This window comes from Gymnodraco acuticeps, unplaced genomic scaffold (genome assembly GCF_902827175.1).
Source record: "Gymnodraco acuticeps unplaced genomic scaffold, fGymAcu1.1, whole genome shotgun sequence".
Classification (NCBI taxonomy): Eukaryota; Metazoa; Chordata; class Actinopteri; order Perciformes; family Bathydraconidae; genus Gymnodraco; species Gymnodraco acuticeps.
This window is the reverse complement of record NW_022989800.1, coordinates 2,055,049-2,182,655: the sequence shown is the minus strand read 5'-3', so window position 1 is coordinate 2,182,655 and position 127,607 is coordinate 2,055,049. Positions and strand designations below refer to the sequence as shown.

At 41.3% G+C, this 127,607-nt stretch overlaps 5 protein-coding genes and 3 long non-coding RNA genes across 17 annotated transcripts; 4 read left to right on the top strand and 4 right to left on the bottom strand.

The window, feature by feature from the left end:
• Positions 1 to 11,882: 11,882 nt before the first annotated feature.
• On the top strand, positions 11,883 to 15,246 carry LOC117551650. Its single transcript, XM_034224596.1, has 3 exons — positions 11,883 to 12,595; positions 13,204 to 13,339; positions 13,545 to 15,246. Exons 1-3 carry the CDS (start codon positions 12,003 to 12,005, stop codon positions 14,295 to 14,297), a joined length of 1,482 nt encoding a protein of 493 aa, XP_034080487.1. The 5' UTR covers positions 11,883 to 12,002; the 3' UTR covers positions 14,298 to 15,246.
• A 1,009-nt stretch (positions 15,247 to 16,255) lies between these two features.
• Positions 16,256 to 16,733, bottom strand: LOC117552592. The gene is made up of 3 exons (XR_004569995.1): positions 16,686 to 16,733; positions 16,519 to 16,595; positions 16,256 to 16,401 (listed from the first exon to the last, which is right to left on the bottom strand). It is a non-coding gene; the product is annotated as an uncharacterized LOC117552592 (long non-coding RNA).
• Positions 16,734 to 31,382: 14,649 nt separating this feature from the next.
• Positions 31,383 to 47,011, top strand: LOC117551735 (spermatogenesis-associated protein 48). The gene is made up of 9 exons (XM_034224722.1): positions 31,383 to 31,782; positions 37,351 to 37,442; positions 40,624 to 40,706; positions 41,092 to 41,230; positions 42,675 to 42,742; positions 43,272 to 43,313; positions 43,420 to 43,527; positions 43,755 to 43,859; positions 46,876 to 47,011. The coding sequence occupies exons 1-9, from the start codon at positions 31,383 to 31,385 to the stop codon at positions 47,009 to 47,011; spliced, it is 1,173 nt and encodes a 390-aa protein (XP_034080613.1).
• A 4,032-nt stretch (positions 47,012 to 51,043) lies between these two features.
• Positions 51,044 to 55,114, bottom strand: LOC117552132. The gene is made up of 2 exons (XR_004569905.1): positions 54,361 to 55,114; positions 51,044 to 51,563 (listed from the first exon to the last, which is right to left on the bottom strand). It is a non-coding gene; the product is annotated as an uncharacterized LOC117552132 (long non-coding RNA).
• Positions 53,342 to 72,021, top strand: ikzf1 (IKAROS family zinc finger 1 (Ikaros)). 6 transcript variants are annotated; one of them, XM_034225373.1, is made up of 8 exons: positions 53,400 to 53,640; positions 57,971 to 58,024; positions 58,191 to 58,301; positions 65,597 to 65,869; positions 67,245 to 67,412; positions 68,807 to 68,932; positions 69,453 to 69,584; positions 70,342 to 71,045. In XM_034225373.1, the coding sequence occupies exons 1-8, from the start codon at positions 53,499 to 53,501 to the stop codon at positions 71,043 to 71,045; spliced, it is 1,710 nt and encodes a 569-aa protein (XP_034081264.1). In that variant the 5' UTR covers positions 53,400 to 53,498. The 6 variants fall into 6 exon arrangements, with proteins under 6 accessions (XP_034081256.1, XP_034081264.1, XP_034081234.1 ...); XM_034225337.1 differs by having other exon boundaries at positions 53,406 to 53,640; positions 69,450 to 69,584; positions 70,342 to 72,021; XM_034225343.1 differs by lacking the exon at positions 69,453 to 69,584 and having other exon boundaries at positions 53,405 to 53,640; positions 70,342 to 72,021.
• Positions 72,022 to 75,906: 3,885 nt separating this feature from the next.
• Positions 75,907 to 80,262, bottom strand: fignl1 (fidgetin-like 1). 5 transcript variants are annotated; one of them, XM_034225293.1, is made up of 3 exons: positions 79,155 to 79,403; positions 78,791 to 78,856; positions 75,907 to 78,532 (listed from the first exon to the last, which is right to left on the bottom strand). In XM_034225293.1, the coding sequence occupies exon 3, from the start codon at positions 78,513 to 78,515 to the stop codon at positions 76,623 to 76,625; it is 1,893 nt and encodes a 630-aa protein (XP_034081184.1). In that variant the 5' UTR covers positions 78,516 to 78,532; positions 78,791 to 78,856; positions 79,155 to 79,403; the 3' UTR covers positions 75,907 to 76,622. The 5 variants fall into 5 exon arrangements, with proteins under 5 accessions (XP_034081184.1, XP_034081192.1, XP_034081209.1 ...); XM_034225301.1 differs by lacking the exon at positions 79,155 to 79,403 and adding an exon at positions 78,972 to 79,105; XM_034225318.1 differs by lacking the exons at positions 78,791 to 78,856; positions 79,155 to 79,403 and adding an exon at positions 79,992 to 80,262.
• Positions 80,263 to 80,383: 121 nt separating this feature from the next.
• ttl (tubulin tyrosine ligase) lies at positions 80,384 to 86,877 on the top strand. The gene is made up of 7 exons (XM_034225331.1): positions 80,384 to 80,785; positions 80,988 to 81,066; positions 81,167 to 81,399; positions 81,791 to 81,926; positions 82,011 to 82,280; positions 83,485 to 83,628; positions 84,425 to 86,877. The coding sequence occupies exons 1-7, from the start codon at positions 80,629 to 80,631 to the stop codon at positions 84,618 to 84,620; spliced, it is 1,215 nt and encodes a 404-aa protein (XP_034081222.1). The 5' UTR covers positions 80,384 to 80,628; the 3' UTR covers positions 84,621 to 86,877.
• Positions 86,878 to 109,876: 22,999 nt separating this feature from the next.
• Positions 109,877 to 111,771, bottom strand: LOC117551644. The gene is made up of 3 exons (XR_004569833.1): positions 111,548 to 111,771; positions 111,239 to 111,354; positions 109,877 to 110,127 (listed from the first exon to the last, which is right to left on the bottom strand). It is a non-coding gene; the product is annotated as an uncharacterized LOC117551644 (long non-coding RNA).
• Between the last annotated feature and the right edge of the window lie 15,836 nt (positions 111,772 to 127,607).

The following is a 127,607-nucleotide window of genomic DNA, read 5'->3' as shown; positions in this document are numbered from 1 at the left end:
CTAGCAGCTTATATATCAATGATGCTGGGTAACTAACAAGCAGGATTTAGATTGATTATGTGTTTTTATTGTTATTTTGGTTTTTATCCGCTGAACCTGACCGTGTCAGCCATCCTTAGTCGGCTTTTTCTGTATGATATGACTTAACTGCTAGCACTAGTAGAAATGAGGTGGCGTTTGTGATGAATATTTCATTTAATATTTCATTGAATTTTGGGATATACTAACATTTAATTATGTGACATGTTGACTGTACTTTGTTTTTTTTGGTACTGTTCCGTGTTAACTCATCTGTACTGTACAACTAGCCTAGCGCTACTTTTTAATACTTGATGGCATGCTAGGATAGATTCCTTTGTATTGTAATATACACACTAGTTTAATGATTGTTCTTCAAAGGTATTATTCAGTCTTAAACAAATAATAGCCTACTGAATAGGCTACTCTACAGCAGTGAATGAAGGATGAGCCTTTTAGACTCATCCTTCCTTCATCCTTCATTCCTTCATGCATCCAAAATGTTTATTTTTAACAAAATAAACACTTAAAAAAAATAATTAGCACTTTTTTTTTTCACCCACAGTGACAGCGTGCAGAGCATATTGGAACTCTACAGGTGTTGGGACAGAGTTCCTCAGACGAATGGACGAAAATGTGTTTTCCAGGCAGTCTTGAGTGAAGCGGCTTGTGAGAACAAATTTGTGCCCTTGTCTCAACAGGTCATGCTGGACCTCCAGGATTGTTGTTGTGGCCATCACCAGTCCTGTCTGGACTGGTTTCCAGCTGCCCTTGGGACCGATCTTCAGGCCCCGAAACAGATGGATGGAGTCCCGGAGGAAGCTGATGGCCTTATCATACTCCTCCATCTTGAAATGACTTAGGTTCAGTAACAGTGTTGCGTGACGACATGAGGTCAAACTTTTTGGTGTCCAATGTTCAGTCACTGTATTGGTAAGCAACAATTTGTTTTGGCCAAAATGTGTTATTCACACTCCTGACTCCAGTTTGATGTGCTGCATTCTCCTCTGATGCGGCTTTCACACCAGCGCTTTTCCCTTTCTAGCTCCGAGCGGGAGCTTTTCTGGTTCAGCTCCGGTTTCCCTTTTCTGCTCCCGCTCTGTTCACACCGCCCAGCACCCGACTGGTGCTGCCGCTGCTGCGTCATGACGTCATCGTTTACATCGCTGATTTGCTCCCCAACGGCATTACGGCGCTCACAACAACAACGGGGAACTGCGTCGGGTCGATGATCGTGTTGCTTTTAATCACACGAAGCCAGATTCAATTGAATAACGACTTCTCCAACCTTATGCTTTGCTCCAGAGTGCCGTGGTTCATTGTTTATTAATGTGTTTCTGCAGCATTTACCGACCGCTGCAGTGTTGGCTGCTCTTCCACGGGAGTTTATTCTCCTCCGTTAGCTCCCGGTTAGCTCACACTGCTGCGGCCGCTCTAAAGTATTCACTGTCCGACTCACACAAGCAGCTGATACATATCCCCAGTTCCCCTTAGCCTAAGTGAATGTGTGTCAGTCTGAATTGACGCTGTTTGGCATCACAACGCTGTTATGAAAGTTTCTCTGGTATAAAATGGGTGATGTTAGCATAGCAACCGAAGCTAAACTGACTACTTGCTATTGCTATCCTATTGTGGCATAAACCGTTTTCTACAGGCACATTTTACCGGCGTATTTTTATTATGATTCTACTTGTGATAGTCGGACACGACAACCTGTGCAGCCCATGTATTTATTCCATCCGATAGCTGCTATAATACAAAACAAAACGTCTGCCTCTCTCCACAATGATCAATAACAGTGAACGGATGGTCAAAGTAAGGTACAAATAAACAGAATCACACGAAGCCTGGTTAGTGTTGCCTGACTTTATAAAGTGTGTTTATAAGCACTACAGCTTGTAGGCAGGCATGACAGTCGACCCATGTTCAGGGGAGGAGGGTTTAGTTTCCTGCACGCCTCGACGTAAGAGAGACGTAAGCGACGCCACCTCTTAGCTCCGAAGCTCTTGCCTCTAGACCAGGGGCGTTGCCTGGACCTGGAAACATTCGGGGCTTAGCCCACAGTGGCGGCGCTACAGTCGAATTTTCTACTGCAAGACTCCCCACACGCACATACACAATTGCGCCATCTGGTGTCACAAACGTGTGTCTGCATTAGCTTTGTTACGGCAATGGATTGTGGGAGATTCTCATAGCATGTGAGGATTTATTGAGGGTAAGGTGCCTGTATTATCTCGGTGGACAAAATGTATGTTTTTATTTTATAAGGACAATAACGTACTGTTGTGTTTGTTTAGTTTAATGTTAATTGTTTAATGCTCACAGTCACAGCAACATGTTTTTGTGTGATTGGTTTTATATGATTTATCAACGTGATCATCAATAGCTAATCTGAGCACCAGAACCCAGCTCACGTGTCCTTTTATGCTGTCCATTGAAATGCAGGAAAGTAATCACCAGCTCTGAGTGATCTGTTGCCGAGGGGACACTACACCGGAGTTACATAAGCAGAGATAAAGTGCTATTTTGAGGGAACTCACCTCCTCTGGGGTCCCCCAGGAAGAATTTTTTTAAATGTTGAAGTTAAAAGCATCAATCTTGTGCACTTTGAGAGCAACATTAAGAGATATGGATACATCTCTCAACACCCATATGTCAACAAAAATCAAAGAATCAGAATCAGAAACGGGTTTATTATTTAAAAACACTTTATTTTCCAATTAAATCATAAACTATGTCAAATTATTAGAAGTTGTTAGTAATCAGATTAAACAGAAAAAAGGGATGGAAGGAGGAAATAATAATCCCTCATCTCTTGCTGTTTGCGGTTGAAATGATCTCTTTTGCTGGCCAAACATGCTGGATGGAAAGCAGTGGTGTCTCACTTGCCTTGGCCCTGTATCTGCAGTCCCTAAATCAGTCATGTTACCCATTGACTCTTGTCTGTTCTGGTGTTCCTGTTCATTGTTGTCTCCATTGTCGTTCTTGTCTGTTGTTTCTCCTTCTTGTGTGTCCCTTTCTCCTGTTCTCCTTTCTTCATCCTCTACTCTGTTTGGCTCATCTGTGATGACTGTGTAGGTAAACACAAACAAGTATGTAAGTCAATCAGTTTCCAGCTCTGTCAAATAAATGAATTTCAAGATACACAAATGTGTCTTCATTAAAATGAGTGTCACCACACTGTCACAAAATGTAATACTAACCAATTGAAAATAGTTAAATGTACATCTCTTGTAGATATCACTGTTAGAGTAGTTATCTGCCAATAGGACATAATCATTCCTATACAAATGCAGTTTGAGTAATTCACTTAATATATTCACTTCATACTTTAATATAGTCATTTTCACTTGATACTCTAATATAGTCATCTTTCTGCATTCAAAACTAAGGAAAGCTGCACAATTTGACATGATAATGAGGAAAAAAGGCCTCCGACAATGCAGATCATTTTGTGATCATATCAATTTTAAGATGGGGGTCAAGGCTTAATATTTGGGAGCATAGTGTCCCTTCCCCCTTTCAGGAGCCCCACTGGATTAGCTTTGATCTGAAAGCTTGTTAGCTGGCTGTCCATCTCATAATGTACACATAGAAACTAGCTGTCAATAGGAATATCAATCAGAATAATTATAATTTCATGCAAAAATCTGTCACAAAAAGAGGTTGCACATTTAAATTCAGGTGTTGTTATGGCAACGTCAGTGGCCAGACAGCCACATTTACTGCTGCAAATACGTTCAAACATGCTGTTGACACGTAAAGCAGTGGCAACTATGCCACCATTTCAGCTGACTTTTCCTCAGAAATACCGTCACATAACATCCATATATTTCAGTGCTAGGTTGATGCTTAGCTAAGCTAACTATGAAACACTTTAACTGACAGGACTCCGGATCAACTGTGTAATGTAAGGTAGCTTCTAGCTTCATGTCGAACACTGACAGTAAGTCAACATTTCTCAGAGAGCTTTCTTTGAAATCACCAAGTAACGCTAAAAAACACAACATTTAGATGTTATGACAAAATGTTTATTTAATATATCTGGCTAGCTATAGCTACTTGCTAACGGTTTAGCTTACCCCCGCGATTCAAAGTAACGTCAACGTAGCTATAATTTATGCTTTGCTTACATGTTGACATAACTTGTAAGTTTACTGACATTTACATACCTTGTTCACCTGGCTCAGGTGGTGGCTTTGGGGTTGTTGTGTGAGCCACCACTTGAGAATTGCCGTATTTTTTATTTAAAAAATGTCTAATGTCCGTCTTCAGAAACTCCGCGTCCGCGGCTGAAAGTTTAAAGTTTAAACACTGTCACAGAGGAGAGGTCAGCCAATAAAACACGTTTATTTCCATGCAACTCTCGGATTGGTCTGGTGGTTGCCTCTGTTGCATTCACTGAACACGGGAAATTACAATTCTGACATCTTCTAGGTAAAGTACGGTTAATGTATTATATTATTGAGGGAGAATTTGTCCGGGGCTAAAGAAAAAACATCCGGGGCTAAAGCCCCGGATGCCTACCCCAGGCGACGCCCATGCTCTAGACCGACAATTTTTTGGAGCTGGAAGTGAATCCGATTCCGGAGCTAAGAGCCGGCGCCGCTGCGGTGTGAACAGGAAAAAACCGGCGCTTTTCAGGCTCCAGCTCCGAGCCGGAGCTGAAAAAGCGCTGGTGTGAAAGGGGCATGAGTGGTCCTGATATCAGGCAGAGGTCATGGTTTGGAAGGTTTTATATTCTGTAGTGTCTCAACAGAACCTAATATGAATTGCTTTATTGTCTCGTCGCTGGATCACCTCCCCCTGGCAAAGTGGCCTCGTTATTGTTGACAAACCTGTTTTTGTTGCTGGTTCAACAGGAGCTTCTGTAAATAGTTTTGTAAATAGTTTGAATATTTATCATAGTAATCATTTTCAGTCTCCCACTCTCTCAATTTAATTTATCGTTTCTTTGCCCCACCATATATTTTGTTGTCCAAGGGCACTAATTTGGTCTGTGTTGAAGATTGTTTTACACTTTAGATTAATCAAAATTGTGTTTTTTGGCTGAATTAATCTTTTTCTGTTGAACCCTAACCCTCTTTGTTCTCCTTCTCATTCATTTTACTTTGTGTTGTTCTAACACACATCCCACATCACATCACTTTTTCCATACACTGTTCTTAATACTTGTTCACACATTTGTTCGTCCCTTTTACTTTGTTCTTCCTGTTGTTCTTGTTCAAACACATATATCAATTGTTCAACCACTGTTGTGGTAAAATGATATTCATAGTCTTAACATGATCATGCTACCCATGCTAACATGAACACAAGCGTTTCCCTCCAAAAATGTAAAACGTATCTAAGTAATAGGCTACCAAGCTTTCCGTTGTCACCCTGCCTCTCCAAATGCAAAACTGTCAATAAAAAGTATGCAATAATGCAATTACAGCTGAAAAAGTACTTGGGTGTGTGTGTTTTTTTTATATATATATATTTACCATTCAATAACGCAATCGCTGCTGTCTGTCTGTCCCATAGAAGAACATGACAGCGCAGCGCAACTATATTACGGACGTGACTGCCCTGGCAGTGACAGCAACATAGCCTGCTTGTGCTACCACACTTTCCCCTCAAAATATCGTTAAATAACGAAACTTATAAATAGTGCCAATCCATACAAAGTGTAACCACATCATGTAAATATGAAAGCAATCTTTAAAAAAATAACAGCGTTGGTTTAATCTATGACTATTTTGACCATGTTTGTGCTGTTTTTGCCATAGAGAAGCATTGCAACGGAAGTGCGTTTTGAACTATCCCGGCATACATAAACCACGTGACCGGCTGGCGGTGACATCAAAGAGTGTCGTAACTCTTATCTCTCTTGGGCTCTGCACAGCCCTAACGTGGAATGGACTTCACCCAGACCTTTCAAGTATCACTTGTCATCAATAATTCCAAACTAAATTTAAAAAAAAATCTATTTGCAGATTACTCCAGCTAACAAATATTGGATATTCCCAGAATCCTTTTTTATTTATGTAATATGGTCTACATTACTTTTAATTTATTTTTTCTTTCTTATTTATTTTCATTGTTATGGGGTTGAATTATTATTTCAGCCCTGGAAATTGCCTTGTAATATTTGTATTGGTGTATATTAGTGCATTTGTGTACTTATACACTTGCACATACGGTGTTTATGTATATTTTGTGTATGTGTGAACATATGAATGTAAAAAAGTCACTTGAAAATAAGTGTTCATAATGTTTATATGCATATATTATTATTATCATTTGTTTTTTATACATGTAAACTACTTACCATAAACTATGCTTCAGCCCTCCCGCTTCTACAAATGTTGTTCATGTTGTGTGTATGAATTATACTTCTTTGTTTTTGTATGAATTTAGTAGAATAAATAATTTAAAAAAAAATGTGTTCTTCACCCTTCTTATCTCATTTATAAGATAAGACAAGAAGTTTCTCTCGGTTTTATTTTCAGGACGTGCAATTATATTAACTTTATACATTATATTGGTAAGTAATGCTTTATAAATACTCCAACGCACATGTATTATGGTGTTAGTAAACATTATTTTCATTCAAATGTTTTACATTGACTTTTTATGAAGAGTTTTCTTGTAGTTCATTTGATTGACATTGTTTCAATAAATCTACTTATATTTCATCTCATGCATCCTTTTGAATATTGGACGAATCAGCATGGAAACATTTGATTCATGATTGAAAATCTGACATTTATTAAAAGTTAAACATACTTACAGTTTTTCTCGATTGCTAACACACTTCTTTTTTTTTTAATTGCTCAGTTTCTCAGAACACTAAACACAATTCACAAAACCACGCACCCAACGTGCAAAACACCTCATTTATCCTGCTAAATGAATAACTGCCCTCAAAACTACATAAACACTTACCAAATGCAAACTTTTGCACCAAATATCACACACTTCATTCATAATACTAGATTGTTTGACCACCCAGCTACACACTGCTGAGCATAATCTAAAGCACTTTCATCTTTTATGGGCTATGCTCTGTCCATAGAGCTTTCTGCAGAGAAAGATTGCTTGAGTTTACAGAAATACAGTAAATGAAGAAATACAAATGAGTTGTTGAAAGAAATAACATTTTATTCAAAAATAACATTGTGCAACATGCATCTCAGCACATAGTTACGATGCTTCGGATCTCTCTAAGTGTGATGCATTGTTTGCCAAAACCCAGTTTGTAACTGCTGCTTCCTGTGCCTCATTGAAAATCCTTAGCCTTCCACCTCTTTTTTTCTCCGTCCTTCAGATAAACAACAAAGACATAGTGGTCGGTCAGTGTCTGTGTTGCATAAAAGTAAATTTACCACAGTACATTGTGCAGGATCTTTGTACAGTTATAGTATGCAACATGCTAACAATTCAATTACAGTAATGAAGTAAATACGTTTCACACAACAGATATAAGCACTGATATATTATGAATTATGCAGAGCTGAAAACTGGTAACTAACCTGTTTTCAAGTCTAAGTGTCCGGATTACAGAGGCGACAGTAAATCGGCTTAGATTAGGCTGAACCCTCTGTCCAGCCTCTCTCTTCGTCAAACCATGGTTGATAACATTTCATTTCATTAGAGAGTACTCTTCCTCTTGCTTCCATGTTGGCTTCCATTGTTGCTGTAAGAAAGTACTCACCTGTGGTCTTTTTATAGTGCTAACATCCTGATTGATGCGCCAACAATTATGCTATAAGGTGTTTGGTCAGGTGGAACGTGTATCTTGATCATTGGTCCATGTGTGAGGCATTTTGAATATCAGTGTTTTAAACCTGCTAACACGTGACTTTATGTCAGATTCCTGTGTTTTACGTGGAGAAACGTGTGCAGTGGTTTGCAAAAAGTGCCATGTTGATTTGCAAATTGTGTGAAAAGCTGAAAACGTGTTTAGAGTTTTGGAGATTTGAGCCGATGTGTTGCTCTTTGAGTGTCAGTTAAAATAATTGTGCTTTATGTATCATATTAGTGTGTTAGCAATCGAGAAAAACTGTAATACATACACATAAATGTATTTTTAGCCTAATCTTAAAGTGGCCCTGAAGTGCAAGTCAAAACAACATTTCAGAAAACACTACAGCATTTCAGAAAACCTGTAGCTGCTTCGTCCACACTCACAACAACGGCATACAGACAGAAATAAAGCAGCGACTGTATTCACCATGACATAGACAGTCTGTGTTTTGTTCATGTTTAATTTTTGTCCAGTTTCTGAACAGATATGAGGAGCTGTAGTAGCTCGGTGTGCTAACAGCTAACGGCTGATTTTCAGGGACATGTTGCGCTGTCGGGTGCTGACCAATCACGAAGCGTAATTTCTTGATTGGCAGCAAAAACAACCAATCACAGCAGTGCTTCTCTGGCTGGCTCTGTCCAATCACAAACAAGAAGTGTTCTCCCTAAAGCCCCTGTCACACTGTCCCGAAATAGGCTACATCAGAGCCGTATTATAGAAGAGTTATGACATCTCCGTTCACTCCAATGGACCACTTTTTTACAGCAATGGCGGATCGTGGAGCCTCTCATTCGTTCCCCGGAAGTTAGCGCCAAGGCTAGCAGAGCGGTAGAGTTGCAGCATAATAACCGTTCGTGACGGACTTTTAAAGGTAAGAAGAAGTTTAAAGATTTATATTGCGGATATTATCAGTACATCTGATTCAAATGAACATGTGTATTAAAGGATGTCAGTGGATTATCCCTAAATCAGTAGATTTAGGGAACGTTTACAGATAACAGATCAAGCTAGGATACCGAAGCAAGTTAGCAACACACGTTGAACAGCCTTTTAATTGTAAATTCCGTTCTCTTAATGTCATTTGGTCCAACGTTGTTGAATTAGAGAAGAGGGGCTTCTAAACGGGATTGTATGCGGGGGTGGAGGGAGTTAAATATTAGATAAATATAACTTTGGTGCGTGTAAGAGTGAGTGTTTTTAGCAGAGTCATATTGTGTCCTTGTGATTATGTTGATTATTACCTGCCTGTATAATGTTGCAGCTCAGCTGATTTTGGATTGATGGCAAAGGGAGAGGAACTTAAGTGAGTGTGAAAACACAAGGTAAGTTTAATACTACTGTTTTATATAAGTAAGCATACTAAACATGTATTATATCACTGTATTATATAAGTAATCTTGTTAGTAACCTACTGTATGGCAGGTGGAGGGGCAGTGATGTTACAGGTGGAGGAGCAAAACTGCAAGACTGCAAACTCACAAGGCAGAGAAATCAAAGTTTGTTCTCCAGAGAAGAGGTTGATTTCACTTCAATTTTTTATTTCATATTTTCTAAAGATGTGGAAATGGCACCAAAAAAACACGTGAGAGCTGTAACCAAGACAACTGTAACAACAGGAGTAGAGAGCCACCAAGGTTTTTCAAGTCCCTCTCTTACTCCATTTTGCCAACCCAAACTTCCAGGTACATGACGGGACACCTTGCTTGTTTTTGTTGTTTGCGCTCCTCTGGCAGGTGGAGGGCAGTGATCCCTTCCCTTCTTCCCTCAATCTTTGAGACTAATGTAAGTAGAAGACATGGCACTGTAAATGTTTGAACATTTAAAATATTATACCACTTAAAAATAAGAAATATTACTTTTGTTACTAAGAGTTCATACTTATTATACCTGTGTCACCTTTCACACTATCGCTGTGATCATGAGCTATGGGCTTTGTAGATACAGGTCCCGGGGTGAATCGTGGTGCAGGGGCCCTTCTCTTTTTGACCACAGGGCGATGCACGAAGATGGTGGGTATAGCCTCTGCTCTCAGCCTAGTCTTGCCCTTTTTTGTCTTGACAAACTGGTCTGCATCAAAATGTGCCTGCGGAGTGACTTGAGGTTACTTCACACACAGAACAACTCAGTTTTGTCTGCCCACATACATATTCCATAGTGGTTGAATACACAGTATTAGGAAACACTTTATACTTACTGGACATGTTATACTCATTACATGCTGTATATACAATATGACCAAGAATGTGAGACAACTTTATAGAAATTCATATCACATATGTTACTGATGCCATTTGTCATACTTTGTTAAACTCACAAATAATAAAGTTCCATAACTTCAGTTGGGAACAAAGACCACACCTTATCTCCCCAAGGCAATTTCCCATCCAATAGGTGTGCTGTGTGTGTATAACCCTTTCTCCTGTCTGTTTATCCCTCTTTCAGCACAAGAACCAGAGGGGGATTCAATGGAGCCTGAATACCTGCACTGAGACCCTCACCCTGCACCCTGAGTCTCAACTCTCAGTGTTTTTCAAGCCTTTCCCTGTTTTTTGTATTAAACAAAACATTAAGCTTTCCCAATGGTGTGGTTTTCGTTTTGTGAAAAAGTGCAAATGCAGTGTTTGTATATAAATCACATATTTTGTTGCTGTTGGTCGTGAAATTGCTCCTGCTTCCTCCGCTCTGTGTCAGTGGGGAAGCTGTACATTCGTACTCCTTTCTCTGAGCGATTGGAGCATCCCCAGGCAGCACAGCAAACCATGGTGGCGACTAGGAGGCAGCACAGCAAACCAGGACAACAAGGAGGAAAAGGCACAGACAAACTGCATGATATGCTATTCAATGTTTATTGAATTCCATGTATTTGCAATGGATGTTCCTAAAACAACACATTTAACATCATCATCATCATGCTGCTGCTGCTGCTAGTCCTTTGATAGTCACCTGTCGGTCTCCTGTCCTTTCTGAAAGCCATAAAGATGACATTAGTCATTTAGATAACTTGTGTCCTCAATTACCATGGTTACTGAAACTACCATGAATTTAAGAAAATGGTAGATGCAGAGGAAACTTCTGTGTAGCTATGCAGTGGGAGTCACCGACTCAGGAAGGAGACACGGTAGGAGCAGTATCTTTGATGTCAAACACTGATGGTTTATTTGGAGTTACGGCCGGAGGATTCACATCACAAGTCCAAGAGTCAGAGGTTCTGACTTCACGGTAGAGTTGCCACGTCAATTCTGGAGAGCCTCTCTCTTGCCAGCCCATCTAACTGGTTTCGCAGAGAGTAAACAACATATTTGAGAAGATAGCCTAAACAGTGTGGGAACACTGAGCTACTTGCGTCGGACACTTATGACCTCGAAGATTTCACCTTGGAGTCCACAAATACAGAGAAGGAAGTGTCCCAGTGTACCCACAACACAGACCATCTGTGACCCAGTATTGACCGGTCACAGAATGGGAACAATAACATTATTGGCTAAGCAGCCTGTGTCCTTAAAGAAGGTAAACAGACATCAAGGTTTGTCCTGTATGTTACAAATTGGCGTCTATGATAATTATTTCCATAACAGTAGACATTAATCTAATCTGAATTTTAAAGCATTACTTTAGATCCCCTCCCTCTAAATATATCAATAAACATTAGAAAATGATGCTCCTGACTACCATACAAGTTTAAGAAGATAATATTGGTTTTAAAGAATTCAAAGCTATAAATAAACAGCAACAGGCTCTTTAACCAAGGCACTGTTAGCCTAACATGTAAACTAGTTGTTCACACTAATCCTAATATTATCACTTAATATTAGCAAATTCTATTTTATTTTTTAAAACATTTTGATGTAAATACATACACATATCGATTTGTTGTATAAATATTGCAAATCAAAACCTTTATTCACTAATAATTACCAAAAATCGTAGTTCTATCTCCTGTTATCAATGCATTCACATTGCCCGCCATGAACTTCCGGGGAACGATCCTCTTCTACATGAACCACGTGACGATAACCGTTTTTGGACTTCCGTTGTCGTAACTCTTCTATTATACGGCTCTGGGCTACATGCACTAGGGTCTGAGACGTACTTCCGCCTTAGCCGTTATACTGCTCGGACGCTTCCGGGTTGCTTCTGGTCTGCGTAGCTGAGCGTCCACAAATGTTTTACTGTTTAAATCTGTGGTTTAAATATGAGTCGACGGAAGATTTTCAAAACGGAGCATTTGCAAAGACAAGTAAAAAACTACTCCGAGCACTGCTGTGTCCCACTTTGTACGGCGTCAGCTAAATTCAACGGCGTCCTAAGTTTCCATGGCTTTCCGACCGAACTCGAGCTGCGAAGACAGTGGCTGGTTAAAATACGACGCGATAACTTTACAATCTCCTCTCACTCCAAGGTCTGCAGTCGTCACTTCGCTACGGATCAACTAATAGAGCCAAAAACCCTTGATGGCCGTAGGAGGCTTGTGAAAGGTGCTGTCCCAACTCTGTTTGAGTGGAATCACTTCACTGCTCAAACACCGCGGGCTAGTGTTTGGGAGAGAAGGGAGCGGCCCACTGAACCAGTCTCTCGGGAGGAGCAGGAAGAGCACATCGATGTCCGTGACCATGATTACTGCTCAACCCCTGAACCAGCTTCACTGGACATGTCCTCTCAAGCTACAGAAGACAACTCCAAAACATTGGAGGATCTGCAGAAGCAACTGCAGGAGTTAAGAGTCCAGCGAGAGTTTTGCTTACAGCGGTTTGCTGGCTCCGACGACAACATCCGATTCTATACCAGGTAATGTTTTGGCTAAATTCTATCCAAGTTTTTGAGATGGGTTAGCTTATAAAGAATCCTGTTTACCTGCCGTTTGACTGCTGACTATTTGCATGCAGTGTTGGAATAAGTAGGCTACTCAACTTAACTGAAGTATAAGTACAAATACTATGGTTTGAAAATACTCCTGAACTGAACATGTAGAATCATAAATCATGTTTTTTCATAAGTAACTAGAAACTATGAAGGTTAACTAAATGTGGTGGAGTAAAACATACTAATACTAACAACATACTGATAATACTTTACTACAAGTGGAAATCTTCAAAACCTTACCAAAGTAAAAGTACATGTCAATATCCACTGCGTTTCTCCCAGTTGCACACTTAAGAATGAAGAGTAAAAGTAGTCATTCTGTGTAAAATGTTCCCTGTATGTTTTAGATTATTATTACTGCTGCTTTAATGTAGTTGTTACATGTTACTGCTGTATATTACTATACCTGCACCAAGTGCCTTCTTAATCAGTCTATTTGAATTGTAATGTGTTATAGCAAACAAGAGGAAAGCATTAGCCCATGTGTTACAGTTAACGAGTCAATTAATGACTGACATGTGTCTTTTGTGTAGATTCCCGAGCTATAACCACCTGATGGCCTTCTGGTTTTTGATTGAGCCTTCCATTTATAAAATGGTTCGTGTTACAAGAGCGATATCAGCTGCCAAGAGGAATGAAGAAGTGGTTACACACGCACGTCCATCAACGGTAGGCTACGTTTCTTTTAACACACAATCTAAACACAAACTGAAGGGAAAATGTTTCTCCAACATTTCATTGCTTTCGTGTAGGCTAAAAGGCTATAGTACTCAATCCTTTTTGAATACAGAGAACTAAAACAACTTAATGTTTTTCCCATGGTGTGCTACACTCATGACATTAATATAGTACCCTTTTTTTGTTTATCTTCCAGAGACAGCTGCTTCAGCCAATTGACGAGTTCTTCCTTTTTCTCTGCTTCCTGTCGGTGGGTTTGAAAGAGAGGGACCTTGCAAACCGCTTCAACGTACACCAGTCCACTGTGAGCCGCATCATTGCAACATGGACGAGTTTTCTTACCACTTTATTGGGGTCACAGTGCATCTGGCTTACACCTGCAGAAGTTCAAGCCCACCTCCCAGAGGCATTCAAAGATTTCCCAGACACACAGGTGATCCTGGATTGCACAGAGCTGAGGTGTCAAACACCATCCTCACTCCTCCTCCAAAGTGAAATTTATTCTACATACAAATCTCACTGCACCATGAAAGCCCTGGTTGGCATAGCCCCACATGGCGCAGTGACATTTGTTTCCAGTCTGTATGGTGGTTCTGTCAACGACAAGGAGATTTTCAAACAATCTGGAATAGCTGCGTTGTTGACTGAAAACATGGCAGTGATGGTAGATAAGGGCTTCCTGATCAGCGATTGCTGCAAATGCAAGGTGTACTGCCCACCTTTTCTGTCAAAGCAGAAGCAAATGCCAGCCTATCAGGTGAGGGAGACACAGGCCATTGCCAGACTGAGGGTTCATGTGGAGCGTGTCATTAGGAGGATAAAAGAGAACAAACTTTTTGATGGTGTCATCTTCCTGTCCCATGCCTACAACATCAACCAACTGTTTGCAGTAGCATGTATGCTGTCAAACTATCAGAACAAAGCACTGGTCAAGAAATGGGTGACATAAGACAAGATGATGACACCTGTGCAGGTAGCTGTGATTAAGCTGGGTGAGCACACCGTAATCCCGTGTTGCCTGACACACGCTAGTGTTTTGTTTGAATAAATAGCAAATTACAATGCGTTGATTTCTTACAAATGCACTGATTTACTATTCATTACACAAATCACTTCACTTTATTGTCTTTTTAAATACAATTGTATATTTATTTACATATATGAAATGTGACAAACAATATATATCAAAAACAAAATATTGAAATCACATTTTGTTGTCATTCAGAACACATGATTGAGGGATTGCCTCCTAAAAACAATGACGTCTGAGCCAGGGTCTAGCAGCTAACTGATGTAATGGCAAACTTTGTATATATGTAGTTTAAGGTTTCTTATAGTGCAGACTTTCTATAAGACCATACATGGACACATCCACTGCAGTTCCTAGAATGATGTGTTCTGCTTGTAACCTTTACTAGCACTTTCAGCAATTTCTATAATAATATATTTCTGCTTAGGACCTCTGTCAGTATTTTGCAAGTGTGTCTGTAATGATGTATTGACACTCATGACCTTTAAAAATGTCGAAGTAAGGTCTGGGTGATGTGTTTTAGTTCATGTCCTCTGTCTCCCTGGAAAGTGACATTTAAGGTCGCCTGAGGTCTGAACTTGATGAGGGGGCTGGGTACCAAGCGCAGGGCAATGGGCAAGTTCCTGTTTAGTTTCCCTGTCTTATAATCAAGTTCCCCATTTCTTAGCCCTCCATCTGTTGCTGACAAGTTTCCTCACTTCCCTCTTGCTGAACAGGCCCCTGGTTCGATCTATTAGTGATTGACAGTTTCAGTTCCTTTGGAAAGCTTATCTCTCCTGCCAGGGCCCCTCCTAATGAGTGACGGGATGTTGTTGAACTGACCAAAATCCTATATAACCTGTATGCATTTTCTACTCTGCACGCACTCTCTCAGGATACCTTGTGTTCTGTGAGACCTGTGTCTTTGAGGCCTCAAATAAATAACCCGAAAGACAACTCTGTCTGTTTCACCATTTATTGTTTGATATTTCTGACTTGTGTATCTCCACAGTATTGACTAGGTCTAAGATTTCCATAACACTGCTTACAGAGTTAACAATGGCTACAGTGCCCACTACTTTTTTAATGACAGGTACTTCGGCATGTATGTGTAAAAAAAAAAAGTCTACTTTTTCTCGGATTGCTCTTTGCACTTCTGGATCTGTGTATATTCTTTGCACCAGGTAGTCCTCTTGTGCCCACACTACAAAATCACACCACTGCATCCCAGATACAAGAAGTTGACCCTGTACTTGCCAGTAATAGGCATGGCTTTTCTTGAGCTTAGGGGAGCCACATTCCATCTGCACATATTTGCAGTCGACATAATTTGGGACATTGGGACATTTGAATTCAACAAGGCCAAATTGGGGATATTCTGTTGGGTCAAAAACAACTCCATCAGGGGAGGCACCAAGCCAGGGCATAGAGGGGTGAATGACAAGGCCACAAGGGGAGTAGTTCACGTTTGCCAGTCTACTGTATTCAGCTGCTACTGTGGGCTCCATCTCGGCACCTCTCCTCATTTCTGCAGTCTGCCTTGTACCTTTGAGTATTCGCTCTGCAAGAGAGTTAGCAGAGCTCTCACCTCTGACGTGACAAATCTCTCTAAACCTAGAGGCAGTAACCCTGGGTTTGCGGAGCAGATGCCACTCTGAGCTAGAGCTTTGCTCACGGGTAGCCTCCTCAATTTTGTGAGACATTTCCAAATCAACAGATAAGCTGTTCATATGTAGTTGCTCCTCTTCTGAGCACACCAGCGGTAAATCACATGGCAAGATCGCATACCCCTCTATGGGCAAGTGGGGTGTTGGTGGTGTGTCAGTGTGAAGTGTGGTGTACCGAGACGTCAAAGCAGGCATCTGATAGGACAGAACACTGCCCTCCTGCACAATCCCGAAGGCACTTTCCACAAGGGTCAGGTCTCATGTTCATTGTGGTCACAAGCGGCCTGTCTTCAATGCTGAATGCTGAGTATGCCTCCGTAACTCTGAACAGGCAGGGATCTGGTAATGGCCCCACCATGCCTCTGTAGAATCCACTCCTACAAAGAATGGCAAAGACAATATAGCACATTAATGTGACAATAAAGGTTAGGAATACAGCACCAGAATTATGAATTTTAAAAACACAGGAAACACAATTTTCCAGCTAAAATTACCTTACTCCAGTCTGCACCATCCTATTTGGTACAGGCTTGGTGAAGACCATGGAGTTGATGGGCCCTGGCTTCACACCCTTAAGGAAAAGACAATTACTGTTCGTTGAGTCACTTTAAAACAAAAACTCTGTGAAAGATTACAAGTATTTGAACCTCATTGAAATTACCATTGTTCGCGGCTTGTGCCATTGCTGTTCCGATTCAGTACAGCTATGTACAAGGTGGCACAACTGGCATGTTCAGTTCAGTGTAGTGTGCTGTTTGGAACAGCAATGCTACTGTGTGATTGCACAAAACAGTTCCTGCAACACAGGAGCACTGGTTGTGCGTGAGCACCACTGGTGATGAATCACGAAGCGTTATCTAAAAAAGAGAGAAGAAATACTAGTGATTAGTAACCTCACTTGTTACTATGAGCCAGGAGGTTATTATGAGTAGAATTATTGGTTATTTTTACTGACCCATTATCCTAGAAGAAGCATGTATTCCTGAATGCTTAGTGTTACCCTCTTACCCTACAATACCACAATGAACTTTCTTTGGAAACTAAGATGCCTTGAAAGTTGTATTAAAGCAGTTTTTACTATATATTTGAACCCCCAAACTTACACATCCATAATCAATGTAATAATATCTGACCAATCAGCTGTGATAAAGCAGGGAGAAGTAGGACACTGTTGAGATTCCCTTAAGGTAAACTAATGTTTAACTGAACTGAAACTCAATAAACAGGGGGGAACAGTGTCAATGCTGCCTGCCTACACTCAAACTGTGTGCTGTCTCGCTCTTCCGCATTGACCTGTAGCACAAGGCTCTCACGCTGACCTGCCCTGTCAGCCTGTCTTTATTGGACACTGAATGAAGAAAAACAGAGCAACAGCGTTAGATCTATACTCACGTCAACACATCTATGGCAACATTGCTTTACAAAAGCTGATACCATTATGCAGTGTGGCTAACAACAAGATAACCTTGGCTAGGCTATAAGGCTATTAAACGATAGTATTTGTTAGCAAAATGGCTAATGTTTTAAAGAATTAACACCAGAAACAGTACATAGCGTTACCCAGAGCCCTATAGTAGTCTACTATAGTAGTAGTATAATAATAATAATAATAATAGTAGTTATAATATAGGGCTCTGGCGTTACCTAGCTTTTGACAGCTAATGTTAGCGTAACCCGGAGCATAAGCTAGCTGGTTAGTACCGGTTACCTTCTTACCTTCATAGTTGTGTATATATGACGCAGCATATAATTTGAAGCCTTTATCGAGTTTGCTGGCTGGGGCTTTAGTCGTCCGGCAAATCCGATGAACATCTGACATTTTTAATTTCGGAAGCTCTTGTAGGCAGCGGGTGTAGAAGGTCGTCATTTTCAAACAGGAAATGAATCGGCCGCTATGAGTAGAATGCGGAAGTGACTGTGCATGTAGCCTATTGACCCCCGATGGACACACGAATATGGAATTGTGAATTTCGCACGAAGATGGCCCCGAACCACACACGAAGGCAACATTTACATTACATTTAAGACATACAACTGCAATGAAAGTACCAAAAACAATTATGTTACAGTACTATGATACTGTACTGATATCTTCAGACTTTGTTCTTTACTGTATCTGTCTTTATATGTAGAAAATATTACGTTTTCTCCGTAATGTTGTTTCCATAACAACAACAACTTCCTGTCAACTGTCCTTCAAAATAATATATTATATCCTTTTTAGTTTCACAGAACACAAATTGGGTTATTTACATAATATGTTTACATGATTTTGTTGTGCAATAAAAACAACCCGATGGACACACGATAAAGAAAATGTTCAAATTCGGCTGTGATCGTAGCAACATCGGGCCATTCGTGAGGGCATCTTAAGCCATCGTATTCTTTCACACACAGTGACGTCACGAGCTACCCGCAATGCAACGCGCGCCATATATATATATATAAATACGCCATTTTCCTGGAGGTGCTAATATAAACAGCTAGCTAATGTAGCCAGGCAGAGCGCACTAGGTTTTTTTCTGAATTAACGACCGAAGAAATCGCTGCATGTCTTCGGATTACATCTCTGGACTTGAGGGGTGTGCTCTAGGTCGTTACCAGCGTAAACTAGAGTCGATTTTGAGTCGATTTTGGCAGCATCTACGTCCATCTTCTGGAAACACCAGGTGAATATGCAATGCATATGCCATATGCCAATGCATAGGCCTATATGTGGTATTTTAGAGTTGACTATATTGATTAAGGCAATAGACTATGATATTCTGGTTGCACCTCGTGTGAAATGGCGGATACCGGAAGTACGGTGTCGCCCTAGGCCCAAAACCCGTATGTGTGTGTGAAAGAATGATCGCTGGTGGAGTTTCTCAGGCTCCGGCAGCAACTTCGTGAGCGGTGGCAAAATCTTTGGCATGCCAAAAAATTGCCGAAGGACCTTGCGAAGGTTCATTTTCGTGTTGAATTCGTGTGTCAATGTTGCCCTTCGTAAGGCCATCGTGAGGGCATCTTGTTATCATCGGTGCCATCGGGCATTCGTCCCGATCAGAGTGAGGGTGAATGCACCGATGATAACACGAAGATGACACGATTTGACAAGATGTTACACCAAAAACAGAGCAGAGGCACATATCGTAAAGACATGAGAAGAAAGACATGATGATACATTACTGTAAAGAAAAATAGGGTAGTTAGAGGACAACTTTAAACGTTTGTTTGAGTCTGGACAGTGCTCAAGGGAGGACATTTTTTATCTAATAATAATAATACATTTTATTTCAAAGCGCTTTTCCAGGTGCTCAAAGACGCTTTACAGTGGTTTGATAAAACATGATAAAATAGAATAAAGAATAAAAAAAATATATATATATATTAAAACAGCAACACAGCATAATACACAAATTAAAAGCCAGTCTGAAGAGGTGTGTTTTGGTTAGTGTTTTGAAAGTGGGGGGGTCGGAAGGAATGTCGGAATGTGTTGTGGAAGGGAGTTCCAGAGGGTGGGGGCAGCGATGGAGAAGGCTCTGTCCCCCCAGGTTCGGAGCTTGGTTCGTGTGGGGATAGAGAGGAGGTTCGCTTCTGATGAACGAAGGCTGCGGGAGGGGGTCAGGTCGGTGAGGTAGGGGGGGGGCCTGGTTATTGAGAACTTTGTGTGTTAGAAGGAGGATTTTGAAGTGTATTCGTTGACGGACAGGGAGCCAGTGCAGGTTTTGAAGGATGGGGGTGATGTGGTCTCTGGAGCGGGCGTGGGTGAGGAGGCGGGCAGCGCAGTTCTGGATGTATTGTAGTTTATTTAGTATTTTGGATGATGAACCATACAGGATGCTGTTGCAGTAGTCCAGTCTTGAGGTGATAAATGCGTGGATGTGGGTTTCAGCAGCCGGGAAGGAGTGTGAGGGGCGGAGGCGGGCAATGTTTTTCAGATGGAAGAAGGCGGTCCTGGTGATATGGTTTGTGTGTTTGTCGAATTTGAGCTGGCTTTTCCAAGGTTGCGAATGTGAGGAGAGGGGGTTAGAGTGGTGTTGTCAAGGGTGAGGTTGAAGTTCTGGGTGGTGTTGGTGCGGTATGTGGGTCCGATTATGATGATATCTGATTTGTCGCTGTTCAGTTGAAGGTAGTTTGTTTGCATCCAGGATTTAATTTCTGAGAGACAGTTGGTGAGTGTGGAGTGAGTTGTGGCAGTGATGGTTTTTGTGGAAATGTAGAGTTGGATGTCATCCGCGTAGCAGTGATACTGGAGGTTGTGGCGGCGGATGATTTTTCCAAGGGGGAAGATATAGAGGATGAAGAGCAGGCCCGGACTGGCCATCGGGAGGACCGGGAGGTTTCCCGATGGCCTGGCCTGCTAAGTGGCCTGTTGGCCTGAGGACTTTTTTTTTTATGTAGGCCTATGTATTGTGAACGCAACGCTGCGCAAATGTGGGTCTGACTCTGCCTCACAGAGGGTGACTGGCTGTCTACATGATGTGGCCTGCCGACATGGCCACTTTCATACAGATCATACTAATGCCCTCGATTGGTCTCTGTGTGTCATTCAAGCTCGGGAGGGTGTGTGTTATGTGTGGCGCGAGCGAGTGAGATAAAGCACGCGCACCGGTTACGTGTATTGTTGTTGTTGTTAGCATCTGGTGCTAGCTAGCTGCGCTAACGGATATAAGGAGCTTTTTCAACAACAAGGTGAAGGGAGAGTCCTCTCCTGTCAGACTGAGAGACTGATAACCTCAGCTCAGGTGAGGTAAAGGACTCTCTGAGTGTTTAGATAGTTAACTTAGTCTAAGTTATCCCAATGGGTCTCAAACGGTTTGGTCACCATTTATGTAAACACATATTTCCATTTGAGGGAGGAGTGATTTGTAAAATATGCATGAATAATAATTTTAAAAAACGTTAACTAGGTGAAAAAAGGTAAGATAAACTATTAAAACTTGTTGAGAGCTAAAACTAGTCTTTGCTTCTGCCTCAAAGAGGAGCAGGGGGAGAGGAGGGAGACAGGTGAGGCTGGTTCCGGAGCACAGACACACTCACAACTATAAATGAACCAAAAACAAATAAATAAACAAGTTTCAATGTTTTTCCATATTGGATATGGTATGTTATTGGTTATGGCCATGTTCTTATGATTTTATGATTATTTAAATGTATACAGTTATGTTTCATATGGGTGTAGTCTCTTTATTTCCCCCTCAAAGTGCACCAGATTGATGCATTTAAGTCCAACATTAAAAAAAAATCTTACCGGGGGAGCATGCCCCCGGACCCTCCTATAGGAGTTGAGGTCCACCCCCACTTAAAATATGTTCACATAGGTTCCTAAATAGATTTGCACATTTTTTTAAATAGTAACCCATGTCCATATGTTTATTTTTGGGTAGTAGATTTAGAGGGCTATCACTACGGGCAGCAACGCTGTAAATATTGACAAATAAATCCAGCAAAATGGCACAAAAAACTGGTAGTGGCCTGGCTGGGTGTATAATTCCCGGCCTGACTTATTGTCCCAGTCCGGCCCTGATGAAGAGGACCAAGCACCGAACCCTGGGGGACGTCTTGGGACAGAGGGGCAGTGGAGGAAGTGCAGTTATTTATGTGGATGAACTGGTGTCTGTTGGTGAGGTATGATTTCAACCAGGAGAGTGCAGTGTCAGTGATGTTAAGAGATGATTCTAGGCGGGATAGCAGGATGGTGTGGTTGATGGTGTTGAACGCTGCTGTGAGGTCGAGGAGGATGAGGATGTTGAGATTGCCGGAATCTGAGGAGAGGAGGAGGTCGTTAGTGATTCTGAGGAGGGCTGTTTCTGTGCTGTGCTTTGTGCGGAATCCTTATTGGGTGACTGAACTGGAAGGACGTCTTTTAAATGCATGGACTTTGTGGGAGAATGTCATATCATCATCGGAAAATGAACTGCTCAGTTTATTAAGAAATTAGAGTCCTTTTTTGTACTGAATATTGTTTTCATTAGCATTTTAGCCATCATCTGTTTCAGTCAACACATGGTAGAAAGTAACTATGTACATTTACTCGAGGGTTTATTTGGCCACAGATGAAGTTGTTAAAATGACCGGACTACTTTCTGCGGATGGATATGATTGGACATAGTCACATGCTCAAAGCATCCTCAGCAGCAGTCCTGCAAAATGTCCAAATAAACCAATCAGAATCAAGTATTCAACTAAGTCATGTGGTGTGTTCAGAATATTCAGCCTTAATTTAAATTTTTCTGCCCAGGGACACAACAACATGTTGACTGCAGTGGGACTCGAACTTGCTATCCCCTGATTCAAAGTTCAGCACATGAAGTTCAGCGCACTATTCCACTGAGCCACAGCTTCCCCTTCTCCATCATGCATTGCTGTACTTTGAATTACCCAACAGTATTTAAAAGAGTTAGAGGAAGCACAACCTTAAAAGTCTGCAGTAAAATGTAAGCAAGATCAGTTCAGCCATAATATTAGTCCATATTAACATCACATATAATAGTACAATAAACACCTTTTTACTGCAAAATCAATACTTTTACTTTCTTCAAGGATCTAATACTTCTAGTGCAGTTTACTTCTCAAGTGTAACCCTTTTGAAAGAGCACTATGGCTCTCATGTCTGGTCTTATGCTTTACAGTTTTTCTTGATTGCTAACACAGTAAAATTATACATAAAGCACAATTATTTTAACTGACACTCAAAGAGCAAAACATCGGCTCAAATCTCCAAAACTCTAAACATGTTTTCAGCTTTTCACACATTACATTACATTACATTGCATTTAGCTGACGCTTTTATCCAAAGCGACTTACAATAATCACACTTTTTGCAAACCACTGCACACGTTTCTCCACGTAAGACACAGGAATCTGACATAAAGTCACGTGTTAGCAGGTTTAAAACACTGATATTCAAAATGCCTCACACATGGACCAATGATCAAGAAACACGTTCCACCTGACCAAACACCTGATAGCATAATTGTTGGCTCATCAATCCGGATGTTAGCACTATGAAAAGACCACAGGTGAGTACTTTCTTACAGCAACAATGGAAGCCAACATGGAAGCAAGAGCAAGAGCAAGAGCAAGAGCAAGAGGAAGAGGAAGAGCTGAGCTGGGCTGAGAGTGAGAGGAGGAGGAGAGGTGGCTGAGAGTGAGAGGAGGAAGAATGAGAGGTAGAGGTAGAGCTGGAGGGAGAGGACGTGGACAAAGAAGAATACTCTCATGATATATCAGTGCTTATATCTGTTGTGTGAAACGTATTTACTTCATTACTGTAATTGAATTGTTGGCATGTTGCATACTATAACTGTACAAAGATCCTGCACAATGTACTGTGGTAAACTTACTTTTATGCAACACAGACACTGACCGTGACCGACAAACTAAACACTTTGTTGTTTATCTGAAGGACTGAGAAACAAAGAGGTGGAAGGATTTTCAATGAGGCACAGGAAGCAGCAGCTACAAACTGGGTTTTGGCAAACAATGCCATCACACTTAGAGAGATCCGAAGCATCGTAACTATGTGCTGAGATGCATGTTGCACAATGTTATCTTTGAATAAAATGTGATTTTTTTTCAACAACTCATTTGTATTTCTTCATTTACTGTATTTCTGTAAACTCAAGCAATCTTTCTCTGCAGAAACCTCTCTGTACACAGCACAGCCCAGAACAGATGAAAGTGCTTTAGAGTATGCTCAGCAGTGTGTAGATGGGTGGTCAAACAGTCTAGTATTATGAATGAAGTGTGTGATATTTGGTGCACAAGTTTGCATTTGGTAAGTGTTTATGTAGTTTTGAGGGCAGTTATTCATTTAGCAGGAAAAATGAGGTGTTTTGCACGTTGGGTGTGTGGTTTTGTGAATTGTGTTTAGTGTTCTGAGAAACTGAGCAATTAAAAAAAAATGTGTGTTAGCAATCGAGAAAAACTGTAACTGCTGAGTCAATCCTGAGGCCAAAAAACCTCAAAAAGTCAAGATCTTAAAATGCCATGTGATTGAAGTTTGCATCAAAACACTTCAGTGATAAACTCACATTTTGAAAGCTTGACTTTCTGGATTTCAATAAAGCCTACATCAATCTGTCTGCATTTTGAAGAAACTCATTTAAAGTTGAAGAATCAACAATACTTTTACAGTGAGACTGACACCCAATTTGAACTTATTGTGAAAACAATAAACAAGATAAGTGATTGTATTCTATGTGTCAATGCAATATTATTATTATTTATTCATAGTTTTTATTAGATATGAAAACCATCTTTAAATGTATGTTACTTAAAATTGCATCCTATTTTTAGGAGAAGAAAACAACATCCTAAAAATATCAAAATAATACAAAAAGGGAATTATATCTTATACATTTAAATATGTAACAAAGCTGCACGAAGCCAAAACATTACAGTACATTGATGGTAGTGTTTAAAAAAAATATATATATATCAGTGTTTGATCAAACATGCTGGTTGCATTGGTTTGGTTCGGAAAAAACTGTTTTAAGAAGACTGAACAGTGTTTGAAATGCAAGGTGGGTTTTTTGCAAAATACTTTTGAAAATGGTTAACAGTTTTGTGTTTGAATGTTGAGAAATCAAGCAATAGTTTTGGGAACTGTGTTATATCTGTTCTAAGAAGAATTGCTTCATGCAGCTGTTAAGATCTATCTTTATGAGCTTCTTACTTAAAATAAAACAGAATCATTATGTAGGATTTAGTTTTATGTTGCACATGTGTCTTCACACAGAAGGCGCTAGATGACAGGCTGAAGGTCATGAATATTTAATGTCACGTTTGCAGCGTTTATTTCAATTTCTAAGGGAGCACTGAGCTTTTAACCGGCATCACTTTATATAAAAGAAGCCTTGTTATCTGTAAGTGTATTTAGGTTTCCTGCTTATTCTGGGTATGTTATCAACAGCACACTTCATTAGTAGATTTGCGATTCTTTTATTAAAGCATACATTTAAAGGACCCAGCTCTCTGAATTTCTGCTGTGAAACTCTGATGGTGACTTCATTCCTCAGAATTCCTCCCTTCTGAACATTCATTTTAGTGGACAGCTGCTACATTTTTAGTAAACTACTTTTAGGATTCTCTTTTCTTTGAAAGCACATCACCTCAAATCCATGAAATCCAGCTTTGAATGTCCCGACTTCCTTGGAGCCACATGTAACATTCCCATGTGATTACGACGCTCCTTGATCAATCTGAGCGAATCACTTCATGATTGAGCGCCTGAGCTCTAGAGACTTGGGCCTGAAATTGTCCTTTATAGATTTGGTATTATATCTCGAGCACTCCTCCTCTGCCATTATCCAGACATTCACATTTTCAATTTCACCTCCCTGCCTTGTCTTGCCTCCAGATGAGGGTGTTGCAGCTGAACTGTCTCCTCATTCATAAATCTGGGAGCGCATGATCTCACACGTGATGGATATGCGTCGTTTACTTGGTCATTTAAGAATACGGGAAGCAAACGTAACTTTGTTTAAGCATTAAGGAGTAATCTTTGGGAAGAAGCTTGTTTAGTCTAAATGACATGGGTTAGATGTGACCGCAGGTTCAATCTAGCCCTATCCATCACAGGCTGTTACGGGCCAGTTATGTGAGTTATACGTCTTAGAGCATCATGGAGGACAGCGTTTCAGCGTTTCATCCACAACAGACAGCCAACGCCAATGTGACCTGCTTGCTGAACACTTTTCAAGGGGGGTTCAATTCAGCCGAGCACTGCGAAGCCATGCACATCTGCATAAGTTGCTGTCAGACTGGAGATAGCATTGTGGATTGTTAGGTTATCATAAAGGGAGCAGCTTTTGTGCAGGCCCTTCTGGAATACAAAGTGTTTGTATTTGCAACAACATATTAATCTAGAGTATTATTTTTTTCATTTTATACAGCCCTTGTATGGTAATTTATCATCCAGGTCTTGATACGTAATGTCAGAAAGACCAGTGAATATATTAGCCGGAGGCTTACATGCTGTTGTAGACTCCCTTGGGATATTTTCTACATGAAAACCATAAGATGTTAGACTTCAATGGACACAAGCTGGAAGAATCTGTTTTTTTAACTTTTTTGCCCACCAAAAGAACATACAAATCCTTACCTGGTCAGAGAGAAAGTGGTGGTTCAGACTGTCGGCGACCACATTTAGGTTTCTTCACTTTGTTTAAGCCTCAAAGGGTAATTTCACTTTAGTCAGGGGGAATGGAAACAGCCTAGGTGGGCAACATGGTGAAGGTTTAATAATGGAAACCAAGGTCTCTAGGGACAAGTCTGTCTTTCCTGTGCAACAGAGAAAGTCCATTACCCTCTGTGTTCCTTTGCCTAATGCAACGTCTTATTGTAATTGAAAATCAAAGGTGTGGTGTCGGCTGTGGTGTTGGCACAGATCAAAAGCACAAAATATGGAAGTGGTTCTTTGATACTGTACACCTCACGATGGAGCCTAAAATACACCTAAAAGTAGACATTATATAAAAACTGTGGTTCACAACTTTTTGTGTGACAAACCTCAACACGATACCACCCTTCATTTGAGGTTACATGTAAGTAAGGCATTAACGTGCATAAAACTAGAACATTGGAGTGGCAGAAGCTAGACCCTTACACCATTTATCCATTACTTTTACTGTATATGTTTTACTGTTAATCAACTACTTTAGCTATTTACTTCGACATTTTATCAATTACTTTTAGCCTAGCCATTATATATGACTAATTGATTTCTTTTAATCCATTTGGCTTATTGCAGCATATTATTTTAACCATTTATCCATTACCTTAGGCTAACTATTTTTGACTGTTTATCTTTTAGCTAACTATTTCTATTGTTTGTCTATTACGTTTTGCTATCATGTTCAACTGTTTATCTATTACATTGAGTTAACTGTTTTAATTATCTATCTTTTACCTTTAGCAAACCATTCAAACCTTTTAACAATTACCTTTAGCTATCTATTCCAACTGTTTATCCATTACCTTAAGCTAGCTATTTTAGCTAGTTATCAATTCCTTAGCTAACTATTTCAACTGTTTATTAATTACATTTAGCTGATTATTTTTTGAACATTTATTTGAGCTTTCAGCATCATTTTTAGCATAATAAACATGATCTTCAAGCTAACAATTTCAAAACTTTAATCCGATAAATGTAGCTATCTCCTCCCACTGTTATCCATTGCATTTAGCTAACTATTTAAACAAAGTATTGCTGTTTTTCATTACATTCATCTTTTCACTATAGTCCCAGATGTGTTGCAGTTATCATGGGCTTCCAGCATGAATGTTAATGGATGAAAATAGTCATTCTTTTTAAAAATATTGACAAATGTACCAACCCTTTGTCCTTTGCTTAATTATTCTCTTGCTGAAGATCTTTGAACACTTGTGTTCATTTGCATGTATCTCTTGCTCAGTATTTCCCCCTTTCATATTTATTACTCCCATTCTGAAAGCTCAAGGGTGTGCTTCCTTCCTGGTAATCTAATCAATTACTAATTAATTTTAACGATGTAACACCTGAATAGGTGACTCACAGTCACAGAAGGCTACAGTAAGGTTTTTTTCCCACCACTTATTTCCTGTGCAGCCCCTGCCTGGTTTGCAAGAAAGACATGCGTTGTTATCCTAACTTACTCGTGATTTAAAGCTGCTTATATATCTTTCGTATAGTCAACATATTCATCACTGAAAGTGACATTGCATTTTACTGACTCTCCCTGGGGAATGTTAGCATTAAACGTCATGCTCATGCAGCATCATGATAGCCCAGAGGGTGCTCTGCGGGGGATGAGTGTGTGTGAAAACGTCCATATTAAAGCATTATAAAGAGCAGATTTTTCCCTCCGTCCACCCTCATGAAAAATGTACAGCAGCATATTCATTACTTCATTGAGCTAACTGAGTGTGACAAGCGGAGAGCTGCAGCGACCGAGGGCAGGGAGGCACCGCTGCAATAAAGCCCTCGGCCCCTCTCTGAGGACATGGCTACCCCCTCTGCTCAGGGAGCTCTATCTCTGCGTTCTGTTTGGATTTTTCCAAATGGTCGAGGGTGCCCACACACTATGAGAGAGATTTCACTTAAGCCAATTTTCCCTAATCTAATACATATTTGTCATTTGTCATCAATTCACTGCCTTTACGGTGTGATGCATGTGACCCGGGCCGTGAGCTATGATTTAAGGCCCTCAGGCTATAGATGTGATCATGCATTTTCATCAGTTTACAAGACATATGCCCATATTCACAGGAGTGGATGCATTAGGGCAATGCACTACAGGCAAACCCATTGGTTTTTCATGCACTGTCAATTTTCAGAGAATGGGCTTCTTTGCTTCCATTACACTTGTTTTTTCAGACAAGTGGAAAGTAAACATCGTAAAACACACATTAACCAAAATATGTGTATTTTATGAACTCTTACTGCAGTCGTAGATTCCTACTAAATTACACAAAAAATTGCATTAAATAATGCCCAATTTGCATTATTAAACATGCAATTTCAGAAAACTGGTGATACAAATGACTATTTCCTTGAAGTCATGAATCAACTGGGGAGATTGTATGGGGATATCTAACCTATAGTAATGATTTGTTTACCCTCTTGCCTGTAGTAACTCATTTTACAGTACATAATAAGGTAGTTTCCTCTTAACACTTATATTGACCAGAATTTCTGGTTTGATTACAATTTATATTCGGAAGGTTTTGAGCACTTTATAAATTATTAATAGCCTGGCAGAGTTTCTTTTCTAACGGCCCGTTAACAGTATTTTATGATGGAAAGAGATATCCAAAATTAAAACATTTAACTCTATGTCAACTAAATGAAAACAATAATGTTGAAACTGGCTTTATCCAATCATTATAATGTCTGGAAATGCATGCAAAGTAGCACATATTTAGTAATATAATGACACATTTTAAACATCACATTTCAGTCAAATGATTGTTATATTGTAAACATTCAAGTTAATTGTAATATCTTAGTAAACACCTTTTCTATTTTGACCTTCAGTATATCCCCTTAAGCATTAGAGATGGATTAAGGTTTTTGTTACTGAAAGCATGCATAAAAAGAGATGGCTTTGAACTTTCATATACACGTATCTGCCTAATACTTGAAATTAAATGAACAATTGCAAACATTAATACCTGTCTGTCATCTGTTCATATGTGTTTAATTCTTGAAGTGCTGATTCCCTATCACAGTTTGTGATATGCTGTCTGTCTGATTTCTTCAGCGTCCTCTCTCCTCTTACATGACCCCCTCTCCAGCCATATCTCCTCCCGGCAGTGCCTGTCTGATCCCGAGGTGTCATCCTGGGTCACCCGTTGTCTTATTAACAGAAATAATGCCCTGCCCAGAGCAGCATCAGCCCATATTGTCTTCAGCCACAACACTACCATGGTGACTTTGCTTTGATGACCCTCTGTAGCAGCAGCAGCAGCAGCAGCAGCAAGTTTCCCTCAGATGAATGCGGCCTGTGCAAATTAATGGCTGCTGTACTGTGGCATTGGGCCTAGCACCATGGGCAAAATGTGCAATTTAAATAATCTCTCAGGCTGTGGAGGAGTCTGGAGAATGGCAGACAAGCTGACTAATAACACAGGATTCAGTAACAAGGGTTGCTCTGATGGTAATGACTCCCTGCTCCGGCAATACCTGATTCTCTGCGAAAAACAGAGTCATCACAGGCGGATGCTGGTATTTAAATCCCTGCAACAACAGTAAAACCCCTGAAATAATTGGGATACAAAAAAGCATTGGGGGAATAAAAACGTGGTGTATGGAGGAATTTTTGATGTAGGAATAATTAATAGTCTCCAAATGTGATAAATCGTGTGGACCTCTGGACCAATATAACCTCATTAGAAATGTATGAAAGTACAATCATCAGGGCTCTCATGAGGCATCAGACTGACGCAACAAATGGTATGTTTTCTCATCTGGAGAGCGGTTTGCAAAAGGAGCGCACATCAGATCTCACAAGTGTCATTTGTGCTCTTCTTTTGTGGAGGAACATTGTGTGGGAGTCAGGCATATTCACCACTCAGTTATCAGAATAACTCTAATTAGGCTATTTTTAACACATCCTTTTAAACAGCTCTTGGGTGTTTACATTTACTAATGGTAGCCTGAGTGAAAAATCATCTATCAGCAAGCATCACCATCATGGCCACTGACACATTAACACTGATCCTCATACCAAGAAATATGGGGGGGGGAAACCTAGCTAGGTTGCTTACACTTGTGCATTCACCATTTATATGAAGCATGTATCAGTATGTGTGCCTATGCTGTATTTTATTTATGTGAAATATTTACAGTTGCACACTCCGTTTCAGACAGCCCAAGCAAACTAATTAAAAGGCACCAGGGATGTTTTGCTCCAGTGAATACAAGACAGCTCTTTCAAGTCAGTGCATTCACCAGATTACACCCTTTGTAAAAAAACACATTTTACATCCGTGTGATTTACATAATTTTCATTTAGTTTACTGTCAACATTAAAAAAACACAGCTCACATTTGAAGTCAACTAACACAACTTTTGGTTGTTGTTCAGCCTGCAAAAAAATCATTTTAATATTCCTTTAGGGACTTAAAGTGTGTCAGAGGTATTCTGCTTCATGGTAACCTTGTTGGGCTATAATGGTGTTTTTAGTCCCATAATGTATCATCATTATATTGCAACAGGGACGTGTATTTTTGTTGTAATATTTGTGGATTGTCATTTAATTCATAAGGGACAGGACAGTCTTATTTTCTGTTGTTACCATCTGAAAAATACAGGCTCTCTTGCTCTATCTAGTGGTGTTTTGGAGGAACAGCTGCTATCTTCTGTTGATATTGGGTTTTTTTTCAAGAAAATAAACTATTCCAAACCCATCAAGAAATGTATCATTCTCTTGGGTCAGCGCAGTAAACCCTGAGGCGGGCCGAGTCTCCTCATTAACAACATTTCAGTGTAGTTATTTTCCAGGGACAAAGCCGCCCCGACAAAACCCTTTTTTTTGGTCATTCTGATAAATAAGTAGTTAAAGGTTTGCAAAAATATATCTGCTCAGGGGAAACATTATTGTCGTAATTCACCCTGAGGTGAATTAATGGTGTGTGCCCTCCAATACAGATACCACGGGATGTTTATTAGATCTTTGTTCTCCATTATATTGCAGAATAACATGTTCTCACAGTAATGATGTGCTAAGGTATGTGATGAACCACACCTCCACAGCCAGCAGGTCATGTTGCCTCTCTGCATATCAGTAATTTGATCTGAGCAACAAACAAAGACTGTCTCTGGGCGACCGGAGCTCACTGCATCATTATTCCTGACAGCAGTTATACCAAGCACACATCCCGGGCAATAATGACAGCAGTTTTGGATCCCTCCAAGCCGTTGTCTGCAGAGCTGCACGTCATCAGACGGCTGAACTCCAGTCTGGAAACTGCACGGGCAAACTTTCCTTATGCTGGATGTCGCGCCCCTGCTGGGCATGTCAACCTGGCTCCTTTACGAAACGATGTCCCCCTGCTGGATCATTGTTGCGGTCATCTCAGCGCTGGAGCGGAGGTAGATCTAGGGGTCAAAGGTCGACAGAAATTCATAGATTTCCAGCATGTGGCCTCTGCACTTCGGGTGCCTCCTGGTCCCAGAGAGAGGGCACAAAGAGCTCCAAATGCCTCGGGTGTCTGTGTTGACCTGAGTGAAGACAAGGCCTGGAACTCCAGGAGGATCCCTGATGCCTCCTTTAGAGCCAGACTCAATGGTAAAATAACAGAAGATTAAATATATATTTGCTCCAAATAACACCATTGATATTAATACTTTATCACAGTTTATGGCAGGTCAGAATTGGATTGTATATTTACAGCAGTCAAAGTTTGCTTAAGACCCCAGGCCCCAAACACTCAGGGGCACAACATAAACTGAAGAATCAATTCATTGAATAATACATCTAAATGAAAAATGAATGTGCAGCTATTTCATTGTCACAGGAGTCTAGGTGATTATGGGAAAAAATGAAAGTAACAAACTAATTCGGAGATAATGGCCTTTAAAGATTAATGTACAAACATTTTGTGAGATGCAACACGTGAATTACACTACTAACATAATACAAGTTATAGATATCAACATGAAACCTCAAAAGTTGATTTATTGAAACATTTATATTTTGTATCACAAGTTAAGATAAGATAAAATAAGATTTACTTGTGACATAATCCCAAATTGGGAAATGTTTACGTTGCAGCATCATGTAAAACAAAATATTCCACATTATTAGAAATAAACAATTATACAATGTAAACATCTGAAAATAGAAGAAAAAACAGTACTAAAAAAATGAAAATATAAAAGTTGACCATGAAAGTTGTCTGTAATGTCTAAAAATGCAGATTAAGGCATTATCTAATCCTAAATACTATCAATGTATTAGAAATCAACAGAAACAAACAAAAAAAGTACATTCATATGCTGGATGTTTCCTTTCCACTAGTCTGAAAGAAGACATGTTATGAAAGCCAAATACCCTCTTAAAATTGACCAGTGCAAAAAAAAAGAACCCAATGTTTTTGTCTGTAGTGTTTCGCCTTAATCATTTTTCAAATAAAATGCCAAGCATTTTCTGCCTCCAGCTTCTTGAATGTTAAAAGAAGTCTTGCATTCTTTAGTCTTATTTGACAGTATATCTTTATTACCTTGGGCTTTTGGCAGACATATACTATGTTATTCATAGACCAAACCATTTTTCAAGTAAGTGGCAGTATAATCAATATTGTTTGCAATCGATCACTTTGATCCCAAAGGGCAATATGTTGTCTGAAAATAATAGTCTCGAATGGCATTCATTAAAAACAAGATTTCATCAGACGTTTGGTTATTAATAAAAAACAACAAGGACTTTTTTCTTACAAATATATGAATCACAGCCTCTTCGGCCAGTCGCTGACAATCAACCCCTTGATGTCTAACAATGACAACAATTTACACTTTAAAAAGGGCCTTGAGGTTATATCTGCACTTCTACCTTTAAATTGTTTATCGTTTGACGTGATTTAATATAGTTTTAGCCAGGACCTTAATTGTCCTTCCCATAGTTTGGTTTCATTTCAAAAGTGTAAAATAACATGTTGTGTACAGTGCCCCCTTCTTCACAATGGACAGGTGTAGTGTTAGTGGAAGGCACATTATTTATAAATCAGGGTTGCCAACTCTCACGCATCTGGCGTGTGACACACGCTTTCACTCTCAATCTCACGCTCTCACGCTGCCCAAACTATTCTCACGCCAAAAACAAGATGAACCGGCGATCGTTTTTGGTTGGTTATTTACAATGTTGAGTTGACAGCTGCTCGAGCTGTCGATCCGCTCCCTCCCCGCCCCCACCACTCTTAACAACGTTAACAGACAGCAGAGCAGTGGGAGCCGGTTGGTCAATCCCCGACCCGTATTGCGCAGATCTAAGATCCAGTAGAAATGATAAAAAGTAAAAGTCTGCTGCTTATTGTTCTACTAGACCAAAATAGAGTCAAAGAGTATATGAGAGTGAGACTGTGTTAATTAATATATTTGGACAATATATAATGGAAACAAACGTGTTTGACTTTCATTAGTGAATGAAACTGTGTGCCCTTTATAGTCTGTGTCCAATATTGTGTATTTGTATATATTGTATATGTATCCTATATATATGCTAAGGTCCCGCTGCTGACACGATAGCAGTCATTTAGTGCACATATGTGTAATTAAACCCATGATATCAAAATCTCACTCCAGCCAGGTACCCAAAGTTGGCAACCCTGATAAATGGTAACACAGAGTGACTACTTTCCCGAATAAAATGTATATATTTCCTTTGTTACCTTGGACACTATTTGTTTGTATGTAAGTATTTCGTTTTACTAAAGCTAAAATATAGTTACATGCTATTTGTTGTTGTGTTGCAGACTCAAATCAAGCTAATTGATAGCTAACATAGCTATTATGCTAGTTCAGGGGTGCCCAACCTTTTTTGAACCGAGAGCTACTTTTAAAGTTGCCAGTCTGCTGAGATCTACCAGTCCAAATAGAGAGGCGTAGCCATTACTACCAGGTAAATACACACTTCTACTTGTATAAAACTGACCTTTGTATGATTAATACTTCATAAAATACTGCAGATCCTTTATCTTACCTCTTTCTAATCTACACACATACAAGTATTTAACTGAAGTTACACAACAGTGTTGTTGATACGGAGTTGGAGTTTATTCCACGTCACATACTACAAGTGGGTAATGTTTTCAAGAAACATTGAACAGTGCTGCCACATATGACACAGGAAAAAAGGAAAGACTCTGAACCCTTTCTTTGCCATTATATAAAAATAGTGTTGCTACAAAAGTATAAATTAGGCTTACTAATAAGACAACTCAGATCTGAAGCTACTCAGGAATCTGCTGTCAAAGTGCAATAAAAAAGACAAAATTATTAGAATCAAACCCTTTTTTTGTTGCATTTGAGTAGATTATAAAAATAAATGCCTTTAAAATAGGATGCAAGCAACACTAGCTTCTTAACCTGAATTGATAATAGACTATAATCAATTTAAGTTTGCATTCTTATACCATTTGTACAATAATTATAATGAATAAGTTCAAACAAACTAAAACTTACAGCTGATTAATAACGGTATCTAACTTGAGTTTTTATTATATCAAAAACCTGTTGAAATGCTACTGTTATTTTTACTGTCCCCCAAAAGCGCGTCAGCAGCCTCCAGGCAGGAATGTTTCTTTCACAACTTCGCCGTCTTTGAAAGACTTCATGTGTTTCGCAAGAACGTGACTGACACGATAAGATGCTATGGTAGCAGCCTTGCTCTTGTTGTTGGGCCTGGTGAAAATGGACTGCTGTGCATTTAGCTGCGATTTCAGGCCCCTCCCCTTTTGGGAGCGTAGGGCAGAATTAGGAGGGAATTCCGTCTCGTAGCTTTTGTGCACTGTTTTGAAATGCCGCTCCTAAATTACCCTTCTTCGATAAAGCCACACTCGCATTGCAGATGAGACAGATGGACTTTGAATTGGAATAGATACACAAATAATCATCCTCCCACTCGGAGTGAAAATTATATATTTTGGGCTTTTTTGCTTCTGCCATAATTGCGGTCTTGTGTGTGTGCGGACTGTCACTCCGACACGGACAACATCAGCGAAATAGTGCCCACTGCCCAACAGCCACCCCCAGACACATGGGGTCACGCCGGCCAATCACAAAGCTTTGATGCGTTCAAGTACATTATTCTGGCACAGGAAGATTATTTTATAGGACATTAACGATAAAACAGAATATTGTTGTTCTATTTTTAGACACATCTCGCGATCGACTGGGAATCTCCCCGCGATCGACTGGTTGGGCACCCCTGTGCTAGTTAATAGCTAACGTTTGTTTCTGCCATGTCGTCACTACATTTAAAACAAAATTGGAGCCTTACATTGAGTCAGTATAACTTTGTGCTATTATTACAGTTTAATATTTGTGTATGTATTAAATAATTCTGGTTTGGCCTTGTATTTACAGGGCCGTATCCAGGATTTCCTAAATACCGAGGTCCAAACATGTTAGGGGGTTCGGGGGATACACCCCGAGATTTTTGGGATTTTCATGATCTAGTTGGGTGCTTTTTCAGTCCTGTGGGGGGTCACACATTGGATAATATATTGATTTCAAATCATGTCAGTGGGCTGACAATGTCAGCATCAATTATTTTTGAAAGTGTAATACATAAGAATCAGTTGATTGTTACGATCTGGACATGCAGATGATTACAACACATTGTCAACATTCACTCTCCATGTCTCTCTCCTTTCCATACCCTGCAGCCTCTCTTCCATCTTCTTTAGTCTCTCTGTCCTCTACTATTTCTCTTTGTTCAACCTCTCCCTCGTTGTTCACTTTTTGCTCCTCCTCACTTGTCGCTCCTGCCAGTGAATTAAAAGCAATTCAGCCATTTAGTTCATTTAACTTGTTTGTTTGCATTTTTTATTTAATTAAAATCTGTTTTGTTTGATTCTCAAAAGAGAACAAAGATGTAAGCAAACAGTGTTTTATACAATTGTATGTTATTATGACATCATAACTGCAATAGATGTATGTTGTTTTAAAATTATGCCTATTGTAAATTAAGACTATTGTTATAGATACATAGATGGATAGACAGATAGATAGATGGATGGGGTTATTAAGCCTACATTCTTTTGTGTGACTACCTCCAGTTCCTCTCTCTCTCTCTCTCTCTCTCTCTCTCTCTCTCTCTCTCTCTCTCTCTCTCTCTCTCTCTCTCTCTCTCTCTCTCTCTCTCTCTCTCTCTCTCTCTCTCTCTCTCTCTCTCTCTCCCTTACCAAAGCTGAGCTTCGACTGACGTAGTATTTTCATTATATCTGAGTCAGTGTAAAAGAAAACAATACAATGTTATATCTTCAATGTTTTACTCAAATTGAAATGAAAGAAAAGCATTACAACGTTTGTTAAAAGGTAATCCTTCTGACATTGGATGAACGTAATTAACTTTAGCTCTCTAGCTAGTTTATTCACGCTATGTAAACCAAAGTATAGCCTATAGCTTCAATATAAGTTAGTGTGCATGTTGTCGGACGTCCACTGACTAACGTAGTGCGTTCACACAGGATCTGCTGGTCCTATGATGTCCTGATGAGCAGGAACACAAGCAGCCCGCTGGACTCAGATCTCTAGATACCTCATCACTCCTCCGTTGCTCCGGTTCAAGTCCGGGCTGCGGAGGTTTGTTGATACATGTCGGCTTCTTCTGTTTGCTTTAACAGAGACTACGTAGTTATGCAGCGCCCCCATTGTCAGTAAATGGAAGTACTACAAAGAACCCCGTTTAGCGCAATTATTTCACAAGTTTTGTTATAGACACAGCTCGCAAAATATCACCGAGGTCCGGACCTCGGTGACCTCAATGGTAGATACGGCCATGTTTACACCTATGATTTACACATGCTAGCTAACCTGACTGTGTAGCCTTGACAAGGGCAGTAGGCTATACTATTAGTGATATAATAAGGTATCTGTGTCTCTTGGTCTAGACACAACACTGTCTTATTAAACTGTCATCTGTAGTTTGCTGTTGGCTCAGTGCCATTGGGATACTTAAACCTGATTCATTTACAAGTCACAGAAAGTGGGAGGAAAGCGAGGTCAATGGGCCATGGAGGATTTTTACTCCAAGACACCATTGTGGCTGATTTAGCCTTGAGAGAATCTGTTAATCGTTTTAGGGAAATTTGTGTGCCTGTTTCCCAACATTTAATAGTCGTCGTGTCATCCTAAGGTTCAAACAATCCTGTTGAAGTTCACCCACGCTCACTGAAGACTAAAGCAGCATCGTTCAGCAGATTCCCTGAAAAAAACACTGGACCTCGGGTAAGTAAGGGTACAAGTACAAAGTATCTTTATTTTCATTGTTCTTTAGTTTTCCTTTTAACTCTCACTCTTATGAGAAAAATCCCATTAATATATGTATTCAATAGACTGCAAACTAAAGCTTGAACTAATGATGGTTCACTTTCTAGAATAAAAATAAATAAATCAGATCAGTGATCAATTAACCACTTCATCATCACAACACAAACACATAGTAAGTATGAAAGAGTAGATGTAATAAGCACACCCGTTGGGTCGCATAAAGCGTAGGCAGGTGTTCAATTTTAGAACATAATCATGATTTATTATTTTGTTTCTGAGCCGCAGTACTTCAATCATAATTACCTTGACATAACATATTCAAGTTTAGGATATGCTTGCAGAGGCTGTAGTGAAGAGTTTAAAGTGTTTTCTTTTTAGTGAGTGGAGGCTTGATTGATGCATTTATGCAGTTTGAGACGTGGGAGGAGAGGGGTTAACACACTGCTGCTTGTCGATGCACAAACACATCAAATTGTTTGATTGATTAATTCGTTTTTATTTAAAAGAGTATATCTTGGATTATGTCTTCATTTTGTCTTTCATTGTATATTTAAACCAGTGATTCTCAAGGGGTCTTGAAAAGTTTTCACATTCATTGATTTAAGATATCATAATACAAATATTCTAAACATTTTCTAAACAAATGCAACACATTTAAATTGAACATTCGTAAAAGTTAAAAGATTGTATTCTAATCGAACACTGAATCTCCAAATATGTTTTATACATGTCTAATATTTATATAATACATTTCTCTTGTGTTGTTCTTTCATATTACTCGGAGCATAGCTGCGGAGATGTAAAAAGGGACATACATCAGGGTTCCCCCAGTATATTCTCTATCTTGTAATGGGTCCTTTGCTAGCAAAAAGTTGAGTTACTCTGATTTAGATTATATCCTGATTTTGGTCTGATCGTCAGTATATCAATCACTTTGGTCCAGACAAAAATGTTGATGAATTGCCCTTAAATTTGATATTTATGGTTGCCTGACATTCCTGACATAATTTGCTCCTGTAGGTATTGTCCACAGTAATAACTGTTACATGTCTAATATGTGTAATGTGTGTAAAGCGCTTTGAGTGCCTTGAAAAGCGTTCTAAATACAAATGTAATGAATTATTATTATTATTTGATATTTATGGTTGCCTGACATTCCCCTTCTACTTTCTGTTTAGTGCTAATGTAGACTCTCTGTCTCTTTTTATCTGAATATCTTGACCTTGATAGTTGTTTACAGTTACTGCAGGGATTTTAATTAAGGGTAATTTGTATGGAGTGGTGTAGGACTCACAGTCATTACAGACCAACAAGTCAGAGTAAATTTACAAGATCATTAGGCTGGTGAATAAGGCAATACTGTTTATATGACAAACTAATGCTCTACTTGTATGAGAATTAAGTTGGAAATTACGTTTTATATACACAGGTTTTTAAACATCTTTATGTCAACTATTTTTTTATTACAGTTTTTCTCGATTGCTAACACACGTTTTTTTTTTAATTGCTCAGTTTCTCAGAACACTAAACACAATTCACAAAACCACACACCCAAAGTGCAAAACACCTCATTTCTCCTGCTAAGAACTGCCCTCAAAACTACATAAACACTTACCAAATGCAAACTTTTGCACCAAATATCACACACTTCATTCTTAATACTAGATTGTTTGACCACCCAGCTACACACTGCTGAGCATAATCTAAAGCACTTTCATCTGTTATGGGCTCTGTACAGAGAGGTTTCTGCAGAGAAAGTTGCTTGAGTTTACAGAAATACAGTAAATGAAGAAATACAAATGAGTTGTTGAAAAAAATCTCATTGTATTCAAAGATAACATTGTGCAACATGCATCTCAGCACATAGTTACGATTCTTCGGATCTCTAACGGCCCGTCCACACAGCGGCGTGCGTTGAAAGCTTCACCGTTCACTTTGAATGGGGTGACGTCACTTTTCGCCGAACTGCATTGTGGGATGCGACGCGGAGCTTTGCTGGCGTGGCTCGCTGCAAAAGTTGAGCAATGTTCAACTTTTGAAGCCTCTGCAGAAGCGTCAGCCAATCAAACCGCTGCTTGTATGTCAGGAGTGGGAGATTCATGTGATTGGTTGTTGGTCGAGTTTCAGACACGCCCGCCGGCAAGCTTCAACGCACGCCGCTGTGTGGACGGGTCGTGAGTGTGATGGCACTGTTTGCCAAAACCCAGTTTGTAAATGCTGCTTCCTGTGCCTCATTGAAAATCCTTGGCCTTCCACCTGCACCTCTTTTTCTCAGTCCTTCAGATAAACAATAGTGGATGGTCAGTGTCTGTGTTGCATAAAAGTGAGTTTACCACAGTAAATTGTGCAGGATTTGTGTACAGTTATAGTATGCAACATGCCAACAATTCAATTACAGTAATGAAGTAAATACGTTTCACACAACAGATATAAGCACTGATATATCATGAGAGTATTCTTCTTTGTCCACGTCCTCCAGCTCTACCTTTACCTCTCATTCTTCCTCCTCTCACTCTCAGCCCACCTCTCCTCCTCCTCTCACTCTCAGCCCACCTCTTCCTCCTCCTCTCACTCTCAGCCCACCTCTTCCTCTTCCTTCCATGTTGGCTTCCATTGTTGCTGTAAGAAAGTTCTCACCTGTGGTCTTTTCATAGTGCTAACATCCGGATTGATGAGCCAACAATTATGCTATCAGGTGTTTGGTCAGGTGGAACGTGTTTCTTGATCATTGGTCCATCTGTGAGGCATTTTGAACATCAGTGTTTTAAACCTGCTAACACGTGACTTTATGTCAGATTCCTGTGTCTTACGTGGAGAAACGTGTGCAGTGGTTTTGCCATGTTTATTTGCAAATTGTGTGAAAAGCTGAAAACGTGTTTAGAGTTTTGGAGATTTGAGCCGATGTTTTGCTCTTTGAGTGTCAGTTAAAATAATAAATTGTGCTTTATGTATAATTTTAGTGTGTTAGCAATCGAGAAAAACTGTAAGATATAAAAAAGAAAGAAATAGATGGTAAAAAACTTAAAAAATCTAAACACAAATATTGACCATTAGGCATCTTGCATCCTAATCTCGCTTGCTGCCTTATTTCCTGAAGAAATATACACTGACAATATAATACAATTCTTCTTTTTTTAAGGATGTCTTCTCTAATGATCTGAGACTGCGGACAGACAACTCAGCGGCAGTTCATCGATTCAGATACACTTCTGCAACACAGAGGTCTGCACACAGCAACCTTTAATGGTCTCCTTTCAATATTAGTAAAGATAAATGAAGCATACATCCCACATTATTCATTATGTATGGTGTCATTTTATCTTGAGGGTTATTAAGAGTGAGTAGGTTTGATTTTGTGATGTCATCAGGGAGCAATGTGTCCTCTTGTCGTGTTAATTGCTGCCCAATGAAATAATGCAGCAAGACTGTAGCCTCCGTGAAGAATTGGCTCCCCACTTAATATGCTGTCTAATATACTTTGTGCAATGAAGAGGGCTGTTTAAGTATTTAAATTAAAGCTAATAACTTTTGGGAATCAAACTACTCAATGACAGTCAAGGCCATCCGTTTTGATGTTTAACGGCTGGAATTTTCCTTTCTTTTTCAGGAGTTATGAGGAAGTTGGCTGGGATGCAAAGTTACCCCGGCGCTTGAAGGCACCAGAAACAACTCTGGAAAAAACAGCGGACCCAGTGAGTGAGCGTCCTTCATTGAGGCGATACAACAGTCAACCTCAGCTGTGGCAGGTAAGCCATGGAGACACAAACTCCGGTGGCCGAAACGTGCCTCCGCACTACAACAGCCCAAAACACTTACATTGGGAGAAACGCGCTTCACTTTGAAAAATTATGCAAATATTAAAACCTCAAATGTGCCAAAACACATGCAAAAGAAGAAACATCTTCACATACTTGACAACCCCTGCGCAGCATTTAGAAAAACAATCACCAACTTGATGAAACATATGCAGTGTTTACTAAAAGCGCAGCGTAAATGAAACGCTGCAAATACAAATCGCAGCAAAAAAAAGTAGCTCAAAACAGAAAATAGGGACACCAAAAAGTGGGGGGGAGTTTTTTACTATCTAGAATAATTGTAAGTATTGACAGTATACAAAACACACTGTTATAGTCTCTCAAAATGAAAAGCGAGTTTCCTTCTAATAAGTATAGTTATATATATATATAGATTTTTGGGAAAGGTATCGTTAACAGTAGGGATGGGAATTTGAAAGCAAAGGTATATTCGAATATTCGACCCCCAAAAAAACGGTTAACCGATTAACCGAAATGTACATATCCTATAAAAAATAAATAAATACATGTTCAAATAAGTATAGAAACCAAGTCGAATTTGTCAAATGTATTGAACTGGTGATCACAGTTTGAACAGTTGACAGCTATAGGCCTACAGCTTTCATGCTTAAAACATAACTTGGTTTTTAAATGAAAGAGGGATCATACACGAACAACATAACGGGTTAGGGCAACGTAACCCGTGACAACAGAGATCAGCAACCTATAACAGGGCCTATGCACAGAATGCAGCTGTTCAATACTCATTCTTGTTTAAGAATATGAGCATGTCTACTCAGGGGAGAGGCAGGTGCGATTCACAATCAGGCCAGCTGTAGAGAAGACCCTCTCAGCTGGAATTTGGGCATAAGATGAGGTTTGAGTCTGCGTGATCTGCGTGTAGGGAGGGGCAGCAGCCATATCATTGGCTAGAACTAGCTAGATCTGATGGATTTGGACATAAACACGAGTGAAGTATAACCGGACGCGAGAGAGAGATCAGCACCTGCAGCTCTGCCCGCTGAGAGGGGCCGGTGAGCGGAGCAAAACACACCTTTAGACCTAACACATTTAGCTATGGCACTGTCGTGTACATTGAATTATTCCATTTGATAATATGTAATCAACTTAGGCACCCCTCCCAAAAAAATATATATTAAGAATACAAATATTCATAATTCATATTCGAACACCTGAATAAATATTCGATTAATCGTTCCCATCCCTAGTTAACAGCGGTGCAGCATTTACCGACGTGAACATTGTCACATGTCTGCAGTATCTAAGTGTGTTGATGTAGTAAAGTGAACGTGTATATGGTTTAAAGAGCGGGGTTTCTTACTAAAGGTCCCTGATAACTTCTGCTAAAAGACCTCTCCTTGCTGTCTTATCCAAGTCTGTTGGAGCAGAGTGGAACAGGCAGCAGCTTCGATCCTGGAGTGATGCCAAGAAACCAATATCATTGTAAGTTTTTAACAAACAAAGACTCTCTTTCTAAGAGCAGTTACATAAAAGGGATAGTTTGAAGTGGGGTTGAATGAGGTAACATCCATAGTGAGTGTATTTTCTACAGTTTGTAGAAACAGACAAGAGTGCTGTGGATAGGTGGTTTTAGCTTCCCGAAAAAGGCCCAAATAATACGAGTTGTAGTGTACACTGTAATTATATATTTATCACCACTTTACCTTTCTGTCGTGGCACTTAGGCTGTTATCTATTGTCTCTTCAAAGCCGCCAGACTCCATTGACAAAAACATTTTACCTCGCAGAACACGGGACGTTGCTGGCCTGCCGCTGCCTCGATCAATGAAGCGTTGACAATCTTCTAAATACAGAGAACACTTCAATTGAAATCAAATTTTCTAGATGGGCCTTTTTGTTAAGGTAATACAATGACTATGGATAAGTACCTCAAACAACCTAACATCTCCCTCAACTATCCTTTTAATAATGATCACCGGCTTTAAAGCAATACCCCTCCCTCCTTTATTCAGCTGCAGTGGATGTCCGAGGTCAGGTCAGATCCCTCTGTACACGTGAGTACATGTTTGAGAGCAAATGACTCACACATATGTTAGCATGAGTTCATGAATCCAATCCATAGTGCACAGAGCTGACCTTGGTGATCTTATGTATGTACAGCGGTACGATCGGCTCTGAGAACATGCATAATATCGACAACATGGACCAACACTTTCTCCCACTGACCCTGAAGAGGAGCGTGGTGCCCCCGTATGTGCCTACAGCGCGGTGAGACACACTTTTATGACGCACACACTCCTTCGCCGCGCATCTCAAGAGTGCTATTAATCCAGCATGAAATATGTTTTGCACTTGAAATGTTTTTTTATTGCATCCAGGGTGACTAAAGCAGATTCTGGAGCAGCCTCAGCCTTTGAAATTCCTCTCACGCGGTGATGTTCAGCCTCCTGTAACAGATCCTGATAAATAATGTGTAAACTTGTGATTTGTGCCAGCCGAACCACCATCCCTGGATATACAGGCAGGGCTGCGTATGCTAACTCTGCTGCTGAGGCTGCAGTCTCCGTCCCAGCTGTCTCCCGGCCTGCACGCTCCTCTGAGTGAGTCTTCACACTAACATTTATGAGGCCACTTAGGCAGCAAAATAAGCCATTATCTGACAAGGACTCAAAGCAAGTGCTATTTTATTCATTACTAGAAATTATTGATCATTCTCATGATATTTTTATGGTTATTTCTTTCTGTTTTGTTGTATTCACTGAGATGTCTTTCTCCCACCATCAGTACATCTACTCAAGTACTGAACTTAAGTACAACTTTGAGGTAATTGTACTTTACCTAAGTATATTCAACTTTATACAAGATTCAAGATTCAAGGCTTTTATTGTCATTCGTACATAGCTACAGTTTAGTTATGTCGATGAACATCTTAGGTCACAGGCTCCTCCAACAGTGCAACACAATAAAACAGATATAACATGTAAAATAATGCAAGTAAATACAAATAAAATAGAATAGAAATAGTGCAATAAGAGTCTATATACAAGTGATTGGAATATGATATATTAGATGAATAATTTCTAAGTAGCAGCCAGAAGAATGTTATGGATGTTGTTTCAACAGTTCAGGTGTTTAACAGATGTTGTTTCAAAGTTCAGGTGTTTAACAGTCTTATTGCCTGTGGGATGAAACTGTCCCTGAGTCTGGTGGTTTTAGTCCTGATGCTGCGGTACCGCCTGCCAGACAGACGGCAGCAGACAGAACAGTTTGTGGCTGGGGTGATGGGGGTCTTTTATAATCCTGAGGGCTTTCTTAATAATAATAATAATTCCTTACATTTATTATAGCGCTTTTCCAGATGCTCAAAGCACTTTACAAATACACATTACACATATCATACATGGTCACCACTGTGGACAATACCCACAGGAGCAAGTTCAGATGAAGTGTCTTGCCTGAGCCGCTGGGAGTAAAGGTCCTCCATGGATGGCAGCTCCACTTTTTACTCGACTACATTGAGGAAGGCAATAGTGTACTTTTTACTCCACTGCAATTATTTGAAAACGTTAGTTACTAATAGGTTCAGATTATTCACGAATACAAAATTCAAAGCCACTCATAAATAAACATATTGACATATTATTATAGGTAAGATATCCAGCAAGAGTATACAGTATAAAGTAATTTAATCAAGCACCTTTATTAGCTTTAATTAACACATTTTAGTATTTTAATATATGTGATTCTGAAAAAAGTACTTTTGCTTTTGAAACGTTAAGTATATTTTGATGCAAATACTTTTGTACTTGTATTTAAGTAAGATTCTAAATGCAGGACTTTTACTTGAGTATTTTTTTAATTCGATATGGCCACTTTTAGTCATTTTTTAAAATATTTTTTATATTAATACTGCCAACCACTTTATTTTTGCATTGGTGTAAATCATAGCTCTCCACTGGAGGGCGCTCTAATGCTCTCCACTGATACCATGCCTCCAGTTATATTCTGGCTGCAGCACACAGATGTGCTCATTCAGTACTTTACTGCTATTCATTGGAAATGAAATACAGCTCAGAGTTATCATCGTTGATATTAAGACGTCAGAGGGTTAGAAAATGTAGGACAATTTGTTTTCACAGCTTTATTTTTCTTATTCAAAGTACTATATAATGCTTTTTTAGAAGAAAGAATTTTCTTACATTTCATTTCAGGAGTATAACTTTCTTGAGATGTATTATCATTACCCAAAAAGCAGCTTAAGTAGGGCCGCAAGTAAAGATTATTTTCATTAATGAATATACGAATAGTTGTTAGCACTCTAAAATGTTAGACAATAGTAAAAGATGTTGGTCTGTGTTTTTAAAAGCACAAGATGACGTCCTAATTGTCTTGTTTTGTCCAAAAAACAATGGATAAAGATATTACATTTACTGTCAGGAAGGATTTATAAAAAACACAAGATATTTATATTTAAGAAGCTGGAATCAGAAACATCTGATTTATATTTTGAGTTTTTATTTAAAATTACAGATGAATGGATTATCAAACAAGTTAGCAGGTAATTTAATATTTGAATATTATCAATATATATTTGCAGTACTAACCTAAAGCATGAATTGGTTGTTTAACAAATCAGTAAGAAATCAAGAAAATAACATGTATGTTTGTTAATAGACATTTTAAGAGAAATACAACAGGATCAAATCCCACTAGACTGATTGGTAAACGGGCTAGCACAATGACTTTTATATTACTGTTATTATAATATTTGTTTTTTCTTATTAAGTATTTGAGCTTTTCTTCTTTATATGTATTTGACTGGCATTTCTTTAGGCTTTTGCATCAGCTAAATGTGTATGGTATTGTATTGGATGAGTGGGCCGGTGAGATACAAGTTAATGGTCAGTTTGTAAAGACTACAGTAATTGGAAATGTTCAGCCAGAGATTAAAAAAACAATGGATGTCGTTCCTGAAGACAGACAGGAGGGAAATTGGAAGTCTTGGAAAACTGGGGAGAAAATGACAAGAGGGTTAATTTGAGGGCAAAATAACATTATTGCATAGAGGAGATTTTAAAGCAGATCATGCCATCAAGAGCAACGGAGAATATTTAATTGAAGAAAATGTAACATATTAACAGCAATAACGTCAGTGTACATGAACCAAGTGGAAGCTTTTAACACTCAAACCTCCCTCCGCTCTGGGAGTGTTGCCTGTCTGTTAAGGAGGTGCAACCTGTTTCCTAGTCGGGCCCCAGTTGCGGGAACTTTACCGTCTTTTGGAGCAGGCATCTCCAGATGGCTGGATCCAGAGCAGCTCGTGGTAATCGTGGTTTTTCACAACCTAGATCCATTTTCCTGGTGCTGAGATCTGTTTCCTCTGCTGATTAGGCTGGCCTCCCATATTTTTTCCCCAAAACAGAAAAAAAGACAAGCACTTGGATTGATTAACTGTCTGTTGCAACGGTCAGACGTTCTCAGGATCTCTGCCTGCCAAAGCTCACTCTTACACAAGTGCCTGGTGTTTTTTTAAGTATCAGTGTGTAGCAGCCTTTGGTGTTTACTTGATCTAAATAAATGAGGATTTTCTGACTCAAAATTGTGATATTTTCACAGGACAATCACTGAATTGGGGAGTCCTTCTTTTGGCCACGCAGCCCCCCTGTCACGAATGGTGACCGCCACGACCCCCTGCAACCCCTTCCTGAGACCTGCACTTCCTGTCAAACACAAGCAGCCGGGGAGGCTTTAGACAAAGGCGATGAGAAAGTTTTGAAGGTGTCTGCTTCCATTTTATGCCATCCAATCTGTTTGTATGAATACGTCTATAATGATGTGATGTCAGTGACTGATTCGGAGAGAGTTGGAGAATAATGAGATGCCCCATTATCATAATTTCCCTGATTTAGATGAGTGGTTTTCTAACTCTGGGTAGTGAGCTCTCGCATTGTCCTCTTAAACATTCGCTCTCTCACTGACTCACTTGCCTGCTCACTGTGTGTGTGTGTGTGTGTGTGTGTGTGTGTGTGTGTGTGTGTGTGTGTGTGTGTGTGTGTGTGTGTGTGTGTGTGTGTGTGTGTTTGTGTGTGTGTGTGTGTGTTTCTATCAAGAAGGGCAGAGAAAGGGTCCACACACAGAACATATTTAGGGAAGTAAGGATTTGATGCACTAGTGAGATAATTAACAGTATAAAAACCAGGTATTAGAGATGCATTATGAGTCATATTTTTTTTATTAACTTTAGATAATTTGCTCAAGAAGTACACATTAAATGCATTCTGTAGTATGAGCTGCACACATCATTTAGAGGCTTTTGCTTCTCTCGATGTGACTGCAATGCAAATGGACATCATTATGAAGTGCCTGCCAGCTATAGCTCTATGTCTGTGTTTTGCCGCTTCGCGCTTAGACAGGAAATAGGGAAGAGCTGGTTTTCCTGTCTCTCTTTATCTATATGTTGTTTGATTTACATTTCACGAGGATTTCTACTTGAGCACGCTGCTGATTTAGGTTAAAGGTTCTGTGATCACCGATGCATCACAAGTCCCATCCACATCGCAACTACATTATCTTATTGTCATTACGTTTAAAAAAACATACAGATTTAGGGCTGCAACCAATGATTCAGTTCAATGATTTGCTGGATTCATCCATAAATGGTATATAAAACGTTAGAAAAAGAGGAAAAAACATCCATCCCAGTTACTCAAAGTCCTAGGTCATTTCTTGTTTTTGTCAAAAACTCAATTTAATATTATATAATCCATAGAAAAGCAGGAAAAATCCACGTTTGAACTGCTAAAAATACAATTATCTGCTATTTTTACATTTAATTACTTTAACAAATAGTGAAATCAAAAAAAGGTGCATGCAGAATATTCTACCAAACACTTTGTCGACTGAATTGCAGCAGCAGAAGCGGAGATATACTGAGTCCTGATCTAGTTTCCTTTTTTAAAACAGTGGAAAGCACCCTTCAGATCTCCAGGAGACATAGAGTAGTGTTTGGTCAAGTTGCATTAATAATGTTATCAATGACTCATTACGCATTGACAATGCATTCAATTACTTTACTTAGTTACTCAAAGGTACAATTAACAATCTTTATGAATTCGATTTGGTCAAAGATGGCTTCAAAGATTTAGAATCCTCTACACTTCATGTCTAGTGCCATGTGTAGAAAAACTAAACCAAACATTATTCGAACAAGCCTGCCTTTACGTTTTAGTAATAGCAGTCCTGTCCTCACAGTGAGGCCACAGCCTTCACACGTCCAAAACTGAACAGATGACTCCAAAGGCTAATTGGCAATTTTGCCAAGCCAGCGTAGAATTCTAATTTTACTAAAGTCACTTTTAAGTTACCAGGATTCCCATTTCACCTTTTTTAGATGCCTCCCAACACCTCCACTAACTCGAGCTTACATGGACTTGTCCTTCTCTCCTCAGACAACTGAGAGCAAGCTGATATCCGCCTCCATCAAACTCCTGGTAAGACAGTACAGTCCTAAACTTAAAGAACAGCAGCATCACTGGGTTTAGTAACTGTAATGTAATGACTGAATTCCATTTGCAGTTTTATCAACACAATATACTCTTCCTGCCCGACATTGGTCGCAATTTATTTGAACACAATGTTTCATTAATGATCAGTGTAATAAATAATACTGACTAAGATGTATCTGTTCCTTTACAATGCACTAGACTTGAGGGTGCCCTCCTGGTGATTGACGTCCAGTAACCACCAATTAATGTGCTGGACAATCTTCACTTAAAGCTACATTTAGGAAGCCAGCCTTCAATATGATCCCCCACTATTTAAATAGAGGAATTAGCCTTCATTATTGAGGACGTTTGGAGATGTTTTTGACAGTTTGACAGTATAGTTTGACATTTTGGAAAATACACTTATTTGCTTTTTTGCTGAGTTAAATGAGAAGATTGACAGCGCTCACACACAGGGAAACTGGAAACAGGACAGCTGCTAAAGCAGCTCTGTCAAAAGGTTGAAAAATGTACCTTTCAGCACCTGAAATAAATAACAAATACACATTTTGACATCTCCGGCTAGCTCTTATCCCAAGACATGGAAATAACGTCAATATTTTCCTCCAACTCTCAGCAAAAGAAAAATAATTTCCAAAATAATTTCTTTAAAATGTTGTATTGTACCTGCGTTTTAATGTTTAGTGTTGTGTTGAAACCATTCAAAACTGCATAAACCTCCTTATAGCAACTCTGTTTTCTAAACGCGCCCCCCTCCCCCACCTTCAGATTTTCCAGCCTGTGGTCTGAATCTCATCACCGACTCCTTTTGAAAACAGGCTCACAAACATCATGATTGATTCAGCCCCTATCCTCCAGGATCTCTCAATGCCTGCCTGGGCTGCAGATTAATTTCCTCTCCCTCATCTTAATTTTTACTCATCGCCGCTCCATAAAAAGGCTAAATGTCAAGCATGCCTGACTCCTTCTAGTGACACGTCTATTCCAGCAGATAATTACCATAAGGAAATAGATGCTTTAGTGTGCAGAGGGGGAATTTAATTTACTCTGACATCCTCACAGCATAATGCATTCCTAAAGAAAGAGAGTTTTTCAGTTTGCAATTGACTTTATAGATAAATTGGACTATTTAATGTGATTATCAGTCTTGAACGCCTTTGACTTATTAAGGTGTTGAAACCAATTAAGGGTTACATGCTGCTCGTGCTTCCAAATGTGAAACCGTGAATACTGCTTAAAGATCCATGAAATAAGAAGCAGCCGGAGCCTATTGTTCCGTAGTCGACCGGATACATCGCCTGATGATGTCTTGAGTCTTGCCAGGTAATGATATTAATTACAGCAACACGGCTGGCTTCAGGTTGTGGATTAACCCGGAGGAGCTCAGGGTTATGTTTGATTTGCCGCCGCGGATTACAGCAAGTAGTAAAACCTTAAAGGCTGCAGAATTAAGTCACCTTGAAAAAGCCCTCTGCACAAATCTGCTTCAATTTGAAGGCACATTTTCATAAAAATATTGTTAGAGCCAGTCTTTTGTTTTGTAAAAAGGGCCAAATATTGTATAAAAACTACAATTCCCACAGCGCCAGCCTCTAAAGAGACATAGAGATGGGCAACCTGCACTGACCAAACTGAAACGTTGAGTTTAATTAAATGTTATGTCAACAGATTATGTTCAACTTAATATTATTGCTTTCGACTAACCCAATACAGTTGTGTGACATTTGTTGTCATAATAAAATTAATTAATTAAACTCAACGTTTCAGTTTTTTCAGTGTGTGCCATCGAGACACAGTATTTAACAACAGAATGAAGATTCAAGATTCAAGACTTCTATTGTCATTCGTACATAGCTACAGTGTAGTTATGTCGATGGAAATCTTAGGTCTAGGGAATATTAGAAGGTTAGACCTCTACATGTGAGAATACATTGAGGTGATGAATGTGGCATCATGCGACTGTATGGACTGTCGTTACATTTCCCTAAGTGACTGTTTAACTGTAATGAAATGTGTTTTTTATAAGTATACATACAAAGATTGTTTTTACATTAAGTTGCTCCTCTGTTTTGGTCACAGGTTGCTTAATGAATGAACAGCTTCATCCCTTTGTATCCATCAAGCCACTTAGACGCCTTAAACAGACAGTTCTAACGCGTTAAGTTATCATTAAGTTATATTATCCCACACAAAAAGACAGTATACTTTTCCTATTCTTTTATTTGAGTTCTGACTCTTTTGATTTGAATGACTTGTAAAGGTCTGTTTTTTTTGTTGAATATGTGAAAAGTGTATTATTTATTTTGATTAAACACGAGTCGCACGATATCAACACATCATCGGGAGCCAAACAAGTGATCAAAACGGTAACTAAAATCAAATAAATGAAAGATGACGCTTTAGAACTGTCTGTTTAAGACATCCAAGTGCTTTGTTGGAATCAAAGGAAGGAAGCTGCGACAAATACAAATGAACACATGTTTTGTAGCAGTCGGACGTTAGGATTATGATCAGCAACTCAGCCAGCGGTGAGTATTGATCCCACCTCATTTGTAACTTCTCTAAAACATTCACTGAATCATTGTCCTGACACTGTTTTGCCTCTCAAAGCTACAGTGAGAGAAGCTGCTGTGTCACTGGGAAGAAACGGTATCTCTGAGGCATGGAGCAGCACGGTCACAGTTGGACACCTCTGCGTTCACTGATAGCGCCGAGTCACATTTCAGGCTCAGCATTCCCTCTGTGTGTGGCCTCAGGAGCTGCTCATCCTGCAACGTTTCCACACCTGCAGCTTCAGACCTAGAGAGAGAGGAAGACGTCGGCAGTGAGGCTTTGAGGAAGTCAGCTAGCGTTGCTGCAATGCGCAACATGGCCGTGAAGACACAGCAGGGCCACAGTGCTCCTGCCCAAAGTTCCTCCTTTTGCAACCAACTGCCTGAATGCTGTGTTTCTTAGGAGATAAGGGCAGCCTCCCACGAAAGGTGACTCAGCAATCAAGCACACACAGCCTCTCCTGAGATAAGGGGGCTCCAAGGGGTCTGGGGAGAGTGGGAGACTGGGAAAATAACAGTCACAAGCAGAGGAAACAGAAGTACGACAATTACTTTAAAATGACTTATCCTTGTAACTTAATCAGGAGTGAATTTCAGTTCTTGAAGGAAAAAGCTCTACTTTAAATAAGCTTTGAGAACATCAGTAATTACATAACCATGTATTCAAATGAGATGATAATGACAGGACATGTCTGAAAATGAGAGGTGAGTTATTTTAGCCAATCCACAGGAGTGACTCATTATTTATTTAGAATTTCCATAAATATTAATCCACAATTTATATTTTCATCACTCCGTGGCTTTAACTTCGCGACTACGCGAGAGATTGACACTTGGCAATTATGTTAGCATTATAAGAAAATGTAAAAGTAGTTATTTGGCATCTAAAAAGGCCTGCCCTTACAGTACATGGTATGTTCAAAATATCCGCATGGATGGAGGGAGATAAAGTGTTGCAGTTATATGTGCTGTAGATGGTAAGCGTGTGATGCTTTACTCATTACATTACATTTTGTGCATCTCAAAGATTCAGATATTTGAATTCAGTAAAAGTAGGAATACCACAGTGTATTAATACTCTTACTCTCTGAAGTAAAATGCTTTCAAAATTGTATTGTGTAAAATAATTAAATGTGGCAGTAAAGTATAGGAGCTTTAAAAAACAACTCTATAAATGTCCAGGTAGCTTGACAATTTAACAAGATATCATTAAACATGATCTGAACCTAAAATAATAATACATGATACAATTTTGCTGATTATATTTTGTTATAATAATTAGAACCTGCAGTCTTCAAAGTAAATCGTTATCAAATACATGTAGTTGAGTAAAGTACAATATTGCCCTTGAATTGTAGGGACATGTGGAGCAGGAAATGGAAGTAGTACTTAAGTAAACTACTTTTAAATGTGAGTAAATCCACTCAGTCACCTCTGCAGTCAAGGAGTTTGGAATGTATATTATTGCCTTTGCAGCCAAACTTAAGCAAAGAGTGGCACAGAGCTCATATTGATGAACGCATCTGAAACTGAGAAATCTCTTCTGGGTTCGGACTCAAAGAGCAAGTGGCAGAGTATTGGTTTGTAAACTCCTGCACACAAAACCAGAGAGAAACCACATTTCAGTGACTGTAACGCTGCCTGATGCTCTCCTGCAGGACAGAAACACAGTGAGGATGCACAGTTTGAGAAAGAAACAATGTGCTCAATTCTGATATAATCCAGATTCTGGACAACCTGTTTTGTGATGAGGCAGGACAGAAGCTTTGACACTGAGGGGGGGGGGGGGGGGGGAAGAATAACTGGAAAGAAAGTCAAACAGGGGAATCATTAAAGAGAGAAAGAAAACTCATTAAATGGGAAAGAAAACACTTAATTAATTTCATGGACTGCTTCAGCGTGCTAACAGGTGACAGAAGGGGAGCTGTCCAATATGCAAGTAAGGACCCCCACCACCCCCTTCTTTGGTGAGAATGAAATAAATAAACAATGAATGGTCCACTCTCTTCGCGCGCCTCATCCCATCTCATGCATGGCTGCCAGTAATGGTCTACTGGGTGTCAGCTTGTATTGGCACGGCACAAAGCAAGTGCCAAGGGCTCGGAGGATTGACTCCCCGCTGCAGACTCGGGCTGTGGATAAAAGCGAGCAAAATGCCCCAGCAGAGCTCACAGACATAGTCATGTTGGGCTGGAACGAGGAAGTGCAGTGGAGAGGGGAGGGACTCCGGGCGCAGCTCCATGGGGCCGCGGCGCTGCGACCTTCTGCACATGGAGCCGGGGAGAGTTGGAAGAACTTCATACTGCAAACTCAAGGAATAGCAGGTAAAGTGACTTCCACCGCGCCTTTTAGCCCCAGAATAATCTCTAAAAGATAGCTCGACAGTTCCAAATTGGGCTTGTTTCTTCTCAAGAGTTTTAGGAGACATTTTGCACCTGGCTGGAAAAGACTCCTTTAGTTTCGGTGCAGGTGCGCCACAGCATCTAATCCCGTTCGGTGCGCGTAATACATTCAGGATATGTAACGGATTGGTAAATTAAAGTACTTTAAAATTGAATAAAGAAAGATACATTCACTTTTCCGCGTTTTATGTGACAAAGTAGCCAGTTTTTTTAAGGAAGTAGTGGAATGTTCCTCATTTTTCCTGTGTGTTTTTCTTTTGGGAACATATGGATACATTATTTCACAATCACTTAGATTTATATGAATATACGAATCTATTTTTCTAACATTTCCATTTGATTATAAATACATTTGTTTATCATTTAAACCTGTTTTTAGTTTTTGACACTCCTGTTGTAGCACCTGTTGCAACATGCGCGCGCCAAGTAAACTTCAGACGGTCTATTTTTCGAAAAACATATTATCATAACAACTAATCTGAAAAAACAAGTTTTAAATAAATCGCAACTTTTGTCTGGGGCTAGAAACCAAACCGTCTGTGAAAAATATTTTAGCGCCTCTTAAACAGGAAATCAATACGCACAGACTAACGCTTGTGTTTCCTTAAGGTAATAATCGATACATCTTTAATGTTCTCATACCGTTTAGCTTTGCATTCACCTGTTCGAACCACAGTCTCAGTTGTTGTGTGAAGGCAGGATAAAGACACATATGTAGGCAGGACTGATGAAACTTTTCACACTGAGGAGGAAAGTAGTTCATCAACGCCCAGACAGAAAAACTCCAACATTCACTCTGTGAGGAAATAAAGTGTCTGCATATTTCTCTTACATGTTGCAAAACCTAAAGTTCCTGATTAAGCTAAATATATTTATCAAATACAAAATGGTTGTAACTTTTCATAATCCTTTATCGTTATTGACGATGGTGCTGCAATGAGTCAATAAGTTGCCATTCATTTCTCCCAATCTTCTTTGTATTTAATATGCTTTTTATTTATTTATACATTTTTGCAAATATGACTGCATTTGCCATTTGCTTCTTAAGTACAATTTATATTTTTTTTATCTAAGGAAGTTAATAATAATATATAAATTCCCTCAAGTGACACTTCAAATCCAATATTTAAGAAAAACAAAAAACTTACCAAAAGTAGTATAAAGAAAGTTAGATTTAAAATGTTATGTTTAAAACTCGGAAAAGGAACCCCAATTCCTGCACAAATAGGACATTTTCATATCTCAGTTGGAAAGCTGCAAATCTGTCTGCACATACATCATCTTTCTTGTCAGTAGAAACAGAAGTAAGAGAAGGAGAGTGGGGGGGGCGGGGGGTTAGAGGCAGGCAGACAGTTATTAAAATGATTGTACTGTCTGAATAGGAGAGTAGTGAAGTGTGTCAGATGCAAATGAAGGAAACTTCTCTTCAGCGCACCTTTGCTCTCCCCTCACCCCCTCGATAGGCTCCCCAGAACACATCCGCTAACACTATCTACCCACTAACACCCATACATTTCATGAATTACTGATGAGAATCTCCATGTGCATATGAACAAAGGTGATCGTGCACCACATTGCTCGGCACTGTAGGATCATCTCTAATCCTAATAGCTGATAAGGAAGCGCCCACAGCTTCATTACTTCTCGTAAAACCCACAGGAGTGAAAATTATTAATTCAGATATTTTCATTAATTGTCACTTAGTATGTTTACGTGCAAAGTGGAAACTATGAGTATAGGAACTATACGACAATTATGAATGATAATGTTTGGGAATGTAATCGGTGGGAGGTCAGCATTAAAAAATGATATTACATTACATACTGATGTATTTAAATGCTGTAACATGTTTTATTGCCGTCTAAATTGTTATTGTCAGCAACATGTTAAAAAAAGATATTAACCTAAACCGACTTGGCCTTTTATCCAACTTTAATTTGAGGTTTAAATGTAATTTTTTTTAAATTTAAAGTAACAGAGTTGATCAATTATACCTTATATTGGATAATTATAAAAAAAAAAAATAATCTCATGATTTTTACTAACATTAAACTTAATTTAATTAAACTTAAACACTCAAGAAATGTATATTTGTTAATTAATTCTCCTTATATTACATATTTTCTCCTTATTGATTTATTTTTGTATCTTTTCTTGAGCGTTGCCTCATATTTACCGTTAAAATGAAATGTGTGTTATGTATGCTCATTTAAACACACACACGGCGTCTGAGCGTCCTCCCGGGTATCCAGACTTTGGCTGGTGTGGTCCTCAGTATCTGTTAACGGTTTCTCATCTCCACCCTGCTCCCTGGTGCCACTTTTGCACCTCACTTTGAGCAGACGCCTCTAACCCCACCCCACCCCCACCGCACACACAAACACACACACACAAACACACACACACACACGTACACACACAAACACACACACTTACAAACACACAGGAGGAAGACCGAGAATTCTGTCAACCCACAAGCCTCTTCCTGTCTCTCCTCACTTGACATATACTCAGACCAAAACTTTTCCAGTCCCCCCGCGCTATCTGTCAGAAGTATTTTCTTTGACTTCCATTTCACCCGTTAAAAGATTCCACCTGCCCCCAGTTTACACACAAACACACACACACACACACACACACACACACACACACACACACACACACACACACACACACACACACACACACACACACACACACACACACACACACGCACACTTATCAGAAAGTATGTTTTTGTAATAAGAATTAAAACTGTGGAAAATTAAGTAACACTATTTAAATCACAACTGAAGTCAATATGGGAGAAGTTTTAAAAAAGTTTTTACCAACATGTCTGTAACACTTAACAGGTAAATACAACTGCATATAAATAGCATCAGAGAGTAGCTGCTTCCTGAATATTCTACGTGCACCTTACTTTCCACATGCCTACGCAAGTTGGTTGTGGCTGAATGTAGGAACTCTCTTTTTTATTTCTGCCCCCCGCCCCCTCGAAGCCAACACATCCGCGTTTCCCCTCGTACCATCTGCCCAGAAAAAAAGGGCACATGAGAATATACCCCGCTCCGCCGCCCCCGACCTCCAAACTCCAGATGCTGAAGAAGGCCGCTGCAGAGCCTCAGAGTAACACGTGACACCCCTGTGCTAAACAGCTCTTCTGCACCAGTGACCTTTGCCCTCCTCCCCTCACACTTGCTTCCTGGGCGTCTTCAGAGCTCCTGACTTGACTCCGCAGAATATTGCGTGTTGTGACAGAGCGGCTTCCCACTATTTGTTCCAAATGTGTGGAGCCATCTGTCAGTAAAACAGGAAGGCCTAGGTTCCCCTTCTCCCTTGGGCTTGTTTCGCTATTTTCGGGAGCTTCACTTCTCCCTGAGAGGCTGCTTGGACTGGGCAGCGGCCCCACCAAGGGTTTCTTGAAGTGGCGGAGCCGGGGCTGAGGCTGTCGGGCCCATCTGCTGCAGGCTTGAGGGCCATCCATTATTAATGGGGCCACGAACACTGGTGACTCCTCGGATATTCAGCCCTGGCCGGAGGAACGCTTAAAAAAATAAATTAAAAAAAATCATAAATAAAGAGACCTTCTCTTCTTCGGCCTGCTTTTCTATAATCTTTTTTTCTCTCTGTGCCATCCTGTTGCTATTATTCTTCTGACTTCTTGCCCTCTCATTGCTATCTACATCTCAGCCTCTATCTATCTCACTGCTCCTCTGTCTTCTCCTTCTCTCCTCTTCTCTCCCTCCCTGTCCTCCCCTCTCATTGTTTCTGATTGTGGCTTGCATGCATCTGTGCCCAGGCCGCGGGTTCAGCGATGCATGCTCAGTAAATTAGAGAGAACACGAGCGACGATCAGCTGGGAACGGCAGACACCCGCATCTCCGTGACCTGGGGCCAGTTAATTTTCTGCTTAATTTTGCGGCAGTCAGTTTGCATTTTTGGATGATTACGTGGCAGGAAATTAACAATAAATAACAAATGTGGTCTGAAAGCCCATTCCCAACCCTGTGCTACCAGTAGGCCACATCAGCCGGAGCAGAGCCACTCTGCGAGCTCAGCCTCTCTGTCAGACTTGTAATGAAAATGTCTGTAATTCTTTGTAATGTAATGTGGGGGACAGTGGTGCGTCTGCGGCGGTGACAAAAGTGATCTCGCTGGGGTGAACCCTTTACTCCACTCGAGCTTCTTATAATGTTGTTTCCTCGCATGCACTTGATTAAACTAACACACATCTCCATCTCTCTCCCATTAGAGTACTTGCACCGCATGGAGACGGAGGAGGCGCAGGAAATGGCCCAGATGCCAGGTAAAAGACCGCCTACTGCATGATTGAGCTGTAAAGATCAGAAAGTAGATACAATAGGCCGACAAACAGGCGCTTACAACACCCAGAGGTAATTCTGCGTCTGAATGAGAGCCGTCGAGGGGCCGCGTGGTGAGTGATGGGTGTTTGCTGCTGTGTGTCTCCCCAGGCAGAGACAGCCCCCCCACCAACGAAGCGTCCGAGGAGGCAGAGGAGCCCATGGCCGTCCCTGAGGACCTGTCAGCCGGCTCCACACACCAGCTGAACAGGGGGGACAAAGGTACGAGGCTCACAAATGCACCTACAGCCACTCTGAACATCCCTGATAATAAAATAAAGGATCAAATAATCTACACTAAAAACTTTGACTTTAATTAAATGTATTATGGTGACAAATGTAGGTTAGTTGAAAGCAATAATGTCAAGTTAAAATGTTTTTTTTTTTAGGTTCAACTTAATATTATTGCTTTCAACTAACCTAAAACAGTTATGAGAAATTTCTTGACATAATACAATTAATTAAAGTCAACGTTTCAGTTTTTCAGTGTACATTAAGTTGAGTGTATCCATGAAGCAGCAATTAAAAAGGAGTCAAACCCACTTATGCATTCATTTCCAAAGCCTCCAGATCAGAGTAAAACAGTTATGTCTGTATCAAAAGCATAATCAATATATAAAAAGCATGTTATAACTTAATCTTGTACACATCCAGTGGGAAATACTTGCCGTTCCAAATCCCTTGTAAAAATTCAATTTAAGCTGCAATGAGACACATTTAGGTCATTGGCAGAAAAAGGTAAAAAAATACCCTTTGATCCATGGCATGTCATTAATAAGCCCAATCTTAAGGAATAGCTAATGTGGCCTTGATTTCAGCTTGTGAACATTAAGCCAGGGAATATCATGGTGGAAATAAGGATGAAGCAAGCTATGGGGACTGGCGGCGTATGTTTCTCTCAAGTCTCCTAATATGGCTGGTTTGAAAAAGAAAACAGGAAACGTTCATGGTGGAGTCATCCTTGGTCTTTAGAAGCTAATCGGTGCTACATCAGAGCAGAATGAATCAGACAGAACAAAGTTTTAAAAGCTTGAATAAAAGCAGGTATTACCTTTTAAGTATTATTGCTTTGAAGTCCACAATGGTAGGGACCGTCACAGTATTGAAACGTAATTAAATTAGTTGAGTTCACATGGTCACAATCATTTAATGAAACATGTAATTAAATATTTACAAAAGATAAGAGGTATAGAAGATAGAGACATCGAAAAGAAGACAAGTTTGAAGTGTGAAATGTGCAAAAGTAAAGCTGCAACTCGGCTCAACTGAAATAGGATGTGTAAGAGTTTCCAAAGAAGAACTTGCCATCAGACAGTTTCAACACTCATGGAGATAAAGAGTTCAGGAACAGGGCCGAGCTCAGAGCGATCAGCGCATCACTACACCACATGGGTCACACACCTGCACACACACACACACACACACACACACACACACACACACACACACACACACACACACACACACACACACACACACACACACACACACACACACACACACACACACACACACACACACACACACACACACACACACACACACACACACACACACACACACACTCCTACTCACAAAGGGTTTCTCTATTTCACTTGAGAACTGTTGATCTGTGAGGCGCTGAGCACAAGCAGGAATCTTCTGTGCCGCAATGACAAACCATTAAAACTGAGTTAGGGGCCGTTTGTATCGCCTTGTTTTATGTGACTGTGTACATCTCATCTCAGTCAACGTTTATTACAATCTGTCGAAAAAGGGAAATAGTCAGAAAGCAGATGATTTGAACGTTTGACTTTCATGTGGCACAAAGAGAGTAAAGGGCACAGCTGGCGGTGAGTTTGCATGGCTTTATGTCCCATATGTGAGTTTCTGTTCATTCCCTATGACAGTAGGAACACTTCGCATAAGTGTGTGCGAGTCTATATAGGGACAGCGTAAAAGAAGGGAAGTGCAAGTATCTGTTAGATATTCGCATGACTGCCTCTGCGATAAAGCCCAAATGAGTTATAATTATCAGCCAGGATCATGTGCTGCTCAGTTCTCTGTAGTCAAGAAAAAAAGGCAAAAAAGCAAGTGGACTATATGTGGGACAAAGGACCTCAAAGTATCGAAAGCTTAAAACCTCAAAACCCAGGTTGCTTCCTGTTGCAAATAAGTCTTTACAGCCCAGGATCGACACTGTTGCTGCGCATTCACATTGCAATCCACACAGATATGACCCCAGCACGAGGAAGGTAAATAGGTCAAAATAGATAGTCCATATCAGTGTGAGAATTGCTAAAAAAAACTGTAATGAACTGAAGTGTATTGTGTCGCCTCAGACATATTTAATCACAAGGGGTCAAGATCTCCGTCTCAAGAAAATTATCTTTCAGTTTTGGTGATTCATACGGAGCCTTTGCTATTTCAGGGACATGAGACTAAGAGGGAGACTGAGCTGTTTAGTTCCCGAAAACATGGAGGCGAGTTTCTGAAAAAGAAAGTGTGAGGGGGAAAAAGCAGGCAGTTTCTGGTGTTCCTGCAAATCGCGTTGCTAAGAGTGTTGCTGGCGTGGTTTAACACATGTGGTTCCACTACTTTGCACAAAGGGTTATTTTCAGGCAGTGAGAGCAGCACCAGTGAGTAACAGGAACCTCAAGCAGGCTTTCCAAGCTGCAGCACTAACACACTTGCTAAGTTGCTTCTGCTATCCACTCTCAAGTCTATATAGTTTTATATATTTGTAAAGAAAAAAAGCATATTTGACTCCACTATTATACCTTTTTTATATATGTCAGTTTCTTTTTCTCAAGTCAATGTTTTAGTTCTGATCCACATCAGGCTATAATTATTTTTATTGCGACTTGTTTTTTTTGTCTGACCCTTGCTTCCCAACACGAGCAAATCAGGATGTGTGACCGTGACAAACAAGATAAAAAGTAAAAAGCCTTCTTCCTATTCCCAATTCAGTCACAACTTCCCCATATCCATGAGAAGTGAGTGGCAGCCCTGTGTTCATGGTTCCGTAATGTCTGCTTCAGCTGGATGATAACCTGAGAGCTTAGCTGGTGTATTATATGTCTCAGGAACTGACATCCACAGATAAACATAAAGACTTGTTTGTGCATTGTTCCAACAATTCCAATAAGTCAAATAATACCTTATGTACGGTTTATTTTGTTGTTGTTGTTATTCCTAGATCAGTACCTTTCCATGTGCAGAGAAATCGCTATGGAATATATATTCTGAACCAATAGTCACATAAAGCCTTTTTATATAATTTAAGAACTCCCTGTTGACACTAGTAAAACATTTGGTTACTCATAAAACTGTGCCAACCAGAAGTGATGTGGCTAAAACCATAACATAAATTAAGAGAATCTACGTGGTTTAGCCGCTTATAGTTTTGCTTTCAAGTTCTGTTATATACATAATGTAACAAAGCAAATCCCCTACTTACTAAAAAAAAAAAAACCCTCCTTACATCACCATTAAAGTGCTTGCCTGACTGAAACACCTTGGTGGTTCAAGTGAGAAATGCATGGTTTACTACATGCAAAGTCTCCAAAACTGAAGACTGACTGCATCGTGCAGGTGCTAATTATTTCATCAATTCAAACAGCTAGTATGATACAAGTCACAGGTGCAAAATGTTGAAAAACCTAGCTTAAATTAATTGATAAACGCTTAAAATGTAGCTTATCGTAATGGATAGTTTGGTAAAGTGATGAACATATATTTTAAATAGTAAGGTTAAAGTAATTGACACACTGTTTAGATATTAGCTAAAAGTCGCGGATACAAAGTGGAAATTGTTCGCAAGAATTATTGATACAGTGTTGATAGCTAAAAGGTATGGACATACCCATAGACTATATAAAGGACACACCATTGAAAGCAATGATACACAGTTTAAATAGTTAGCTTAAAGTAATGATACACTGTTGAAATAGTTAGCTAAAAGTAATGATACACTGTTGAAATAGTTAGCTAAAAGTAATGATACACTGTTGAAATAGTTAGCTAAAAGTAATGATACACTGTTGAAATAGTTAGCTAAAAGTAATGATACACTGTTGAAATAGTTAGCTAAAAGTAATGATAATATACACTGTTGAATAGTTAGCTAAAAGTAATGATACACTGTTGAAATAGTTAGCTTAATGTATAATACTACCATGTTGAAATAGTTAGCTTAATGTAATGATACACTGTTGAAATAGTTAGCTTAATGTAATAATACACTGTTGAAATAGTTAGCTTAATGTAATTATACACTGTTGAAATAGTTAGCTAAAAGTAATGATACACTGTTGAAATAGTTAACTTAATGTAATATACACTGTTGAAATAGTTAGCTTAATGTAATGATACACTGTTGAAATAGTTAGCTAAAAGTAAATGTACACTGTTGAAATAGTTAGCTTAATGGTAATTAATACACTGTTGAAATAGTTAGCTAATGTAATGATACCTGTTGAAATGAGTTAGCTTAATGTAATGATACACTGTTGAAATAGTTAGCTTAATGTATGATACACTGTTGAAATAGTTAGGGCTTAATGTAATGATACGACTGTTGAAATAGTTAGCTTAATGTAATGATACACTGTTGAAAATAGTTAGCTTAAATGTAATTAATACACTGTTGAAATAGTTAGCTTAATGTAATGATACACTGTTGAAATAGTAGCTTAATGTAATATACACTGTTGAAATAGTTAGCTTAATGTAATGATACACTGTTGAAATAGTTAGCTAAGTAATATACACTGTTGAATAGTTAGCTTAATGTAATATACACTGTTGAAAATAGTTAGCTAATTTTATGATACACTGCTGAATAGTTAGCTTATGTATATACACTGTTGAAATAGTGAAATAGTTAGCTTAATGTAATGATACACTGTTGAAATAGTTAGCTTAATGTAATTATACACTGTTGAAATAGTTAGCTTAATGTAATGATACACTGTTGAAATAGTTAGCTTAATGTAATTATACACTGTTGAAATAGTTAGCTTAATGTAATAATACACTGTTGAAATAGTTAGCTTAATGTAATGATACACTGTTGAAATAGTTAGCTTAATGTAATAATACACTGTTGAAATAGTTAGCTTAATGTAATGATACACTGTTGAAATAGTTAGCTAAAAGTAATGATGAAAAAGCGTAAAAATATTTAGCATCAAGTAATTCAGTAATCACAGTTAAAATTGTCAGCCAAAATGAATGGGTGGTTACACTGTTTAAATGCTTAGCTAAAAGGTATAAACACATGGTTGAAATTGTAAGCCTGAAGTTATGGATGCAAAGTTGAAATAGTTAACATAATATATATTGTAAAAGATGTTCAGTGGCGAGTAATTCATAAATATAGGTGATAGCCCAAATTATGTTTAAACCGTTCAATTTGCTTCAAATAATTTGAGAATCGTTCAATTAAACGGCAGGGCAAAATAATATATATTTATCTGCTTAACTGACTTGGTTCTAGGTGTAAGACTGAGCATCATAGCAATATCAGTTTCAGAGTTGTGTCTTTTGTCTTCTGAATAGTAATCACATTTTAGAAGCACATGTAGTATGTTTGGTAACAGTTCTGTAGCATCGTCAGCTTTTGAACTTCATAAGAACTTTACCATCATTTTTATTAACATTAAAGCCTTTCCTTTCCTTTGGGGATAATGCTGGTGTCTCACTTATCTCATTTTCTTGGCAAAAAATACCAGATAATTTGTCCTAAAAATGTCAACAGTCGAACAGATAAGCAGATTGTTAGTCATGCAACTGCAAATAAAAAAAAGAAAGTGGAGATGGACGATCAGATTATGTGACTTTGATCGGAATAGCGATCATAAACATATCATGATCCTACGCTGCAAGTTCTCACATTTTGCTCCACCTCTCACTCTCTTTGGGAAACATTTTGTACATTCGGGGATTTATGTTCCCTTGTTGGCTCTCGGTGAAAATGAGACAAAAAAAAAAACAACAACCATGTTTCAGTTACAGACTGTTATACAATTCCTTTCCTGTGCTTCCCTTTCTGTCACTTCTCCATAATTCTTGGTATTTCAGTTAGACAGGCCCTCTTTCTGAGCTTCCCCTTTTCCATAGATTCCTATATTTCATGATTTCCACTTCTTCCTCTTCAGTTGTACAAACAGAGGTAGAGGCATGGGGAAATCGGGCTGCCACGGTGACATGCAAACCACAGGCTGTTAGCTGTGGGACTTGCAAGATCTGTCCGTTCTCTTAAATGTGTCTAAAGTTCTCTGGTGGGAAAAGAAGCAGCCGGTAGTTCAGTTCTCTTTTCTGATCTCTTTGGGAACAACAGTGCATATGGTAGTGTAGCATAAATAATATTCTCTGTTCTCTGCATTACACAGTACCTCTCTGAATAGTGAAAAGGCCAAATACGTGTTTGTCGTATGCGTGTGAGTGCTCACATTGCTCTGATAGACACCGCTGTCGTCCCTAGTTTCACACTGCTTCCTGTGTCTCTGTTTCCTGTTTATCATGCTGTCATTTGTTTCATCAAAGTGTGAATGTGTGAGATGATCTTTATGGTTCTTCATCACTGACATCCTTAAACAGTGAGCCTGTTTTCCACCTTTGTGTCCTTGTGATTGATAACATGCTGCTTTGAAATAAAGGGTCAGTATAGTCTACAATGTAGATGAGTGAGAGCGGATGGATCTTATCTGATGTTTGGTGATTTTTCTCAGGCTGAATTCACAAAGAGCCCTGAAGTAAGAGGGGGACTTTTTGAAGTGTTGTTGCAGCATCCTTGTTAACATGAAGATGTTGCATTGTGCACTAATGCAGGTTTGCTATTGCAAAACCGCTTTTGCCCTAGGTATATTATGGTGCAGTTGCAGTGCTATTACATAGTGTCTAGCTCAACCAAGGATAAAGCCAGGACATATTACATTTTGGTTTCATGGCTGCACAAGAGTTTCATACTTTGAGTAAATTAACAATGTCTTTGGAAAATGAGCACGTTTGTTTTTTCCCCGGTAGGAAAACCACATAATATGATGTGCCTTATTCAGAGAAAAAAAATGGAAATTTATAGAATCATTTTTGCCAAAATAAAAGCCATAGCTAGACAACGAATAATAATAAGAAAAACACGCTTTATTCAGAATGAATTCCAATCAAACCAAACTAAATGAAAAAGAGCATTATTTAAAAGGTCAAATAAATGATCTGGCATTAAAAAAAAGAGCTCAGTGAGGTAAAGTGGACATAACCGCCACACATCTTTTAGAAACCTTCATTCATTCAGTAAGGACAGTCAAATAGGTCTTACAAGATAGTCCCTCCTTCCTATTATGTAGCCTTTCAAACCAGGCAAAGGCAACTTCAAGGCTACATCACAATGTTACAATAAGCAGCTCTATCTACTCTCATGTCACAGTATCAATATCACACTGATAATTGCCCATCTTTAGTATATAACATCATGAAAGAACCATGCTCGTATTCTAAACCGTGGCCCCCCCCCCCCCCCTTGCCCTCTTTTCCAGCCTGCAACATTAAAGTTGAGGCTCGCAGTGATGAGGAGAATGGGCTGTCCTGTGACATGAATGGCGTGGAGGAGGATGAGGAGTGCGCGGAAGACTTGCGCGTGATCGATGCCTCGGGGGCCAAGGTGAACGGCTCTCTGCCGAGCCCCGAAGCCACGGCCTTCTCCTCGGCCGGTGGTATCCGGCTGCCCAACGGGAAGCTCAAGTGCGATATCTGTGGGATAGTTTGCATTGGGCCCAATGTGTTGATGGTGCACAAGCGGAGCCACACCGGTAAGCCACCTGCAATACTTCTTACCCTTCTTTTGCACCCATGTTCACTGTTAGAGAGGATGGATGAGGGGTAGAAAGGTGTCTGCTGTGGCTCCCGACCATATTTAGAGCATTTATTTAGATTTTAAATGGCAAGAATTAAGCTAAAAGTAGAGGTGGTAGTTGTAATGGCATCCTTGCGTTTGGCTGTGTGCATGTAAACCCTCCTATCGTGCGTGAAATTTACTCTGAGCACACCATTAGCATTCATTATTGTTCATCTAAATGACTCTGAATTACCACATGACAAGAAACATTAACTGATCGAATTATTGTGCAATAAAATAACCCGGTCCGATAAAAAAAACATGCCCTCAGTTGAAAAACAGGATATCTGCAGCAATTAAATGGAATCTCTTTGAAGTGACAATTATCTGGCTATTAAAAGTTTTTCAAATTTCCAAATTGATATTCTATTGTAATGAAGCCAAAGCAGTGGTGGGGAACATTTTTGAAAAAGGCACTTAACTGTCAAGCTTCAGAAACTAATGAAACTCAAAATGGAAGAAAGGAACACTAGACTAACGTAAATGCAAAAGAAAGTACAATAAAATATATAATGAAGTGCCTCCTATTTAAATAGAAAATATTCTGTGGTGAGTCTTTGCTCCTGAAATGCATTTTTAATGAATCTCCCTTTTTATATATTTTTGCTGCTTCACTGGTGACTCTTATTTTATGGGGGGCCTTTGAAAAAAAAGGCATATTAAAACGTTCTCACAGAATGCCACAACACTCAGAGAGGCTGGATATTGGTTTATTCCAGAAGCGCTGATCAGGAAGACTGGCTCTCAACACAAAGTGTTTCCTCCGCTTTATTCAAATGAGGCTGAATTTGCATTGTGATGTGCCGCTCTTATTTTAGAGACGAAGAAGAGGAAAAAATGAGATTTTCAGATCAAATTGACCTAGGCAATGGTGCATTACGGAACTGGCAGGCTGAGTCTGAAAGGCTCTTGTTCGATCAGAGCGCCAGGAGTCGGTGGGGCAGGGGGAGTACGGAGAGAGAGAGAGAGAGAGAGTGTCACTCTGCAGGCTGCTGGATCGCCCCGGAGACGCTCCATCGTTCCGCTTGTTCTGCGCCCGGGATGCTTGTAGTGCAGTGACCCCGTATTCCTACAGCAGCAACACGCTTTCTCCCCCACATAGAGAAGACTTATTGTTGTCAGTGGAGGGATCAATCATAGTGAGGTTAGGGAGAGGGGTGCAATCATGAACTGCCTGGTAGGGTACATTAAAACACAATTGGGTGCCAGTAAAACATACAAGATGCTTTTTTCTGTGTGTTTTTCTGCCTCTTTACAGTAATGTGGGTCTGTTGTGTTCTTGTCCTCAGGAGAGCGTCCGTTCCAGTGCAGCCAGTGCGGGGCCTCTTTCACCCAGAAGGGTAACCTGCTGCGTCACATCAAGCTGCACTCAGGGGAGAAACCCTTCAAGTGTCACATGTGCAGCTACGCCTGCCGCAGGAGGGACGCCCTCAGCGGACATCTACGCACCCACTCTGGTGAGCATGCAAACGCCACACAGACGCATCAAACCTTCGTGGTGGTTCTAGGAACGCAGAGTGTCTTTTACAAAAGGCAGGACATGTTCTGCAGTGCATACAGTGAGAGCTCGTATAAAGGGGAAGTTGACAGGGTGTAGATATGGTGTCACTTTTTTTTGCAAATGTTTTGCAGAAGTATATGTTAATGAAATGTTTGGGTGTAAACAGTACACTGACAAAGCATTCACTAAAGAGAACGGGGAAGGGATAACCTGCAAAACTACCTTAACTGACAAATAAAGTGAGCTATGATCACAGTGGTGGGTTATCCATGTAAAAATGTATGTTTTTTTTGTACTCTCTATAAATACCATGAAAGGCAGCAGTGTGTTGGTCTGTCTTCCACTGCTTTTCAACTTCCCTACTTGGTTTTTGACACTCAGCCCCAACCACATTCATTCCTACTAAAGGACATCTAAACGTAATTATTAACAGGTCGCAAAAATAGAATACCATTTTTTTTTTTAACGGCTTAACAGTTTCCCTAAAACTGCAGGGCATGGTCGTTTTTTGGCAGATATTGCTCAAACTGGAGTAAATTGTGAATTTGTAGGCGACTACTTTCAGCAGTGGATTAATATGGATTTCGTGGACGTTTTTTTAGTAGCAAACTCACTTGGGATTGACTATACACCTTACATAAAGTACTTTTATATTCATCATGTTCATTGTAATAATCAATATGTTACCAAGCCAAGTCACCCCATTTGTCCCACTCAAATTCTGATCAGATACTGAAAGGTTGTTTTTTTTACTATTTGTTATATCAAAAAAGAAATTGTATTATTCGACTGTTCATTTAGCATTTCAATAGACAATATTTCACAACTTTATATTCATATTTAGTTTAAAAGTCTTCTTTACAATACCAGGAATAAACCTCTGGTGGAAACAGTCAATCCCTTATATTTTGTATTTTGTAGGTGTAAAAACTTCAATTAAGAATACACTGGAATCAGCTAATAAAATACCCGCTCTGAGTAAGAGAAGGAAAATGAAAACTTCTCCAAAGTAGCTTCCCAAAATGTCCCCCTAAAAACCCAGAAGACATGACATCAGTGACTTCAGTATTAGCAACAGCCGTGCCCATGCTTTGCCAAGAAACGTGATATTATGTATTTGGGACGATTTTGCTCTGGACTTCCCAAAGATCACGTGTCAATCAAACCATGTGGGCGTGATGTGTCCTGTTCTATTTATTCCAATACATTTGGCAATGTAAAATCCATCACTTCCTATATTTTCCCGCAACCAAAAGGGGAATTTAATAGTAGATTGACTGTATGCTGAATCTTAACTATGTGACTACACCAAAATGTATTTCATTGAATTCACAATTACATTTTCCGCAGTTGGAAAACCCCACAAGTGTGCTTACTGTGGGCGGAGCTATAAGCAGCGGAGCTCTCTGGAAGAGCACAAGGAGAGGTGTCACAACTACCTGCAGTGCATGGGGCTGCAGAACAGCATCTACACAGGTTGGTGCCTCCCGAGACACACACACACACACTTCACTTTCACCCAAATCTGATGGCCTACTTTACCCTTAGTGCAGGACTCGCTATGCATGCAACAGCAGTGCACCATGAAGCTGTTACTAAATGCTCCTACAGGTCAAATAACTGTCGTTTTCATCTGAATATAAGATCATAACGTTTGTAATCTACTTAAAGTGACTGCAGATACTTAAGATAACGGAGTAATGTCTGCATTAAGTTCTCTATGTGTCCATTCAGCAGATATTGAATGCAAAGGGGGCTGTTACCCTCTGCATTGAAGCTTCGAAACACGTCTTTACCTCATCTGTGAGCATGTACGCTGTATATTTATAGGCCAAGTGCTACGCATGTGTCAGAATAGTCCGCTCTGTGCTCTGTGAAAAAAAAAACACCATCAGACCACAAAATACCATCATGTGTTATCAGGCTATGGTTCACGCTTTTTAAAAACTCAAATTACTTTGACTGAAACCTGCTTCTCTGTCTTGCTTTCCAGTAGTAAAGGAAGAAAGCAACCAGAATGAGCAGAGGGAAGACTTAAGCCAGATGGGATCTGACAGAGCCTTGGTGCTAGACAGACTAACGAATAATGTAGCTAAGCGTAAGAGCACTATGCCACAGAAGTTTGTTGGTAAGGGCTGAATCTGCTTCCTTTGTGTACTATGGCTGCTTCTGCTGGATACTGTGTGTAACTGCTGCACCAATGAGAGATGTGTTTTCTGTTCATAATTCTGCATAAGGATTTTCACTACACAATATAATGGCCAAAGTAATTTTCAATAGAAATATGATTATTATTATTATTATTATTTGTTATAAAGAAATACAAAAATAAGGCTGTTCATCTTTACCTTCATCTTATTTAGCATTTTGTCTTTTTTTTAAAGAAAATATATTATGTAAAAAAATGCAATGAAGGTGAAAACAGTCTGTGACGATAACTGTGTATATATAAAATGATTTAAGAGTCGCTGGGTTATTTGAAGTAATTTAATAATTTAATGTGTTTTATTAAAATGATGTTTTTGTTTAAATATCACGGTAATTGCAAATAATGCAAATAATGATATTTCATGACACCCCAATATTTAAATGTTTCCTTGCCATACTGTGTAACAGAAAATAAATTATATTTATTTTTTGTTGAGCCTGATAAAAATTGTGAATAAAAATGTTTTCTGTTTATGAACCCTTAATTAAGACCCTCATAACAAAAGAGGGAGAGAAGCAGAACAGGTTTAGGGAAATGCTAGAATGAAAATAGAAAAAAATATAACAGTGAGTCATTTCCAAATTCAGCTAGAGAGGAGCAGCCCCAGCATTAGATGATGAAGTAAAAGTAAATGATAAAACTCACCCTGTTCTCTTTTCTCTTCCTGGGCCCTCAGGGGACAAGCGTCTGTCGGACCTCTCCTACGACGGGGGTTCAGGCGAGCTGATCCAGCCCCATGTCATCGACCAGGCCATCAACAGCGCCATCAGCTACCTGGGGGCCGAGTCGCTGCGGCCCCTGGTGCAGACCTCCCCTGCCTCCTCGTCCGATGTGGGCCTTGGCTCCCTGTACCCTCTCCACAAGCCGGGGGCCGAGGACCACGTGGGGGCCGGTCACAACCTGTCAGCCAAAGACAGCGCCGCCGAGAACTTGCTGCTCCTCTCCAAATCCAAATCAGCGTCCAGCGAGAAGGACGGCTCGCCCAGCCACAGCCAGGACTCCACGGACACCGAGAGCAACAACGAGGACCGCCCGGGGGGGGCCGCCTCGGGCCTCATCTACCTCACCAACCACATCACCTCGGGGGGGAGGAACGGCATGCTGGTGAAGGATGAGATGCAGAGGCAGTACGAGGCCATCAGGGCCGCCAGCATGGAGATGGCCTCCGAGGGCTTCAAGGTGGTGACGTCAGACGGGGAGCAGGTGAGGGCCCACCGCTGCGAACACTGCCGCGTGCTCTTCCTGGACCACGTCATGTACACCATCCACATGGGCTGCCACGGCTTCAGAGACCCCTTCGAGTGCAACCTGTGTGGCCACCGCAGCCAAGACCGATATGAGTTCTCCTCACACATCACGCGAGGGGAGCACCGCTACTGAACACATCCACAGACAAACAGCTGTACACTGGAAAAACTGAAATGTTGACTATTATGAGAACATATTACACATGGTCCAATTAGTAGCAATAACATTGCGTTTAAATAGGTTCAATTTAAGATTATTGCTTTCATTTAACCTAATGCAATTATCTGTAATTCGTTGATATAATACGTTTAACTAAAGTCAATGTTGCAGTTTTTTCAGTGCACGCAGATCTGAAATACAAAATGTAAAATACACTGTTGAGTTCTGAAAGGTGTTTTATACAAAGTATGCATGTTTGTTGAACACAGATAAATGTAAGAATATAAGATGTTTTTTTCCCTTTCCGTGTTCAAAAGGAATTTCTTGTCGTTTTTTTTAAAGAAACAAAATAATGTTCAGTGAAGGCAACACAGCGGGCACACATCCTGCATAGGTTTTTAAATGATGTATTTTCAGTCGCCACATGTATATTATGTATAAATGTGTCTTTTCTTTAAAAACAGCAAGACAGCAACATTATTTCAGTACAACTCTGTTTACTGAAGTGGTCTGCAGTTTTAAATCCAGAAAAAATGTTTTAAATTAAAACAGGTGTAAAAATGAACCAATACAAAACCATCATTGTATATATCCCCACATTACATTTCAAAGTCTCAACCTGTTCCTGTATTGTAACAACCTGCATATTATTTATATCACATTTACACACCTGTCTGTTTTTGTATTTATTGCAGTGATCAGTGTTTGTCTGTAGAGTAGTTAAGAAAAGCTGCATCTCTTTCTGTCCAACTGTACTTAATGTGACTGAGGTGAAAACATGACCGCTGCTGGAATTTATTTGGACTTTTATCCGAAGAAAATGTTACCCTGTTTTGTTTTGTATATGATGGCTAAGAAATGTTTCACTCACAATATGTAAATGAGTCATTTGAGGTTTGAAGGAGCTTTATGCTTGCAAAATATCAATAAAGGATATTTTATATATGCACTAAGAGTGGGGATGTTTTTTTTTTGTTTTTAGGACAAAGCACAAAGACGTTTCTAACGACTGCTTCGCTACATGGTTTGGATCGCCTTAAATACTCTTAAATATGTTTTTAAAGGGGCCCTATCATGCTTATTCTCAGGTTCATATTTGTATTGTGTGTCTCTACTGTGACATGTCTCCATGCTTTATTGTTCAAAAAGCTCTTTATTTTTCTCAGACTGCCTGTGCTGCAGCACCTCTTTTCACCCTCTGTCTGAAACCAGAGCCCAAGCTCTGATTGGTTAGCTGGCTGACTCTGTTGTGATTGGTCAACCGCTTGGAGATGTCCCGCCTCTTAATCACATACAATAAGTCGGAGCGCTAGCCAATTGAAGCGTGAGTGTTACATAGTGATGTTACTATGTCGCAGAAGTAAACAAAGTAGTACAATGGAGGCGTTTCAGGCAGGGGGGGTGTGGGAGAGAAACTATATACTATATAAAACACCTAAGGAAAGGGAAAACCCCAAAAAGCCTAATAGGGCCCCTTTAATGGAATTTTTTTTATTTTCTGGACTGTATTAACCAAGTGTCAAATAATATGGAAATGTCCACAGTAAACTGAAAGCTATTCCTGGAGTTATTAAAAGTTTCTCAGAGAAATCTGAAGACTTCATTTCACCCTCTTAAACCTTCTGAAATAATTAAGATCAGATGGCATTCAAGATTCTGCTCACTCCTACCAGTCTAGGATGAGCCAAGTAAGAGTGATTGACTGGTATTTCAGTAAAAAAAAAGGAAACATGTAGCAAGAGGTGAATAAATAAACACCCCATCACATACAATTACCTATTCGCAAAAGGATCTTATTTCTGTCAATTATTTATATTTTTTCTAGCGTGTTTTGTAGTTATAAATCCTAAATTCAGACTATATAATCTTATAATTTAAGGATGGCAAACAGACAAACAACACATGGCTGAAACCTTAAGGTATTTGTGTGCTCAGGGACCCTCGTGTTAAACTGTGCCATCAGGGGAGTACTGGTAGCATAAGCAGCCGCACACGCACAGACACACACCAGCATGTGGACATGTGCCGTGTGTCCAGGACCTGAAGTGTGTGTCCTCTGAGGAGAGCTGGGACAGAGAGGATCAGGCACTGGAGCAGAAGGCAGGGGCCGGGGCTCTGAGGGCCCGGCCGGCCTAAAGAGGCTGGGCCGGGGCCGCAGGAGGAGCTCGGCGTGGTGAGCGGCGCAGCCCCATCCAGATGGCTGCTGTGTGATTTAGCAGAAACGGCAAGCAGCTGTGGCCAGCGCTGAGCCCCCCACGCTTGACTGGGACCCAAAAGAGGAGGGGGGGGGGGGGGGGCATTTGCATGAGAGGGATAATCTGGCCAACCAACTCGGGCCCTGCCAGGATCCCAAATCTCACTTCCCCTTTCAGCCAGCTGACTGACGGAAATACTCCTTCAAGAATCACACTTTCCAAATATGCTGTCAACAGGATCCAACAAGAAAGTTGTTCACCCTCTAAAGAACGTGCCCTAATAATAAAAGGCTAGAATATACGCTACATCGCCTACTTTGAGAATTTGGTCACCGTTTCTACAATGTGAGGCAAAATGTGTGCATCAAAATTTAGGCATAGTGTTTTACCCAGTAGTGGAAAAATAATGTAATACCCTCAACAGCTGTACTCAAGCACAACTCTGAAATACTTGTATTTGACTGAAGCATTTATACTGCTCCACTACATTTCATAGAGAATTCATGTCATTACTCCTCTACATCTATAAACAGCTAGTTACTGGTATGTTTCATATTTGAAGTATTGAAGTTTGATCACAGAATCGTAATACTGTCTCTAGTAAATGTCCTACATTTAAGTTATTACTCAATTAAAACAAAAGTATAATAAATCAAATGTAATTAAAGTACCAATAAAACAAAGTTGAGATATTAGATATAATAATCATAATCACTCAAATATGATATTCTTCACCAAAGGATAAGAGACATTTACAATAACCTATATTAAAGTTTAACTTATTTGATGATTATATTTCTATTATCAAATTGAACTTTCATGGTAAACAAAGTAATTAAAAAATGTAGTTCAGTAAGAGGTTCAATATTTACCTCTGAATTGTAGTGAGTTTTACATAGTAGAAGGAAATGTAAATACTTAAGTAAAGTACCTTAATATTGAACTTAAGTACAGTTCTTGAGTTAAATTACTTAGTAACCGTCATTTGACCACTTCCAAAAGAAGCAGTGTGTGCATGAGGCCTCTCTCGTTTCAGATGTCTCTGAGCAGTTCCAACAAACATGTCCCCTCTGTGCGTGTCACATGGTTTCATTTGAACTGTTTGAGGCCCAAAGGGTAAAAGTATCTTACATTGAGCCAAAAAGCAAAAAAGATAAGGGGCAAAGTTATAGTAAAGCCAAACAAACTCATGTTGGTTTGATAATAAATGTGAAATAAAAAATTGTGAACGCTCCCTGATATCTTGCTGCACACCACTTCAGTGTTCGGTTATAGTGTTTGTAACACATGTTGCTTCGTTTCCTATGGATCCATGTTTAGTCTTACAGTAAAAGTTGCCGATAGACCACCGCACATTGTGTGAATTTTTGTAATAGTTATTTATTACTTTTTAAATATTGCTAGATTTTATTTTTAAAATAATATTAAAAAGTCATGGAAATGTTAAGGGATAACTTTAAATATTGTTTTTCTGAATAATACTGCTTGGTAAAATTCCAGAAACAGATTGTTTTGTTGTAATGCTTTCTTTTACATTGTTTCTGAATGCCTTTTCTATGGGATTGCTTATAGATCAACTTATAGTTTTATTTTTGACATTTTTTATTTTGCTTGACTCCGTTTTTTTTAATTTTAAACTCATAGTTTTGCTTTATTCTGAGAAAGTGTTGCTTTATCTTTATGATACAAAACTAATCCCATACTTTTCCATCAGATTCTCTGCCTGAAAAAGATTAAATAATACGATATCAAAACAGGCAATAAAAAAAGTTACAATTTTGAAAAACAAACATGATAAAAGTTCATACCTCCGTTTCTCATAAACATATTGTGTGATGTTTGTGACCACTGCCTCACAGCCAGTCAAAGTGAGAAACAAGCGTCCACCATATGTCCAGTATTCAGCCGTGCTCTGTGGATCCCAGCAGCACCAGAGGAATTCTGTGCATCTGGCCCGGTCCAGCTGTGGGCCCCCCTCCTGTTAAGAGACGCCCAAGGGGGGTGTGTGTGTGTGTGTCAAGTCTTTCACTGCTGGCTTATTGAACATAGAGTGGCCAAACACACGTCTGAAATATTTATCAGCGACTTGACAAAAAGATGAAAAATAGTTTTTCATGGTCTTCCAGATTTTCAAAGATTGATTCATGAAATTTACATGAGAATTTCATTTGATGTGTGCCCAATCTATAATGGTCCTGCTCACTATCACAGTGCATGACCAGTGAGGCATTCAACTTAAAAAGGATAAGAAAATCTGTTGACCGCTTATTATTAACGATGAGAAATTAACTGGACACACAGTTTAAAATATAAACATCTACATCAGCATGTGGATTGCTGTTTATCCTCTAAAAAAGGACGTATTGCAGTGACAGATGTTCCTGCTGAGTCCACTGCTGTCTGAATCACCAACAGGAAGGGAGTCAAGCTTTCAGGTTTGTTTTTAAACTTAGGATACTCTCTTGCACAACTTCTGTGGATATGATTAGCACATCAGGAAAACCACAGAATGAAACAAAATATAAGAGATGTGTGAATAAAACTCAGATTACAAGGGAAGTAGATCAAGTGCAGAGATGCAACAAAGTATTGGACACTTAATATGTATGCGTTTCAATTCTCCGACATGGACAAAGGTGTATAGGATGGTAACATTTTTATTTATTAGGAAAAAAATACAATTTTGGCAATTCAATTAAGAATCAAACTCAAATTCATTCAGTCATGAAACACAGTATATGAGAGAGGTGAGAATATCTATTGGGATGGTTATTAAACATGCTGAATGTTTATCCTCACAGCATTACAAAAATGATACTAATACAATATATCTTAATGCCTTCAGCAAATCACACAGCAACAGTGAAATAAATATCCAAACAAACCAGAGGATAATGCAGTAACAAACAGCTGGGAACAATTGAAGAGCGATTTCTTCATACAGAAAAGTCTCTCATCCCATCAGCACTAAGAGCACTGATAACTGGATTTGTTTTGCAACAGCGTTTTGGTAGGAACGAACATTAAATGGTTCGCATAACATCGGGATGTTTGGAAAAATATTAATTCAATTAAAAGGAATTTTTGGATATACTAACCTCAATGTAATGCAACTTGACAGAAATCCCTGCATTAAAATAACTATCTTTGTGATGCTTTTAAGTATCTATACCTTATTTGAGACTACACTATTGCCAAACATTTTTGTTCTCAATAGGATTAACAACAACAAGTGCACATGCTATTATCTCTGCCCAATTTGTGCTTTTGTATGAATTCCTCCAGAGCTGAAATCAAAAACTCAGTTCAAAATGAAATCCTCAATTTGAACAACAATCAGGATAAGCAGCCACGCTTAACGTCCACATCCGAAGGTCTTGTTCCACTCCTCATACAGCTCCAAGTCTTTTGATGAGACACTGGGCCGTACGGTCTGCAGGGCGTCCTGGAAGTCTCTGTATTGGATGGGTCTCACCTGGTCTGCAGTGATGGTGGCGATGTCACTGAGCTGGATGCTGCGGATGGGCCCGAGCGCCGCCTCTCTGCAGAGCTGCGTCATGTCGGCGCCTGAGAAGCCCTCTGTGGCAGCAACCACGCTGTCCAGCTCCGGCTCGTCCAGCTGGTTCTTCTCTTGGGTCATGAGGTTAATGATGATCTGCCGCCGGGCCGTTCCCTCGGGCAGGGGGATGTATAACCTCTTGGCCAGGCGTCTCCGGGCAGCCTCGTCTATCTCTTGAGGCCGGTTGGTGGCGCCCACCACCAGGATGCGATCCTCGGCTGACGTCGTTGCTCCGTCCAGCTGAACCAGGAACTCTGTTTTTATCCTGCGTGAGGAGTCGTGCTCCCCGTCCGTCCGCTGGGACAACAGCGAGTCGATCTCATCGATGAAGATGACAGCAGGCTGGTGGCAGCGGGCGATGGAAAAGAGGGCTCGCACCATTTTCTCTCCCTCACCCACCCACTTGGATGTGAGTGATGAAGCGCTGATGCTAAAGAAGGTGGCCCCTGACTGGCAGGCTATGCATTTCCCTATCAGAGTTTTTCCAGTCCCCGGGGGTCCGAACAGGAGGATGCCTTTAGGTGGACCCCGGAGACCAGTGAAGATGTCAGGTCGCAGCATGGGCCAAACTACAATCTCCTTTATGGTGGTCTTGGCGAACTCCAGGCCTGCGATGTCCTCCCAGACGACAGGAGGCCCGTGGTCCATGATCTCACTCATGATCAGCTCAATTATCTTCGGCTCAAAGTTTTTCAGACGCTCGTCCACGATCTGAGGTTCCTGATTGGAATTACCATTTGGCCCTCCTCCTTCTTCCTCCTCCTGTCGGGGAATGGGTGACACAAATTTGGAAAATGTACCCCGCGGCCTGTTGGCTCCTAGAGATTTCTTCACAGCTGCTGCCGGCCAGGATGCCTGACCTCTCTGCGCCTGGTTGGAGTGTTTTTTCTGTTGCTCAACAATGAACTGCTCGCGAGCCGTTTTAAAGTTGCTTCCAGCTTGCGGGTCACTGCCTGCTTGACCTCCCTGCTGACCCCTGCCACCATCCCCTCTGTCTGTGTTGTAAAAGTTCTTCCGCTTAGATGTGTTGGAGTTGGGTAAGTAGGAGGACTGATAGTTTTGTGTTCCCCCTGCAGGGCCAGGGTTTCCCTGGGGAAGAGCTGAGGAAGAGTGAGTGAACACAGACTGTGGTCGAGCTGGAGGACGGGAGAATGAGTTTGGATTACTGGCACTGGTGTTAACCTCTGCTTTAGGCTGGGGTGGAACTGTAGGTTTGAACAATGCAGTGTCTGAGCAGTCCCCAGTAAAAGCAGCAGGTAGGGAGCTGCCTCTGCTCTCTTGCCCCACAGATATGTTAACATCTCCTGCTGCCACCAGGGAGCCCCCTCCCCCCTTCCCTGCCTGAATCATCCTCTGCACGCAGGGCAGCTCCAGCACACTCTCCATGGTGAGGAACGACTCCCATTTGTCACTGTGGTTCCTCTGACTGCGAGCCAGGTGCAGAGCGCTGTCTGCATAGTTGTTCAGCCCAGTGCGGGGGTCATCTGAGTCCAGCACTGCGGCGTAGCGCTCCGAGTAGGTCCTGAGCAGGCTGTCCATGCCGGCCTGAGAGAGCTGGGAGCTTGCCCATGCATACTGAATGGAGAGGATGTGGGCCCGGTAGGCATCGGCCGTCTGTTCAGGTGTACAGTTGCCAGATGAAATGTCAAAGGACCTCCTCTGCCATTCGTCCAGGTGTGCTCCACTCATGCCTGGCCTGCTCCAGTCTGATGAAGGAGAGGGGACAAAAGTTATTAAAAATATATGACCTCAGTAAAAGCCAAGGTACAGATCCTGCCTGACCCCCCCCCCCCCACACACACACACACACACACACACACGCACACACACACACACAATAGTAACATCTCATTAGAATACATTATGTGATATGCACAGACCTATAATACAGGGACAAGTTGATTTGAATGCCAATAACTTTGGTAACTCACAGGAACAGATTAAAAAAACATGATGGTAAATACCTGTCTTTGCAACGCCACACTTTTTGTTTTAAGCATGCTTGATCTCCATAACCAAGCTCAGATAACCTATAAAGGTTTTTTTCATTAGAATAGGTCAAATTGGTGAAACGCCCCTTTGACTACATGCAGCTATGGCAGCTACGCAAAACATCTAATTTGATAAACATGCAGCTCTACTGACCAAGGCTTCTGCAGTATCATTTAATTCATGATAGCATTCATTCAAATGACAAGTTAAAAACCTAGCAGTCCCCATGACATGCATAAACAGTGCGTAGACGGGTCCTTTTGATATACACAATACAAGCGTTTAGTGAAAATACACGCGACAAAACAATACATTGGAATGAAGGACGACACTTACTAAATTATAAATCTTCTGATATTACGATAAAAGTGGGTGTTATAATACAAACACAAGGTGTATAATAATGTAAACGTGATGAAAGCTGTTTAGTTTTTCGCGCCACCAGTTGCTTCCTCATCAGTACAACTTCCTGTTTCGTTCCAATTCGTTCTTGGAGAACCTAAACTAGTCTTTCAGCATCGCTCTTGCCTAAATTATAAAACTAGTCAAAATTAAACAAATGCTTGTAGTTATTACATTGACAAACGTCGATTTATGGTGAAACTATGAGAATATAAACAGCTAAATTTAAGCAAATACCTAATTTGAAAATATCGGAACGGGGCCCATAACTTGTCACAACTAGGAGTGCTCCATTTATCCCCCAGGTTCTCCCAGAGAGTGAGTAGGATCCGTTTAGTGTTACTATGCCGCTCTACCAAGCACCACATAAAGCTTTTTGACTCGTGACAAAAACAATAAACAAGGAGACAGTCTTACCCAGAGTTATAATCCTTCTCTGGAAGTTTTGAAACTTATTTTATCCGGACTGTAGTTTCAACCGACCGCAATAAAAATGTTTAGAGGTCTACAATACCATCGTGTGGCCATAACACGCAAAAATAAATGCAATAATGATAATATCGTCGCTTTATCGTCCTGCATTCTGGGAAATGTAGTACCGGCTTTGTTGAAAATCAGTTGGACAATAAAATCCGACTTACATTATTTTGAAGAAATCAGAATTGTACGCACAATTTTTAGCAGACGGTGTTAATTAACTTTTTTTTGTACATAATAAGTAAATACATACGAATGAGTCTTGATATAATTGCACTCGTAAACTACACCTACCACAACCGGGCAGCTTTTTGTTTATGCTGTCGACAGCGGATGACAGCGACTTCTAAGCTTCAATGAAAACGCCGCCGTTGTCTTCATCCATGGTGGGAGTAATATGCTGTGTTTGTGATATTGTGAAACTAACTATGTAATAAGTTCATGTTTTGCACTATTTATTATAAAGGCCTTTGTCTTTGAGAAGGGGTACGGGAAACGTTTCCTGGATAGCTGTTCATAGCAGTCGCAGTCCGTTAGCTAAAGCTAAACCGGAGACGGGATCTTAATCCAGACGGGACCAGCCCCAGGAGCCGCAAGCAGCAGTCAGTCACACCCTGGTCTGGGGCGAGGAGCCCTGTCTGCGCAGCAACCTCAAACTTCTCTCCATCACATGTGACGATGTTTTATACTTCCCATTAGCCTCAGGCTTCTTCTGCGGGGGCTTCGGAACAATATTGTGAGTTAACTGGGAAGAGTGGACTGGATATGACTGACTCATCGTCATGGCACGGACAGAGGAGATAACCCCGAACAGTCTGTCTGCTGCAGTGCCAACCAGACAGCATCACAACTAGCCACCCAGCTAAGTTATTTACACATTCAATCGTTTTTAGTAGTTACTTCCCCTCAGCGTGGCATTATAAATACCACCATGTATACGTTTGTTACCCGTGACGAGAACAGCACTGTTTATGCAGAAGTTTCCAAAATCCTCCTCTCTTCCGGACAATGGAAGAGGCTGAAAAGAGACAATCCCAGATTCAACTTGATGCTTGGTGAACGCAACAGACTGCCTTTTGGACGTCTCGGTAAATATGCTTTTTTCTTATTTCATATGATGGTGACATTTGTGTGCTATATTTGGTGTCCACCCACAGCTGCAGATGACACAGCTGCTGTGACTGTGCGGCACTTCCTGCTCCAGCTCCCTGTGGGAATTTTGCGATGTGCAGTCAAAGATACATGAGTATTTTTAATGCATTTTAAAGTATCCTGTCTTGGACATCACAGGTCATGAACCAGGCCTGGTGCAGCTGGTCAATTACTACAGGGGAGCAGACAAGCTTTGCAGGAAGGCATCCTTAGTTAAGTCAGTATATGCATTTTTCTAATTCATTAATGTACTTTTGTGCAAATTAATTATTCAAATGGAATTGCATTAACTGACCACTATCTCTCTTTATCATTAGGCTTATAAAGACGAGCCCAGAGCTGTCAGACTCCTCTAGCTGGTTCCCAGAATCCTACATCATCTATCCCACTAACCTCAAAACCCCTGTGGCTCCAGCTACCAATGGTATCAGCCACCTGAAGAGCAATCCCAAAACGGATGAGCGGGAAGTTTTCTTGGCGTCCTATCACTCCAAAAAAGAAATTGGGGAGGGCACAGTGTGGATAGCCAAGTCTTCTTCTGGAGCTAAAGGTAAAACCTTAATCCATGTTTATACATTTGTTGGTAATAGTAAACCCTAGAAAGACTTTTTTCTTCAGTGTCTTTTAAAATAATATCAAAGAGGATCAAATGGATAACATACTTTTTCAGAGGTATTTGGAAGAGCCTTTTTCCTAGGAATAATACTCATACGATTAGATACTTTTAATTGACAGATCTGTAGAACTGAGTTTCTTCACAACATCATACAATAATTCCACCAGAGATGTTAACAAGTTTCCTGGAAATATGCCATTCAGCATTAAAAAAGGCAACCATATATTTTCTGTTAATAAATCCTCCTTGTTGGGGACAATACTGTTCAAAGTTTAAAATTGTGTAAAATATCATCAATGACAACTTCTTTTTTGTATTGCCATAGGTGCTGGTATTTTAATTTCCACTGATGCTAATCAGCTGCTGGAGTACATTGATAATCAGGGACAGGTTCATGTTATTCAGAAGTACCTGGAGAAGCCTCTGCTTCTGCAGCCGGGAAATCGGAAGTTTGACATCAGGTAGGTCTACTAACTAGCCCACTAATAATATGCTAGTCTGGTTGGGCTTTCTCACTAATAGCTGTTATGTTGTGCTTTTGCTAGGAGCTGGGTGCTAGTTGACCATCAGTACAACATCTATCTATACCGGGAGGGCGTGCTGCGGACGTCCTCGGAGCCTTACAACAGCTCCGACCTGCAGGACATGACCAGCCACCTGACCAACCACTGCATCCAGATGGAACACTCCCAGAACTACGGGCGCTACGAGGAGGGGAACGAGATGTTCTTCGATGAGTTCAGACTGTACCTGCTGAACACTCACAACGTCATGCTGGAGACCTCCATATTACCTCAGATCAAGCAGATCATCAAGTAGGTCCTGCTTGTTTTTTCTTTTTCTTTTTCGATCTCATACTGTAGCCCACCGTAAATTCAAAAACGTACACATTTGTATTGTTTTTATTTTGTGTTGTTCCCCAATCGTTTCTACTGAAATGTCACTGAGTTGTCTGATCAAGTCTGTCCTAGTTGACAGTGAATGTATGTATGTAATAACCTTCTTATGGTGCAAGTCACTTGTTTTTCAAAGAAACTTTACTCTATTAGATGACTGGGTTTAAAAGAGAGATGACACTGTTTGTTAGTGGACATTTAGCTTTTCAGCTTGTAAAATAAAGAGATCGTAACTGCTCTATGGCATTTAGTAATAGTGGTGCATTTCTTCTTAGGCACTTTAGTCAGATTTGAATCTAAGTCACGTGTTACAACTATGGAAATATGACGTTGGTATCCATGAAATCCCAGCTACCATCCCTTAGGAAAGAACCCTTTATGTGGATATCCCATTGGTGCTGATGTGATGTGAAGTCAACTGAAGCAATGAACTCCTCAGTGCTGCTATAAAGGCTGAGACAGCTGAGTCCTCCTGCTTGCAGTGGCAGTGCCTACATGTACCAGGATGCATTGTGCACAAGCTTCTAATGCTTGGAGCATATTCATGGGTCATTTCCTCTTGCTCAGCTAATGCAGCCTCGGCCTCTCCCTGCTGTGTGCTCATCCATAAGATCAGCTGCACTCATCTTGGGATACCGATTTTGCTGTGATGTAATACCTTTTACAGTACAAGCTAAGAGAACAGAACAGTTCTGCTTCTGAGCGGCATTAGAAAACAGCAGAAACTAGAATCCAAGTGGAAGTAGCCTGCCTTGCAAGAGAGGCCCTATTATGCTTTTGGGGGTTTGCCCTTTCCTGTATTGTTATATAGGTTTGTGTTCATGTAAATGTTCTGCAAAGGCTAAAATCTCAAAGTTCCCTCCAGAGGGAGTTTCTCTCCCACACACACACACACACACACACACACACACACCCCCCTGCCTGAAACACCTCCATTGGACTCCATTGTTTACTTGTACATCACTATGTAACACACACGCTTCTATTGGCTAGCGCTCAAACACATTATACATGATTACCTGCAATGTTTTTGATGAATTCTAAAAGATGTTTAGTACAAAGATGTTTACATGTTTGTCAAACAGTCAGGTGATGTGAAATGATTTGATGTCTGGTTCAACAGGAGCTGTCTGACATGCATCGAGCCGTCAATCAGCACCAAGCACCTGTCCTACCAGAGCTTCCAACTCTTCGGGTTTGACTTCATGGTGGACGAGAGCTTCAAAGTGTGGCTCATTGAGATCAACGGAGCTCCAGCCTGTGCACAGTCAGTAACATTCAGCAGATGTCCCTGTAACCCCCCCAGATGGACTTGTCTTGACACATTTTTTCTATCTCAAAATCTAAAATTCTTAAGGCCTTGCAATCATACAATCCTGCAATTAACTTTGAACATGTTTTTGTGGATTCATTTTACAAATAGGGGGAAAGAAGCTTAGAATCTATTCCGCTTATTTTGTAAATATTTACTAAGTAAATTGTTGGAATATTATTCACTTTTTTGTTGTATTCCTCCCATTTAGGGTGACCATAGTTGCAATGTTGCTCTTCATTAGTTCGTTTTTTGGAACAGTGACTTGAATGAAAATGTGTCAGATATGTGTTGGTACCAGTGGCGTTTTTATAGGTACAAAAGTGGTGGGGCACGAACAACTTAGATGTGTATATAAGCTTCTGGTGCTTTTTTAAACAAGACCCATTGAATAGAAAAATACTCTGAGCATGTGCAGTGTAGTTTTTACAGTACACGTTCATTTTAACAGCAGAGAGAGGGGCTTGCCCCACATAGCTCAACACGGCTCAATAGGCACACTGTAGACACTAATTAGAAGAACACAGACTGAAACAGCAATGTACAGACGAATCAGATGACTAAACATGATCTTAAAATATATTTTAACATGTATTTTTTCTGCATATTTTGGGAATTATCATTTGCATTACTTTCTGCTGACACTAGGTGGGGCTTTTTCAGTTTTGCTTGTTAAAGTTTCCTATAGACTACATTTAGCAATGTAAAAGTCTGAAGGCACTGTTGACACTCCTGTCCCCCCCCCCTCTAGGAAACTGTATTCAGAGCTGTGCCAGGGCATCGTGGACGTGGCCATTTCCAGCGTCTTCACCCTGAACAGCGGAGACTCTTCATCTGCTTCTTCTTCACCATATTCCTCCTCTCCATCCTCCATGTTCACCACCAACTCCTGCTCCTCTCCCAAAATCAGAGGGCCTCTTCACATGGGCCCTTTCACTCGACTGTAAGCACACTCAACAGTCCCCTCGTCTCCTCTGTACGGCTTCCTCATGCTCTGTCCTCACTTGTAACTCCACCTGAGAAGTAGCTTTCTGATTGTTCCTCTCCTAGCTGAGCTGCAGAATGATCTCCCCTCTCCTCATTATGCATATGTGAGGTCGGTGATAAGTCGACAAACTTTGTGGGAGTTTCCAAATGAGGACAGACACCCTTCCATCTCAGTCCCACTGCTGGTTTCCCCACAAGCAGATGAATGGAGGACTGAAGGATGCTGAGACTGTAGTGCCTTACATTTCCAGCCACGCTCCCTTAAAAGGACCTGCCAGTTAGCTTGCTCTGTTACTGTGACTCGTACTTATTCTATAAGCCTTTGCACTGTTGCTCACCGCTCCCATGATCAGTCCACAATAATTAGTGTGAAACAAATGCATTGGCATTGAATTTGTGAAACTTTGAATGTTAGTTTTCTCCAGTTTTAATATTTTTTTAATTGCAGTTTATTTTTAGTTTAGAAATGTTAGGGTTGCTAACAGTGATCAAAACTTGTTAACAATTTAAAAGAGAAAAGTAACCCAATGTGTCTGATGAGATAAGAATGAAGAAGTCTCAGCTGGGTCATAAACAGGGAGACCTTCCAGTTCTGGTAAACCCAAGTCCGTCCCTAAGTGTCCCTGACCTCTGACCTCTACAGCAGGGACAGAGAACCCCCTAAAGGGGATCAGTATTAGCCATCATTTTTCTGTTCTTAACCATTTATTTTAAAATAGTCTATCTACAGACATTTTGGTGTTTTATTTTCCATTAGACGAGAGCATGTTTGTGTGAAAGCATGTAGAATGCATCCTCATACCAGCCCTACAAAGGGAAGCACCTTCTGCTCTGGTTCTGTAAACAGCTGCTCTAATGTCCCTTTGATTTCTGATATCTGCACAGCTAGACTGTCATTGTAAAGTGTCGTCAACACGTGTGTGGATTGTTTTTGAACTGTTGTAATGGAAGTAGAGTAGATTGTACAAAGTGTGTTACAGACCCCATGAAATGAAGCTGAGAACATAGAACACTAATTCAAACACTGCTCTTGTACAGCTTACTGTGTCAGATGTGGACAGCTAACAGCTATAAGGAAGTCACAGACACATCTTCATCCTATCACTGCCTCTTCTTCAGTTACAGCTGGTGTTGGATAATGTCTTAGGTTTTTAGTGGTGTTTCATGGCTGATTTTATTGTTTTTTTTCATGGGGTCCTTGACATATTTCAGATTTTCTTTGTAGAGAATTAAGAGTTGTAACCATCTGAGGGGACAAATCTATTTTATGTTTTTTAGAAGGGAATATTTCCTCAGACATGAAACTTTTAATTAACTGAAGATGTGTGACAGTTGCATGTTGGGTAGACCATTCAATTGGCTCCTTTCACAGAATAAGTCATTATAGGAGTGTGTGCCTCTCATTGTTAGAATCCCTGCTGTTCCTCTATTCTAACCTTGATTCAAGAGGCTTTGCATCCCATGTTGTGAGTAACTTCAGTTAAGGGACACCATTGGAGCATTTATTTATGTTTTAATTGACAGTGCGTTTGTGTTTACAAGTTGAAGGTGGGAAACATTTACAGAGCAGGTTACACTGACAAGAAATCAGTTATTGTAGAGATATGATGAATGCATTCATGTATTGCAATGCTCTGATGTAGCTAATCATTTGGAAAACTATCAATGTTTTTGTCATAAATTTGTTTTGAAGAATGTTTGCTGATTTAAAAAAAAAAAATCAACGTAAACAATCAGTATTTGCTTATTGTTACATTTTTAGGGAAAAGTATTTCCATTGAAGGGACGGGTGCCTTAGGGGGAGTTGCATATTGGTGAAAAGAAGCAATTAGACCTCCAGCGTTTTGAAGCACCTTCATTGTTGTTGTATCTATGTGGTTTTGCCTCATTTAGAAGACCTATTTGAGTTCGATGATGTCATTTTCTCAGTTGATCATGTGTTGTCATATTATTCCTGGATTTCCACATCTTTACCAAAGATTTAATCCCTGCTGTGTTTCAGTGTTGAATCATGTTTGGTAGTTGCTGTTATCTGGACATTATTAAATCAATTGGCCAACATGATCCTAAAGAAGGGTCACATTCAGAGGGATATCTGTGTGCTGTGTTTTTGTTCGGTATGCTTTATCAAACTCTTGCATGAACATTTGTCTTTATCAGAAATGATATTATTAGAATAAAAAAAATCGGACTATTAAAAAAAGCCTGTGTCGTATATATTCCTGATTGACGTGATTCATTTACACATAACTTTAATACCTAATAAGAATTACCAATATGGGGCTCACTGATGACGTCACGTTATTAAAATCCCAAAACCTCTCTGAATGCCAATATGTTATATTACATCCATTAGTTTGCTGTATCTGTGCTGCTGCAGTGCCTGCTGGGATTGATGCTCCTTGCTGCTCTCCTCCAGGAGGAGGCGCTGCAGAACAAACACAGAAGTGGTTTGTGAAGGTTTCCATGTGAAGAACCAAATAAATGTAGAGAGATGAAGCTGCTGTAACATGTAATATGTTGTTGATTGTGTGTGTTGTCCCAGGTGTGTGTTCAGAGTATACAGAGTGTATAAAGACTGGGTCCCGCTGTATAGCTCAGGCTTCACTGCAGCGTCTTTTCACAGGCGCGATCCCACTACTGAGCGGCACGGGGGCTTTGACCTGCTCCGCAGTGGCGGTTCTAGACCAATTTGACTGGGGGGGCCACTGGGGGGCCAGCTATTTTCTGAGGGGGGCACAATAAATGCAGGACGAAAAAGAGAACTAGACAGTATGAAGTAATTGCGCATAAGAAAACAATGCAATACAGTTATTGGTATTTGTTTCAGTACATTTATTTATTTCAGATAGATCTTATAGTTATTACTGTTAGCTTCAGCTTAAGTTATAGTGCAATGTTTGCACTAACACCATATTTATATAAAAATAAAGGCAATGAACAGTTACATCTCTACTTTACATAAGGGCGTCTGCACAATCTCACATTACAGCAACAAAATCCTGCGTTTTTTGGCAAACCGAGTACAAGAAAATATACATTTAAAAAAACCAAAAAAAAAAACTTTTCATTGTTAGGGTGGCCACAGGGGGGCACTGCCCCCCCCCCCCTAGAACCACCCCTGCTGCTCCGTGTCCGACCTGGGCCGGTTCCCCCCTCCTTAGACGACCTGGTGGTCCCGGACTCCCCCAGGAGCACCATATCGATACCGAACTTAGTGCGGACACCCGTTCGGCATAGTCCCTACAGCTCAGAGCTCTTGAGCTCAAACGCTCCTCCAGCCTCAGCCTCCCGGTAACTGGGATTACAGGCACGCGCCACCGCACCCGGCGAGAGGACTCTGTACCGGAGAGGGATTGGGGTTTAGAGACGTGACGTCATATCTTGTTTTGCATACACAATGATATTCATCCTCTCTTCTTCAGTTTCCAACTTGGTTATCAATTCATCCGATGATTTGTATTGCTTAAGTTATTGGGGAGTTTAATTTGAGAACATTTACAATTAGAAAAGTAGTTTATGCCTAAAACTAAGTCTTTGCAGTCCTTTTCAGTTTTTATCAGTAAAAACATTTATAGGTTGTGCGAAAATTGAAGTAACTTGAAAGTTTGAAGTGAAAGTTTGATACAGCGTATTTTTGGTATATTCATCTTAATGTCCCCTGATATATAAGAAGTGTGTTTTTATATATTCATGTGTGTACTTAATTACTTTGTATTTAATAGTAGCAGTTTATATGAATAAGAAGCTGGAGAGATGAGAAGTGAAAACTTCCCTGTAAGAAGTAAGGGAGAGGGGAGAGATGAAATACCCTTATATGGGTACAGCGGGGCAAACAGCTGGAAGACAACAGAGAGTAGAGTGTGTGTATGCATTGCAGGAGGCTGTATAATAACTGCTCAATTATACTGGTGTTTTTAGTGATTTCTTTCTGTTTTATTCTTTCAGGTTGTGAGTACTAAATTGCCACAATATTGTGAAGTAGTTGGCTTAAATATGTTTAAATTACTCTGTGTGAAATAAGGAGCAGGTTTGCATGACAGGAGACTAAAGATGTGGGGAGAGGAGACATGTAGCTGGATCGATACATGTCTAAAATATAGGTGTGTTTAATTACTTTGTATCAATAATAATAGTCTGTGTAACAAGGGAGTTGGAAATATGATGAGTAAAACCATTATTTGGAGTAAGATGTGAGCAAGGGAATATTCTTTAGACACAACTCAAGTCTCTGGAATGTTGCAGAAAGGGTGTGTGAAAGTCTATGCAAGAATGTGTGATAACGGACACCAGATGTGTTTTGCTACAACCTAAGAGACTCTTGTTTCCGGCTCTTCGCTGGCTCGCGCTGATACGCTACGACACGCCAGCTCCTCCTGTTTTGTTTTTAATATGTAAGCCTGTTCTGTCTTTGGTTCGTTCTCTCTTCCTCTTGCTGACAAGACAAGTAAGTTAGATCTCCCGGCGGGAGGAACCAGAGCCGGGGTAATCCGGATTACTTTGTGATGTTGTGTTATTGTATCTTTTGCCATTAAATCAGCATATTTGTTATAACGTTACCAATGGTTGCTGTGAATTCTTCCTCTGTTAATCTGACCCATTCACAAAAGGACGCGCGGAGGCAGAGGGGGGGGGCCTTAGAGCCCCCCGCCAAAGAATGACATCTGCCACAACAAGGTTTAAATGTTTTATATTATAAAGACCCCCTAAGCACACCCAAGAAATGTATGTGTGTTTTTTTTTTATGTGAGAAATTCATAATTTGATATGTGTGTGTGCGCGAGCGAGAGAGAGAGAGAGAGCGCGCACCGGTACCGGAGATCGTTGTGTTTAGCATATGGTGCTAGCTACGCTAACGGATATAAGGAGTTAACTGCAGTCTATCTCAGTGGGTCTCAAAGCGGTTTGGTCACGATTAATGTAAATAAGAATTTCCAAGGCACACCTTTATATGATCATTATAGGTATAAAAAAATAAGAGCATAAATGAAAAACAGTTATGAAATACTAGGACAGTAAAACAAGAATAGAGTTTAAAAGGGGAGTGATTTGTAAAATATCCATAAAGAAAAAGTAAATCTGTTTACAGTTCTCTTTCAAATGGGTGTAGAGAGATGTATCCATAGATCTCTTCATTTTGCTCTCAAAGTGCACCAGATTGATGCTTTTAACTTCAATATTTAAAAAAAAATCTTCCCGGGGGAGCATGAGAAGTGAATGAGTCTTTATAATATAAAACATTTAAACCTATAAATGTTTTTACTGATAAAAACTGAAAAGGACTGGAAAAGAAAGTTTTAGGCATAAACTACTTTTCTAATTGTAAATGTTCTCAAATGAAACTTCCCAATAACTTAAGCAATACAGATCATCAGATTAATTGATAACCAAGTTAGAAACTGATGAAGAGAGGAAGAATATCATTGTGTAAGAATCATGGATGTATAACTAGAAAATGCATTTCCTGCAGAAAATGCGTGCGAATGCTGTAAACTATGAACATTTATGGCTGAATTTAGCTGAAAATGCAGAAAAGCTGAATGTGTTATTAGATGAATGGTAGCTGCTTTTAGCTACAAAAATGCAGAAAAAGCTTAATATTTAAAAGAAAAGGTTTAAAAAAGGTATAAACAACAACATGTATAGCCTTGATGTCCTGAAATAGCTGAATAATGTAATAGTTGAATGGTTTCTGCAGCTGAAAATAGGCTGAAGGAGTTAAATATCAGATGTAAGTAGTGAATGAATTTGTATTAAGATGAGAAAAGAAAGTAAAAAGGCTTGGGAAAGCAGCAGAATATTTTGACTGCAAACTTTTCGACTAAAACCATACGTCACCAATAATGTATAAAATATGTGGAACCTGTTGAAGTCAGTATGAAGTCTCCATCAGACAGAAAAGAATAGGCTGAGAGACAGTCTGTTAAAGTCCAGTATGTTTGTCAGTGTTTGTTTCTGTGCTGAGCACCTAATCATAACAAATAATCATAACACCTGTGTGAGCCCAGAGATCGAAGCTTTCAATCTGCCCAGCAACACCATGGCAACCAACTGCAGCACTGAGTGCCATTAAGAATGCATTGAGGATTATATCTAACAATTTTGCCACCTGTTCAAAAACTATCGCTCCAATCAAAAAATTAACAGACCGTGAGCATCAGGGAACCCCAATGAGCTGATATATGTTTTTTTTGGGGTTTTGTGTGGTAAATGTGAAGATGAGAGCAGTTTGTCTAAAGTGTATACTTCTCTCTGTTCTGAAGAAAGATCCGGATTTTTTTTACATAGGAATCAATTGGGAGCTAGGTGGACTTTTTGTCTCTTCATGCCCTCAAGAGGCATTTTGTTTAATATTTTTTCTTAATTTTTTTTAATTTTCCAATGGAAAATTATGTCTGAGGAGTGTAGGGTTTGGGAATCATGGCAGTTTTAAAAAAAAATGTAGGGAGAATTTCAAGCACTCTTACTCTGTTTTGAGATCAGAGCACTCTAGACTTAACGAGCTGCTCAATACACATTAATGTTAGAATCTAAAGAAAGCCTCTTTACCAAGCTCCAAACTAAGTTAAATATCTCAAAAAGTGTAATAGATATGAAGAATCTGCATAACAAGTTTTATAGCTGAAGGTCTTGTGATCATTTTAAAGTTGGAATTAAGTGTCTAGCTGAAAGTATGTGGAAGGAGAAGCATTTGGCGTAAGGTGTAGTTAAAGAGGATTTGAAGGCTCCTCCCATTCAGTGGCGTTTTCTACTGGAGGCCAAGGGAAGCCAGGCTTCCCCTGTTTTTTCGGATTGTAGTTATAATTTTAATAAATAAATAAAAACACTTCGTTTAGTTTCGGAAATTCTTTGTTGTGTGTTGCTGCCGGCCCGCCTCTCCCCCATTATCATTGAGTATTTTACAAAGAGTGAAACAGCACCCCTCTAGATGTTATGGTGAAACAGTAGATTGCACTCTCTGTTGCGAGAGGAGGCTCGCCGAAATTGGCTTCCCTTGGTGAAAAAAAATGGAGGGATTGACCAATCAGACAAGGCTCACGTCATGCCCCTGCCAACCTGTGATTAGTCAGGGCCATGCCAAGGGAAGCCAGAGGCGGCTGGCTTCCCTTGCCTCACAATCCAATCAAATCGCATCAATTTAGTGTTGCAGTGACGCGTCCTAAAACCCGGAAGTAAACTGCGCTCGGTTTCCCTCCACAAACAGGCAATGGGATTTCTCCATAGGATTTTGGAAAATAGCTCGAAATAAGGTCAATGGAAAACGAACCTGTTAGATAAATGCACGTTTTGTTCAGTCAGATAATATCCACATGTCTACCCTACTTTTATAATTTTCGAATCATAAAACTGATCGATAGTAGATAGATAGTGTCACTGCACCACTCTCTCCGCCGTTAGAAAGTAGCAAGCAACTGAAGCAAGTGCAATTAATATGGAGGGTGGCGATTTGGAGTATTTAATCAAAAATAATTGTACTAAACTTCCGCTACAGCAGCAACAACAAATAAAATCTGATGACAGGCCAATGCCCAAACTGGAGCTGTGCACACAGCGAGGAAAACAGGAGCGAATCGGACGTAAAACGTTAAAGGTCTCCTGATTTAGTTTGTGAATGAATGCTTATTAGAGTTTCGGCTGGAGAGTGCGTGCGGACATGTCGGTTAGATAACAGGCTAACAGTCCTGCATCTGTATGATACAAATGTGTGTAAAATGATGCCGGGTGCTGTAATCACTCATCTGGTTACGTTATTACATTGACCACCACACCCCCGACCCAAAAGAAAGGTATTATTGGCTTCCCCTATTTTTTTCCCCACGCCACGCTACTGCTCCCATTGACTTCCATGTTCAACAAAAGAGTTTAAAAAGCTGAATATTTCAAAAAGTATAACATATTTTTAAAAAGTTGAAGGTTTCCCATCGATTCCTGAAAAGATTGAATAGTTTAATATTTGAATGGTTTCCGTAGCTGAAACTAGGGTGAAGTTATGGAGAGCTAAAATATTGGCTGAAATAATAATAATAAGGGGATTAAAGGTTCGCACAGCATTCCACTAATAAGAACGGTATGAATTCATAACAAGATATAAACCCCAAACCCTCTCCGGTGCAGAGTCCTCTCGCCGGGTGCGGTGGCGCGCGCCTGCAATCCCAGTTATCAGGAGGCTGAGGCTGGAGGAGCATTTGAGCTCAGGAGCTCTGAGCTACAGCGACTATGCCGAACGGGTGTCCGCACTAAATTCGGTATCGATATGGTAATCCTGGGGGAGCCCGGGACCACCAGGTCGTGTAGAGTTATATTTGTATTTATTCATGTTAGCAAACTATGGATAAGCTTAAAATGGGAATAATTTGGGTAAAACTGTGAGCTGGATATGGGGCCTGTTGACATGTGTTTTTGAGGACAAAGGAAGATGGGGGAAGGTGAGAGCATGTCCTGATTTGCATTCAACTTAGAACGAGCTACAGTGGTTGTGATATTAAGAGAGGTCCCTTGGGTTTCTCTGGTGGTTATCAATAGTAGCAGTCAAGTGAATACTGTTCAAACAATACCTGTGTTTGTGTTGTATATTGATTTCTCTGTTTTATCCTTTCATAAATGTAAGGACTATAAATGGCTATAAACATTCTGGGCTGGTTGGAGTAAACAGGGTTTTATTGCTCTGTGGGGGAGGTGTAGGTATGCAGGCCTTGAGACCTTTTGTTGTAAAGTGAGCCTGTTTGGTTTCCTGCTGGCCAGCGTTGCGTCTCCCAATGAGATGACCTGAAAAGATGACCAGCTGACCTAACACCAAACCCCTCCTTCTTACTCTGGTATATATCCGGTGGATCCCTGGCATTCGGTCTCTCTTCACATGCTGCCCTCGGGTGAAAGTAGCTCTGCAGCATGCGAACCGGGGCAGGAGTAAGCCGGCATTACTCCTTAAGCATTACAATATAACTGTAATATATCATGTTGTATTGTAATGATTGTATTGCATTGTCATATTGCCATTAAAGTAGATTATTGTTAACGGTTACTTTGTAGATATGGATTCCTTCCTGTATTATAACCAGCTTCATAGGAACGCGCGGAGATTTGAAAAGCGGACCAGTTATCCCTCCAAATCTCCAACAAAATGGTGACCCGACGTCTAGATATAACGAAGCTGAGGAAGAATTCAGACGCTTTCAAACATCTCAGACAATCAGCAGGACTCTGCAACTTTGCAAATAAGGTAAGCAGACGATGAAAATCGCCTGTCTGTAATTGGATACGCTAAAACTTTAGGATTGTCTGTAGGCGTTTCAGTGTTGTTATAGTTTAAATGGAATATACAATGCATATTTTACTATGTTAGGAAAGTTATATACAAAACGTAAACGTTGATCGACAGGTAGACGAAAGTCCTGCGTGACGTAAAATAGAGCAGTTTGGCGTGGATCTACAGGTAGTTTATTCCTGAGTGGCGTGGAGACGGGGCAGTTTGTTTGGATGCGAGGTTTGATTCCTGCACGACAAAACCTGGAAACTCGATATATCAGATCGAGTCGCCGTTTAAAAACTGGGGTTTAAATAACAGACCAATGCTAAAAGCTTAAAGCCAGAGGTCTGTTATATATGAAATCGAGGGAGAGCGTTTCCCTTTGTCTGGAAACTTCTGCTGCTGCCATCTAGTGGCTGAAAGGGGGTATCACACCCTTGAAACTTCTGCTGATGCCATCTAGTGGCTGAAAGGGGGTATCACACCCTTGAAACTTCTGCGAGCTAAAACTGGTACAAAACAATAAGGGATTGAACATTTTTTACAACGACAGCACCAGGAGATGAGTAAACTCAAGAATCTGTAGAGTGTAAATACATTGTGCAAAGCACATTTTACACTCGAACTGTTTGCAAATTTAGACAATATAAATAAATGTTCAGAAAGAAGACATAGGCCTACACTTGATTCAAATTTCATTACTGTGATCCGATTGGTGTGCTCTGCAGGTTTACTATTGTTCGAAGTAACAGTGGGATTTAAAATGAGAGAAGATATGGAGATGTTCTTTCATAGTGTGTGGAATATGTGATGGTGGAAACATGTAAGTATTTCGGAGTTGTGTTGGGTAGATATGTAACAATGGATGAAACCATTTTTGGAGTGAGTTTTTGTAATATCATAAGTAGACATTAATTATGTTGTTTAGATGGCATTTAACAACTAAGCCAGATAGTATGATTAGAAAGAGACAGAGTAGAAAGGGTTGGATTTATTTAACATCAGTGGGCTAGACTTCTTATAGGTAATGTGTACCGAGACCTGGACTCCCCCTCTGAGTTAGAAAGGCTATGATCCCGACCCTCCAAGCAGATGAAAAAACCTAACCCAACAGGAGACTCCTCCTTCTCCATCGTACAGACAGAGAACCAGAGCTGAACCAACAACAACAACAAGACTACATCAAGACTGCAGCCAGAACTATCTCCACCTGTGGCATCCAGAATCAAACAGCATGCTGACATACAGAGAGATACTCTCATCAGCCCCTCAGATAGGACATGAGAGCAGAATCCGCCCTCCATAAAAACAGCAGAGAGACTGTAAAGGAGGAGTGCAACAACAGTGGCATGATGGGGCTGCAGATGTGACTGGGCCAATGGCGGCCTACAAAAGTTACAGCGGATGGATTCAACAGCTGATGGACTGAAGAGAAGACAGAATCAGAGGAGTTGGCATGGTCGATTAGAAGTGAGGAGGCCGGGGTCACGGCTTGAGAAAACCAGGGGAGGAGGAAAAGGAGAACGGGAATGAGTGAGTTACACATAAACACACTTATTCACAAAACGCACATTTAAATAACTTGAATTAACTTCATAAATACGTAAAGACAGAAGGATTTGTTAATCAATTGGTCAATTGAAAATAGCAGTAAAGAGGAAAATATTAAGGTGAAATGAGAATCATCCTAAAACACACCGACAGAGTAGAACTTTATTCTTCAATATTTTCATCAGGTTAACAAATCATTCTTTAAGAGATTTTTATTCACGTGTGAATGAAGTAGCGATCTCATTGGTTACAATATTGATCACCATTATAAGGATAGTTTTAGGAACCACTCTATAGGACAAATCTTTGTTTGTATTAATGGCTAGTGCCAAGCCACATATTAAATTCCAATCTAAAGTGTTGATTTCACCATTGTGGCATAGTTATTACCAGACTTCGGTTATGAATCCTTGATAAAGGAGGGAGTAATTGTTGCATGTTCGGACACCCAAGGTTCCACACACTGCTAAAGAGTTTAACATCGTTTTTTAAGTAGACCAGAATTAAAGATAAATGAGTGTGAAATGCAGAGCGACACAGATCCTAGTAATGTTTTGACTCAAGATAATAGTTATTGTACACAAGTTTCTGAAATAGATCATTAGACATTTTAATACTAATTAGGTGTAAATGGATTGCAGTAGTAGTAGTAGTACTCGAAGGAAGTGAGTTTTGTACCAAGTTTCAGGAAAAGTGGGAGGCAGAAGTCCCAATGACAAGTGAGAATCATCTTGAAAATTATAGTTGAAATCGTGACATATTTTTGTAGACAAAGGATACTGGCCTATGCTGGAATGTCAAAGTCTCTGCAGAGCACGACACATGGCCAAAAAAGACGGAGACCAACTGACCTTTGACCCTGACCGACAGTGTAACTTGACAAGGCACTGTGGATGACTGACTCTGGGGTGAAGCTGACCAAACTTGACATGACAACCAGACAGTGTGAGGGTGAATGAATGCCGGCATGTGATCAGTGTAACTGCATGATTCTAAAACAATAACTAACCAAGCATGTTTTTGGACTAACATATTATTTTGGAGCTCCAAGGGAAACGAGAGGTTTCCTAAAAATTCCACAAAAAGGGGAAACCACACAGGTCATATTTTACTCTCACCTGAGTTGGTGGTTTGCAAATGTAAAACTAAAATCTGAAGATTCTGTTTCTTTTAGGCCTGAAGGACGGAGAGGAACACTTCTTTTCACTGAAGTGTTCACTGTGGAAATAATGATAATGGATGTCAAATTGAAAATAATGTTCGTTATGTCCCTAACCAATTACCTGACAGTTTTGATTCCCCTCCCATTACAGGGTTTTGTTACACATGATTTCATGTGTAAAAAGGGGGAGTGAGTATAAGGTATAAATGTCAACATGGCTGTAAAATTCACAATTTAAATTTTTCTTTTAAGGATTGAGCATTGAATGTAATTAACCTGCTCCATATCTGGGGATAAGATACTGTTTGATGAATGTTGAGATGTTTCTAAATATTGATTTGAATTATAACAGGTAACAAAGAAGTAGTGGCCAAGGGGCTACTGTGAAACCGAAGAAGTTGACCTGTGATAATGAAACAATTTTTTAATATTTTAACAGACATTAGAGTAACTGAGGTTTGAAATGTAGAAAGAACATATTACAGTTAAAGCTAAAACATAGTAGTGTATTGAGACAGAATTTAATTTAGACAACATCATGTAACTAGCCTGGTAAAGAAGTAAAAGCCATAGACTTTATTGTTTAGGTCATTATGGGGATATACATTTCATCTAAATTTAGAATAGAAAGACATTTGATGACAGTTTGTTGGAATTCTGTATTCATTTTTTCAGCTTGATAATATCTAAGCACTGACAGGTAAAAGCAGTATCACCAGGAAGTCATTCACTTTGTTAGTATCGTGATTTTGGTTGTTTTTGAATCCAGAACATTAGTGTGTTTCCTTACCAGAAACATTAGCAGTTCATATTATATTTAGATTTTAAATAGGATTTCATTTAAAAATAAACACGGATGCTTGTCAGAAATTCAGAGCTATTGAAATATGTTATTTAGTTTACCTAAAGATGTTGGGGTTCTTATTTAGTTGGCACAATCCAAGTATTAAGATTCTGAAGCTGCACTGGCAGATAGGAGGTCTACAATTAATTTGGAAAACCTGTTCACAGACGGCTGTTGTTTCAAGACACCCCACCAACAGGCTCCAAGTGGGTCAAAACAGCTGAGCGTAGGCTTGAGGGAGTTGTATCAGATTTCTCCACACAGGTCGCTGGCGCCAAAAGGGGGACCCGAGAAGCACGAGGCCGACAGCAGAGTTCGTCTGGCTGAAAGTAATCAGGACAAAGTGGCTCAACCCCAGGCTCTCCGACCCCGACCGAGTGACCCAGCGGACCTCTTATGCCGTCTGCCTGGGAGAAAAGGGGGACAGCTCGTACCACGGGAGCCAGTGTGCGGCGGGGAAACCACCTACTAGGACCAGGGGACGACATCAGGACGGACGTGGCCCTGGCAGACGTGGACTACTCTAGGGGGTGCTGATGATTCTAGCACTCAGCTACCCCTCATGGTTCCTTCACTGCAATGGAAAGTGGTGTTCTGTCTCCATGAAGGTTTCAAGTACTCTAAATACCAGCTTCGGATGGATTTACGGACACAGTAGAAAAGAATGACAGTGGGTATATTTCAAAATGCCTTGTCTAAGTTTATCTCTGGAGAAGGAGATAAAAAGGGGGATTTGTAGAGTTATATTTGTATTTATTCATGTTAGCAAACTATGGATAAGCTTAAAATGGGAATAATTTGGGTAAAACTGTGAGCTGGATATGGGGCCTGTTGACATGTGTTTTTGAGGACAAAGGAAGATGGGGGAAGGTGAGAGCATGTCCTGATTTGCATTCAACTTAGAACGAGCTACAGTGGTTGTGATATTAAGAGAGGTCCCTTGGGTTTCTCTGGTGGTTATCAATAGTAGCAGTCAAGTGAATACTGTTCAAACAATACCTGTGTTTGTGTTTTATATTGATTTCTCTGTTTTATCCTTTCATAAATGTAAGGACTACAAATGGCTATAAACATTCTGGGCTGGTTGGAGTAAACAGGGTTTTATTGCTCTGTGGGGGAGGTGTAGGTATGCAGGCCTTGAGACCTTTTGTTGTAAAGTGAGCTTGTTTGGTTTCCTGCTGGCCAGCGTTGCGTCTCCCAATGAGATGACCTGAAAAGATGACCAGCTGACCTAACACCAAACCCCTCCTTCTTACTCTGGTATATATCCGGTGGATCCCTGGCGTTCGGTCTCTCTTCACATGCTGCCCTCGGGTGAAAGTAGCTCTGCAGCACGCGAACCAGGGCAGGAGTAAGCCGGCATTACTCCTTAAGCATTACAATATAACTGTAATATATCATGTTGTATTGTAATGATTGTATTGCATTGTCATATTGCCATTAAAGTAGATTATTGTTAACGGTTACTTTGTAGATATGGATTCCTTCCTGTATTATAACCAGCTTCATAGGAACGCGCGGAGATTTGAAAAGCGGACCAGTTATCCCTCCAAATCTCCAACAGTCGTCTAAGGAGGGGGGCACCGGCCCAGGTCGAACACGGAGCAGGTCAAAGCCCCCGTGCCGCTCCGTAGTGGGATCGCGCCTGTGAATAGACGCTGCAGTGAAGCCTGAGCAATACAGCGGGACCCAGTCACTCTGAACACACACCTGGGACAACACACACACTCAACAACAATGTGTTTACATGTTACAGCAGCATTTATTTGGTTATTCACGTGGAAACCATCACAAACCACTTCTGTGTTTGTCCTACAGCGCCTCCTCCTGGAGGAGAGAGTTTCCATTTCATATTCTTACTTCTGTTGTCTCATTCCACTGACAACACATCGAAATAAAAAAAAATCTTTATTGTGATGTTTAACAGATAAATACAGCATACAATATTCTCATTAAAACTATAGCTGCACCTTTCCCAGCTTTGATAAATACTTTAATGCAACAATCATTATAATTGAAACATATATATATTATTCTGAAACGGACCTATCTGCATAGTACTTTTGGTACTTTAAGAATATTTTGATGCCAATACTTTTCTACTTTTGCTTGAGAAACCTTTTGAATGCAGTACTTCTACCCCCTCTTCCAGCTGCAGATCTGAACTGCCTTCATACCCAGCCTCCATCTGCAGACAGCAGGAAGCTGCAGACGCATGCTCCACCTAAAACCTCTTCTGGAAACCTCCCGCCTGTTGGACCTCTAACTGCTAAAACCCTGTTCCCTCTTCAACCTCCGTCAAACTCTACCTCCAGTTTCTCGGGTTTCCTCCAGGTCCTGGACTTCACAGACTTCCATCTACAGCAGCTGATCCAGAGCTGAGCATCAGAGACCTTTATTCCTCCTCCTCATCCTCCACCTTCATCACCAACTCCTGCTCTTCTTAAAGTTTGTTGAGATCTTCATATGAAGTGAATACTTAAAACAAAAGTTAATTATAAATCATATATGAAGTGAATACTTAAAACGAAAGTTAGTTATAATCAAATATAATCAATTATATTCTTGTATGAACCCATAATGAGAATGCTTCATATTTTAGGTTTTTCTATATTTACAGCATAAACAAAACAAAGTGGTTTGTTTAGGTTGAGTGTGTAAGGTCTATGATGTATGGGTGTCACTGATAAGGAAGAGGGCAGTTTCTTCCCCTTTTTTCTCACAGCAGATCACAGGGAGGGGGGCTCCTGCCTTAAACGAGAAACACATTGAGGCCTCAAAAATGGTTACGTCATAGCTGAGAATAATATTTTTCAAGTCCTACAGGGGTCATGTCCTTTTTACACAAACATGGGAAGGTGTGTCTTAGGCCATGGCCAATGGAGGATGTTGGTTGGGGATAGAGGAGGTGTTTTTGGGGTTTCGATCCGGTTTTTTTAGCATAAAGAGACTGGTTTTTTGAGAGAGCGCGAGAGAGAGGGGGGAAAACCCCTGGTATACTCTTTCCGGGTAGGCTCTGTCCTTCAGGGCAGGGTAAAATGGCTCTCGGTAAGGTTATCCCGGAAGGCGTTATTAGTACGTACGGGAATCTTAGAACTAATAGCTTTATTTAGATCTATCCCGGAAGACGTTAATAGAACGTACAGGAATCTTAGAACTAATATCTTTATTTAGATCTATCCTGGAAGGCGTTATTAGTACGTACAGGAATCTTAGAAATAATAGCTTTATTTAGATCTATCCCGGAAGACGTTAATAGAACGTACGGGAATCTTAGAACTAATAGCTTTATTTAGATCTATCCCGGAAGACGTTAATAGAACGTACGGGAATCTTAGAACTAATAGCTTTATTTAGATCTATCCCAGAAGACGTTAATAGAACGTACGGGAATCTTAGAACTAATAGCTTTATTTAGATCTATCCTGGAAGGCGTTATTAGTACGTACAGGAATCTTAGAACTAATAGCTTTATTTAGATCTATCCCGGAAGACGTTAATAGAACGTACGGGAATCTTAGAACTAATAGCTTTATTTAGATCTATCCTGGAAGGCGTTATTAGTATGTACAGGAATCTTAGAACTAATAGCTTTATTTAGATCTATCCCGGAAGACGTTAATAGAACGTACGGGAATCTTAGAACTAATAGCTTTATTTAGATCTATCCCGGAAGACGTTAATAGAACGTACGGGAATCTTAGAACTAATAGCTTTATTTAGATCTATCCTGGAAGGCGTTATTAGTACGTACAGGAATCTTAGAACTAATAGCTTTATTTAGATCTATCCTGGAAGGCGTTATTAGTACGTACAGGAATCTTAGAACTAATAGCTTTATTTAGATCTATCCCGGACGACGTTAATAGAACGTACGGGAATCTTAGAACTAATAGCTTTATTTAGATCTATCCTGGAAGGCGTTATTAGTACGTACAGGAATCTTAGAACTAATAACTTTATTTAGATCTATCCCGGAAGACGTTAATAGGACGTACGGGAATCTTATAACTAATGGCTTTATTTTAGATCTTGGATAGATGAGAAATATGAATTAAGGTTTTAGATAAAAATATAACCCCAGCATGATATGTTGCATATGATTATAATGTGTTAAAAGGTAAAAACCCTGTATTAGTTTGGACCTATTTTTCTTCAAATAAACTGATCCCACCTGTTGGACTGGGATAATTTAAAAGACAACCTGTGCACTCCTCTCCTGCTTCAAAGGTAAGATTGCACCCTGCCACACACACTTAGGTAGGAGCACACTCCATTTACTGATATCAAAATCCTTCGGGATCCCTTAAACAGATTAAAAAAGAGTTGTCTGAATTGAAACAGCAGTTAATTGAACCTAGGTTCTTCGGGAAGTTAATAGAGGTGAGATCTTGCTGACGTTGGTGGATCTGAGCCAAGCAGCAACCTTACATAGACTCAATAACTTCGGTCAGGTCAATTAGTAGGTCAGAGTAATTTACCGGAATAAATTATCAGGACCTCTCCGACTCTAAACAGGTTCAATAAAGTCCATCAATCTCTGCAGTCATCAGACCTGTCATTTGAATCCACAAAAATAAACCAAAAAATAGGTAGCCTAATATTTCTCATGTTTAATTTAATGTATTTTACAGTTAGCCAGAATCTATTAAGTGTTATTAGTATCACTGAGAAATGATGATGAAAAGCCACTTTGACTGATATGTTTAAACTCATAAGCACTAATGTAAAAAAACACACTCTTATTCTAGTATTAATATAGAAATATCAAGATGTTCATACGAAGAATCGTAAATGAACAGCATTAAAAGTTAAACTTTTAGTTTTAGCAATAAATGTATGCCAGTCTGGAAATGACTGGAAAAGACTCATAGTTCAGTGCTGTCTAATTGTAAATGTTCTTAAATTAAACTTCCCAATAACTTAAGCAAAATAAATCATCAGATGAATTTGATAAACAAGTTGGAAACTGATGAAGAGAGGATGAATATCATTGTGTATGAATGCAAAACAAGATATGACGTGTTATGGAAATCCAAAAACCCCAATACTGTAGAGTACAAGTCAGAGTGATTAAAACAAATAAATGGTGAAAACAGACAGAGTTGTCTTTCTGGTGATGTTTATTCGAGGCCTCAAACAAACATTAGATACAATAAAATATAGACACAGGTCTCACAGAGTATAAAATATGTCTGCGCGAGTGTGCGCAGTTCAATATGGTAACAAAGCTTATATTGAGGAAAGGGTGGGAAGGTCAGAAATCTGTCTTCACACGGTCACATTGTTATTAGACACATGTCCTTGAGCTGTAGATCTCAGGAAAGGCAAGTTCTCCTGTGACTATGTGTGAGTCTTTCATAATAGCAGCTGTGGCCTTGAAGTAGAGTAACAAGAGACAAACAGCACATCTAACCAAATGAGAAGCATTTGGTTACTTTGAACATATAAGGAATATAATAAAAATGTCCACTACATTCTCCCCTTTTGATCATACGTGATCAATAAAAAAAACAAATGACAGGATAGACTGATATAACACATCAATGAATACACTCCATCACTGGTTTAAGTAAACACATCACAAATATATCATAGAAAACTGGCTGTTTTTGTGGAGGACAGACTCCAATATAATGTAAGCATAAGAGGAGAGTACACTCGATTCACATGATTATATTGATTATATTGTAGTGTCGGAATCAGACTCTTCTGATTCTAGCTGATCTATCTCACTGTGGCGCAAAGGATTGTCTTGTAATGGAATAGCAGTATACTGAACGAAAGCTAAAGATACCATGCTGGAAACGCACTTCTTCAGTATTGGGATAATCAAACAGACATATAATATGACACAGGTCAAGAGCAAATTGGTGCTGCATGAGCATGTTCCTAGAGGCTATTATGAATGGGGCATGACCTGGAAGCCTTGCGTCGTCTCGTAAGTGAGGTTCTCTAGTTGAATGTGTAAGGTATCTATGTTATGGGCTTTTTACCTTGTGGTGTTCGTGGTGTTGGAACTCTGGGTAATGATGTGTCGTGTACATTAAGGACATGAGGACAGTGACTGCTGGATTCAAATCCACTAGAGTGCATGTACCTATCCAAACCCAGCATCACTGGGCCAGGCCAGTTGGAGGGAAGTATGGTTAACATCAGGGAATGCTACGTTAGAAAGGATTCTTCCAGGGACACTGAATATGCAATACGAGATATTGTAAACACCGTAACTGCACTGTGCTATCTTCCCCATCCCTTAGAGTAATGTTACCAATCCCTGTCTTGACCAGCCCCTCTGCCCATGTGGTTCGCCCTGCTCTCCCCATGTACCTCTTAGATATCTCGATTTCGGCTGACATGCTGTGTGCTGACCATGGATACATAAAATATAGGACTAGTCCTAACACAACTATCATGGCAAATATGCAGAGGAACCATTTTATGATTGTCCAGGCTCTCCGGTAGTATTGCTCACGGTTGCGTCGTTTTCCCAGGCGAGCCGTCGTCACGAGGTGGGAATGCTCCATGGGGTGTGTGTGTGTATTCCTTCGGTCGATTTTGTGACACGGACAGTCAGACTCCGCACACCGGTAACACAAACGAGGAACCAGAGAGCATATGGAACCGCTCAGCTGGCACTCGCTTGTGACACCTTGTGTGTAGTGTGTTTTGGTGTGGTGCAAGTTGGTGATTAGGACACATCACTTGTTGTCATCTACTTCTGTTGGTGATTAGGACACATCACTTGTTGTCTTCTACTTCTGTTGGTGATTAGGACACATCACTTGTTGTCTTCTGCTTCTGTTGGTGATTAGGACACATCACTTGTTGTCTTCTGCTTCTACCGTTTCTCCTTTCCTGTGACTACGACCTTGCAGTGGCTGGCGTGGAACCACGTAGCTCTCTCTCGGCGACCTTGACCGCTGTCTGGTTGACCAGACGCAGGTAGGGGCCAACGATTGGATTTCCAGCTCTTTCTCCGGAAATCCTTGACCAGCACGAAGTCGCCGGGTTGGAGATGGTGAAGTGGACCAGTGGCAGTCGCTAAAGTGGATGACAGGTTAACATACAACATAGCAACATAGCATCCTCACACAAAGTTGTGGAGGGAAGAGGACATCCTGGAGCCTTGAGTCCAATCTGTGGAGGAGCCCCAAAAAGGATTTCAAATGGCTGAGTTGGCTCCGTGTTCGTTCCCACATCCGCATGTACATCAGCACAATGGGCAGAGCTTGTGTCCATGACAGACCTGTGTCTGCACAGTATTTTGCTAGTTTGTTTTTGATTGTGCCGTTCCCTCTTTAGCAAAATGTGAACCGTTGTTCTAATTTAAGATGTTCTCTGATGGGCTAAACTCAATGAAATCCAGCATTAGGTGCTCAAATGAATTTTGCATAATGCAAATTAGGCATGCTTCACCCCCCTTGTGAACCACTCCTGATTTAACATCCCCCCTTTTGACACATTGTCCAACCCATGTGTCAAAACAGCCCCAACAGCCCTCCACCGAGCCTTCTCAACTGGTGTAGCTAGCTGCTGAAGTGACGACATGTTGTCAGTGAAGGAGGAGACAGGGATTCGAACAAATGAGTGTAAGGTGCGTGAGGTGCGAGAGGAATCAGACTCTTCCTTTGCGGCTGAGTCAGCAGGTAAATTAGCAGACCCAATTTCTTAGGGAAACTGGGTCTGTACTGCTTGCAGAAATTGTCTACACTTCCAAATAGCCACAAAATCGTGCACTACCCCAAAAACATAGCGTGAGTCAGTGTAAATAGTCACGGTTTTGCCTTCTGCAAACGTGCAGGCTTCAGTTAGTACGATGAGCTCTGCTGCTTGTGCTGAGACATGGGATTGGTCCGGAACGGAGTACAGCAGAATCTGAAACAACAGAAAAACCCACCCGATTAGTGTCCCCTTGGTCGCGAGAGGCAGACCCATCAACATACAAAATGAGGTCAGTGTTGGTCAGAGGAACGTCTTTTAAGTCCGGTCTAGGTGTGCACACAGTCGTGTTCGTCACCTTCAGGCAAAGGTCAATAAGAGGGTTCTTACACCTTTTCCAAAATCAAATTCAAGCACTTTTCAAGCATCTTACAGCTGTTGTAAATTACATATTTATATGCACATACTCAAATGAGTATTTCCCTACCTCACATTAACTCAGATGTTCTTTATGCTATAAACAACCAAATGTGTGTTTCGTGATAGCATTCTACACGAAGATGAAAAATTAAAGAAAAGAAAACTAAGTTTAATATTTCAAAATGAGTGGTCTGTACATCTCAAAACCCAATTCAAGCGACCTTTCACCTCCACTTAATTAAATGCACTGGTTGCAAGATAAAAAATGTGAGTTAATTGATTTTAGATAAACAGTTTAAGTTGCAACATTAATTTATAAGTTGTGTTGATGTAATAATGTTGGTAATTACATCAACTTAATTGTGTCATTTGAACTCTGATTTCTGCATTAATTGATTTCAAACTAAATTCAAGTTGAGGTATTGTAATTCAATTGGCTTGATAACTTAATTGTTCTACCCCTTGAGTTAAGGATTTTAAATCCACTCCCACTTAAGATGCCTGGACAAGTTCCCACAGTTAAGACAAATAGAAATATACAAAGGACATTTTAAGGTGAGTGTCATCTTTTGTCATTCAAATACAACTCGAAATTCAAACTCTCCTGATTGAAACATCATGTGTTGAAATAACCAACTGCAGTTCAAAAATAAAAAGTGAATTGCCTAATATTTTTGTTGTGGAATCAATTAATTTCTTTCTTTAAAGGCAAAAACATGAATAAGCTAAAAGAAAAACCCTATTGAATACAATATTATTTGGAGCAACTTAATTTACAAATGGCTGTCAACTTAAAAACATCTGTCCATGTTCAACATGTGGTAATTAAGTATACACAACTTACGATTACATTTAAATCATACGGTAAAACAAGTTTTGTTTTTTTTTAGGTACTTTTAGGTTGGCAGTGAACATAAGTCAGAGGTACCTGGTGTACTTTTCCTTCACCACATGTATTTAATACCTTTAGTTACTTCACAGATGTGGATGAATGATGTGAAATATAATCAAGTGATAGGCCACGTTGGGCTCCATAATCAGACTTTAGTTCCACCTGGAGTAAATCCACCAGCTACCCTGCAGTATACAAAGTCATTCAAACTAGCTGCACCTTTACCAGCTTTGAGAACACTTTCATGATCAATCATTATCAAACATATCATATATATTATTCTGAAATGGACCAATCTGCACAATGAATACTTTTACAGTCGCTACTTTCACTATATTTTGATGAGAATACTTTTCTACTTTTACTTGAGGAACATTTTGAATGCAGGACTTTTACTGTACCACTCTGGTACCTCTACTTTTACTCAAGTACAAGATCTGAGTACTTATAATTTCACTAAAAGATCTGAGTACTTATAATTTCACTAAAAGATCTGAGTACTTATTCCACCTCTCTTGAAATGACCTGACCCAAAAATGTAACTGTTCTTTGTACATATTGGAGTTTAGACAAACTAGCCTTCTGGCCTTCGGCTGCGAGGTATTTTAACAAGGAAATGGTATCAGCTCCACACTGTTCTGCTGTGGGTGCGCAAATCATGAGGTCATCAAACTGGCCTTGTATGAGAGCGGTGCCTTTAGAAACTTGGAGAGAGACCAACCTTGTATACAATGCCTGGTTGTACACAGTAGCCTTGACACAAACGTGTGAATGTGTAAGGTTTACCCTTATATTCAAATGTGAACAAAATTGACTGTCTTTGTGTACAGGAACACTGAAAAATGCATTTGAGAGATCTTATGACAGTAAAAAAATATGCTGCAAAGGCTGGAACTTTTGGAGTAATCAGATAAGCGACTTGGGACGAGCGGGCATAGCTGCATAGCATTTACAGCTGTAAATCCTGGACAAATCTCCACTCATCAGGAGGTTTTGTCTCTGATCTTTTTGACAGGAAACACTGGAGTGCGTACCGGAATCGTTACACCGAATAATGACCCCTTGTTTAAACAGAGAGGTAAACACTGAGTCCATCAACATGGACATTAAACCTACGTCATATCTGTGAGCTGCACAGAGTGAGCATGGTACATCTGAAAGCGCGGCAGGAAGCTCAGAGATATGAGAATTACCTCATCATCCTCAACCAACAGCAATGTGCGCAGAACGGCTACGTTTGTGCACATTTTCATCTTATACATGTCACCTGACATATAGTACATAACATATTCTGTGTGTGTAGGTGTCCAATCAGTGACTGACTCCAAATCTTTAACGATTGGACCCAAATCCCTCTATCTCTCAGTGGGGCCCCTGGCTAGTGAAATGTGTGGACCGCCCCTGGGATTTGACACAGTTTGTGTTTGAAACCAGCTGCGCAGCAAACTCCTCCAAGCATAGTTTTAAGCATGAGCTCCTCATTCACACCTGAAAAACTCTCATCATTTACACGGATCATCAACAATGTTAGTACAATGCAAAAAGAAGCTTCCATGAACACCGCAGGTGGAAAAACACGTTGATCAGTCCAACGCAACAACGCCTGAGAATCAGGATATGTCAGCAGCCATTTAATACACATTCACACAGTTCTTTATCATCAAATGCCAGTTTTTTAACCATCGTAGGAGATGGCTGCCGGACTTTAAAACCCTCATTTGTTGAAAAATTAGGTCTAAGCCGAACCGGAGAATCAGATCTCTGCCCAGTAAATTTATTAGGCAGACGGAGGATAAAAGAAACTGTTTTTTTACTGATGTGGGAAATGGATTGACTATCATCACCGTTATCTCCACTCTGAAGTGATACAAAAACTTCTCCTTTTCAGTCACCCCAGCCGCTCCTATTGAGTGCATAATCTACCACTACATTTGCAATCAGGCAAATCTGCCCTTTTTACTATAGAATATCAACACCCATGATAGCTAAAGTTAGTGTGGGACATTTCTCAAATGCTGTTTCACTGTCATATTTCAAATATGTACCCTCTTTAACCACAGGCATGTCTTCTACATTTTCCAATTTTCAATAGCATGATGTGTGTGTGTGTATTCACTTCCCTGGTTCGATGATGCTGGCTGAATTTCCGTCTCGCTCGATCGGGTCCCCTCCTCCCCATCTGGTGTAGGTCAGTCTGATTGTGAATTACGTCCTTGCTGTCCCCCTCTCTGCCTCCACTCGCCAGTGTTCTGTGAGCAGTCCCATAATCCAATGTTCAACACTGCCACACTTGAAACATCTTTCGTCAAATGAAGGTCTTGCTTCTCGTCTTCTGCCTCGGAAAACCTCTTCTGCCTCTCCCTCGGTATTGTAACCGGCCAGCATTCTGCGTATTAGTCTGTGAGTCTGTTGAGAAAGGCATTACTGAGGTGTGTTGCCCAAACACCTGCTTGGGCTTGGGTTTGTTTATCCCGCTGTTGTCCCCATCTACTTGGGGCTGATGGGGGTGGCGAGCTTGGAGTTGACTGCATGGCTGGGGCTTGTAGTGGCGGTGGAGGTGGTTGAGGTGGGCCAGCCGGATTGCCAGGGTTGTACCCCGGGGGAGGGAAAGGATACCCAGTCGAGGAGAGGTCATTCAGGCCTGCAATGGAAGAACACAGAGATGTCTGGGGTTTACATGGTTTTGGAAATAATTTATTTTCCTTCTTTTCTTCACATTCATCTTCAACCTTAATATTTTCTTTAATGCCCAAGGCCAACTGCCTTCTTTCACGGCATTCTGCTTAATCCTCCCAGTATTTATTATAAACACTTTCTGTGAGTGTCCAGTTTTCTATATAAGTCTTTTACTTTAACTTTATTTTTATTTCTACTTCTTGTAATTTATTCTTTAGGTTCTTGATTTTTAATTTACTCAAAAAACCTCCCTTTGGAAATCCGAACATTTCCCTCCATATACTTAATTTAGACAGACTGTCCTCACCATATTTTACTCTCATGACGTCTACAATCGGGCCCTCAGGAGGGTGTACAAGCCCCCTACTTTGCCTTGCTCCCATGACAAAATCTTTTTTTTCATCCGTCGATGATGTGATATTAGTTTCTCAGTACAAATCACGCAAAAACTGATCGTAAACCCACGATCTACGACGGGATAAACCCTATGTGATGTTAGTTTCTCAGTACAAATCACACAAAAACTGATCGTAAACCCATGATCTACGACGGGATAAACCCTATGTGATGTTAGTTTCTCAGTACAAATCACACAAAAACTGATCGTAAACCCACGATCTACGACGGGATAAACCCTATGTGATGTTAGTTTCTCAGTACAAATCACACAAAAACTGATCGTAAACCCATGATCTACGACGGGATAAACCCTATCTTCGAGCAGTCCCTCTCATAAATGTCATGGAGTTTTAATTACGTTTAACTTTAAACAATTTAGACACTGTACATCTCACCCAGTATTGAAAAGCCTTTTTAAGTCCGTTTGATCTCGTGAAGTCAATCAGTTCCACCCCCGGCGCTGGTCCTCTCGTCCCATACGGTTTCTGTCGGGGTAGAGGAAGATCCGAGGATCCTGGAGCCGGCCACCACCAGCGTCCGGAGGTGTTCCCAATCGAACTTGCAGAGACCCTGCTCGCAGCGCCAATTGTTATGGAAATCCAAAAACCCCAATACTGTAGAGTACAAGTCAGAGTGATTAAAACAAATAAATGGTGAAAACAGACAGAGTTGTCTTTCTGGTGATGTTTATTCGAGGCCTCAAACAAACATTAGATACAATAAAATATAGACACAGGTCTCACAGAGTATAAAATATGTCTGCGCGAGTGTGCGCAGTTCAATATGGTAACAAAGCTTATATTGAGGAAAGGGTGGGAAGGTCAGAAATCTGTCTTCACACGGTCACATTGTTATTAGACACATGTCCTTGAGCTGTAGATCTCAGGAAAGGCAAGTTCTCCTGTGACTATGTGTGAGTCTTTCATAATAGCAGCTGTGGCCTTGAAGTAGAGTAACAAGAGGCAAACAGCACATCTAACCAAATGAGAAGCATTTGGTTACTTTGAACATATAAGGAATAAAATAAAAATTTCCACTACAGACGTCACGTCTCTACAGGCCCGGTTCCAGAACAAAATGACTCAGGGTGCATCTGAGATTAGAGAGGGTGCAGTGGTAAAGTGCTATTTTTATAAGTGGGGAGTGGACCTAACACCTCTAGGGGGGTCCTCACCTCCTCTAGGGGGGGGGTCCTCATCTCCTCTAGGGGGGTCCGGGGGCATGCCCCCACGGGAAGATTTTTTTTTAAATATTGAAGTTAAAAGCATCAATCTGGTGCACTTTGAGAGCAACATTAAGAGATCTATGGATACATCTCTCAACACCCATATGAAACAGAACTGTAAACAGATTTTCTTTTTCTTTATGGATATTTTACAAATCACTCCCCTTTTAAACAATTCTTGTTTTACTGTCATATAGTATTTCATTATTAGTGAGTGAGTTACTCAGATGAGTACCATTTAATTTAGTATTATTAAAACCATGTACATCATCACCTTGGTCCCATCATATACTCTGGGAAGAGAATTTACTGTGCTTGAAAACTGGTATCACATCATGATGTGAAGATGGCTTTGTGATGTGGAGAACATTTCAGCTGCAACATTAGCTTGTTGATAGGCTTGGGATACGAGATAAGATTTTGATATGTGTGAGGTGTAAAACAGAACAGTAGTCTATACTAAAAAAAAACACTTTTGACTAGAGTGCAACACAACCCACTTTTTAATAACATGTAACGTAGCAGCCATTTTCTCAAAAGATCTCATGTTGTCCAATTTTTCCTGTAGGAGCTTCAAAGATATTGGCACACTGGAACCACCAGGGAGCACAGGATCCTTATTGGACAGAGTCAGAGGTCAAAGGTTAAACCCATAATAAATTGTACATAATTAGATTTTCAATAGATAAACTCAGTACAATAGTATTACTTAGCCAACAACTTCAACAGCCTAGGTTACATAATCATGTAAAAATAAATATATAATTTATACAATAAAATAACTAAAGTGATACAACAATATTTCTTACCCTCAGAAGATATGTAGCCTCCTGGAAGCTGTGTTGAATCTTCTCAGCAATCTCTCCTTCCACTCTCCAGTGAACTTTTTGGTAAGGTCCTTCTCAACAGCGATCTGGATGAGACAGGCTTTTCTTTTATGCAGCATGCTCCTTCTGTGTTCACTTAACACATTTTCAGAGTTGAGAAGGAATTTTCACATGTTGCAGTTGATGCACCGAAGGTTAATCTCAGCTTCAGTGTTTCTAACACAGTAGGCTGCCAGAGGCTCGCAGTATCTTCTCAAAATTTTCCTGTGTTGTCCAGTTTTTGTCTGATTGGGACATTTCCTCCTGCAGAAACTGCCTTGCCACAGCAAACTCAGCTTCCTTCATCTCTGTCCCTGTTAAGTCAAGCAGTGGTCTCACTTTATTTTATTTTAGGTGCACAGGGCCTCTACTAGTTTGCTGTTTCTTTCACCAAATCTAACTGTAATTTCACTTGTATACAATCTGAGGTCAACTACGGGTGCCAGGAGAGTTACGCAATTTACGCTGTCTCATCTGCAAAGTGAAGGTTCTACATTACACTGACAATATCCACAGGAAAAGAGATTGAAATGGACTCCTCAGCGCTAGAAGACTTGAAGCTAGAAGTTGGTGGTAAACTGTACACACTGACAAGAGGCGCATTCACACTGCGGTACTTTTCCCACAAAGGTTCATGTGAACTTAGTTCATGTGAAGTCTTTAGTTCGCATGAACTAAGTACAGATCGCGTTCACACTGGAAAAAGTCCCTGGGGGTGGATTAGGCAAATGAAGCCGCTGACGTCACTTGTTCTTCTTCTGCTTTGGGTTTACTGGCAGGGCCGCAAACCACTTCACGGCGTATACTGCCGCCCAAAGTCCCCGGCCGGAAGTCCCCGGAGTTGGGGACTGGCTTCAGTAGAAGCTGCTGGGACTCCCAGCAGCTTCTACTGAAGCCTTCCGAGTAAATCGCCAGAACGCCGACACCTCCTCATCTCCACCACTCCCATGTTTTTTTTGTGTTGCCATAAGTTAGTCTCTCTGCGTTTCTGCGCTGGGCTAATGCTAATGCTAATAATGCTAATGCGAGGATAATAAAATGGCGGCTTCACAAAACTTTTTGGGAGTTTTACGGGGCGTGGTTTGCAATCCGCCCAGCCAATCAGAAATATAGCTCTTTTCTCACAAGAGAGCCGCACGAAAGTCCCTGCTCTCTAGCAGGGATTTTCGTGGGGGTAAAAAGGTTCACATGAACTAATTTTAGTACCGGCTCTTTTTGGTGTGAACGCGATAAAAGAGTTCTCATGAACTAAGTTCACATGAACCTTTGTGGGAAAAGTACCGCAGTGTGAATGCGCCTAAGGGATGATTTGATTGAAGTGTGTGATTTCCTAACTATTGCCGGGTCAACTTTTGAGTATGTATCAGGTAAAAACCATTCGTCTCTCATCTCACATGTTACAATGCACTTGGAGAGAGAAGAGCTAAGTGAACTTGAGGATCAGGGTATGGCAGAGCTACTTGTTCTAAAAGATAAAATAGTTGAGTTACAACAGGCTGCTTTATTAAGAGAAGATAACAGAGGAAAAGAGCAGAGTCCAGGTGACAAACAGACAGACGTGGTGCAGGAACATGTCATACAGCCGTCAGAAAGAGAAAGTTTGCTTAAAGAGATAGAGAAACTACAGTCAGCCTTACGGGCGTGTCTGACAGCTTGGGGATTTCGTGACCAACAACCAATCACATGAATATCACATGAATATCCCGCCCCCGACATACAAAGCAAAAAAACCCGGTTCTTCTACACTATTGTCAAATAGGAAGGGCTATGATGAACATTTATTTTTTTAACATTTTGAACATTTATGAGATTAATGTTTATGGTGCTATTTTATGCTACATTCCATGCTGGCTAATGATACTGTCTATGCTTGCTAGCAACGAAGTAAACTAGCAACGAAGTAAACTGGATATAAAATCCCCAAACAAGCGAAAACCTACCAGTTTCACCCACTGCCTCTGCCACCTCCCTCCATGCCTGGTTCCTCCGGTTTGTATCCCAGTAAGTAAATAGGGACTGGTCATAAAGAACCGGGTGATTTGCTACCGCAATAACTAAGTTCTCCTCCATTTTTGTGGAATATAGAAATGAACTGCGGGTCTGGTTCTCCCAGCTTGCACGCGGTTTGATTGGCTAGCGCTTGAACTGTCAGATTTGCATAAACGGATCTGATTGGCTGTCGCTTCCAGCTCAGCCTCAAAAGTTGAACATTGTTCAACTTTGGAATCCTGAACATCCTGGAAATCCTGGAAATCTTCGCCTCGCCCCCCCACAATGCAGTTCGGCGACAAGCGAGGGAAAGTGACGTCATCCCCATTCAAAGTCAATGGGCGGAGACGCGCTGGAAGCGGTGGACAAATCGCCAAAAGCTGCTGTGTGTACGGGCCGTTAGCGTTTTCACTACAGGCAAAACCAGACCAGACCGGTGGGGCCCAAAGGTTAGTGAGTGGGGAAGGTAATACTATTAAACAAGACAATGTGATTGTCCAACAGACCCCCCAACCACGTGTCTCATTACAGTGGAGCAGAGAATTCAAAATATCAGGCCAGATTGGTGAACCAGGTCAAAAAGACAAACTTAAATTCTCTAGTCTAGCACATCAAATTGAGCAAGGCATGAGCAAGGGATTTTCTGAAATATAAATAGTGGATGCAGTGATAAGGGCAATAGCACCAGGCCTACAACTACGCAGCTATTTGGAGGGAAAAATCAACCTGACTTTACCTACCTTGAGGAGGATACTCAGGTCCCATTACCAAGAAAAAGGAGCAACAGAACTGTACAAACAACTGACCTCAGAGGTCCAAAATAACAAGGAGACTCCACAAAACGTCCTGATCCGCGCTCTGGATTTAAGACAGAAAATTCTGTTCGCTTCATAGGAGGCAGAATCTGATCTAAGATATGATCCTGTCCTCGTACAGAGTATGTTTCTCCACACTGTTCTCACAGGCCTGCAAAATGACAACATTAGAAGTGATCTTCAGCCGTATTTGCAACAGACAACATCAAGTGATGAGCTGCTCCTCGAAAAAGTTAACATTGCTTGTGCCAACGAAGCAGAGAGACAAAATAAAAATAAACTACTTGCCCAGCAGCGGCCAACCACAGTGCACTCAGCTCAATCCAGCGAGACAACTGCAGAGAAAAAGGAAAAAAATACTAATCCAGACCAAAACAGCAGATTTCAGCCTGATGTTCTGAGTGAACTGAAAGAAATGCGGTCTGATATGGCATTACTGAAAAACATAGGCGTAGAAGTTGCACAAATCAGAGAGTCAATGCGACAGCCTAACCAAGCACAGCCATAGTATTTCACCTCACCTATACCACAAGAATGCATCCCCCCTCCTCAGTTCCAGTATCCACAGCAAAACCACTGGCCACCCCCAGGACCAGGGTAGAGAGGAGAGACAGCTCAATATCAAAGAGGGTTCGCACCACAACACAACTTCTCCGGGCCAAGTCGTGCACGCTTAAGAAAATGTTTTGGCTGCAAGCAAAATGGAAGTGAGTATTGCACCCATTGCTACAGGTGTGGTATAGTGAACATTTTCTCGCAGGTTGCAGGCTGAGAGGAAACGGACCAGACAGAGAGGTCCCTTTAAACGAAACAGGCTTACCCCCACGGGACAGGGAGTAACCAACAACAGTGTAATGTCCCAACAGCATTGCTCATACTGTGGTGTCCCTGAAAACGAACAGAAATTCAGAAAATGTGCATCGTGTAAAGAAGACAATTACTGCTCTAAAACCTGTCAAACAGAACATTGGCCAAAACATTACAAAAAATGCAAGCAGCCCCCTCACGCGCATGTTAATCAGTGCTCTCAACCAAGTGCAAGCACAGCCCACACCAGAAAAGAGGACAGCCATTCTCGTCTTGTGGCGTTGGTAGGAAAAAGGTGTATAGTTGAGTGCTACATCCAAGACCGTAAAATTAAAGCATTGTGGGATACAGGCTCCCAAGTCTGCATTGTTGATGAAAAATGGAAAAAGAGACATTTGCCACATGAGAAGCTAAGAGATGTTTCAGAGTTACTGGATGCACCGGATAATTTGAATATCACTGCTGCTAACAGAGAGAGCATGCCTTACAAGGGCTACATTGAGGTAACTTTTGGATCAGCTGCAGAATGAGCTGATCCCAAAGAACTTATTGTCCCCATGCTAGTGATGAAAGGCAGATCTCTCTCACAGCCTATTCTAGGCTACAATGTCATTGAGCGAATAGTGAAAACCAGCACTTCAGAACAAATGGATGTTAGAAGAAGAGAGCAGTTGCATGAGACTTTAACAACAGCTATTCCCAGTCTTGAGAAAAAGAATGTCACAGCCTTCATTGACCTAGTGACTACAGAACAGTTGTGACTATATGGTAAAAACCACAAAAGGGAAAGTCATGGTTCCTAAACACTCTTCTGTTCAAATTGACTGTAAAGTACAGACACAGCCACTGAAGAGCCTGACATAAATCCTCAGTGGGCTGAAGGCCTTGAGTTTTGTGATACATTGGTGATGCTTAAAAGTGGTGCTTCACCTTACATTATTCTCGATGTGCAAAACCCCACCGATCACGATATTGAGTTGGCAGGAAGAACTGTTGTGGGCAGAGTGCAGCAAGTCCAGGCTGTGTATCCAACTACAGTGTTAGAGAAACCAAATCAGCATCTTCCAGTGTCAGTCAATCAAGTGAATGCAAAGAGTGAACATGATGCAGACATTCCATGGAATCCACCAATTAACCTGAGTCATCTAAGTGAAACCGAGAAAGTAATGGTGCAAGATATGCTTCGTGAGGAATGTTCATCTTTTTCGAAGTCAGATGATGATATTGGATGTATTGAGAAGCTGAAGTTGAGCATATCACTTACAGACACAGATCCTGTAGCACGAACGTACGCGTCTGTGCCAAAGCCACTATATAAGGAGATGAAAGACTATCTGAAGAAACACACTCCTCAATGTCAGTTTCGGTACTTTAAGGACAAGGATGACGACACCCTGAAACAGAGCAATGCCGGAGGATAAGCTGACAAAGTACTACATACATGCATGTCATGACCAATACACATATATTCAATTACATAGAGTAAAGACACACCAAACAATAGTGGAAACAGTCTTACATGAGTGAGTGGATGAACGTCTCAACTCGAGGCGGAGTGAATGAACAACATGTGAACTAAAATGGCCGCTCGGCACTTCCGGGTCAAAGCACGGCATATCTGGACAGCGACAGCAGTGACGCTGCCCTCTAGTGGCCGGCGATAAACTCTTCATCCCCCCCAGACCGGAAAACTATGGGCCGGAATAGATTAAACGGTCTAAATCCAGCTGCCGGACTCGGGCTCGTAACGTGCAGGCGGCCTTCTCACGCGGCCTGGCCGAGTAGGCTGGGGCAGCGTCGGCGGCGACTGCGGCACCGGTGCGCCCAGGAAGGCACCCGTAGGAACGGTGAGGTCAGAGGACGCCTCACCGGCAGGTGCCGGTGGGGAAGCGCCCATAGCTGAGTCGCGGGGTCCAACAGCCGGCCGCTGAGCAATCCCCGGGGCGTCGCCCAGCCCGAGTGGATAGGTGGGGGCTGATGGCCCAGAGCAGCGGGCGGCAGCAACGGCGCAGCGGGCGGCGGCAACGGTCGCGGGCGCAGGGTGTGGCCGGCGTATATGCACGGAGGAAACGCCGGTTGCGCAGTTTCAAACGTCCCGAACCGTCAACCCTGACCCGATACTGGTCGTGGCCCGGCGACTCCACCACGAACCCTGACCTGTCCCATTTGTGGGGGCTCGGGCCTTGCTGGTTCTGGAGGAATACCCTTTCGCCGAGTGCCAATGGGCGGAGCGGTCTTGAGTGAGTCCCCAGAGATTCGGTGGTACGGGACATACGGGTCCGAAGGGCCTCCTTCGCCGCCCATGCCTCGCGCCATAGCAGGCGGATGTGCGGGTTCGAGAACTTCTCGAGGCGGTTCACGAAGGAGAGCGAGCCACGAAGGAGAGCGAGCCACGAAGGGGGCGGCCGAAGATGATCTGCGCTGGCGAGAGGTTGCAGTCGGGGTCAGGCGTGTTTCGCAACTGCAGCATAGCACGCAGGAAGCGGTCCTGATCAAGGCCGCCCGACGGGCCGGTGTTGGACATCAGGAGGCGCTTAGCGGTCTTAACCGCAACTTCCGCCCTCCCATTCGACTGCGGAAAGCTAACGGACGACACACGGTGTTTGACGGGCCATAAGCGGAGGAAGTCCTCAGTGTGGCTCGCCTTGAATTCTGGACCACCGTCGCTCGAGAGCTCCTCCGGTACGCCGAAGGTGGCGAAGAACGAACGGAGGTGTTGGACCAGGCCAGCTGAGCCCGCCAGGGCAGTACCCGCCGTAGAGCTCAGGACCTCTACCCAGCCCGAGAGACGGTCCCCGACAACTAGGTAGTGGCGGCCCCCATAGTCGAAGAAGTCAGCAAACACCGCCTCGAATGGCGTGGACGGGGGTGAGGACGGCAGGGGGGTGTAGCCGCCTGTGACGGAGCATTGCGGTTGCAGTCTGCACACCCGTCCCTGGTGGCCTGAATGTCCCCGGACATCCCGGGCCAGTAAACTATGGCTCGGGCATGCTGCCCCATCGCTGAGGTCCCCTGGTGAGCGGCATGGAGATGCCGAAGGACTCTCCCACGGAGGGATGGGGGGACCACGACGCGGTCCCGATAGAGCAGGACGCCGTCCTGTGTGTAGACGGACTCACAGACCGATGACAGACTCGCCAGGGTAGGGTCATTTACGTCAATCCCACCCTCCTGCTCGATGAGTTGGAGGAGGTGGCCGAGGCATCCGTCAGCCGCTGTCTCCCGTGCGAGGAGGGGCCAATAAACGGCTCCGAGCTCCCGTGCGTCGTCACGGATGGAGGCCATGAGTGCTGACTCCACGGCGTCAGCCCCGCTCGGCAGCCCCAATGAGAGGCCGTTCGCTGAGCCCGAGGGGGAAGGATGCCTCGACGTGGCATCAGCGGCATAGTTGCTCTTGCCAGGCAGATGCACAATGTCAAAGCGCCATGGGAGGGTGCGCTGCTTGAGACTAAACAGACGCAAGTTTGTTATCTCATCCAGCGTACGGTCGCCAAAGATCTTCACCAACGGCTTATGGTCGGTGACCACGACGAGGTTGTCGGACCCCTGCGTGAAGTACCGCGTCTGTTCCAGACCCCAGGCCACAGCTAGGGCCTCGCCCTCGACGGCCGCATAGCGCTGCTCCGCAGGGGACAGGAAACGCGAACCCGCGAGGGTGATCCTCCATCCACTTGGACAGCAGTCCGGTATGCCCGAGGCACAGTGACAATGTTGCTGGAGCAGGAAGTAGCCAATGCCACGCATGGACCAGTCAGGGCGGAGGCACGTACGCTTCTGCATGTCGTAGATCTCCACGCCCTCGCGGATGGCCTCCATTATGGCTTGCTTGGACGCCTGGAAGGCCTCCTCCAGAACGGGGGACCATAGGAACACACAGCGTGGGCTGAGGAACGGCTTAAATGGAGCCATCGTGTCACGCAACTGGCCGTAGTTGGCCACCTGGTTGACAAGGCCGAACCAACTCCTGATGTCCGTCGTGGAGCCAGGGGTGGGGAAGTCCCGGATGGCGTCCAAGTATTTCGGGAGCGGTTCGATGGTAGATTCCGACACCCTGAAGCCAGCGAAATCGACGCACCTCTCCGCGAACTGAAACTTGTCTGAGTTCAACACGATTCCCGACCGGCCGACACGCGTCAGGAAGTTGATGGTCCTCCACCAGTGTTGCTCCAGGTCGGTGTCATAGTGGATGGTGTCATCCACGCAACGTTCCTTGCGTTCATAGTCCGAGAGGACGGCATCAAACTGACGGTTGTAGCCATCCCCTGATGACAGGAAGCCCTGTGGTGCCCTGGTGTAGCGCCAACGGCCGAAGGGTGTGATGAAGGTAGTGAGGTGGCGATCAGACTCACGAGCTGCTCACATATACCATGGACCGGCAGGATGTGACACGCCCCCCGCTGCAGGTTGTCGAGAGCCTAGCGAAGAACGCTCCCTCGATGGTTATGGGGGAGCGGTTGGCGGCCGACAGGCTGAGGCTGACGGGTCGCAGGTCGTCCCGCGAGAAACCGCAGGCCAGGAACTCCTCCAGCGACCAAAGGTCCGACTGCGCGCCAGTGTCCGCGACGGCGGATATCCGAGCTCCATCGGCCGAGCCCCGGTTGCCGGTGCCATCCCTCAGCCCGACTGGCATGTCCATCGAGATGGTGATTAATGCTCGGGGGTGGTCTCTCAGCCTGGCCCGTCTCCATTCGCCCTTGGAGAAGATGTGGTGCTCGAGTCTGATAGGTGCTTGCCTGTTGACACATCCGTACGACGTAGGGGCGCGGCGTCGTCGATGGCTCCTGTGACGTCGGCCAGGGCGGGCCCCAGCTTGCACCGATGAGACCTGGGAGACCAGCTCCAACCCCATGGCGGCCTGTTGACTGTCGGACGACGGCTGTTGACGCCTCTGTCGTCGGCGGGCCCTGTAGCAGCCGATGCACACCTGGTGAGGCTTAGGATTCCACCCGCGAGGCCCCTCCATGAAGACGTTAAAGACGCTCTTACATTCCGGGCGCGAGGCACGTTTAGCCCCGTCCGCAGGGCTCGGGGCGGGGCTCGTCTGTGGAGTCGTCTTCAGGCGCCGAAATGACGACATGGCTGATAGGGAGGACGACGGGAGAGCGTTACGGGCCATCTCTCTGTTCTCGAACGAGTGCAATTACGTCATTAACTCGCTTAACCAGGATGTCAGGTGTCCCCAGCGTCTCGCGGCGTATGTCTGAGTCATAAATGCCATTGAGCAGAACATCACGGATGATGTGGTCGGTATAGTCCACGTCCTTACCACACTCGCATACCGCATTATATGCGCATGTCTCTGCTTTACCCCGCACTCTGGCAGCGAATGCACGGAATGTCTCATCGCGTTCCTGGCGGAACTGAAGTAGCTCGGTGCGCAGGACGCATGTAGCGACTGGGATGACAGCTAGGGAACGCATGACGGTGATTAGGTCTGGCAAGGGTCCGGAAGCGGCGTCGGGGGCGGCTTTCAACAGGCTGTCTCCAAGTACAGGCCCAGCGCATTGAAACAGCTGGAAGGGGGCCTGGGCATCCCCTATGCCTGAGCCGGCGCGGAATACGTCCCAACGGCGGATGAACACGTTCCATTCCTCTATCGACACGCCCACATCAACTTTGGGCCGATCGAGTCTCGGGCCGTGAGGGGCTGGGGCCTGGGCTGGCGCGGCCATGATAGGCGCTGCGTGCTGGTGGCTAAATCCATGAATCGTCAATATAATAATGACGAGTGCTTCAGACAAGTCTTCGGATTCGAACTCGCAGCCGGGGACGGGGCATCCAACAACAACCATGGTGTCGTCATGAAGAAACACACTCCTCAATGTCAGTTTCGGTACTTTAATGACAAGGATGACGACACCCTGAAACAGAGCAATGCCGGAGGATAAACTGACAAAGTACTACATACATGCATGTCATGACCAATACACATATATTCAATTACATAGAGTAAAGACACACCAAACAATAGTGGAAACAGTCTTACATGAGTGAGTGGATGAACGTCTCAACTCGAGGCGAGTGAATGAACAACATGTGAACTAAAATGGCCGCTCGGCACTTCCGGGTCAAAGCACGGCATATCTGGACAGCGACAGCAGTGACGCTGCCCTCTAGTGGCCGGCGATAAACTCTTCACTATCTACATAACCTTATTGCACAAGGATGGGTAAAGAAATCCAGCTCACCATATGCCTCACCTGTTGTCTGTGTAAGAAAAAAAGATGGCAGCTTACGTCTTTGCATAGATTACAGAGAGTTAAACAAAAAGAACAACACCCTGACAGACAACCGATACCCGAGTGCAGGACATCCTTGACAGTCTTGGCGGTCAGACTTGGTTTTCATTGTTAGACCAAGGGAAGGCCTACCATCAGGGTTTTATAGATGAAGACAGCAGACCTTTAACTGCATTTGTGACGCCTTGGGGCCTGTATGAATGGATAAGAATTATATTTGATGAATGCACCAGCAGCCTTTCAACGGTGCATGGAAGAGTGTTTAGAAGAAGTGCGAGACAACATCTGCATCCCCTATTTGGATGACACACTTGTGTACAGTCAATCGTTTGAGGACCATGCGAACCATGTCAGAAAAGTGCTACAGCTGTTGAGAAGATATGGAATCAAATTGAAGCCCAGCAAGTGTGAACTTTTCAAGCGTGAGGTTCGATATCTGGGAAGAGTTGTTTCTGCCGAAGGTAGCAAAATCAATTCAGCTGACACCATCGCTGTGAGAGCATTGAAAGATAAGAGACCGAAAAATGTGGGAGAGCTTCGAGCTATCATGGGCTTACTAAGCTACTGCAGACAATACATACAGAACTTTTCCCGAATTGCTGGATCACTTTATGACTTGTTAAAAGGTACAGCAGAAGACAACAATGTAACAGAAAGCAGGAGAAAAACAAGACGAGTCACAGAAAAAAAGAAAGGAGTGCCGTCACACAAACCAATTGTGTGGACTGAAGAACATCAATGCATCCTGGAACGGCTAATAGACTGTCTGGTTGAGCCCCCAGTCCTCGGGTTCCCTGACTTCTCACTGCCATTTGTCCTCCATACAGATGCACCAAACCAAGGCCTTGGCGCAGTCCTATACCAACAACAGGATGGTAAACTCCGTGTGATCGCCTACGGTTCCCGGACACTGACAGCCTCTGAACGAAATTACCATCTCCACTCAGGAAAATTGGAATTTCTCGCATTAAAGTGGGCAGTATCAGAAAAATTCAGAGACTATTTGTACTATGCGCCTACATTTACTGTATATACAGGGATAATAATCCACTTACCTATGTCCTGTCGAGTGCCAAGCTTAATGCAACTGGATATAGATGGGTAGCAGAGCTTGCCGACTTTCACTTTACCATTTGATACCGTCATGGGAAAGAGAATGTGGATGCTGACAGTCTATCAAGGATGCCTGTAAATGTTGAAGAGATGTTGAACAAATGTACGGAAGAGCTCCCATCAGACTGTGTGGCAGCTACAGCCCAAGCAGTCGAGACTCAAGACTCAAGCTCATCGTTGGTCTGCCCAGTACTTACCACTCTCCAATGTTCATCAGTGAGTGAAGCAATGTCAGGGTTTCCCACACATAGACTATACTTGGGCGGGCCGCCCAGGTATATTAACGGCCGCCCAAGTATATTTCGCGACCCATTTAGGTTTTTTTTTTTTTTTATTTAATTTTTTAATACGTCCGTGACCATGACGCCATCTGCGATCGATTAACTTGTAGACAATGATCCCTCGCTCCCTTGCTCTGATCTCGCCTCTTCTGGCCTGTTAAGTGGCCTGCCTCACACAGGGTGACTGGCTGTCCACATGATGTGGCCTGCCGACATGGCCACTGTCATACAGATCATAAATCAAAGCCCTTGATTGGTCTCTGTGTGTCATTCAAGCTCGGGATCACCTCAGCTCAGGTGAGGTAAAGGACTCTTGAGTGTTTAGATAGTTAACTTAGTCTAAGTTCTCAGTGGGGTCTCAAACGAGAGTGGTCACCATTTATGTAAACACATATTTCCATTTGAGAGGGTAGTGATTGGTCTAATGGAGAGTGAGGTGGGCTGAAGATCGGAAGGCTGTGAGTTCAAATCCCGCCAGGAACACCACCACTAGTGTGCATTGAGTAAGGCACTTAGCCCTTAGTTACTCCAGGGAGAATGTCCCTGTAATCGGTCATTATAAGTCGCTTTGGATAAAAGCGTCAGCTAAATGAAATGTAATGTGATTAGTAAAAATATGCATGAATAAATAATAAAAAGTTAACTAGGTGAAAAAAGGTAAGATACACTTTTAAAACTTGTTGAGAGAAAACTAGTCTTGCTGCTGCCTCAAAGAGGAGCAGGGGGGAGAGGAGGGAGGACAGGAGAGGCTGATTCAGGAGCACAGACACACTCACACTATAAATGAACCAAAAATAAATTAATAAACAAGTTTCAGTGTTTTTTTCATATTGGATATGGTAGGTTATTGGTTATGGCCATGATTTATGATTATTGAAATGTATACAGTTCTGTTTTAATATAGGTGTTTCCATAGATCTAGTCTCTTTATTTTCCACTCAAAATGCACCAGATTGATGCATTTAACTCCAAAATAAAAAATTAAATCTTACCGGGGAGGCATGCCCCTGGACCCCCCCTAGAGGATTTGAGGTCGACCCCCACTAAAAATCACATGGATAGGTTCCTAAATACATTAATAAATACATTTATTTTTTTAAATAGTAACCCATTTCCATATGTTCATGTGTGGGTAGTAGATTTAAACTATGGCTATCATTATGGGCCCTGCCTGTACCTGTACCTGTTCGCTCTGCCATCGCGTGAAGGGTCTGCTAACAAGCGACCAACAGAAAGGTTAATGTTAATGTTGTTGCATGTCACCTCAACCCCCCCCCCCCAAAGTATATTCAGATCTGTGGGAAACACTGGCAGTTAATGGACCAGCACCAGAGGCGTTCCCATACACACAGGCGTTGGAGCTGTTCTTCATGAAATCCCAGAAGGATGAAGTGCTCTGACAAACAGTGCCATCTTTGCGCAAAATGATTATACCGGAATGAAAAGTCAATAAATAAACATGTTGTTAAAACTTTTTTTTTTTTTTTTTTCGCGCACCCCCCCCCGCCTGCTGCCACCACCCGCCCAAGTATATTTCATATCTGTGGGAAACACTGAATGTATAAATCATTTTCAGTTCCTGAAATAAGAAAAGCACAGGAAGACGACAAAAACATTGGTCCAGTGATGCAGTGTAAACTTAGGGACAATAAGCCAGATAGACATGCATTTCATGCATTGAGTAAACAAAGCAAGTGCCTTCTCCGCGAATGGGAAAGACTCCATATCGATGACGATGGCATTCTTCGCAGGAAGACAGTTAACAGAACACAGCTTGTATTACCTGAGAGGCATACAATCACTGTACTGAAAGAGTTGCATGATGAGATAGGCCATCAAGGCATTGATTGTACAACATCACTGATTAGAGACAGATTATTTTGGCCATACATGCAAAAAGAAATTGAACACTATGTAGCGAGGACTTGTACTTGCCTTAAGCAAAAAACACCATGCAAAGAATCACGTGCACCTCTCACAAGCATTGTCACTACTCAACCCTTTGAACTGGTGTCAATAGACTTTTCTTCATTTGGACAAATGCAGCGGCGGCTATGAGTACATACTGGTAATTGTTGACCATTTCACTCGTTTCGCCCAGGCTTACGCCACCACTTCCAAGTCTGGCAAAACTGTTGCTGATCGCATATTTAATGATTATGCTCTCAAGTTTGGTCTACCAACAAGTATACATCACGACCAAGGCGGCGAATTTGAGAACCAGCTTTTTGCCCAGCTGAAAAAGAACTGTGGTGTACTTGGGTCGCGAACAACACCATATCCTCCTCAAGGAAATGGGCAAGTTGAGCGTTTCAATCGAACACTGCTACAGATGTTAAAGACACTTACTGATAAACAGAAGAAAAACTGGAAGGAATCGTTAAACAAGCTGATCTATGCATACAACTGCACACGTTGTGAGGTAACAGGCTTCTCCCCTTTTTACCTTCTGTTTAGAAGATCCCCAAGGTTACCCATTGACCTACTGTTTGGTCTAACATCTGAAACAGGAACAACAGACCATTGAACATACATGGAGAAATGGAAAAGGGAGATGCAAGACGCGTACGAAATAGTGCAGGAGAATGCAAAGAAGTCAATAGAAAGCAGTAAAAGACATTATGATGGAAAAGTGAGAAGCTCCATGCTGTACCCCGGTGATCGTGTCCTTGTTCGAAACCTGACAAACCGAGAGGGAGGCACTGGAAAGCTTCGTAAACCATTGGGAAGAGAACATCCACTATGTAATCCGCCAGATCGGAGAAGACATTCCAGTTTATGAAATCAGACCTGAGCAGGGAAGAGGAAAGATCGAGGAATAATGCATCGCAATCTGTTGCTACCTTGTGATCACTTACCTCTGGAAATTCAGCCAAAGACAGTGGTTGTGGTCTCAATTCCAGGGGTTGTATCTGTTACGATTATTGTGTTATGTCACGTTTTCTATGTCGTGTTTTGCGGCTTCTGCCTTGCCCTCGGGCCGTCCGCCCGAGATCCCTTCCGGGTCCTCCGCAGTGCTCCTGGGTTGTCAGCCCAAACCTGTCCTCCTGACCCCCTCCACCCACCCTGGTGGCCCTAGTTTTGTGGCCCTCCTCCGGTCCCCCTCCACCCACCCTGCTGGACATTGTTTTTTTTGGACGTTTATTGGGTTGTTTTGGTGTTTTAGGGACGTCTGGAATCCGTCCCTTGAGGGGGGGGGGGGGTTCTGTTACGAATATTGTGTTATGTCACGTTTTCTATGTCGTGTTTGCTGTTCTCCCTGTCATGTTTTCCTCTTGTTATATTGTCTGGTCCTTTTTCCTGTGTTTTTCCTCCCGTCGTTAGTTTCCCTGGTGTGTCTAGTGTCTGATTGTTTTCACCTGTGGCCCTTGTGAAATAAATAAATAAACTTGCCTTGTGTTTCTCCTCCCCTGCCCGGCTGTGTCTCGTCTTGTGATTACTCCTCCCGGTATTTACTATTTAGTCTTGTCTCTTACTGTGTTCAGTGTCGGTTCGTCTTGTGTCATGACTAGTTCGTCGGTGAGTGTTCTGTTTTGTCTTTGTTTATCACCTAGCCTTGAAATAAAGGAATTTTCACTTTAATCTGCATTTGGGTCCTGCCTGCTTCACACACCGTAACATTACGAACCGACCTCACAAATGGACCAAGCATGATGATCCATGGGAGGTAAAATTACAGCATTTTACCTTCTATCTGGCTTGCTGCTTCGATTGGTGGAAGGGAGCGTCCAGTGTTCGGCAGAAGAGGGCCGCTCTGGTAGAGGCGCACCGGTTGGCAACAGAGAAACTATGTTTTGTGGAGTTCTTACCTGACTGGATTTTGGACTTCCTTGAAACCTGTGATTCCCGGCCTGCTAGCCCCAGGCATGCTAACTCCATGTCTCCCAATTCCCAACCTGGCACCATACGCCTTGGTGGGTTCCGCCTGAAGTCAACCCGTGCTTCTGCCCCAGTTCCTGCTCCTGTCCAGGAGGTGTATTCCGGAACTCGTCTGGCTTATGGAGGTCCACGGAGTATTCAGGCAGCTGCTAAGAGGAGTCGTCGCAAGGCCAGGCTAGCAGCCCGAGCAGCCATGGTTCCGGCTACAGAACCGGCCCACACAGCCATGGTTCCAGACCCAGTTCTGGCCCCAGCAGCCATGGATTCGGCTCCAGAACCGGACCTTATAGCCACGTTTCCGGCTCCAGAACCGGACCTTACAGCCATGGATTCGGCTCCAGAACCGGACCTTATAGCCACATTTCCGGCTCCAGAACCGGACCTTACAGCCATGTTTCCGGCTTCAGAACCGGACCTTACAGCCATGATTCTGGCTTCAATTCCGGCTCCAGAGCCGGCCCATACAGCCATGTTTCCGGCTCCAGAACCGGACCTTACAGCCATGTTTCGCGGCTCCAGAACGCGACCTTACAGCCATGTTTCCGGCTCCAGAACCGGACCTTACAGCCATGTTTCCGGCTTCAGAACCGGACCTTACAGCCATGATTCTGGCTTCAATTCCATCCGGCTCCAGAGCCGGCCATTCAGCCATGTTTCCGGCTCCAGAACCAGACCTTAGAGCCATGTTTCCGGCTCCAGAAACCGGACCTTACAGCCATGTTTCCGGCTCCAGAACCGGACCTTACAGCCATGTTTCCGGCTCCAGAACCGGACCTTACAGCCATGATTCTGGCTTCAATTCCGGCCCCCGCAGCCATGGGTTCCAGACCCAGCTCTGGCCCCAGCTGCCACAGTCCCATCTCAAGTTCCCTCTCGAGTC

Excerpts from the sequence above, each read along its gene's own strand:
- fignl1 (XM_034225318.1), bottom strand. The coding sequence starts at position 78,515 with ATGAGTGGAGCACACCTGGACGAATGGCAGAGGAGGTCCTTTGACATT.
- ikzf1 (XM_034225337.1), top strand. The coding sequence starts at position 53,499 with ATGTTGGGCTGGAACGAGGAAGTGCAGTGGAGAGGGGAGGGACTCCGG. Across the intron at positions 53,641-57,970 it reads GCAAACTCAAGGAATAGCAG|AGTACTTGCACCGCATGGAG; the intron begins GTAAAGTGACTT and ends CTCTCCCATTAG. Across the intron at positions 67,413-68,806 it reads ACATCTACGCACCCACTCTG|TTGGAAAACCCCACAAGTGT; the intron begins GTGAGCATGCAA and ends CATTTTCCGCAG.
- ttl (XM_034225331.1), top strand. The coding sequence starts at position 80,629 with ATGTATACGTTTGTTACCCGTGACGAGAACAGCACTGTTTATGCAGAA. Across the intron at positions 81,067-81,166 it reads AGGAAGGCATCCTTAGTTAA|GCTTATAAAGACGAGCCCAG; the intron begins GTCAGTATATGC and ends CTTTATCATTAG. Across the intron at positions 83,629-84,424 it reads GGAGCTCCAGCCTGTGCACA|GAAACTGTATTCAGAGCTGT; the intron begins GTCAGTAACATT and ends CCCCCCCTCTAG.
- LOC117551735 (XM_034224722.1), top strand. The coding sequence starts at position 31,383 with ATGACAGCAGTTTTGGATCCCTCCAAGCCGTTGTCTGCAGAGCTGCAC. Across the intron at positions 37,443-40,623 it reads AAAAAAACACTGGACCTCGG|GATGTCTTCTCTAATGATCT; the intron begins GTAAGTAAGGGT and ends TCTTTTTTTAAG. Across the intron at positions 43,314-43,419 it reads GGTCAGATCCCTCTGTACAC|CGGTACGATCGGCTCTGAGA; the intron begins GTGAGTACATGT and ends ATGTATGTACAG.
- LOC117551650 (XM_034224596.1), top strand. The coding sequence starts at position 12,003 with ATGAGTCGACGGAAGATTTTCAAAACGGAGCATTTGCAAAGACAAGTA. Across the intron at positions 12,596-13,203 it reads AACATCCGATTCTATACCAG|ATTCCCGAGCTATAACCACC; the intron begins GTAATGTTTTGG and ends TCTTTTGTGTAG. Across the intron at positions 13,340-13,544 it reads CACACGCACGTCCATCAACG|AGACAGCTGCTTCAGCCAAT; the intron begins GTAGGCTACGTT and ends TTTATCTTCCAG.